At 36.9% G+C, this 144,179-nt stretch overlaps 1 protein-coding gene and 1 pseudogene across 2 annotated transcripts in view; both read right to left on the bottom strand.

Moving 5' to 3' along the window:
- Positions 1–26,393: 26,393 nt before the first annotated feature.
- Positions 26,394–84,902, bottom strand: LOC100719083 (broad substrate specificity ATP-binding cassette transporter ABCG2-like; annotated as a pseudogene).
- Positions 84,903–95,912: 11,010 nt separating this feature from the next.
- Positions 95,913–144,179, bottom strand: part of LOC100715503 (broad substrate specificity ATP-binding cassette transporter ABCG2-like) — a 54,706-nt gene continuing 6,439 nt past the window's right edge. For both annotated transcript variants that reach the window (XM_063247254.1, XM_063247253.1), the window contains exons 2-15: positions 131,690–131,907; positions 126,214–126,273; positions 125,543–125,657; positions 124,303–124,455; positions 122,541–122,698; positions 121,071–121,222; positions 119,633–119,737; positions 118,209–118,456; positions 112,414–112,496; positions 111,186–111,275; positions 109,898–110,022; positions 99,490–99,579; positions 98,375–98,460; positions 95,913–96,068 (exon numbers count right to left, since the gene is read on the bottom strand). In XM_063247254.1, coding sequence (XP_063103324.1) covers positions 99,545–99,579; positions 109,898–110,022; positions 111,186–111,275; positions 112,414–112,496; positions 118,209–118,456; positions 119,633–119,737; positions 121,071–121,222; positions 122,541–122,698; positions 124,303–124,455; positions 125,543–125,657; positions 126,214–126,273; positions 131,690–131,892 — 1,527 coding nt within the window. In that variant the 5' untranslated portion in view covers positions 131,893–131,907 and the 3' untranslated portion in view covers positions 95,913–96,068; positions 98,375–98,460; positions 99,490–99,544. The remainder of the gene's footprint in view (positions 96,069–98,374; positions 98,461–99,489; positions 99,580–109,897; positions 110,023–111,185; positions 111,276–112,413; positions 112,497–118,208; positions 118,457–119,632; positions 119,738–121,070; positions 121,223–122,540; positions 122,699–124,302; positions 124,456–125,542; positions 125,658–126,213; positions 126,274–131,689; positions 131,908–144,179) is intronic.

Consider the following 144,179-nt stretch of genomic DNA (forward strand, 5'->3'; position numbering starts at 1 on the left):
TGGACTGATGGTACAGCAACCTGGTAAGGCATCACTGATGGGCTGATGATGTTCAAAGGTGAGCATACTCTTGGGGAATCCATACATTCTGGGCTCCCAGGCCTCTTAACTATGAAAATATTTCTTTTAAAAATGGGAGTTACAGACAGTGTGACATCCTGTGTTGGATCACAGAACAATAAAAGAATAACATTTTAAAGCAGTAAAAATGAATAAATTGTGTAGTTTAAGTAAGAGTAATGCTTCAATGCTTGTGTCTAAACTTTGATTTATGTCTAGGGTTGCATATGTAGTAAATATTAACATCGTGAGCATCTTGGCAAAAGGCACATGGGTGTTTGCCTCATTATATTTGTAACTCTTCTCTAAAATCATTTGAAAATTTAAAGTCATTAAAAACAGTAAGGAGGTATAAGTCTATACTTACTTGTGTGTACAAAAACCATAAACTGAGCAGTAATGATACTCTGATAAGAGCAACAGGAAAGAACACACATGTTCTCTTTCAGCATAGTCCATGAAAGAAGTAATGACTGGATCATCAGAAGTCCAGTCATCATTGATTTCTAGACCTACAATGATGGTTGCACATATATCTTTATTTTACAGCATATTACTATATTATTCTTTATGGTACACTACACTACCAAGAACAAGAACTCTAAAATCACCTTTGAATTAGTGCCAGATATTTCTCTATTTTTGATGAATGTTCAAGTTCTGAATGAAATGGAAATAAAGTAGTAGACAAGGGCGACTTGTCCAGGGATAGAAATAATGGCAAGTCACAAGTCTAGAATTTCCAGAGTAGTAAGAATCTTGGGAATGGCTGAGTCCAGCAGTAGTCTGCTTTTCATGCTGATATTGCTGATACTGCTGATACTGCAGTAGAATGAGATAGGATCCAGACATGTATCTTGGAAAGCTTCCTCAGCAGATTCTGATACAAAGATTATAAACTACTGGACTGTCCCAGAGAGGAGAAAGGAGAGCTGGAATGGCCCAGGAATGGCACAATAAACAAGAATATTCTCAAACTCGAGCATCTACAATTCTCTAGAGAGGAAGATCAATAAGTTCTACCAACCTTAACAATATCATCAAACATACTGTCTACCATGCAGTTTTCCAATCCTTGATATAACCCTGATTTTTTTTCCAACACATGTTAGATTTCATTGTTCTGGTGCAGCATTAGTCTTTTCGTTATTTATAAAAGAACAGCAGAGCATAGATTCATGGTCAAGAAAACTAGAAAGTTACTAGGTCACCTATAAATATGAAAGGTGCAACTATTACCAAAGATATTAGAAGTTTGTTAAAGCTTTCTAGAGTTTTATTTTCCTTTTTCAATTTGATACTTTAGATTGAACAAATTCAATGATTATTGTATAATAACATGATTTAATAAACAACATGAAATATCTTTAATTTTTGGATTGAGGTCTTCCATCTATAGCTTAATGTGCTCTAATGTTGATGAATAGTTCCATTAAAAATAACTGTTCTTGAGCAACATCATTATGGCAAGTGACAGAAGACAAAAGGAAGTCTTAGGACACTGAAAATAAATCATGTTACTTTTTAATATGAAGCAAACAAGTATTAAAGAATAATTTAAACATGGTTTTAAAAGAATAACAATTTTAAGAAAGCAATTGTGAAGAAGACAATCATTATAACAGCCAAAGCTATGTGATTCTTCAATGAGATTCCAGCTAATTCCAAAAAGAATGGTTAACATCAAGAGAACAACCAATAACAGATGCAGGAAGTGCTGTGGGGAAAAAGGAACTCTTCTCTACTGTAGATGGAAGTTTAGGCTGGTGAAACCATTGTGGAAATCAGTGTAGAGATTTGTTTAAAAACTAGTAATACAAGTCCTATTAGACCTATCTATTCCCTTTCTGGATATCTTCCCAGAAGAATTAAAAACATTGCATCACAGTTATATATGTGAATCCATGTTTATAGCAGCACAATTTGTAATAGCCAAATCCTGGAAACAACCCACATACCCGTCAACCAAGGAACATATATTTTTAAAAAGATGTTTTTTTTTCATATGCTAGAATACTAGTCAGCCATAAAGACTTAGAGACTTCTTTAGGAAAATGGGTGAAAATTGAGACCATATTTGTAAGTGAACTAAACCTGACCCATATATGTAAACAAAATACTGTCTCACTAGTGTGAGAATCTGAAACAGTAAGCAATATTCAAAATGTACGATAAATATTGTGGATAGGGAAGAAACTGATAAAAAGAAAAACTTTGATGGGGGAAAGGAAAGAAAGGTGAAGAAAAACATATATATACATAAACACACACACGACAAGATAGTTATATATATGATTTCTCTTGGTTCACTGAGGGGAAAGTTTTATGCTACTAATTTTGTGGACAATGTTTCATACCTATATCTTGCACTCTGAACAACTACTATGAATATAACAATATGCAATATCTTGATTATCATTACTCTTTTACTATTCAGTTTTGAAACTATTTTATTCTTATTTTTGTTTTATTTTGTTGAAAATGTTAAAAAAAACTTTCATTGCAAATATGTTCATAATTTTAGATTTGTGTAAGTATTGCATTGATACATATTTGCACTATTTCATATTTTCACATATTTCCACTTCGGTATTGGTATCTCAGTTATATTATGCATTCATAAAAATAAATTTTTATTTGTAGAATTGTTATTGGCACTTTAAAGAAATGGGACCAGCTCTAAGTTGCTCTCTGAACCTCTTGAAATTGGTGCCTTTGTGTAAATCAGTGTGTGCATAACTGTATTCCATCCTTTTCTAAAATAATCCTTGCACAACATCTAGAGAATTTTCATGGGAAATAAGTAATTCATAATCCTCATTAGATGATTTGCAAGGGTAAACACATTTTCAATGACCATAACTTTTGTTGATTATCCCATGTGGACACTATGTACTATCATGCCCTGTAAAATGCAAAATTCTGTGAAAATCAGTACAATAATTGGCAAGAAATTAAATAATATTAAAATATATTTTATAGTATATAAAAGAGTACGTTTACTAAAGCTTTTATTTTACATCCTGGAGAGTACAAACATACACTTAATCTGTTCCTTTTCCAATTTCTGACTTCTCCTCAACTTATCATTTTAATTTGGAGATTATGTATGGTTTAAGAAGATATGACTAAGTCAACTAAGCAAGGTATACAAGTCAGTTATACTAAGTCAGTTAAGCTAAGTATATAATCTTAGGTGTCAACTATGAGAGGTGATTACATAATGGCAGTGGGCTACACTCATCAATACATGAATACACCAAAATTCACAGTTCAATGTGTTTTTAGGAGAAGGACCCCAGGTAGAGGAGTTGGGTCACTGGGGACATAGGTTTGGATAAACATGTCTCTCATTGGCATTCCTTCCCTGTACTCTGCCACATGCCATGAACTGAGAAAAATTTCCTTTTCCACAAACTTTTGCCATGTGGTTTCTTCCAAAAAGCCAGCACACCAAGGACTAACTTCTCTGAAACTCAGGGCTGAAATAAAATTTCCCCTTTTAAATTCCAGATAAAGACTACAGGGGAAGAAAACAAGAAGTAAGCCCTCCGTGCAAATAGGCACTGTGTGTGGGTTGCTGGGGGGATAGCCAGATTTCAACTTTTTCTCATAAGTCAAAGCCATTCATGAACTGCAGGGGAAGAGAACAAGAAGTCACCAAGAAGCAGGCTTCCCTGAGAATAGATGCAAAGAGGACAGCCAGGCCACTAGGGGGACAACCAGACCTCAGCATATTCCTATGAGTCAACACCATTCTTGGACTTCAGGGGAAGAGAACAAGAAATTGTCATAAAGCAAGCCCTCTCTGAAAATTGTTGCCATGCTCGTGCCACTGTAGGGAGAGCCAGATGACAGCCCCTCCCAGCATATGTGCTGGGAGACAAGAAGAGACAATCATCCCCCACTACTACCACCACCTTAAGGGACCAGCTGATCAGGAGAAATGCAGGCTGAAATGAGACCTATTGAGATAAAATACAATTTGACACTTATAGTGTTTAATGTTTCACTGACGTTTGAGGCCTAACGCTGGTAGTCTGATCATCTATTCAGAGGATAATAATGTGCAATGCAGCACTGATAGAGAATCTCCTTTTGAAGTTGATATCCATTGCTAATTCCCTATTATCTTGCTTTGAGGTCATGTATCATTTTCATTGTCTCATTGGGTTGGGTTTTATTCTGTTTTGTCTTATTTGATTTTATTATATCTGATAGCATGGGCAGCTATTTCAAAGATAATATATATTATGGTAGCAATTTTGGATTTACTATTATCTTGTTTTGAAGTTCTTTATTTAATTAATTGTTTGGTTTTTATTGGTTCTATTCTGTTCTGTTTTGTTTGATTTTTTACTATGTCTGAAGGTATCTGCAACTATTTTGAAGACAACAACAGGAGGCATTATGGTAACCATGTTGATTTTTTATTGTTTTGAAGTCCTATGTCACTTACACTGTTTTGTTTTGATTGGCATTATTCTGTTTTGTTTTTCTTGTTTTTATTTTCTTTAAAGTAATTCTTGTTTTTATTTTCTTTAAAGTAAAAAAAAAAAAAAAAAAAAAAAAAAAAAACAAGTTTTAGGTATAGTGCACTTTGACCCAGCAACAAGAAAGATGCCCAGCATAATAGGCTTACTGGTGAAACACACTTATATATGGACAAATTTAAAAAACAAAATATCATGGTCAAATGACATGACCTAGGAAATACATCAGCCAATAGTGAAATGGATAAATAAAGTAACAGGACATATGGGTCACAAAATTTCAAGTGAGACTGCTGAGCTGATATCTGAGTCTGGCCACAGGGAAGAGTACTACAAGTCCAAGTTTGAATCTAGGGCATAACAAAAAGGCAAGAGAGCATGAGAAGCACAAGAGGGTAAGAGAACAGGAGAAAATCAGAAGAAAGACAGGTCAGGAAGAACCTGCTACTGTCCACCACAAGGACCTTGGATTTAACTCATAATAAGACAAGGAGGCATCAGAACACAATGAGTAAAGGCGTGGCATGATCTAGCCATCTTTGGAAGGATCATTGTAACACTGATTTGAGGAAGCAAAAGAGGCTGGAGATCCTATAAATTGTTCTTGAAACAATCCAAGAGCAAAGATGGAGACACTGTCACAAAAACCTCTGCTATAGCCTATGAGCACTCCTGGAAGCTGGCTCGCCACTATCTGCTGCTCAGATGCACTAAGAGACAAGAAGCACTCTAGAAAGATGATATCATAAAGGGCATCAGGTTCCTCAGACACAGCTGAGGATGGAGGAATGTACTTCTCATAGCTCTCATTTATTTCAACCCAGAAACATTATTATGAGGTGGGTGAGGCGTAGAACTCCAGCGGGAGAAGGCGTCTAACTCCCACAGTAAGAGAACAACCAGAAAGAAGTTCCTTAAGAATTTTATTTGGGGTATGTGTACATTGAAGCCAAGACACTAAGTCTTGGCTAAGTATACTCTACACCTCCGAAGTTATAAGGATTCTGGGTAGTTTTAACTGGTCTCAAGAAAAGTTCACTTCTCTAGAAGTTCCAACCATAGAATATATGTGAAAAACACTGTCATAAATAGATAATGATTAACTTTCAGGTGTATTGAAACTGAAGAATAAATAGTTTAGATTTATGAGGTATATGATCAAAATGTTCAGTGTAAATGACAGGAAAAGGTAAACAAGTGTTGGGGGTGTTTGTGGACAAGGGCAGGTAGGGAAGTAGATGTCCAGGGTGACTAAATGCTTATTTTCTCAAGAACAGCGCATCTCATTGGCATGGTGGGAAGATGAGCAGAAAGAAGAGAAGGACTATTGGATAACTTTCAATCCTAGGCATTATGGATTAAAAACTGGTGGTCAGTTTAACACCAGCTGAGTTAAATTAGCATGGTGCTCAGAGTAGATGGCCCAGCTGAGGAACAGTTGCCAGCATAAAAAGAGACATGGAGCGAAAGAGCATGGTGTTATGAGTTCTCCTAAGTGATACTCTTTGGAGTCATTGGTTTTCCTGGAGGAGCTTTACATGGCTAGCTTTCTTGATATAAATTCAATCATTATCTTTGAAGGGGCTCTGGACCTTGGTGCTGAGAGTGGCTGTGATTTACTTGGGAGTGCTCTGATCCCCCCAAATGTTGAGCATCATTTCCTGGCTTCAGAGGGGAAGATGTTTGCTGTTGTGGCTCTGACTATCTGAGTGTGCATTCAGTAGTGCTTATTTAATAGTTAGCTGTGCTGTTGTGTGGTGCTCTTGTATGGTCTTTTGGTGTGGAATTGTTGCCTGAACCATCTTTGACTTCTTTGATCAGTTTTGGCCTAACGTCCACTTTGTCTGAAAATAGTATAGTTATATCTGCATTTTTCAGGTTCCCATTGCATGGGTTATTATTTTCCATTGACTGATTTATAATCTATGGGTTTCTTTTGGGATAAATGTCTCTTTTATATGATACACTATCAAATTTTATTCTTTAATTCATTCTGGCATTTGTGCATTTGATTAGCAAATCAAGGCCATTCAAATTGAGAGTTATTGAGAGTTATCAGCATACTCCTATCATCACATTACTTTTCTGTCACTGATTCCTCATATTTGTCTTTTACCTACCTGCTCCTGATAGATGGCATATGAATTTATTAGATTTTTTAATTTTTAGCTTCATTGTCTTTTTCTAAGGTGCCTTTGAGATCTTGAAGTGCTTATTTCTGATCATGCAATTTTTGGTTCTTTTTATCATGGTATTATCTTGTTTCCTTGTCACTTTTCAAAGATACAGAAACTTTTTTAGGCTTGAAACACTTCATTCCAAACTCCCCTGGCCTTTAAGTTGGTGTTAAGAAATTTCTAGTAGTTGTGACAAGTTTTCATAAGTGATTTGTTGTTTTCTCGAAGTGCTGCTAACATTCTGTTCTCATGTGCAACTTCTGGGATTTTGACTGTGATGTGTCATGGTGAAGGTCTCTTCTCTTTGTGGCTATTCGAGTTCTCCATGCTTCACTCATATCTATGTTACATTCTTTTCCATCACTTTTAAGATTTCCTCTATTATTTCAGAGAATGGTTTTTATGTCATTTGTTTTGTCTTCAATTCTTCAAGAATTCCACTTAATCTTAGATTAATTTTCCATCATCTAGAAGCTTTTGGATCCATTTATCAGATACTCTATGAGTTTAATGTATCTTTGGTTAATCAGTCAGCAACAACAAAATCATTTTCTAGTTCTGACACTATGCTCACATTGGTAATTTCTGCTGCTCACACTTTCAATAGAATTTTCAAATTGATAATAATAAGGAAATAAAATGAAAAAGTAGCAAGGGGCTTGTCCAGGCTCTTCAAGGAGGCAACTCATGCAGATACTGCAGTAGGATGAGGCAAGATCCAGACATGTGTCTTAGCACAGTTACTCAGCAAATTCTGATACATAACTGTAAACTACTGAGTTTCAGAGGGGAAAAAAGAGAACCACAAATCCCCAGAAGTGATAGAAGGGCCTAACATCTCTTCCCACAATCCTGATATATTACAATTCTCTAAAAACGAGTATCAGTATATTCTACCAGCCTTATCAATGGTGACAAACATATTTCCACCACCAAATATTTTTTTAATTCTAAAGTATCACTGGTTTTTCTTTCCAAGCTATGTTAAATTTCATTCTTATAATATAGCATCACTCCTTTTGTTAATTATAAAATAACTTCAGATCATAGATTCATAGGTTATAAAAATAGTGTGGGTCATCTATTCATGTGAAAGGCACGAACACTACTTCCAAAGATACTAATAGTTTGTTAGGGTGCTCTAGAATTACCTTTTCATTTTTCAGTTCAATACAGTAGATTATTTCCCAATGATTATTGCTTAATACTGTGATTTAATAAACAGTGTACAGTATCTTTAATTTTTGATTCGGGGTCTTCTATGTATAGTTCAGGTTGCTCTAATTTTGGTAAGTGATTCCAGTAAAAACAACTGTTGCTGAACAGCAGTGAAATGGCAACTTCTGGGAGACAAAAGGAAAACATAAGGCACTGAAAATAAATCACGATGTTCCTGTTTAATATGAATATAATTTATAATAATTTATGAAGGATTTAAAAATGTTTTTTAAAGACAAACAATTTTAAGAAAGCAATTGTGAAGAAGACAATCATTACACCAGCCAAAGCCACGTGATTCTTCCATAAGCCCCAAGGGGAGATATCAATGCCCAGACTGGTCAGGAATTCTTCATCAGTGCATCTGAAATTCATGACAAAAGAATATAGTTTCACTATTAATATATGTCAAATTTTATTCAGCATTACCACTATTGCTCTAGTAAAACTCCATGAGATTAACAAAATATTAATAACAATCAATTTATTGTATAAGAATCAGTGACAGCTTACCATTTTCTAGATAATATGTAGGCAGTTAATTCCTATAGTAGTCAAGAAAGGAGATCTAACATACATTTAAGGAAAAATGGGATTATTTTAAGAACATAGCCAAATTACAGAGTGAGGATCCTCTATAGTTTTCTCTGATTTATTTGTTTCCATATCTATAATGCCATTCCCATCAAATGATGTATTTATGAAGCATTTTCATTGTCTTTTGATGATCAGTACAGAGAGTTTCTGCTGTGTCACCCACATCCCTTGCTAAGAAACTCAAAACTCCTTCTCATTCTGCTGATCCATAAGAAAGTGATCCAGAACCCAGGCTATGAATCCTAAAACTAGGACAGCTGAAAGTATGGGCTTTGTTCAGATCACATTCTCTCAGTTCTTGAGCCAAGATTGTTGAGCATCAAAGAACATCAGCTGCACAACACTGCCAACAAACCAGCTATCAGATTCAAATCTTAGTAAGTTGGAGCACAGGAGTGTAGACTTGTCCTGCTACAGCTATTTAAAAACAATCCTGTACTCAAAAATGCCTGTAGTAGTCAAAATTATTGCTTGCTCCAATTATTATGCATTTCTTGGAACTTGGCCGTACCAAAACCACCTTCAACCTCTTTTTAATTAAAGCCTTTCTTATTTTTCTCTCATTGCTGATACAAAATGTCTAACACCCAAAATTACGGTAGGAGAGAGTTCATTTAGCTCACAGTTTGTGAAGCTTTCAGTTCATAATCAGCTAGCTCTGAGGCAGGGTGGCATAGGACAAGGACAACAGTTCAAGGGGGCAGAAGACAGCAAAGGCAGAAAGAACACATATAGGTGAAGAACAAGTCTATTTTTCTTATTTATATTGTGTGTATATAATATTGTATCCATATTGTAAATTGTATGTACCCCATAGGGCAAGTATAGTGCTCACCACCATCACCATGCTATCTTTTTGCACAGGATTAGGATGTTTACCAAGTGAGGACTCTGGTCTCTTGCTAAGTTGCTTAGTTAAACTTCTAAATCTCTTGAGTTAACACAGTGTATCAAATATTAAAAAAGCAGATCCCCATTCAGGAGTCCTATGTTTCCTGTCCACTTTCTTCTGACCAGCAGGCTGGCTCTGAATTTTTCTTATCAATTTGCCACCCCTGGATCAAAACAAAGGAAGTGGGTTGGTAAATGGAATGATTGTTCATTTTAACAGGGTTTTACAGCCAATAATTCAGAGCAGCAAATTGTTTCAATTCTAAGAATGATTTGAACATTCTATGAATCATAAAATGACTTCTTTTTAGTACATTTGAGTTTTAAATGGCTCTTTTAAAAGCTGAGCAAAACATATACAGCTACCTGGGAGCCCAACCTGTGGGCCACAATAGGATCTAAATGGGAAGCGACACTGTAAAGGAAGAGGACCTGGTCCTGTCACAATTCTGACAGTTCTCTCTGCCTCAGGCATTGAAAGATGGCATGAAACAAAAGGAAATATTCTCACTTCTCACATAAAATAATGTAAGAGAACCAAACATTAACAACGAAAATGGAAAAGGAAAATATCGTTACAATTTTAAATGACCTATGCAGAAATGACATGTCCTTCTCAATGTATTGAGCTATGTTTCTTTCTTTAGAGGATATATTTAAAACGCCACTGACACACACCACCATACTCAACTGTGCAGATATTTATTTCATGGTATCTTCTAGTGCCTGAGGTGGAGAATTTTCATTGTATCAATTGAGAAACATTCACTCTCTTTAAGCCATTGTTTCCCTTTTTTGCTCATAGGCTAGGATTATAGATACCAAAGACTGTAAGTCCTTGATCCACTATCAAAGCAGCCCATTTCAAACTCAAATGTCCTTAAGGAAAAAGCACTTACACTAACCATTGAAACATCAAAATACGGGGCTGGGGATTTAGCTCAGTGGCGTAAGTGCCTGTTTTGTAAGCACGCAGTCGTGAGTTCGATCCTTGGTACCGATAAAAATGAAAAAGACCAAAAAAAAATATCAAAATACTTTCAAAAGCATAACAATAATTGATTTGCATTAAGTATAGTATTTACTATGAAAGGACACAAGAGTTGTGTAGTATGTTCACATGCATTACTGCAGAATGACTCAGTTACACATGAGATAATTAGGTGCAGAAGGATTTGCTCAATGAAAGGACTTACACCTACTCTAAGCCCAACAGTCTTTCCCCACACACCAGAGAGGGAGCAAATCCACTATGATCCACAACACAGACTTACATTACATAGCTGGGGCACCTACTGATTCCATTTTCATCAAGTCTTAAACAGAAGTTTTGTTCCAAAAGTTCATTATACTGCAAAGCCTAATACACAATGGGAATTTGGACAATATAAATATTTTTTAAATTTTGCAGATTTTCTAACAACTTTATCATATTTTTTCTCTGCATTTTATCTTTTTTTCTTCCTGAAAACACAGCAAGTTTCACATTCATAATCCTTGTCACCACAAAGCAACTAGGCTTATTTTCCTGGCACTGAAGAGACTTGGTGTTGAGGCATTATTTTCAGTTTGCCAATAAGGAGATACTGGAAAGATTACCTTAAAGTACAGCTCTGCAGTTTTGTCTCCCTCATATCATAAAGCCATGGACACTACACTTGGTAGGATAACACTGGTTTGAGGGAATAGTATTGATTTATGACAAGAATCTTTTATTCCCCTTTGTTTTCATGACAACCAGTTGCAGTTATAGGAACTAGAAACACACTGGTACCAGAAATTTCCCTTAGTTTATTAAAGAAAAAGTGGTGTGCTATTTTGGTTAATTCTTCTTTGAACCAGACAGTCTTCTGTCTTTTTTCCTATGACTTATAGTTCAAATAACATTTTGGCTACTTTTTTTAAGATTATGATACCCAGTATATTAAATGTGGTTTTTCTCTAATCATGTTGTTTTATATTTCTCTTAGAAAAGGGTTTTTGTACGTCTTATTAGCATCTACTTGCATTACACTAAACTTTAATAAGAAACAATTTTCTTTGGTTTTACGGTGGTAAGTTAAATGTGTCTATGAGCATTGTTTTTGTTCTTAGGTGAGATGGAAACTATGCAGTCCAGTCTTCTATTGTCTCATTTATTTCCTTATTGAACTGCAAAGCACCATTTGGTCATTCTTTTTACTGTGAAATTTACCCCATCCTTCATTTCCCTCAAACAGTGGGGAGACTGGAGGAAACCTCAGTTATTCCATGACATTTTGCTATCCAGAGCTAATAGGTATTTCCCATCCATTGGCCCTTAGAGTAGTGGCTGGGAAAAACAAATGGCCAGGATTGATTTTGCTTGCTTCCAGCCTGGGAACCCAGTCACAAAGATGAGCAAGCACAATTACCATCAGACCGAAGTATGCAGTGTTGATGTACTGAAGTCACTTGAGTGAAGACCCTTTACTTCCAAGAAGTTCTGCCACAGTGTAAAACACCTACAAAACAGCAAAAACCATGAATCACCACAGGACCAGGGATTTAGAAGGAATCATAGGAGACACGTTTTATTGAGAAGATGACTACCTTCAAACAGATGCCATGCACGCTACCTATGCAGTTGTTGTTTAGAAATAATGACAGAGGGGCTGGGGATTTAGCTCAGCGGCATAAACGCCTGCCTTGCAAGCAGCAGTCGTGAGTTCGATCCCTGGTACCGATAAAAAAAATGAAAAAAAAAAATAATGACAGGACAAGGATAAAATATTTATTTGGTAGAGATGATTTTTGTTTTACGTCTTTTTGAGGCAAGGTGAGTTGAATTTTGGATACAGAATTTATGAACATGATGAGCCAAATCTGTTGAGTATTCTAAAGATATCAGACTTCTTTTTTCCCCTAGAAATACTGGCAATTCTGAAACAAATCCGAACACTCCTAGGCATTACATAACCCACTCTAATTTTGTAACAAATTAGAGTCATTTCCAACAGTTATTCAAAATATAAGTCATAGGAAAAAGAAGAAAGAAGACTGTCTGGTTCAAAGAAGAAATAACTAAAAAGCACAACACTGTCTCTTCAATAAACTAAGGGAAACTTCTAATATTAGTGTGTTTCTACTCTCATAACTGCAACTGGTTGTGATAAAAACAAAGGTAAATAAAAGATTGTTGTCATAAATCAATGCTATTCCTTCAACACCAGTGTTATCATACTAAGTCATTCCCAAGACGGGGCCAGAAGTAGGTTTATATTAATACATAATCAAGAACTAATAAACCCCAGCATGTGGTGAATTACAGCAGATAATGTGGTCAATGCACCCATTTAAACTGAGGCAAAAACAGTATTGCAATGATGATGCCTCCACTGCTCAAAATGAGCAATTTACAATGTGAGGTTCACACAAAACCTTTTCTAACTGAAACAAGATCTACTGGGATGTGCCAAAAATAACAATGTTGCTTGTGAATGTGTATATATTTATACTTCACTTAACCAACTTTTTAATGTATAGTAGAGAATTTCCGGGTAAATATAATTGTGCAACTAATTTCAAAATTCTAAAGACATCAGTACATAGCAATCTGTACAAATATAAAATAATCAATGAAAAATTCTTACACATTCATATTTTTTTAGTGGATCAAAAAGTTATGGTTACTTTCTCAGTGATACCTACACTGAGGTGTAGATACACTTCACTTAGGTGCCAAATTCAAATATGTAAGAAAAAGTTTTGCCAAGTGCTTATGGCAGTGATGACATATATTTTAGAGTGATAAGAGTCGGTTTGTAGTATGTGTGCTATAGGTTCACCACCACTGACCTATGGTAATTATCAATCATTTAGCAACATGTACTTCTACTGTAGCAGAAAGGGTCCTAGTTTAAAAGACAAAGCAAGTCTATTTAATTGATATTGTAAGAAAAAAATATTCCATTATTCTCATAACTCATAACTTTCCACCTATATTGGGGAAAATTTAGATATACGTAAGATTAGAACTAGATCAGTATTTTTAAAAAAATAAAAGATGAGTAGATATGTTGACATACAAATTTGCCACAAACCCATAAAGGTGGTGACTGAGTACTGTGAACTTACAAATGTTTCAGCATTTTAAGATTGTCTTATGCCAGCCCACTTTAATATTACATGATGGTGGAGTTCACTGGAAAGTTGGCACATGCATTTAACATGTCTTACTCAAGTTCAACCTCTTCATTTTCTGCCTCCCACAACTTGGCTTTTGCCTAATTCCAGAAGTATTACTCATTGTTTCCTGCTCTCTCTTTACTTTTAATTGCTTGTTATTTTATGTATTTTTATGTTTATCACAAAAGAAAAAGCACGACATTTAATTATATGTGACTAGCCAATTTCACTTAACATGATAGTGTTTTGTTCCATCTATTTTCCTACAAATGACTTGATTTTATGCTTCTTTACAGCTGAGGAATATTCCTTTATATATGCATTACCTTTTGTTAATCAATTCATTGGTTAATGGATATGTCATAATTTAGCCATTGTGAATTGCACTTATATAAACATGGCTGTGAATATATAACTACCGTGTACAGTCTATGATTCCTTCTGGAATGCACCCATATTGTGTAGCTGAGTTTAAAGGTATTTCAAATGGTTTAAGTGTCGAGTGGCACATAGGTTATTTATTTTTGTTTTAAGGTAAAAGATGCTAATGTTTGAGGTTTTTTCCCCCTAAACTAAAACCTCAATATTGAGGTTTAATTGCAGTGTCAACACTTTGTGATAAAGAAGTGGATCTTTGGTTGTCATTTGTGCACTCAATTGCAGAAGGTTTGGCATCACTAGTTTAGACATTTGAGGAATATTCATACTGATTTCCACAGAGTTTGTAATAGTTTACCTTCCCCAAAACAATGTAGGCTCTTTGTTTATCCCCTGAATTCTAGTTTGCAGATGTTGTTTCTTGCTGTGTTTTTTTCTATTGGCCTACATGTATAGTTTGTGTAGTACTATTCCTTTCACTACCCACTTCTAGTTGAATTTGAGATATGCATAAGGATGTCTCTACCCTTATTGCTTTGGCTGTGGACTGCTTTGTCTATTCTGATTCTTTTTAATTTGGAATGAAATTCACAACTGCTTTTTTCCAGTTTGTTGAATATGTCTGCTTTGTTACAGGGATTGCACTAAACATAAAGATCTATTTTATGGCCATTTTAACAACTTTTACTCTACCAATCCAAGAACAACAGATGTTTTTTTTTTTCCATTGTCTATTATTCTTTTTGATTCCTTTATTCAAAGTACTCTTAAGTTTCACTGTAGAAAACTTTCACCTCTTTCATTATGCTGAGTTTTATGTATTTAAATTTTGAAACAGTAGTGAAGAAACCTTTTTCTGATTTCCTTCTCAGTGGTTTCAACAATGATGTACAGAGGCACCAATTTATTCTTATCTATTGGTTTTGTATCCAACTGGTTCCCTCAACTTGTGTGTTAGATCTAAAAGACCTCTTGTGGAGGATTTTTGTGTACTATATGTATCCATAATGTAAAGAATCATATCCCCTGCAAATAAAAGGATGCTTTGAATTCATTTTCCTATTGAAAAATCCCCTTTTCTAATGAATTATTCCTGGATTCCTGAGATAAAATCAACTTGTTCTTGATGTATAATTTATCCAATATGCTATTGAATTCTGTTATCAAGGATATAACTGAGTAGTCTTATATTTGCCTTTATGAAGAACATTGGTCTGTAACTTTTCCATTTTTGTGGAGTCATTATCTGGCTTTGCTATTGTGTATTACTGCTATCTTAGAATGAATTTGGACAGAAACATTTCCTTTCTACTATATGGAAAAATTGGGATGAAGGATTGGTGTTAATTCATTACTGAAGTTCTGATATTATTCAGCTACAAATTTACCTGATCCTAGGCTTTCACTAACTGGAATTGTTTAATACGATTCCAACCTTATCACTCATTATTGAAATGCTTAGATTCTGAATACACTGTTGGCAAGACTTAGCTATTTCACATTCATTTAGGAATTTAACCATGGCTTTTAGATTCTCCAAACTTTGGACCATAAATTTTGAAAGCAGCTTCTGATATTGCTCTGGATTTTAGTGATGGCTTTTGTAGTTTCAAATTTTTAATTTTCTTAATTTGGGCCCTTTTATTATTTTGGTAACTTTTAAAAAGGTTTATCAACTTTCTTTACATTTCAAAGAAATAAATCTTTGGTTTGCAGATTATGTGTGCTTTTTTAAAGGCTCAACTTCATTAATTTCTAGAATTCTCATGTTATTGTTTCTTCTACTGGGTTGGACCTTGTAAGCTTATCTAGTTTTCCAATCTGTCTTTTAATTAAAAAGTTACAATTATGAACAGTGAATGTTATTATTAAAAGTTATGTACATGGTCTTGTCACTTTCTTGTTTTTCTTGTATTTGATTCTGTTTTATTGTTTATTTTATCTTTTCTTTCATTGAGCTTTGTTTTCCCCACTGTCTCTCAACTGCTGTCATGTTTATGTTTTAGTATTATGGATTCTTTAAGCATTTCCAGCAATGCTATCCTGGCAGACATGAATTTGTTTGGTTTATTGTTATCATGGAAGGTCTTCATATTTTCTTTGTAGGATACATTCCTACAAAGGAATTCTAGGATTGTAGGATTCTTTGAAGGATACATTAATCAGGGTTAGCAATTAGTTTCTTTCAGGTCTTAAAAATTTTCATTTTAATTCCTCCTGGATCTTACATTCTCTTTTGATGAATATGCCATTATTCTCATCGTCTTTACACTATAAACTGCTCGGCACTCTCCTAACAGCTTATAATGTTGTTTGTTTGTTCTGAGATCCAAACATGTTGACTGTGGTATGTTATAAGGAGTTTGTTTTCTGTGTCTACGTGTTGTTCTAAGTACTTCCTTAATTTAGGTACTTGTCTCATTTCTAAATTTTAGGAAATTTTCTGCTGTCAGTTCATTGGATATTTTTAATCTATTGTCCTTTAGTTCAAAAGCTTCTATAAGGTCAACAGATTTAAGTTCATATTTTAAATTTATGTTGAAATGTATCTGTACTTGGATCAATGTTATTACTCACCTTTTCCCCTTCCTTACTCTATATTCTACACTTTCCCCCTTTTTTGGCACCAAATAGTCTGTCTTCTGATTAACCTTGTCTGCTTCCTAAATTTTCAAAGAAATTTTAAAATTTAATTTATTGATTGATGCTTTCACCTTCAGGATTTCTACCTAGTTCTTTTTCAGAACTTCTCTTACTTACTGATATAATCTTTTAGGAGCTGCATTATCTCCTATAATTAATTTAATTGCTTTTCGTATCTTCTTTGAGCCCCTAGGTCAATTTAAATATTACTTCACTCATCTGCTATTTTTCTCTTTATTGATCCTGTTGGCTATTTTAATTGTCAGTTTTTTAAACTCCTTATCTCCAGTTTCATTTACTTCCTCAGTTGTGGGCTTAGCTTCTGCAGAGTTCTGTCTTTGCAGGGATCTTGTTGCTTTGGTTTCTCATTTAAGTTCTGCCTCTGTGTGCATTTTGGATTTCAGTTTGGAAGTGCATGTCTTCTTCTGTGTAGTTAGAGTGCTGCAAGTGATTATATATTCCTGTATACAGGTATGTCTCCTTAGGAAAATTTCAATGCATCATTTTCTGAATACTCCTAACACTGATGAACAGAATCTGAACATTTGTTGGATTGCCAAAGTACAAGATGGAGATTCTTCTTTGAATAGTGCCTTCTCCAGTGATGCAAAAAGATGTACTGTTTTTCTGTCAATTAACTAAAACACAGATTGCTCCATGTCTCATAGTAGCTATGTGTGATTGTTGTTGCCACTGTCTAAATTGCCTAATGTCCTCCATGAAGTAGCACTGTAAGTCTATAGTAGAGACTACGAGCTTGCTGTTTACCTACAAAGGCCTATACCTAGACTCTACTTGGAATGAATCTTATTTAGCAGTAAAATTCTAACTTTTCTGAAATTTTGAAAGAACATTTTCTAAAAATATGAAGCACATTCTAACTATGAGACACACTGTATATTTACCTTGTCATGTGTCTTAATTTTCACTCTGACAAAGAGTAAATCCAACAAAAATTATTTCTGCTATGGTTAAGTAACGGGATTTCTCCTTTTCTAGCATAACAAGCATGAGGATAATTTGGCTATACTATGAAAGAAGCTGTCTATCATAATTCTGCTGTTTTTGAATTTCTCAAATATGAAGGTTTCATAATATGTCACAGGAACTGTTTTTTAAAAAGCTAATTAGCCAGCCAGGCATGGCGGTGTACCCCTGTAATCCCAGCATTCAGGAGGTTGAATCAGGATGATTAGAGGCTAGCCTGAGCTACAAGTGATTACAAGATTGAACACAGTAAGACCATGTCTCAGAAGAAAATAAACGGCAGGGGGCAGGAAGAGCTAATGCACAAATATGTTAACCAAATTATAGTAAGTATATTAGAACCGAGGTGCCAAAAAAGATTGTATATGAGTATTGAGGAAAGCTGTTAAATTCCTTTATAAACTGTTTCAACTTATGATTTCCTGAAAACATCAGAATCCCATATACAAAATCCTCAGAGCAAGATTTACATGACTATGAACATGTAAGAAAGATCAAAGACAAAATATTCTCCCTCAAAGACAAAAGTTCCTACTCACCAGTGTAAACCAAAAGTAGTTTCCTATGAGAAATGTTAGTATGGGCAGCAACAGCACACTTTGACCTACAGTCATGCCAGTGCCACCGATTCAGCTGAACAAGTCATCATCAAAATGGTAAGCATTGTAATGAAGAAAGCCTCCACGGCTGGTTTCAATCCTTCGGGGTGGGGGTGGGGATTAGTTCTGCTCTCTACATTGTTATATATTTGTTATAGGTTACCATGCAAAGACCATTACAATATTCTGAGAAACTGATATTAAAATGGAAAAAGTAACCATTTAAGCAAATATCCTAGTGCACCAATTATATTGTCACCTGCATGTAAATGTAGAAACTTATCACAGAATTATCTATGCAGACTTATTCCAAAGTCACTTTTCCACATAGCACTTGTGATCAGTACATGCCATTATGAATAATTTCAAGTTCCTGAGCTGAAGAATTACAGACAACAACAGTCAGAATTCTGACGTCTTCCCTTCCAGGAAACTCATCAATGGTAGTTTCATTTAAGTTAACAATACTTAATGTTCCACAGTACTTACTGAGTAATACAACTGCATGGGTGTAGAAACTAGGATCAGAATAACACCACCTCAGAGTGGTTTTAATATCTTCAGGAAAGGAGAAGAATACTTCCAAAATTTACATCCCCAGTGGCAAATGAATCTGTGGAGAATGGGAAATTGAAGTTTCATAAACTACTTTGTAAACAATAATAACTGTCTGAAGATTGGAAATAAGTGCAACAATACAAGTCAGTAGTCTAGGAGTTTGTATAATATTCTTACCTTTTATGACACACATCTTGTTAATATAATGATAGATTTAACGTGTATTAGTGGCCATATCCTTTATGAGATATAACATATGTATTTCTGGTGTATGTACATGTGTGCAATGAGTCAGTGGTGAACTCTGAATATAATGAAAAAATGAACTTTTCTATATCCATGAAACAAACATTTCTATTAATTCAATAAATTCAAATTAATTTTTCTCTCTTTGGACAATGCGAGAAGATGATACATGTGTATTGGGAAATTGTGGTATATCTCTCTGTATTTATGTGTATGTATGAACATTTATAATTATGTATATGTAATTGGATAGATAGATATAGGTTTACAGTTATAGAAATGCTAGTTATTAAGTACTTATCTAAATTTAATTTTTATTTAAACACACATGTTGAAAGACAGAAAATATGAATGGTTATGTGTTAAATATTTCAACATTTGCAAGATATACTCAAAAAATCTTACAAATGTTTTCTGTATTTCAGTATGAGTCACAATAAATGGTCATCTCAATAAAATATAATTCTACAAATAGTTTCATAATTTTTCTTTTGAAAAAGTCTCCAAAATAACATCTACATTGAAAAGTTATTTTAGAGTGTGCATGCCTGGTGGTTACATGCTTGCTAGCTTATGGCTTGGTCTGTAGTTTGGAGAACTGTAAGTGTACTGACAAAAGAAAAGGGCTTCACACGTAAGTCTTGCCGCTTACCTACTATGACGTAGGGTATGAAAGTGAGTATAAAACTGTGCAGCATCCTCCTGGGAACCAAGTCACATAACACCTTCCCAAGGAAATAAGATGACACTCCGTAGTATCCACACATATATTCATACCTATAGACGACAAACACAGATTACGTATTCCTGCTAATTTATCAAGTAGTAAACTAGTAGATAAGGTTCTTCCTCTGTAGATTTCTGCTGTCACATGTATAATAAGAGACCTTTGCTCATCTTCCATGCTCCACTAGCTCTTCATGCTTTCATATGTCAGGACTTCTGCATATCAGCCACAGGAGGCTCTCACTGTGATTTTCTCTAATTGTGAAGCCCTCCAGTTGTCACCCACAGTGTCCTCAGAACTCTGCACCCTTGGCACAGGGTCTGAGTCACCTCATTCTCCTCAGAGACTGCATTTCCCTTTTCATGCTGGCTCTCTGTTAAGAACAGCACTTGACGCTCTCTTCTCAGTGGGAATGAGAATTTTTATTGCCTTACATCTGATTGTTAAGGTGACATCATTATTGTCTAAGTACTAAAATGTAGCTCCAGATTACTAATGTAGTTCTACTTCTAGTATTCTCATGCTTAAAAAAAAAGACTTCTTTTATGATTACACCTCTACCCTATAGAATCTTGTCAACCACCATTTCCTCACCTTTCTCCTTCATGACATTGTTCTTTCATAATTCTAAACTCTTCTACTACTACTCTTCATTTTTTCCTCTCTGATGACTCCTTTCCTTGATATGGAAATAGGTGCAAATCTCTTCCATCTTTAAAAATATAAGAAATAAAATCAGTCTCCTCCCTAGTATAAAGCAGATTTCTGGCACTTTCCCAGGCATCAGCAGATCAGAGAAGAGCTCAAGTGATGAGCTCACGAATGCCATGAAGTGTTACAGAGCAATGCAGGCAACTGGAAGCAAGCTTGTGGGAACAAAATAAAGTCTGCATGGCTAAGAGCTGTGTGCTAATCTTGCATCAAGTGCTCTGCCAGTGTAAGTGAACATGCAAAGCTTCATACTACAAAAGACAAAATTGAAAACAAGATGAATCTAAATAGAATTTTAGGGCTCATATGTACCTCAGAGGTAAAGAGTTTGCTTACCATGAACAGGAATCTGTTTATTGTGTTATGATTTATACATTGTGTCAAACTGAGAAGTCTGTAAGCCAATCTGAGTGATGCTGCAGCTCCACATTCTGGGTGGTTGAGGACAAGCAGTTACTGTTTTAGAATATTGTTTATTGTGTCAATCTGAGAAGGTCAGAACTTTAAGTGATTCAGCAGGAGAACAGGATCCCAAGTTTGCAACATCCTCACCCTGTGAGAGAGGAGGGCGCGCAGAGGAGGGTGCGCAGAGGACTTGAGTGCTAAGCCCACCCCAAGGTAGTAGCCTGTCTACAAAAAATAAAAGGCAAATGGGGAGGGGCTGATTACTGGTTCTTCAGAGGAATGCCAGTCCTCGCCTTCAGCGTGGACATTGTCTCCTGGCTTCTGGCACAGGCTGGTCAGCCTCTGCCTGGGACTCTTCTGCCTTCATCATAGGCTCTTCAGCCTCCCATCGTACATTCTTCAGTATTCTGTTGTAGAGCCATTAACCTCCTGATACAGAATTGCGTAGGACACTGTATTGAGCTTGTGCTGGATCCTTCAACCTCTGGCATGCAGACACCCTCTGAGAGTTCCCTCATCCAATTTTGTGGCTAACCATTGTAAGTCCATCTTTTAATTTCTTATGCATTTGTATGTCTTGGTTATATCTGTTTCTCTAGTAAACCCTCAGTGATACACTGGGTTTAATTCTCCAGTGGCAAAAACTGAATGAATAATAAATCATTGGAGAGCTGGTCTCAGTTATCTTTTGATAAAAAAGCAGATGAAGCATGAAAAGAAATTAGCTCTCCAAATATGATATTGTTCAAATGTATTTAGTCACACCATTTCTGGTGATGAGTTCTGAGGGATGTTTATGGCTAAAACTGAGTCCATATTCAAATGTTTCATATGTGTTATGGATTAAAAACTGGTGGTCATCTTAGCGCCAGATGGATTAAATCAGCATAGTGCTAAGTGTAGATGTTCCACCTGAGGGAAGTTGCCAGCATAAATAGAGACATAGAGAAGATGAGTGAGGCATGTTGGGCTCTCCTGTGTGTTGCTATTTTTTTTTCCTGAGGAACTCATCATGACTAGCTTCCCCAGTGTGAGTTTGGCTATTGTCATGGGAGGAGCTTGGGACCACGTTGGCGAGAGTGTCTGTGGTTCACTTTTCGGGAGCTCTGGTCCTTATATGGAGCATAGCTTCCTGACTCTAGAGGGGAAGACTTGTGCCATTTAATCTCAGGACAAAGTTCATGCTGGCTTTCTGTCATGTACTCAACCATACCTGCTGTTGGAGGAGCTCTGGACCTCGGTGTCGCTGAGGATGGCTGTTGTGCTTTTCAGGACAGCCCTGGTTCTCATTTTGAGCATGACTCCTTGACTTCCGTGTGAAATCCTCAACCCACCAGCATAGCTCCTTCACCCCACTGGCATAGACTTTATGGCTTCCACCAGTGACCTTTGGACCTTCTCTGCACAGATTCGTAAAACAGACTGGCATGTGTCCTTCTTGTCGGCTCTAGACCCCCAGCTAAACTTGTGGGAAGCACTGTCATGGTCTTTAGGTTTTTATCCAGACTCATGAAGGACACTGCTGTGGGATCCAGGCCCTTGGCTAAATATTCTGAGTCTTTAGTGTTGTGGATAGACTTTCTGCACTTTCTTGTGTTAACTCTGGGTGACCATCATAAAAGAATATAATAAATTCTATGTCCTGATTCTAATTACTCTCCTCACAATCCATGACTACAACAATATGCTAATAGAAAGGACTCTCCATGTGACCAATTATTATGTCTGCCAGGTTGATTTGTCAGAAAAACCCATGTCACATCAAATGAACACTATGTAACTTAAATAGATAACCCATTCATGGCAAAAACTTCCAAACAGAACCTTTAGTAAATAGCCAATATCATAACGCTGAAACATAAAATAAGTCAAAGCAAATGTAAGAAAATAGGTGTAAGATTTATCCTATGAAATTCATAAACATTTCAATAGCTCCACATTAAAAAAACAGAAATAATAAACCTATAGGATGAAGAATCTATCTCTAGGGTCAGTGACAAATTGCCCAGTGACTAGAGGGTCACACATCTATTTGTGTGAAGCTGTGAGATAACAATAGATTTTACCAATGTTAATAATAGTGTTAGGAGATCAAGAATATTTCTTACAATAATAAATATACATGAAATTCAAATTTTGCTGTCCATGACTAAAATTTTATCAACATATAGCCTTGTTCATTTCCTTACATTAGGTATAACTGTAATCACAATAAACTAGCAGGATTCATGAGCTAAGAAAAAGACCACATAGAATACACAGAGCCTAACATATTTACTATGTGGTCCTCTGACAAAAAGGTTTTTTTTTTTTTTTTTTTTTTAATTTTTTTTTTAACTGCTGTTCTGCTATTCCAGTACTTCTAAATTTGATCAGTAATTGCCATGGAAAATCCATGGGGATACAAGGTCCTGCATTTATTCTAAAGATCAGTGCTTCTCTGAAACTCCTGGATTCCCTTTATGGAAATAGGTTTCCCTATCATCAAACCACCACAGCCCTGATGTGTACAAGTAGTTACATTTTAATCATGCGCTTCCCAGAGCTATCATATACTTATCTTGGATCAGATATATATATAAATCATTTATTTAGCAAGAAAGAAAAATCCACATGCAAAAAGTCCCTGAAAGTTTTTAAAGAAGTGAAAACATCACATTACAGCGATGCATGCATACTCGTGTTTATAACATGAGTTTTTCTCTCAGGCAGCACACAACCCTCACTTCCTTTAGGTCAACTCAGAGGTGCTGGGTTCCCTCACTGCCCAATTTCAACCACAAAACAACCTTCTCTGATCTCTTTCCTTTTCTATCTCTCTCACCCCTTCACTGCTCAGACTTATAGCACAATTCCTTCTATCACTAGACATGCTTTGTTTATTTTTTTTTTCAATTATGGTTTTTATGTCCTCATAAGAAGATAACTTTCATGAAAGCAGAAATTTTTATTTTTACTCATTGTGTTAACTATTTATTATATTTGAGTTCCCAGGGTTTGACATGGCTTTCCAGTGGTTTTTTTGTAGTGAATCAGAAAATGAAAGTGAACAGCTGTTCAAAAACTACAAATTAAGTAGTATTTCCATTAATTGAAGTATTTACAAGCAAAATTATAATTCTACTTAGATTAACCACTATAGTTTGTATTAAATATTCTGAACGATGCTAACACAAGCTTTCAATAATTAATTTTTTTTATTTAAAGAGAAGAGAAAAAAAAAGAAAGGACATAAAAAAACAATGCAGTAAAAGGGTACAAATAATACAGTATTTCTAGAAAAAAATATATACAGTATGAAATCACCAGTTAATAGTTTACATATTATCTTCCCAGAAACAGTTGTCCATATCACTTAATTAAAGCATATAAAGTGAACATTCACACAGTGAAATTGGAGACAGTTCTGTTTAATGATCCAACAAAAACTCAGTTATATGGTTTTCCATCCTACACACTTGAACATACCTGCGGTTATATCCCTTAGTCCACCTTACTTTCCTCTCTTTTTACAGTAACAATTAGACTTTTAGGGTTTTATTACTCTCACGGTTCTTATTACTTTTTTGAAGAGTATAAAAACAAATGTGACTAAGCAAAACAGAGTCAGTTAGAACAGAAGGGTGGGCATAGCACGTGATGCAAAAATAGAATACCAGGTGATCAAAAGTGGTTACCATTGTGTCTCTTGCTATTTTTAAATTGAGTTGTCTATATCATCAGGTATAATAGAATTGATCAAAACAGTACAGAACAAAACCAATAAAATCTACACTGAGGACTTTACAAGACTTCGATAAAAAGGATGATAGTCAATCCATATTGGACATCATAGTATATCTTATTGCCTTCAAAGTGATTGCCTATACCCTCAAACTTGATACTATCAAACAAAATAGAATATATAATAATCAGACAGAACAAGATGGGGAGAGTAATATTGGGGTTCAAATCAGGTTAATAGGACAACAAAAAGTAACTATAATATGTCCTGTTATTCTTTAATTTAGTTTTCCCTTAATTAAACAAATGAGAGAAAATAGATTAATTTAAAAATAGGGGGAAGACTGAGATAAGAGAGGACATTGTAATAGAACAACGCAGGGCAGAACCAAGCAATTCAAGCATCATTGTGTTTCACCGCCAGATAATCTAACATAATAGTAGTCACCATAGTGCCTCTTTCCTTAAATTATTTTAGTATAATTTCATGTGCTATCCTATCAAGCATATCTAGACAGTGTGAAGCCTTTCAAGAGAATGCAAGAATTACAGGGTATTTAGAACCTGCTAATAGAAAACAAACAGTGGTTTCTATATTATCTCTTTGCCTATAAAGAATTTCTTTATACTATAGCATATAGTGAAATATAGTAAGATACAACATGTTAAAACCAGTGGAAACAGATGTACTACAGCTTGATGGGACTTCAAAACAAGATGATATTAAATCAGCCCTAGCTTTTATGTTGTGTTGCTTTCTTCAAAATAGCTATTCGTGCTATCGTAGATACTAAAATCGAACAACCCAGGTTAAAACCATTGCGGTTAATGAGTGAAAACATTATATGGCTTCAAACCAATATGATTGGGAATCATGATTACCACATACTTCTATGTGCTCTTATCACTTTTTACACTAGGGAAACTATTCAGTATTTATACATGTGAGTTTGATTTATTTCATTATGCGTATGGTCTCAAGCTACATCTATTTATTTATAAATGTCTGAATGTGGTCATTCTTTATAGCTGAGTAGTACTCCTTTGTATAAAAATACCACAACTTTTTTATCCATTTTTCAGTCGATGGATACTTAGGTTGTTTCCAAGATCTGGCTATTACAAATTGTGCTTCTATAAACATGGATGCACATATATCACTGTGGTATGATGCTTTCAGTTCTTCTGGGAATATGCCTAGAAGTGGAATAGCTAGGTCAAATGGGGCTTCCAGTCCCAGTTTTCTGAGAAATCTCCAGACTGACCTCCACAATGGTTGCACTAGTCTACACTCCCACCAACAGTGCACGAGATTTCCTTTTTTTCCACAGCCTCTCCAGCATTTGTTGTTGTTGGTTTTCTTGATGTTGGCCATTCTTTCAGGAGTGAGATGAAATCTCAGTGTGGTTTTGATTTGCATTTCTCTAATGACCAATGATGATGAACATTTTTTCATATATTTATTTGCCATTTGTATTTCTTCATCTGAGAATTGTTTATTCATCTCAGATGCCCATTTTTGGATTGGGTCTTTGAATTTTGGGGTTCTGATTTTTTTTTTTAATTCTTTATATGTTTTAGACAGAAGTCCTTTGTCTGAGAGGTAGTTCACTAAGATTTTTTCCCAGTTTGTGGGTTTCCTTCTCACCACACTGGAGACTTCTTTTGACATGCAGAAACTTTTTAATAAGAGGTGATCCCAGTTATTGATTTTATTTTACTAAAATTTATTGATTATTATTGATTTTATTGTACTAAAATAAAATCTAAATGGATCAAAGATCTAAATATTAAAACAGAAACACTAAATCTATTGGAAGACAAATTGGGTAAAAACTTTGAAGATACAGGAGTAGTTAGAAAATTCATGACAGGACTCAAACAACACGGGAAATTCTTCCCAGAGTTAAGAAATTTAAATGTGGTTTCTTATTCTATTCATTGTTTCTATATCCCAGGTAGAGTGAGGATGATACATACATGGAAGAGTGAGTAGCAGATAAAGAATCCTGAAGAAGAACAAACCAGAAACAAGTTTTTCCCACATAATTGTTTTGCAGCACAATGAAAATCATCCTCCAGGTTACTGATTTATAGAGGTTCAGCGATCCCCCAGGAAATTTTTAAATGATAGCCAGCTAATCCATTTGAATTGCAGCTAAAAGGAGGTGGCATAGGTGAACTCCTTGAAGGCTGAGCTTTTCCTCTTCTGACCCTCTGAGAGTTGATCTAGTTCAGCTTTTGTATCTCTGTATAAAAAATGTTGGCATAGATCTCAGCTAAATTTTCTATGACTGGCTCTTCTCTCATGGAAAACTCTTCAATCTTCTCACCTTTGTGATAAAATTGAATGAGAAAACAAACAGGAATACAGACAAGAAATTAATAAATTTATTTCATTGTGAGTCCTTTTTGTATTGCATCTCAATTCTACAGCATGAGGGTAAAGATTAATAGATTTTCCATGACTGTACACACTAAAAGGTCTCATTTTACTAGTGTCATAACCATGCAAATATAGCAAATTTGCTGACAACTCCATTTCAGAACTACTTCTTTAAAAAGAGGCTTACTGCATTGAAGTATAATTATCAATATGAAACTCATGCCCTGCATTTTATTCTGAACAAAGCCTAATACACAAAGTTTCTTATTTTAAAAATAATGTATGGTTAAGTTGTTTTTGAGGATGAGACACGATTTTCATCTTGTGAATAGCTTGGGAAAATTAGCAAAATCATATATGAAAAGGAAAGAAAGGGAAAAAAGAAAGAAAGGAAAGAAAGAAAGAAAGAAAGAAAGAAAGAAAGAAAGAAAGAAAGAAGGGAGGGAGGGAGAGAGAAGGAGGGAAGGAAGGAAGGAAGAAAGGAAGGAAGGAAGGAAGGGAGGGAAAGAAAAAACTACATCGATAGGAATTTACAAAGCCTACTTCAGAAGAGTTATCAGATTACGAAATCTCAGCCACTACAGTTCAGTGACACTCTGTGAGTCTTACAGACACACATGTATTCTTGGTCTTCCTGACCTGCATCTGATTCCATAGCAGTGAAGATTCCACTGATAATTCCAGCATAAAGTCTGCAGAGTTGGTGTACAGCTTATAGTTGTAACTATGGAAGAAAGAAGATGACCATAGAAGACAAAGCTGATGACATTGGAAATAAAAAGCATTCATATCAGAGGGTAAGTGAAGTGAGGCAGATGAACATGAAATATAACACCTTCTCTCTCTCCCTCAACTTTTCTCTTCTCCTTTGACTCATTTAGCTGAATGTATATGATGTTTCAGTGAATCTCTATATTATACATATCAGAAAAAATATTAATGCCAGAGTGTATGTGCTCTCTGAATTTCCCTAGGAAACAATGGAACAGCACTACACATGAAGCAATGACGACTTCTCTAGCTATTCACCTCAGAAGTATAATTTTTATTTGTCATGCTATTATTAACTCCACACAGACAAGAAATTCCCACAGAAGCATTCTGTAGAGAACGTGACAAACACATCACACCTGAACTCAGTCCTCAACTTCTTATAGTGCAATCATCTCAACTCAGCTTGAAATCTGATAGCGAAATTCAACTTCCATGGATACTACAGATTCTTATACAGTATGCATATTTATTTTTAAATGAAATGAATTTTAAAAAGTCGTATTAAGACAGATGGCTAGTAAATATTTAAAATTGTACTGAGGTCAGGAAAAGCAGCACTAATCATATGAAAATATCTCAAAAAATTAAGCAGAGATCATGTACCATTAAAACTAAATCACCTGACTCAATCTAAGGTAGAATCAGTGCAGAAAAATTATAAAATTGAAAAGCAATTAACTAATATAGGGAAATGGTGAGAATATAGGGGAATGGTGAGGCCAGGCTAGGCAACTTAGTGACTATTAGTGAGACTGCCTCACTAATAAAAACTGTCTCAAAATAAAAATTTTAAAAATAATTAGATATGTAGCTCAATATACAAGCTTGCCTTCAATTCTCAGCCCACCCTCCCCCAAAAAACAGGTATGTTCAAGTGACAAACAACTAGCTATGAGTCCAAAACACTAAACACTCAAGAAAAAGTCACCACACCTGGAAAGCAACACAAGCACAAGTCAAGACACATGCGTGCACACATACTCAAGCAGGACAGGAAATGGAAAAGGACCTAAACTACAAACAAGTACTAAAAAATATAGAAATGTTTTGATGCTAATCTGTCCAAAGATGCTTTAGAATGTAGAACCTAAGGATCATCTACACAAGATCAAACAGCACTCCGGATACATCCTGTGCTCTTTTCCAGGATTCCTTGCATCAGGCACCTGCTTCCTGCAACTCAACCATAACTGCTGATGCAAAGTACTCTACAGCCATCTGTTCAGGGCCATGGAATATTAGTTTTCCTGCAGTAAGTAAAGTGAGGCTATTGAACATCTCGAAAATGGAATGCCGAGGTTCACAAATGAAGAAGATGATTGTTCATCTCTTCTTAGATAGCCTAGAAAGAGAGGAAACAAGAAGTCATTACTCCTCTAAATTTGGAAGTTCCTGATAACATACATTTTTACTGATTTTAGATCTTTTTATCCCTGTTCAACTTGATTTTCTCTTCTAAATATTTCATTGAGCCTTATTCTGTTAACTAAGGCTAACTTTAATGGTTTCATTTAAAAATTCAAGGCTTTCTTACATGAATAGTACATTAACAGTATACAATCCACAAGAAGCCTTATTAAAATGAGAGTCTTGAGCAGTCTTTCCAGACACTGAAGTAGAATCTCTATGCTGTGATTAAGGAGTCCAGATTGTTAAGGACCACCCCAAGTAATCTAAAATTATACTCACTGATGTATTATGAAACTCAGTATTTAGCCAGGAATTACCTACTTAATCTTAAGTGTTCTTGTACTTTATGAATATTATTAATTTTTCTACTTTGAAGAAGCAGCATTTATAAGCACCACACACACAAATAGTTTAAATATATATATATATATATATATATATATATATATATATCTTTTTGCACACAGTAATCAAAGATATAAAATGTATTTATTGTCAATATGATTCTATCATATATATATATATACACACACACACACACATACTCATATTTCTTTAGTTTTTCTACTATGGATATAGAGGTAATGATAATTACAGTCTTCACTCAATTAATGTTAAGATGGGGCACTGAGTGTGTGAATAGAGCCCATTTAAAAGTAGATGATGACACAGACAGATACACAGAGGTAGAAGTTGGTCATCTCCAAAGCAATGATATCTTATTCAGAAGAACAATGCTATGGACAATCTGATCTCAGAATTCCAAGCTCCAGAACTATGAAAAATTAAATTTCTATTGTTAAGCCACTAACTCTGTGATATTTTGTTACAACAGTACCTTAGCCAGTCTCCACTGACCTTATTAACTGAGTTCTGTCCTTCTGTTCTTTTTGCTTTCCCACATGCACTAGTCTGGATTGGCCCTGGGGACACTGCCTGCTCCATCAACCAGAGCTCTCTGAAGGTTTCAGCCTGGTATCAGTCTCTGCTTGCAGCTCATTTGCCACAGTATTGAGGTCTTCTCTGAACTCTCCTGCTATTCAATTCAGCCCTCACAATCACCATGGCAACCCTTTCATGTGCTTCTCTTTAATCTTTCTTGATACCACTGCTGTATTGATTGACTGCTCTCCTCAACCAAGAGTGGAAAATCTTCTGTTGTTTCATTGTTGCATCCTCTGCACTAAGAACATCTTGTGCACACAAGTAACCAGGTATTAAATAAATAAAAGAACAGGTCTCACACAGTTACATTTTCAGAATAAAAAGGCAGCATGTGCTGTGTTCACGTCTAAAACATTTGTTGGTTTATCCTGGAACAAGATGGAAGGATCGGTAACCAACTCCATGGCTATACTGAACTTTTTTTTTTTTTTTTTATTCTGGCCTGAACACACCATGAATTTGTTCAGTTCCAACCTAAAAGATATAATATGACCAAGAGGAATTACCACAGTCACTATCATTTCGTGAAAAAATTTGTGTCATCCTGTGTAATTGAAGCTATTATGTGAAATACTACTCAGATGTGATGGTGCACACCTGTAATCCCAGCACTTGGGAGGTTGAGGCAAAAAGATCGTTGAGAATTTGAGGCCAGCCCGGGCTTCAAAATGAGTTGAGTGCATAGTGAGACCTTGTCTCAAAAACACACAAAAAAGTTGGTTTCCTACAATACTATCACTGTATTAAGTTGATTATTTTCTCTGTATGTTAATGTTTATAATATCATAAAAGTAAAAATTATAATAATTTAAATCATTATGTGAATTTTAAGAAGTCAATAATTTATTTTAGTGTTTTTGTTGAAAATCCCACAGATTAACATAGGACAATGAATAGACCAAAAAAAAAAAAAAAAACAGATAAAGGAAATATCTGGTGGGAAAGGAAAAATTAAGCAAAATATAGAACCCAAGAGAAAGGAAAAATGAATCATCCATAATAAGAAACTAAATGGTAAATTGTAGCATGGAGGGATATTTTCCAAGCCAGAAGAGTTCACAAAGTCTTTCAAGCAAGTGTCATGAGAAGCAGCAGATAGCAGAAACCTTGTTTTTCACTGACTGAAGTAGAGGATGTCACACAAGGTTAAATCACAGACATTATTATCTAATTAGTTCATTTTCACCTAAAACACCAAATAGTTGTTCAAGATTTCTTTTATAGGGAGTTCTCAACTGGAAAGGGCACTTCTCTGATTTGCATTCATGGATCTACATAATCCTCCAAATAGGGAGTTTTTTTTTTTTTTTTTTTTTTTTTTTTTTTTTTTTTTTGTTCTCCCTCTCTCTGTCTCTGCCTGTCTCTCTGTCTCTGTGTCTCTCAGTCTTTCTCACTTTTTCTCACTTTTTACCCACAAGTCTATTTCTAAATCCAGAAAATGAGCCTCACAGATAGGCATCTGGGGGGAAAAAGCGAATAAAAATAATGTACATGGAGGAAAATGAGAGGAAAAGCCACAAACATATAACCTGAGAATTACACCAGGTAAAATGTGTGGAACAAAACTCCCTGCAATTCATTGTCCATCAGTTTCAGAAATGAACCTTCAAAAGGCAACAGAACAAACTTCCCTGGAATAAAGAGAGAGATAAATTCTTAGGTTTGAAAAAAGAAAATCACAAGTAGAAAAATCAGTGCCAAATTATCAAATGATCCATAACAGTAAAGATGGGTGAGGATCATTTGAAAACCACTACATGAGGAATAGGTTTCTTTCCTAGGGCTTTTTTGGCCCCAGGATCAAATCATTCTTTAATAATTTTTTCAGCTTAATTTAAATATCCTTATGAAATTATGAGGTGCTTTCCCTCTCTCTATAAGAAGACACCACTTTGACCACTAACAAACAAACAAACAAAAAAATACTATTTTACACACATGAAGTCTTATGTGGCTATGATTTTACTAGTTTTAATCATGTTACCTTAGAATCTGCCACTTTATCTAGACATATTTTTTAATGGCCTCATTAATCTTCTCACTTTTTTCATGATTGGTCATAGCTTTGGGAAGCCGAATTGCTGCTGAGAAACACAAGATTTCTCTCACTGTCGGTGTGTCCATCATAACATCATACGTAAGGCAAATTGTATTTTTGTTGAGACATACCCAGTCTCTTCTAAACTCATCCATCATTCTAGAACACATATGTTAGTGCCAGAACACAACGCACCCAAAGTAGAGCTCTAGCTACATTCAATTCTACAAACTACAGTATCTACATAGTAGAGTTCTGCATGTCTCACTGGAATAAATTTCACCCATTTGCACATCCAAGGAAAGTGAAGCTATTATGATTGTCTTGCTCTCTCATAATTAATTTGTGTTTTGTTGATTCCCTTGCAGAAACAGGATTTTTAGCACATATTAGAAACAGGCATGAACAAGATACTTTTTACAGATTGTAGCTTGACCTTTACAGGAGGTTCATAGGCTCAAAGATTTGAGAGATGCTCCAAGCTGGAGGAAAGGTATATCTTTAAAGTATGTGATCTACAATATACATTTTTAACTCTATTTCAGGTTACAATGCATGTGATTTAAGGTAAGTACCTGATGCCAAGACTGTTGATTCGGGGTTTGGAGGAAAAAGTAACTTTCAGGTGAAAGGGGGCAGGTCCAGTACTCTGCATTTTGTAAACCATTGTAAAATTGAATTTATCATTACTTCAGTAAGGAGAAAGAAGGAAGCACCACTGGAGGTGGCCTTCAGAAGCAAAGAAACAAGAGCCTGTCCTGGCACAATTTTTCGTAGAAGTATAATTTGGTTTTTTAAGCACAATTTTAAAACCTCGATTTCCATGTTTTTCTTTCTACCTATATTTATGTTTTTTTCTTTCTCATGATGTAACATTTATGATTTCAGACTTTCAGACTTCTTTCTACAATGACTTGGCAGGAGTGAGAAAAGTGCAGGTAGCATAACACTAGACCATGTAGAACTGATATACCAGATCCAGTGGATACCACTGTCCTACAAAGGTCATAGTCTATATCCACTCTGTATATTCATTTAATACCACACTAAAGCTGGTGGATAATTATTAAGGATATTTAGTTCTATATGCACGTTTTCTAAGCAGCTGGATGTTATAAATCAAAGCAACCGCCCACATAAAAATGAGAAATCTAAAATGCAAACCCAGTAATACTCACTTATGCTGCATAGCCTGAATAACATTTGAAATTGGCAGGATATGGTTCTCAATGCATCAAAACATCTCCTAAGAATTTTTCCAGGTGTTTCCTTGCAGCAAAGACACCTAACAACCTGTAAAAGTATATACATATTTTGGAGTTTCTATCTCTAATGCACAGCCTATATTTATCATCTTTTCTGCTCGAACTACAAAATATCTAACCTGAATATTCTATAGTTTATCTAAATATATACGTTCATTATGGTATACATGAGAGCCCCCCAAAATAAAAATATGTTATCATTTGTTTATCAAGCACAGGCCTGCCAAATTATCCTCCACATATGGGAACTTGGAGGTTGCAACCAATGCAATGTGCTCTTTCATGTAACACTTATCACCTTACATAAAACATCAATTACATCTTCCCATTTCAATTATCTATTTATTTTCACACTCCATTGCTTCATGATATTGGCTGCTGAAAACCACTTTATACTATTCTAGTAGTAAACAAGGCCAATAAGAGTTTCTAGTCTTTCATGAGCTGACCTAACTGAACCCACAGTACTCAGGGCCAGACTAGATGGACACAAAAACTGCTGAACCAATCCTTGCTCATGTAACAGTTATTATTTTAAAAGACAATGCAACTACTAACATGGTTGACCTATACTATTTTTATACACAAATTTGTCTGAATATGGAGGTTCACAAATGGCATTTAGGCCAGGATTCATGATCCTACTGTAAGCACAAAAATATATTGACTTGCTATTTCACATTAAACAAAATTGTGCTAATTTTGAGTTTTAACTGAGTATACTTAATACAGGCTGATGAAATTATACACAAAAAGCAAAAATAAACTTAAAATTAAAAAAACTGATTAACAAGTATAGAATACAACATAAGGATATTTTTCAGTCACATCATATTAAAATGATTCACCTCGTTAGTATCCTATCATGTGCAGAAACACTTTCATTTGCAAATGCTGGTGTCCATGAATAACTTGGTACCTCTTTGGCAGTATCTTACTTTTCTTCAGGAATTCTGCATTGGGGTGACAAATGGGACCACAATCATCTTCCTACTGGAACATAAATGTAGGCATCTGTGCTCTGGCATATGATTGTAGCTTCCTCTAGTTCATATCCTGATTCCAGACATAACTATACACACTTGCTCTAAAGAGCATTTTGTTGAACTTTTTAGCACATACAGTGTTATTTGATCTACAACAAGTGCAGAGCAAGTATCAAGGGAAAAAAGTGTACAGCCATGAGGAAAGTGGCAAACACTTGCAGACCAATTAGAAGTTAAGTCAGATTAGTGTTTTCTCCTATCACATTGTCTTGTACAGTACTTCTTAAAAATATTATTCTGGGAGTTCTGGTGAATTGGGCCTGCCTGCCTGCACACTGAACTCTGGACTGGGCAGCCTGGGGTAGGTGTCCCCACACCATCCCAAGCCCCTGGGATGGAGTGTAAGATCATTGCCCCACTGGCTAGGGAAACTTTCAGCTTCCTGCCATACTGGACCAGCGCAGCAGGGCTTGGCCCTGCCTGCTCCAACCCCAGTGACCCTCTTTCAATCAGGGGAAGTGGGCAGCCAGAGTCCCAGAAGCTGAGAGCATAGAAGAGGATTTACAACAGGCTCAGGGGAAGCCTAGGAATAAGACTTGACACAGAAATATAGGAAAATGACAAAATGAAAGACCAAATTACAATCTCAAGCCTCCAGGCCATCCCAAGAAACCCTAGGAGCTATGTACATAGAAGAAAAGATACGCCATTCACCTGAAATACATGAAATAATAGCAACTGAAATAAAGAAGCAATTCCACAAAGCTTTAAAGGAATGAAAACCAGAAATATTCTCCCAGGTAAAAGAAGAAATGATAAAAGAAATGAAAGAGATGCTGAACATATCTAAAGAGGACAAAGTTAAAAATATTGGAGGAGCTAAACAAAAAGATAGAATTCCTGGATGAACAATATAAGAAACAAACAGAATACATGAAGCAGATACAAAGAGATATAGAGGAAATCAAAAATTCCATTGAAAGTTGTCAAAACTGCCTCAGTGAAAGGGAAGATAGAATTTCAGACCTTGAAGACAAGATTGCAGCTTGTGAACAGGAAAGGAAAGATCTTTTAAAAATAACAAGGAATCAGGAAATAACAATTCAACAGCTGCAAGATGATGCAAAGAAAAACAACATAAGATTGAAAGGGATAAATGAAAAAGAAGGGGGACAACGTAAAGGATGTCAAGAGGATAATCAGAGAAGTAATAGCTGAAAATTTCCCAAACATGAGAATCGAAACTGACATCATGATCAGTGAAGCATATAGAACTCCCAAATAGCCAGAACCAAAATAAAACTACACCCAGACATATAATAATCAGCATACCAGATATTCAACATAAGAATAGAATATTAAAAGCTGTCAGAGAGAAAAGACAGATCACCTATAAAGGAAAACCTATCAGAATCACAGCAGACTTCTCAGCACAAACAATAAAGTCAAGAAGAACAGGCAGTGAAGTATTTCAAATCCTAAAGGAAAATGATTTCCAACCTAGAATGATGTAACCTGCAAAACCATCCTTCAAAATTGATGGAGAAATAAGATGTTTCCATGACAAAGAACAACTGAAGAACTTTATGATCACCACATCAGCCCTGCAAAAAATATGGAAATTCAGTTTAGATACACTTAGGAAAAAACCACTAAGCAAAGCAGACAATTAAATACAACAGAAAGATAAAGATGCAACAGCAGAAAGATAACATGTCAACAATAAACCAATATATAACAGTTATACCATTAATGTAAATGGTCTCAATTCACTAATTAAAAGAAACAGACTGTCGGAATGGATCAAGAAACAACATTCAACCATATCCTCTTTACAAGAAACCCATCTAACCCAAAAGAATACTCATAGACTGAAATTCAAAGGATAGAAAACAATACTTCATGCAATAGGAACTGGAAAAAAAAGCAGGAGTAGCTATTATGTTTTCAGGCAATGTGAACTTCAAACAAAGAACAGTCAGAAGAGATAAAGAAGGTGATTACATACTCATTAGGGGAATATTTCAAGACAAACAAATAACAATCTTAAATATATATGCACCAAATCCCAGAGCAGCAAGTTATATAAAGTAACTATTAAGAGAAATGGAAAACCAAACTAGCAATAGTACAATTACAACAGGAGACCTTAATACATCATTGACACCAAAAGACGGATCAACCGACAGAGATCAGGAAACAGATAACAGAACTGCATCACACCTGTGAATAAATGGACTAGATAGACATTCACAGTGTCCCATCCAATAACATGAGAATACACATTCTTCTCAGCAGTACATGTGACATTCTCTAAAATAGACCATACACTAGTCCACAGAACATATTTAAAGAAATGTGAAAGAATTGAAATTATCCCATACATATTATCTGATCACAGAGCCACTAAACTAGAAATTAATGCTAAAAGATACAGCAAAATTCCCACAAACACATGGAAACTGAATAGCACACTCTTGAATAATTAGTGAGTCACAGGGAAAATTAAAGAAGAAATTAAACAATACCTAAAAGCAAACAAAAATACAAATACAACATACCAGAATCTGTGGGATGCAAAGAAAGCTGTCCTCAGAGAAAACTTTATTGCAATGAGTTTCCACATCAGGAAAACAGAAAGAATACAAATAAATAACCTGATGTTACACCTCAAACATCTAGAAAAAGAAGAGCAAGTAAAGCCAAAAGCCAAAAGAAGGGAAGAAATTATAAAATCAGAGCAGAAATTAATGCAATAGACCCTAAGAAAACAATCCAAAGAATCAATGAATCAAAGAGTTAGTTCTTTGAAATAAATAAAATTGATAAGCCCCTAGCCAATCTTATTTTTAAAAAGGATAAAAAAGCTCAAATTCATGCAATAAAAAATGAAAAAGGTGATATCACTACAGAATCTGTAGAAATACAGAAGATCAACACCTATTTTGAAAACTTCTACTCTCATAGGTTTGATAATACAGAAGAGATTGACAGGTTCCTAGAAACATATGAAGTACCAAAGTTGGGTCAAGAAGATGTAAAAATGCTGAATAACCCAATTTCTATTAATGAAATTGAAAACGTAATTAAGTCCTTACCTACAAAGAGGAGCCCAGGCCCAGACGGATTTTCTGCAGAATTCTACAAGAAATGAAAAGAAGACTTAATGCTGACACTCCTCAAAAGCTTAAATGAAGTTGAAAGGGAATTCATTCCTGAATGCAAATATTACTCTAGTACCTAAAGTTGAGAAACACCCAACAAAAAAGAGAACATTAGGCCAATCTCCCTAATGAACACAGATGCAAAAATCCTCAATAAAGTAATGGCAAATAGGTTGCAGCAAATCCTCAAGAAGATTATACACTAAGGTCAAATGGGATTCATCCAAGGCATGCAGGGATGGTTCAACATATGTAAATCAGTAAATTTAACCCACCATATCAATAAAGTGAAAAGTAAGAATCCCATGATCATTTCTATAGATGTAGAAAAAGCTTTTGATAAGGTCCAACATTCATTCATGATAAGAACCTTACAGAAAATTGGAAAAGAATGTCTTTACCTCATTATGATAAAGGCCATCTATGACAAACCAACAATCAGTGTCATGCTAAATGGCCAGAAAAAGAAGGCCTTTACCTTGAAATCAGGCATAAGACAAGGATGTCCCTTATCACTGCTCTTATTCAACCAATTCTATAGTACTAGAAATACTACGCAGGGAAATTAGACAAGAGTATAAAATAAAAGGAGTAAAGCAGAAGTTACATTATCATAATTTGTAGATGACACAATACTCTACAAAGAAGACCCCCAAAACTCCATTGAAAAACTTCTAGATATAATAAATAAATTCAGCAATGTAGCTGGATACAAAATCAATAGCATTCTTATACACTAACAACAAGATCACAGAGAGAGAAATAAGAGAAGCCACCACATCCTTCACATCAGCAACCAAAAAATTGAAATATTTAGGAATTATCCTTACGAAAGAAGTGAAAGATCTATATGGGGAAAATTATAATATACTGAAAAAAGAAATTGAAGAGGATCTCAGAAGGTAGAAAGACATCCCTTGCTCGTGCATAGGAAGAATAAGAAAATGGCCATTCTTCCAAAACTGTTATACAGATTCAATGCAATAATAATCAAAATACCATCAACCTATCTCATAGATCTAGAGAAAACTTTCCTAAAATTTATCTGGAACCAGAAGAGACCTAGAATAGCAAAGACAATTCTAATCAGCAAAGGCAAGGCAGGCAGCATCACAATCCCTAACGTGATATTATACTACAAAGTAACTGTAGTAAAATCAACATGGTACTGGAATAAAAACAGTGCCAAAGATCAATGGAATAGATTAGAGGATACAACCACAACTACAAACACACTTAACCACCTTATCTTCGATAAAGGGGCCAAACATGTTCACTGGAGGAAAGACAGTCTCTTTAATAAATGGAAAAACTGGCTCTCAATATGTCAAAAACTATAACTAGACCCATGCCTAACATCATGTACTAACTTAAAATCTAAATGGGCCAAAGATCTGAATATTAAACAGAAACATTAAATCTATTAGAAGACAAGATGAGTAAAATCCTTGGTGACATACGGGGAAGTGGGGAGTTAAAAACAGGAATCAAACCACGTGAGAAATACTTCCCAGAATCAACAACTTGGATCATGTCTTATTAAAAAGTTTCTGCACATCCAAAGAAATCTCTAGCATAGAAAAAGAAATCCTGGGAGTTGGGGATTTAGCTCAGTGCATAAGCGCCTGCCTTGCAAGCAGGCAGTCATGAGTTTGATTCCTGGTACCAATAATAATGAAAAAGACAAAAAGATATAAAAAAGAAAAAGAAATCCTGCAAACTGGGAAACAATCTTAATGAACTGTCCCTTCTGTCTAAAACATATAAAGAATTTAAAAAAAAAAAACCAGACCCCCCAGATTTAAGAATCCAACCCAAAAATGGGCATCTGAGATGAATACACAATTCTCAGATGAAGAAATACAAATAAATACATGAAAAATTGTTCGTCATCATTACTCACTAAAGAAATTCAAATTAAAACCACACTGAGATTTCATCTCATTCCTGAAAGAATGGTCAGGATCAAGAAAACTACCAAAAACAAATGCTGGGGAGGCTGTGAGGAGAAAAGAACTCTCCTGCACTGTTAGTGGGAGTGTAGACTGGTGCCAAACACTGTGGAGGTTAGTCTGGAGATTTCTCAGAAATCTGGGATTGGAGGTCCCATTTGTTCCAGCTATTCCACTTCTAGGTATATTCCCAGAATAAATGAAAACATCATAACACAGTGGTATATGTTCATCCATGTTTATAGCAGCACAATTTGTAGTAGCCAGATCTTGGAAACAACCCAAGTGTCCATCAGTTGAGGAATGGCTAAAAAAAAGTTGTGGTATTTTTATACAATGAAGTACTACTCAGCTATAAAGAATGATCACATTGAGATATTTATAAATAAATGGTCGCAGCTTGAGACCATAAACATAAGCAAAATAAATCAAATGTATAAATACCGAATAGTTTCCCTAGTGTAAGAAATGATAAGACCATACTCATAAGCAAAATAATTCACATGTATAAATACTGAAAAGTTTCCCTAGTATAGAAATGGTAAGAATACCTAAAAGTATGTGGTAATCATGATTCCCTGTTATATTGCTTTGAAGCTTATAATGTTTTCATTCATTAATTGGAATGTTTTCATTCTGGGTTGTTTGATTTTATTGTCTGTTTCGGTATGAACAGCTATTTTGAAGAAAACAAGACATTATAATAGGTAGTGAGGATTTAATGTCATCTTGTTTTGAGGTCCCACCAAGCTTTTCTTCTTCTTTCTCCATTGGTTTTATCTTGTTGTGTCTTATTGGATTTTATTATATGTGATAGTATAAACAAAATAATTTTAGACAAGGAGATAATATAATAACCTTTGTTCATTTTCACTTATTTGATTCTGAATACACTGTAGTACTTTCATTCTCTTGAATGGTTTTACCCGGTCTTTTTATGTTTGATACTATAGTATATGAAGGTATACTCAATTATTTCAAGGAAAGAGTCACTATGGTAGTCACTGTTATGTCTGATTGTCTTGTGGTGAAATATTATGTTGCTTAAACTGTTCTGTACTGACCTGTTTTGTTATGTCCTCTTTTATCTTAATCTATTTTTAAATAAAAATTTTTCTAAAAATGAAAAATTATTATTGTGGGTAAAAAATACTTACGGTTAAGAATGGATTAGCTATGTTTTTATTGAATATCCTGGGAAAATTTGATTCAGTTTCCAATGACAATCTGTTTTTAGCCACTTTAGTGGGGTCGGAAGAAGTTAATTTTATTTATACTGAACCTTATGTGGAAATTTGATTCTGTTCATGATAAACTCTATTACTGTTCAAAATTATGGAATGAATTAATTTCATTAAGGGAGGTACTACAGTATTCTCAAAGCCACTTGTCCCTTGGCAACTTTCTCTATAGAAACAAAATTGGTTAAAAAATACACGTTTACACAGAAAGATTTTTTAGGGTGATTTACAGGATCAGAAGTACAAGAGTCACAGGCCATCTGCAGGATCAGAGATAGAAAATTCCAGCATGGCTCTCTTTGTGCTGGTGATCCAGAGGATTCAGGAGCAGCCAGAGATGAAAGCCTGAAAACTATTGATAACTAACCCATTACTTTGGTCTTTGGAAAACATCTCAGTGGGACTTGGTGGTTGATCGGGTAGGATGACACCTTATGAAAGTTCTGGGTCTTTTGTCATCCATTATGCACTAACTGTCATAGTTTCCCATTACTATAGTTTCTATCTTCAGTGACTTCCAGAATTCTCATGTGTTCAGTGATGGAGTGTTTAGATGGTGGTGGGATCATGAGAATGCTATACCTGACTTGTTAGGAAATGGAGCCTTGTGGTAGTGGGTCACTGAAAAAGTCACTATGAATGACAAATGACCCTGTCTTCTACCTCCTCACCTTCTCTTTCTCTCTGTCTCTCTGTCTCTCTGTCTCTCTCTCTCTCTCTCTCTCTCTCTCTCTCTCTCTCTCCTTCTAATAGCTATAATTTGAGCAGTTTTTCCTCCACCTTTCCTTCTCCCATGCCAATTCTTCTTTGAAGTTGTTGATAATTGAAGTGTTGAGTTATGAATTTCAGTGATGAGAAAGTAGCTAAGATACTGACCTGAATAACTGGCATGGTGATATTTGGAACCCTAAGTGGTCTCTTGCACTCTGAATATACTTCAAATATCCTTTCCTTTACAACCACTGTGGAGGATAAATCCAGTTCCCCCTTCATAGACTGGTTAATTCTCTATCCCAACATCATATGCATTTAAAATCTTATTGATTGAGACCTACTGAACACAAAATAGCCAGAGTGTAATCATTGATTCCAGTTCAATGGAATCGTTGTGTCCTCTTGTACAATCATTTCTCCTTCTGGAACTAAGAACTCTAGATCCACTGAGCATCATCCTGCAAAACAGGAAGCAAAACTTTGCTAGTTTACTGTTAAGAGTAATGGTGAATGATGCCATTTTGTGTTTCTACTTCTTTATTAATTCAACAATGACTCCTGGCTGTAGGAGAAAGGGTATGTGTATTATACACTTATTCAAAGTATGTAGAGCATCAGGAAAACCTTTCCCCAGTATTACAATGCTTTTCTACCTTGATGTCACTCTTATTGTGTCTTAAAAATCAATTGCACCTTTTATACCAATCCACTTGCTGCTTTACTGTAAGGAACAAGGCTAGAACAGTGAATTCCAAAAGCATGAATACATTATTACACTTCATTGGCTAGGAAGGGTATTCCTCAGTCAGAAGCAGAGCTATGTGAAATACTGTGTTGGTTTATGCTATTTTGTAAGTCCAAGATTTAGAATCTGGGAAAGTTATCCATGGATTCAGCAACACTGCAACCACTCAAAGGGTGACCTGATATACAGCCTCTGATGAACACCTTTTCTGCCAGCAGCACAGACCACTTCTGAGGCCCTAACATGGCTTATTGATGTAGGATTTCAGTCTGTGACCTGTTGGCATCTTAATTGTATTGGACATTTCAATCATAGAATGGACATAGCTTCATTATGACTGGAATAGACATTTATTCTCTTGATGGATTTGTTCTCATTGCCCATTTTCTCTGAACTGTCACGCTTATAAAATGGTAAGTAGAAGGATAGGTGAAATATGCATTTGGTATAGCTAATTCATTGAGGTTTCTCTCAATGAAATTTTGGACATAGACAATGAGTTTTGCTAACATGGAACAAGCTACAACAAAAAATTCACTTTTTATTTCACTGACCTTATCCTGGACACCAAGGCAAAAAAAAATGCTACAAAAAACAACTTTCATTGATTTATACCTTTTCATGCATCATGTTTACTAATAACTATCTGATACCTGCTTCTAAAGTGACCAGAAAGCAAGAATCTTCACTCAAAGGCAGGGATTTGAACATTTTAAAATAGTGCAACAAGCCCAGAAAAATCAGAAACTGCCTGTAGATGGAGGATTGCAAGAAACGCTTTGTAGCAATTTATAGAGGACAGAAGTGTAAAAAATACTCAGATCCAGAAATCCACCTGGACCCCTCTTGTAGGTCAAAGCTTCATTTGTGAATGTGGGGAGAAGAGCTGACTCATTGAACTCAGATTGCAAGATATGGAGTGCTGTGAGGATGCTTTAATTTAGTACTTTGCAACTGTATATATCTACATATTTTCCTTTTATTTCTTCTTAGATTCTTTTCCCTTTATCTTCCCATTTTCTTTACCTCATGTATCTAATATACATGTAAGTATAATATATATATATATATATATATATATATATATATATATATATAGATGGGAGGTGTCAGTATATGCGCAAAAAGAAAATTAATTCATTTGTAAACCTAAAGAATGCCTTTGTTGCAATATCCTTGTAATCAGCATGGACTCGGTATATAGGACTTTAACAGCCTATTGTATAACAGCCTATAATCAAGGCCTGACCTTTTCAAATCTTCCCTCAATGTCCAATCACACACCACTCCCTCTGTCCCATCTGCACCCACGAATATACTTTAAAACTCCAATCCACAAAATATTTACTCAAGATGCAAGAATAATAAAAATAATGATAAACCTACCTCTTTCTTTCAAGTATTATTTTTGTTTTCTTTTTTCTAATTTATCCTCTTTATTTTTCTCTTTCTTTTTACTCTTCCTCCCCAAATTTGACTCCACCTGCCAGGTATTGTATAGGTTACTCCATTCCTCATAGTTCATTGACAAAAAGGAGAAATTATTAAAACATATTTTAGTGTGAATGAGTGACATATGATTGTATATGTTGCTATTATAACATCGTTAAGGTTATTGTCCCTAAGAAATGAAGACTGCATCTATTCCTATTCACATAAATAGATTTAAAATATATGTAAACTTAAAAAATCGAACAAAGCAAAGTTCATAACTAAGGGAAAATGAGAGCACCTAATAAGGATTCATTGCTAGCAACAGAATAACTCCACTCAAATTGACCTCTAGCCTTCAGCACACACACACACACACACACACACACAGAGGGAGAGAGAGAGAGAGAGAGAGAGAGAGAGAGAGAGAGAGAGAGAGAGAGAAACAAGAGAAAGCAAGGCAACAAAACGTCTCCAAAACCAACTAATTCCCCAATGACATTAATGGAGAGAAAATCAGAAACCCAAAGACTGAAATATACAAAATGACAACAGGGAAAACAGAAAGATCAATAAGATGCTCAGTGGGCCCAAAGATGACTAATTCAAAGGAATAAACAACTGTCAGTGAGTTGAAAGAAAAAATGAATAAAGAACATGTCTCCATCAGGTTTTCCAAAGGAAAAGAAGCCACTGGAGATAGATTTTGTGTCCTGGCTGCAGCCACATGGCCACTCCTAGCCAGAGCTGCATTGTTTCAGCTCAAGACATGGCCACAGAGGAGCCTGCCAACTGACCAAAATGATGGTAGACAATACCTTCAAAAAGAAGTAAGAAATCGGAAGTTATCTATATTTCATCTCAGAAAGCCAAAAAATAAGAGATCTGCATGGGAGGAGCAATGCTCCTCACCCACATGATCCTACAGGTCTCCACACAAAACACAGCACTGACCAATGCAAGGGCAGAGCCACCCACTAATTCCAATGAAATACTACAATCTGTTTACCTGTGACGTGTGGCACCAGAGGTGAGAACTAACAAACTGCCCTAACCCTGAATGAGGACAAGCTCAAAAAGAAAAAGAAGCAAATAGATTCCATGACTATGGACTTTTAGTGCAGCCTACAATTTAGTCTCCATTCAGCAGAAAAGCTGTTAGCAAAAGGAATGAAGATGTGTTAGGTACGTGTGCCAACTCCTCAAAAGACATGTGTTATCACAACCATGATGGGAATAAAGTTTGGAGTCAAGAGATGGGTGGAGTGTTAGAGTGTAAAGGAAAAGGGGATTTTAAAAATGTGAAATAAAATGTATTATGTACCATGTCCCCACAATTATGTAGGAATGAAAAATTTCAAAAATGTAATAAACTTTAAAATGTACTAGAACATATGATTGTCCTTATAGCAAAGACTTGAAGTCCATAAAAATCTTTACTGAAAATATAGGCAGCAAAATTCACCCATGAGAATAGACAGTTCCAGAACTAGAATGCCTAAAACGTAAGATTCATGCAGGATAGTATATATTCAGAAATAGCTCCAAAACTACAAAAGATAATGGAAATTGATTCAAACAGTTAATTCATGAGGCAAAGAGGCCTAAGTTTAGGTTAACCAGAATCAAAGAAAAATCAGAAAATAGCAAAAATACTATAAAAACTCTCTTTACGGAAACCATACAATAGCTTGTCTTCCATGAAAAATAAAACCCTAAGAAACTTATGTCTGTGTGTTAGACATTGGTTTGCAAGAAAGCAAATTAATGCACTTCACCTCCCAAAAATGTGAGCTGTAAAGGGACAGGGGTAGGAAGAACCAAGGATTTGGCCAACACTGGGAAGTACTTCTACTAGGGAATAAGAAAATGGACCAAGCAGATTAGTAATTGGATTAAGAATACTGGGATTCAAATTTCTTTTGACATTTCACAAACTTGGAAATGTGAAAAGATACAGATGTCTTGATGAATTTATGAGAAATCATGGATTTTTTATTGATATGTATACAACTGTGGATGTTCATGAATGTGTATAAATGCTAATTCTGTTCAATGAAATGAACAAGAAGAGACCCATGACTATATATTTTATAGATACATAAGTTACTTTTCAGTTTTTATTTTTAGTAAATATTTACATTACATACTGACTACTCTTTTTGTGGAGAATCATTCCACAAACATAACACATTTCAGTATTTTTCTCACCCTCTTTCCCTTCACTCATCACCTCTCATTCCATTTATTGATCGCCTGTCCATTTAAGTAAAATGTATATACTTACATCCTATTATATTTAATGTTACTCTTTATGGATTTTTGTTATATTAGAGAATCATAACCATTTATGCCTGTGGGTCTGATGTATTTCCCTTAATACAATGGTCTCCAGGTACATCTATTTCCTACAGATGACTAAAATTTTTCCTTCTGTTTGGCAAAGTAGGAATACAAAATGTAAAGATACCACATTTGTTTCTTCTTTTAATATTTTGTCTAAAAATGCAAATCCCTTTTTAAAAATCTCTTGTGATAAAAGAAAATTCATTCTAACACTGTTTCCAAGGTTACCCTAAAGAAATGAAATTATGTCTCTATATAAAGAAATGAAATTATGTGTCTATGTATATGTATATGGTACATATACATGAACAAAAAGGCTCACATTAATTATTGTTAGTATGGAAAACCTGTATAACTAAGGCGTAGATCAACAAAATACACTTTAAAAAGATAAAGCACATACATTATATGTGATAGTACATCTTTTTCCACTGTTTTCTTACCAAGTAGAAACCCACTCTTCGTTTTTACTCTATAGGAGATGTTATGAAAACTTAACACAGCCCCTTCAGGATGTAACTTCATGTCATTGAGGATCATCTCAGAGACACCACTGGTGTTTCTTTGTGACAGTGGGATATGAGACTGGTCATTACTAGAGGACATCTGGAGAGTTTTTCTCTGCTGTAGAAGGAAAACCAGTAGTTAGATGAAAACCCACCAGAATGCTTGTAAACCCTTGATAGTATATTTCAGTGTGTTTTAAAATGCATCTTTATAAGTAAATTCTTTATCAATAAACAGCATAAACAACTACTTTAATACTTACAATGAGAGACAGATGCATTCTTAAATACATAGAGTCCTATTGTCATATTCCTAAGACATAACTAGACCTGATGTTTAGACTAATCTGCCTTGAAAAGCAGAGTATAAGACACTTTATATTCAGGGAAAGACTGCATGATCATCATCATACCTCTCACATTTTACTTTACTTTGAGAATTTATAACATAGCTCGGATCCAAAGGGTTTAGTGAGTCATTCAGGAACAGGTGCAATTTCTCTGAATTTCTACATCCCAACGTTATACTTGTGATTATTATGTACTTTCAATAAAGTAAGATGGTAAATTCCAAAAAATATTGACAAAGACATAATCATCTTTTTAAATGGTAAACATACAGTATTGAATTTCTAAAGATCACAAGATTTTGACACAGCACCTGAATGAAGATCAAAAGATTTTGAAGCAATACCTGAATTCTATTTATAAAAGTTTTCAATGTTTTATGAAACAAGTTACAGAAGGGCCTGTAAACAAAATTATCCACACTAAATATTACATGACAGAGCTAGTAAAACAGGATTGAAATGTAATCTGCAATAAAATAGTTTGCATTTTTAAAAGCCAAAGTCATCTTTGCAGTACTTTCTGTGATGTAGGTATGTTTGACTAACAGGTTCAAACAAATCATGGTCATGGGAAGAATCACAGAGAGCGAGATACAATATGAGAACCTGCTGTAGGAAGAGCTCTCTGATGAGAGAAATCAAGGCTTCCTCAGACCAAAGAAGAATCAAAATCCTGGAAAGAAAGGAACAGCCCTGAACCCAGCTCAGAACCTGGTAATTTCCCCTCCTGATATTTGTAGAGGCAAACTGCACCTGCATGGGGAATATTTCAGGAAAACCAAGCAGAACAAAGATGCTAGAGGAATAATGGAAAATATCTGAGAAAATAATTCAGCAGGGTCTCAGCTAGGATATTTGGTCTTTCACCTCCATCAAAGACTGAGTGTCCTTTAAGTGCAAAGTTTGAGATGTGAAGGGCTATGCCCTGGATACAAGGACAGATAGAAAATGAACCCAGCTCTGCTTCTTCACAGTGGCCTGTTCAGTCTTTGCTTGAAGAAATGTTAATCCTTTCCAGACAAAGATACTGTTTTCCACATTTTTAGCTGAAATTATCGTGCATGTCAGAAAAGGAGACATATCTCTAGAAATGAATACTGAGTCATCTGGTATTATTAATAAAATCAATGCTTGATAAAACAAAGGAAAATATAGATTATCACCAATTATTTCTTTAAAAATTAAAAATTAAGTACATAATCTCTGTGGCTTACACAGAAAAAGAAATGGAATGTAAAGTTGAGGAATGATATATAAGAAGTCAAAACAAGAAGTCTTTGACAGGAGATCGAGAAAAGATGGCAGATAGATAACAGCAATAATAGAGATTCTCTGAGATAGCCAGCTTAGATTCCAGGAATGGTGTGCTATAGGAAGTCCCAAGCAGAGGGAGATATACCTTGCCAACCCAGGAACAAAGTAAACTGAGAGAAACCAATTGGAAATGCAGTTCAGGTGCTACAATTGGAACAGCTAAAGTCTTGGTGCCACTGCCAGAACTCGTGGATTGAACTCACTGCTGCTGCTGTGCTTGAATTGGCATAGTTGGGATAGAGCTGTGAAGGTCTGAGAGCGGGAATCAGTGAACCAAATTGAAAGCAGAGCTGGCAGGGAACCCTGCATCGACCTGCTGTGAGTGAGAGGAATAGGGACCCTTCCATAGACAAAGAGGTTCCAACAGAGGACATTTTGGGACAGGGCAGACTGGCCAGAACAGGGTGATGCAGTGACTTCAGTCACATATTCCCCTCTCTAGCAGGATTGGTGGTGAGTGCTTGACTTGGGTGATGCCAGCGTCTGAGGCCCAGCAGGCTAGAGCAAACCAGGTCCCTGTGCCTGGCAGTGCATCATAATGCAGTGAAGCCTTTAGTAGTTTGACCTGGAGGGGCGGGCCCAGCATAGGCTGCCCGAGTCTGTACCTCCTAGTACACTGCAGTGGGTGGAACCGCCCAGTCAGCTTGCTTCAGACAAACTGAAACCGACAAAGAAAGAAACTGGGCCTTCTATATACACCTGTATGGAAGGACCAAAAAATATGAGAAAAGGAGGCAATAAAAAATGGGTCCTGAGTCCCCAATCCTGAGAACACTTTTCCAGGAAAGGTAAAGGCAAAGGAGAATGAGGACAGACATGCAATATCAGGCATGGCACCAATAGACATAAAGCAATATCTTTGGGACCTCATAGATGAGTTCAAAAGTGAAGGATTTAACCAAGTAAAGCAAGATATAAGTAGAATAGTTAAAGAAATGCTAAGCACCTCCCAAGAAAAAATAGATGGTAGAATGGAAGAACAAAAAAAAGCGGGGAGGGACTGTTTGATGGAGAAAAAAGAGAAAACATAGAATACATGAAGCAGATTCAAAGGGATTACCAGGAAACTAAAAACTCTATTGAAAGCTGGCAAACAGCTTGAAAGATACAAAGGATAGATTATCTAAAATTGAGGACATTTTTGTATTGTAGGAACATGAAAGGAAAAACTTTTTAAAAATAAGAAGGAAACAAGCAGTAACAATACAAAGGCAAGAAGATGACAGAAGTGTATATAACTTAAGAATAAAGAATGTAAAGGAATAAGCAGGGGTACAAACAAAGAAACTTCAAAGGCTATTCACAGAAATAACCAAGGAAAACTTCCCAAACATAGGAAAAGGTAAAGATGCTCAGATGTATGAGGCATTCAGAACTCCAGCCACCTACAATCAAAACAGAACTACACCCAGGCATATAATAAGATTCCAGAAATTCAGTATAAGAACAAAATATTAAAAGCTGACAGAGACAAGAAATAGATCACTTACAGGGAACACCCATCAGAATTACAGCAGACTTCTTGGCACAAACCATAAATCTCAAACAGTGTGAGGTAAAATAATCCAAGCTTTGAAAGACAATAACCTCCAGCCAAGATTGATATATCCTGCACAACTTTCCCTAAAAATTAATGGAGAAGCAGGGTGCTTCCAAGATAAAGAGGAACTGGGGGAATTTTCAACCACCAACCCAACTCTACAGAGAGTACTCCGGGACATTCTAAAGAGAGAGAATAGTACCAAGATTCCAGAAACAGTGGCAGAGAGGCCAAAATGAATGGAGCAGAAAGCAAAATGAAGAAGACCAACAGACAACTAATGAGAGAAAAAGAGCACAACAGAAATGAGGCAAAGAAAGTTGGATATAATTTCTAATATAGATGGCCTAGATACACTAACTTAAGGGAGAAAAGAGAGAATCACAGGCAGAGTGGATCAAGATGTAGGGACCACTGAGAGGCTCTTTATAGGAAATATACTTAGCCTGAAGAAGGTTATATGGACCAAAATCAAACATGAGAAAATGTAACTCAATGTGATAGGGAACCAGAGAGTAATATGGGTAACTAGACAAGTATTTATGGATAGGTTGAACAAACAGGCTTTAATAAATGACAAAATATAACTAGAAACCCATCCCAGGAGTGAGAAAGCTCAGAAACACTTAGGTAAATAGCAGGTTGCTCCCCCAATAGAAAACTGTGAGTGTTGGGGATACCCAAAAATACACAGTTCATTCTGGGGGAATAAAGGGAATGAATAGTCTTCAAAAAAAAAAAAACAGCAGAAGATACAGCTAATCATGTAACAGGAATTAAAAACCCTATTGCTCGCACAACTCTGCTTGATTGGAACTTGTTCTGTCCTAGTTTGTATACAAGCACTGGATCTGAGGGTGCAGACAGCTGTCCTGAAGATATCAGGACATAGCACAGTGGTCATTGTTATTTTCATATTAACTCAATAAGGATCCCTATATGACTTATACTATTGTATCATGACTCTTAGTTAAATCTGACTTGTTTCCTGCTTATTATTGACAGATTTTATTCAAAACTGTAAGGTTGCTGGCATCAAGTTGAGGAGTATAGACAACGCTACTGAAAATGACAGTGATTCACCACAACATCCATTCTGGTTTGGTTACTATCTGTTTTTGTAGCTCTACACTATCTACAAAATTGTATTTCTGTTAATCCTGTTATATACTGATATGTTCAATTATATTTTATCTGATGATATAGCCAATTCTGTTGATGATAACAAGAAACAGCACAGTGACTATGGAAGAACTCCTTATACAGCAGTTTTATGTCTTTTTAGATTTATGTGTCTGTAGGAAAAAAGTTTAGTTCTGTCCTGTTTTGTTCTGTTTCTCCCTCTAATACAGAAAGGATGTAAATACAAGTTGAGACTCATGCTTGTGTAAAACCTATTAACAGTTTATGAGAACTGATCTTTTGACACGTGATGAAATGAACAACTACTTTGAAGGAAAGAAAAGGGCATTAGAGTACCCAGTGCTGATTCCAGGGTGTTATGATGTGAAATCTAGCAATATTATTAATCTTTGCTCAGAAGTTTTTTAATCTAATAAGTTTTGTTAGGTCTCAACATAAACCAAGATATGGATAAATGCATACATACCTAAATGTATAGGATTGACAGGCATAATACTTAGTTTTTGTTGGATATTTGAAAAGAAGTGTTTGCAGTCTCCCTGGTTGAATTTCCATTTATATGTTACATTTGAACAAATATTTGTGGGGGACAATATGTATACATCAACTAGTTATTTATTTCTGATTATTTATTTTCTTTGAAATTATGTACAATTTTTCCCAGTTTTCTCTTTTGTTTTTTCTTTCTTTAAATAAAAAAAAGAAGTTTCTGACCTGAAAAAACAAATTAAGAAAGATAAAAAAAGATAAAAACATGAAAGAGTATAAAGGAAAAAAATACAAAGAAATGGTTCTGGGATATTTCTTAGAGGGAGAAGGAAAAAAAACCCCTTACCATTTAGTCAAATATTTGCCAAGTATTTCCCAAAACTGATGAAAGTATGAAGATGTAGGTTAATTAAACTCTACAAATAACGAAGCTGGAAAGTTCAGAGGAGCCACTTACAAGCATAATATATACAAACTGCTAGAAAATAATCTCTGAGGGAAAGCTTCTATGCACAAAAACTTATGATTGAAAACACTCAGTTTGGAAAATGGACACTTAGGAAATAATTTTGAGCTTGGCATCTAAGGAATTAAAAGAACTAAATATTAATGTGCCATCACTGTCAATGGTAAATATTACCCAAAATTCCATTCCACAGAAGCAGTTAAAAGAAAAGGCATAGTCATTACAGGAGACTCACATTTTTAATTTGCAGACCTATGAAACGTTTGCCTATGACTTCTGAAACTAAATACAGATTTTCTTCATTTAACAAATGTTTCAACTGACACGCCACCACTGAGACTTAGAACAAATATTTTCTGATTTATATGACTCTGTACATCATGTTTATAGAGCCTTGGTGCTTTTTTGTATACTACACCTCCTACATACAGTACTATAATTTTTACTGATTGTATGACACAGTTTTATATTCTGTTATACATTACTGCATGTAAGATTTATGCAAATAATATCAAAGTTATAAAGTTGAAGTTTCCTTTGCCATTTATTTCTTCTGAATATTGTAATGCACATACTATAATTACAACTCCTAACTTAGTGACCAATTCATTTAACAACCTAGGCACAGGAACAGAACTCATTAAACTAAGAATGGTTACAGAGCAACATCCAGCAGTGCTCAACACTTCTCCTACTGTGATGTTCAGGCATTAAGGATGTTTCTACCTTCCCTAGAGACTTATTAAGAGAATGCAAGAACATATTATTTTACTTTAAATACATAACTGACTCAAGATGGAACTGAGCTTTTTGTGAAGTTCCTTACAAATAAACAGTAAAAAACATAACTGAATTACACAAAAAATGCACCTATGTCTACCAAAGACAGTGGACTATAACTTCTAAATACAGTAGTAATAGCTTTAGAAGGGTACATAGAGAGTTCAAATGACTGGTGAGTGGATTGAGTTTGAATTCACATTGCTGAGGACTCCAACTTTCTTTCTATGGTTCAAATATCTGCCTCAGAGGAATGCATAACATACACATAACCAACACATAACATATTGCTGAAGTGTGGTATAACTTGAAGAAATGAAAATAAAGTATGAGGAAGGAAAGAAAAAGTTAAACCTGCAAACAAACTTTATTTCAAGTACAAACAGAATAATGCTTTTCCCCAAGATGAAGCAAACAGTGTAGCAAGGATTATGAAACAGAGGAAAACACATCTCAGTACCAACTAGTGCATAATGCTTGTTAACAATGTGCTGTGGTAGAAAGTAGTGTTGTTAAGTATACATTAGTCTTTCCTGTAGGAACAGCTTTCTAGACCCTGGTAGTGCTCTCACAGGACTAACAGTATGGTTTTAAATGAAGAAAAACACTCCAATCATGTGTAGATTTCTCTGTGACAAAATTCTGCCTCCTTCTCCTTGCTGTTTCCTGATTTCCAGCGTCCACCTAATCCTAACAGCCTTCTCCTCACTCTCTGTGTCCTAAACCCAATGCAGGGACCTCAAGTTCATTGATGAAAGCTTCCAAGGAACTTCACATCCCCACTTCACAAAGCCTTCTCATGATCTGGGCTAATTATAAATCTAATCAACTTGAAAACTTCTAAAGAAGAAGTTAGGGGCCTGATGGTTTTATTATCAGGTGGCTGTTTTTCATGGAAAATACAAAAAGGAACACAAAATATGCAGGTTCTCATTTTCAAATATTATGCCTTATATTGAGATATCTGTCAATCAATACTTCTCATGTTGTTTCTCACTTGATATATATACCCTGATGCACCTCATATGGACTCTGAATTCCAAGATTGCTCATTCAAGTTGATGTGGGGTCAGTCTTCTCACTGAGGTTGCCCCAGGAATCCCCTAACTGTTTGCACAATCTAGTGATCACAGTGTGACAATGGACAGATAGAAGAGACCTCCTTATGAATGAGGTGCATGATCATAAAAATAGCCTTGTTTAAACACAAAGAACAAATATCTGTGCCCTAAACCTGTTACTCATCAAAAGCATGATTTGCATTTTCTCCAGATGCAGTCAGACATAAAGGTAGTTTTTGCTAAAATACCATAACTCATAAATTGGGCCTACAAAGGTTATGGAGGTTTTCATTTTGTCAAATCACTCTCAGCTCTACACATAACCATGTTAGTCAATAAGGAATCTGTCTGTATGCTTTACAGTTAAAATGACTGCAAGTCACATGTATCCCTAGGTGAGGCTTCTGGAAGTTGACTGGATCTTGGGATACCATACCGATAATCAGTGCATTAACCCACTGATAAGTTCATAACTGAATATGCTAGTAAAATGGGAATTTTTTAAAAGATATGGCTTATTGAAAACAGGATATGAAAATACACATTTTTGTGTAGTTTCTGTAAGTAACAATTTTATTTCTCATAATTCCAGAGGTTGCCAAGTCTAAGCATATGGGACTAGGAGATTCAGTGTCTGCTGATACCTACTTTCAGGCTTACAGATGGATCCTGTGTCTTTACATGGTGGAAGGTCCTTTTTATGATTTCTTTTTATTGAGTTCATTGGTCCAATTTAGAATATAAAATGATCACCTTCATTTTAGGAAATTTGTACCAGTGGAAGGCATATTTTGATTCTTTTTTCCCCATTCCCATCCTCTTTCTTCATCCCCTCTTCCTTATTTACAAAGTCTTGTTTCCATTTTATCCTTCTTTCCTTAGCTTTTTCACTTCCCCATCCACTCTTCCTAGTTCCTCTTTCCTTTGAACAATCCCTTCTAGTTTCACAATATCTATTATATATTTTGTTGTTGTTTACAGTCTTCCCCTTCTTATTATTTCCTCAGAAGAATTAAAGACCATGCCACAGTGATGTATGCATACCCATGTATATCACAGCACATTTTTAATAGCTAAATCTTGGATGCAACCCAGATGCACATCAACCAATAAATGGATAAAAAAGATGTGTGCATGCACGCGTGCATGTGTGTGTGTGTGTGTGTCTGTGTGTGTGTGTGTTATAGAATGGGGTACTACTTAACCATAAAGAATATATTCTTATACCTGGCTTCTTCCTTCTTCCTGCATCTAGGCTACCATGCGTTAAATGACAAATGAGATTCATGACAATTAAATGCATATAACTGGAAAACAAGGCTGTAACAAACACGACTTCATCTTACATCACATCATTTTGACAAGGACATGTATCTCCTTAGAATACTGTCTGAAGAAAGGATACATTCTCTCAGAGATCTGTTCTGATAAAATTAAACTCAACACTTAACATAGATCTTTAAATTTATAACACAGAGTCAGAGTATAAGCCATGAGTGATATCATATGATACATATTAAAGTGACCTAGATGATATGTTTTGTGGTATCTAAGAAAACTGGAAGTGAAATTGGAAAGCAAATGATAGCTTCTCCCTGAAGAGATGCTTTTTAAAATTCTGACTAACCTGGGATCCGGGCTACTGATTTTTAGCATTGAGCAAGCTAGATCGAGTCAGGTTAACATATTAATTTATAAAAGTATGTGGTTCTAAGCCACATACTTAACGCTAACTTTCCCCACTTTTGTGAGGTTGATCCGTCTGCCTCTATGATCATTGATAAGATTAGCAGGCTTTAAGTTTTATTGGTCTTGTTCTCTACTGTTTTGTACAACTTTATAATATCTAATGAGATAGACAATTCTTTTTAAGGAAACAAGAGACATTGTTGATAACCATTGTTGATAACCTTGTACTCTGTTTTACATCATGTGCTATGTCTATCCTTGGTTTGGACTGACAGCTTTGTTTTGCCATATTTGACTTTATTCTCTCCCCCCCAAAAAAGTAATAAGAACTAAGGAGTAATAAAATCCAAAATGTGTAAATTTTGTTGTAAAAAAGAAAGGGGAAAAAAAGAGCTCTAACGGTTATAACAGCAAGTGTGTTTAGGGGTGCTAAGTAGCTGACTATATTAATGTTTTTGGATCATTGAACACAGCTGTTTGCAGTCTCTCTGTTTGAATGTCCACTTTGTATTCTTTGATACTGTGATTTGAGCAACTATTTCTAAGATGATAATATGTAATCTATTAACAGGTGATTTCTTACTGTTTTTTTTTTTTTTTGTAGTTCTGTATTACGTGTACCCTTACACCGCTTTGTTTTGTTTTGTGTTTTTCTCTTTTTCCTTTTAAATAAAATTTTTTTTAAAAAAAAAAGATTAGCAGGCTGGTAAGTGACTGGATGTATCCTGCTTGGAGGAAGAGATTCGCGACTACTGATCCATCTCAATGCTTTGATCATAACTGCAAATCTCTTAAAAAAAAAAGAGCAGAAATGCAGAGCTCCTCATATAGCAAAAACACTTCAGAGAATAAAATGATCCACCAGGTGCAGGATAGTAATCAACACTCTTTTTGTAAAAAATTCTGAACATTAGTTCATAACATGATAGCTTCGTAGAGGAAGGTAGAGATACTGGTGGTCATTGATGTGTGCAACAGTAGTCATCCAACTTCCTTTAGTCTCTGAACAGGAATCAGAGTTGTCACTTCCTAAGCAATGCCCAGTGCCAGGGATGCAAAATGATGGACTCTCAAGAGTGATGCTTACCATATGGGCTTTACAGTCAGGTGCCACTGAGAACTAAGTGAAAGTAACAACCAATGAGCCACTTAGCTTAATTTTCTGGAATAACCTGCTGGTACCAATACAATGAGCAGGACAAGTCAAGTCAGATATGATTTTTTTTTTCAATCCTTGACTTGAGGAAATTATAGTGTTATAGGGGTTTTTTATACTGTGTGCTGTGAAAAGCAAAACAAAGCAAGAAGAAGGGTCTACTATGGATGAAATAAGAAGCCACTGGGTGTGTATATCTCCAGAGAACTTATTGATGTTCACTAGGTCATTTTCTAACCTCCCACTAACAATCATATATTCATTCATTCTCTAAGAGCCACATCTATTATAGGTTATTTCAGTGATTCTTCCACATTTATTTTGCTAAGTCTTCCATAGAAGCCTTGGCAAAACTGCCATTATTATCTGAAGTTGTTTCTACTTCTAAACTACCTCTTGGTTTCTATGTGTATTTTGAGAAAGGCCAAATAATTGATTCCCATACTATAAAAATTATCTATGACTTTATCTATGACATTAAGCATGCATGAACTCTATGTTATAGGTCCTGTAAAATCATGCCCTAGATACTTTACTAGAAGCTTTTGCATTCATACTTTATTTTTCTTTTTGGTATATTTTGCAAAGAGTATTATTTTTCAAAATGCAGTTTTTTAATGCAATTATTTTAAATGCAATAATTCAAAAAACTGAGCCTCATACCATTTAGATCTAAATTGTCTCCCAAATGACTCATAGATTCAGAAGTATAACTTTTAGAAAGTGAATATAACTTGAGACACTATAGTTAAAATGAATTAAAAGTTGAATGTGCTGTTCAGAAGAGAATCTTTGTTCTGAGAGTTGGAAGCCTTAGAGCATGACCTGGAAGGTGACATGTGAAGTTCCATACTGCTCTTCCCCTCTATTTCTTGGCTACCACTGGTTGAGCAGATTTCCTATGCTATGAACATCCTTCACACTGTTTCTGAGTTAGGGTCAGACCATGGACTGAATTCTGAAAAATTGTGAGCAAGAATAAACATCTCTTCCATTAAGCTACTGGTGTGAGGACTTGTGTACCAAAAGAGGAAAGATACTAAAGCAACAATAGCAAAAAAGTGGTACCAGCACTGGAGTAATAACTGTGAATCCACTGACCTTCTGGCTCTGAAGAATGTGTAATGATAAGAGGGAAGAGCATGACAAGACTTGGAGGTGCTATTAAAGTGCTATTAAAACAATTTAGGGATACATATGTTTACAGCTCAGAAGGCAATGTTAATGTTGATAAAAATGGGCAGAAACAGCCAGCTTCATGGGATTTCCGTTGGGGATAAGGGCCACATTCATAATTGCAATAGAGGTCATGTGTACTGGACTTTGATTTTTTTTCTTTAAAAGTATTCTATATTGTGCCCAGGCTCCAAAACAATAGGAGAAAGAGATTAAGAATGGCAGAGTAACAGATCAGGATGAGGAAAATTCAAGTCAGCCTAATAATGACACAACAACTTTGGCTTACGATTACAGTGAGAATCAGAAGCAAAAAGCCTAAGTAAAAGATACGAACTTTGTTTGGTCTGGACAGAAAGGACACATCTTTAAAGTTCAGACTAAATTGTATAGTTCCTGAAAGTTTAGTATTGTCTTGAAAGCCAAGTACTTTGTAGCAGTCCAAAAGGAAAAAATACTCGACATCCCTCAAGAGCTTCATTGGAAGCCATTCACCACAAGCTAAATAGTGCACGACGAAATTCCTTTGAAAGATCTTGATCTCATAAAGATCATGAGTCTGCTTTACTCATCTGGGGAATACTAAGGAAGTGTCTTTTGATTTGGATATTTTAGGTATTATAGTCCTTTTAAAATTATCTTCAGGGCAAACTCAGCTGGCTGCTGGGATGACCCTGCTCCCAATCCTAAGCTCCAGGAGACTGGGTTAAAATCATCACTCCTAGAGCTCAAGGACCTTCCCAGAGCCCAGCCACACTAGGTTAGCCTTGGGAGGTTTTGTAGCATGAGTAGATTACACCCAGTGACGTTCTTCAATTAAGGGAGTTGAGAGAAGGTGAAGTGAGTTCCAGGGCATTGGTGTTTGCCCAGGGAGAACTTTGGCCCATCCAACGTGGTTAGGAGCCTGCCCAGCTACCTGGAACACTGAAGCTGACACAAGAGGGCCTGAAGGCCTGACTGGACCATGCTCAGCAACCTCCATTCAATCCCAGGAGCCTAGGGCATAGGGGGCAATTTGCAACACATCCAAGGGAAGTGTTAGAAAAACACTTGAGACACATAAATGTAGAAAAATGACAAAACAAAAGACCAAAATGCAATCTCAAACCTCCAGCCCATCCCAAGAAAACTTAGGAGCTATATACATAGAAGAAAATATATGCCATACACTTGAAAAACCTGCAATAATAGCACCTGAAACAAAGAAGCAATTCCAGGAAGCTTTAAAAGAATTCAAACTAGAAATAATATCCCAGGTAAAAGAAGAAATGATAAAAGTAATGAAAGAGATGCTGAACACATCTAAAGAGGACAAAGTCAAAAAAAATTAGAGGAACAAAACGAAAAGATAGAATCCGTGGGTAAACAATATAAGGAACAAACAGAATACATGAAGCGGATGCAAAGAGATATAGAGGAAATCAAAAATTCCACTGAAAGTTGTCAAAACTGCCTCAACAAAAGTGAAGATAGAATTTCAGACCTTGAAGACAAGATTATAGCTGGTGAACAGGAAAGGAAAGATCTTGTAAAGATAACAAGAAATCAGGAAATAAAAATTCAACAACTACGAGATGATGCAAAGAAAACCAACTTAAGATTAATAGGGATAAATGTAAAAGAAGGGAACAACACAAATGATATCAAAAGGCTATTCACAGAAGTCATAGCTGAAAATTTCCCAAACATGAGAATGGAAACTGACATTAGGATTAGTGAAGCATATACAACTCTAAATAGCCATAACCAAAATAAAACTACATGCAGACATATAATGATCACCATCACAGAAATCTCACATAAGAATAGAATACTAAAAGCTGTCAGAGAGAAAACATGGATCAACTATAAAGGAAAGCCTATCAGTATCACAGCAGACTTCTCAACACAAACAATGAAATAAAGAAGAGCATGGAGTGAAGTTTTTCAGATGCTAACAGAAAATGATTTTCAACCTAGACTGATGTATCCTGAAAAACTGTCCATCAAAATGGATAGAGAAATAAGATACTTCCATGACAAAGAACAGCTGAAGAATTTCATGAGCACCAAGCCAACCCTGAAAAGAATACTGAAAGACAGTTTAGATACACATAGGAAAAAACCACTAAGCAAGGTAGACAACTAAACAGAATGGAAAGATAAAGATGCAACAGCAGAAAGATAACATGTCAACAGTAAGTCAATATATAACTGTTATAATCATTCATGTAAATGGTCTCAGTTGACCAGTTAAATGAAACAGGCTGGCAGAATGGATCAAGAAACAACCTAAAACCATATGCTGACTGCAGGAAACTCATCTAACTCAAAAAGAAACTCCCAGACTGAAAGTCAAAGGATTGAAAAAATAGTTCATGCAACAGGAACTGAAAAAAAGCAGGGGTAGCTATTCTGTTGGCAGATAATGTGAACTTCAAAGCAAGAATGATCCTAAGAGATAAAGAAGGTCACTACATACTGGTTAGGGGAAAACGTAAAGAGTAAAAGATAACTATCTTAAATATATATGCACCAAATTCCAGAGCACCCAGTTATACAAAACAAGTATTAATAGAAACGAAAAATCAAATTAGCAATAATACAATTATGACAGGAGACCTTAACACACCATTAACACCAAAGACAGATCAACCAGCAGAAAATCAGCAAAGAAATAATAGAATTGAATCACACCTGTGAACAAATGGACTTGGTAGACATATACAGAATGTTCCATCGAACAACATCAGAATATACATTCTTCTCAGCAGCACATAGGATAGTCTCTAAAATAGATCATATACTAGCTCAGAACATATTTAAATAATGCAAAAGAATTGAAATTATCCCATGCATGTTATCAGATCATAGTGCCATGAAACTAGAAATTAATGATAAAAGAAACTGCAAAAAACCCACAAACACATGGAAATTGAATAATACACTTTGAGCAATCAATGGGTCACAGAAAATTAAAGAATGAATTAAACAATACCTACAGGCAAGCAAAAATACAAATACAACTTACTGGAATCTGTGAGATGCAATGAAAGCTGTCCTCAGAGGAAAATTTATTGTACTGAGTTCCCACATCAGGAAAACAGAAAGAATACAAATAAACAACCTGTTGCTATACCTCAAACATCTAGAAAAAGAAGAGCAAGTCAAGTCCAAGGGCAAAAGAAGGAAATAAATTACAAAAATCAGAGCAGAAATTAATGCAATAGAGACTAAGAAAACAATCAAAAAATCAATGAATCAAACAGGTGGTCCTTTGAAAGAATAAATAAAATTGATAATGCCCTAGCCAACCTTACTTTAAAAAGGAAAGAAACAGCTCAAATTCATGCAGTAAGGAATTAAAAAGGCAAAATCACTACAGACTCTGTGGAAATACAGAAAATCATAAACACCTTTTTCAAAAACCCTACTCTCATAGGTTCAATAACATAGAAGAAATAGACAGATTCTTACAAACATATGAAGTACCAAAGCTGGGTCAATAAGAAGTAAAACTGCTGAATAACCCACTTTCTATTAATGAAATTGAAAGTGTTAGTAAGTCCCTACCTACAAAGAAGATCCCATGCCCAGACAGATCCACTACAGAATTCTACAAGAAATACAAAGAAGACCTAATACCAACACTCCTCAAATTCTTCAATGAAATTGATAGGGAAGCAATTCTTCCTAAGTCATTCCTGGAAACAAATATTACTCTAGTAAAAAAAAAAAAAAACCTGAGAAAGATCCAACTAAAAAAGAGAACTACAGGCCAATCTCCCTAATGAACATAGATGCAAAACTCCTCAATAAAATATTGGCAAACAGGAATCAGCAGATCTTCAAGATGACTATGCACCACGACCAAGTGGGATTCATCCCAGGCATGCAGGGATGGTTCAACATACATAAGTGAATAAATGTAATCTGCCATATCAATAAAGCAAAAGTATGAATCGCATGATCATCTCTATAGATGAAGAAAAACCTTTTGATAAGGTCCCACACTCATTCATGATAACAACGTAGTCCTGGCCCATGGGTGACTCAATGTAGATGCTAGAGGGCGAGTGGGGATGAGAAGAGGCATGAATAATGTAGACAAGACAGTGCTCTAATACAGTCTCATTTATTCAAAGAAAGAGTAATGAATACATAATGTATTGGGGGAGGAGAGAGTTGGGTTCTGAGACATCATCAGGAAACTTAGCAACAGTGGCAAGACTGGGGGTTATAGGGTAATTCAAATCTCCTGTGCACAGACTCATAAGGCAGGCTGATTAGCATATCCCTGAATGGGCCAAACCACAGGGACATATGACCTAAGAACAAACAGGCTAGGCAAAGACAGAAGCTTAACTACCAAATGAAGACTTACCTCCTAGAGGAGGTTAAGGTGGCTGCTGCCTGTTGATACAATGTGGCAGCCAATTATAGGGCTTCCCACAGAACCTTACAGAAAATTGGAATAGACAGTCTTTACATCAATATGATAAAGTCCTTCTATGACAAAGCAACAGCCAGTATCACACTAAATAGTGAAAAACTGAAGGCCTTTACCTTAAAATCAGGCACAAGATAAGGATGTCCTTTATCACTGCTCTTATTTAACATAGTACTAGAAATACTAGCCAGAGCAATTAGACAAGACAGAGAAATCAAAGGGTTAAGATAGGAAAAGAGGAAGTTAAACTATCATTATTTGCAGATGACGTGATACTCTACATAGAGGACACCCAAAACTCCATTGAAAGATTCCTAGATATAATAAATAAATTCAGTAGTGTAGCTGGATACAAAATCAATACTCAAAAATAAGTAGTATTTCTATACACTAACAACAAACTCACTGAGAGAGAAATAAATGAAGCCACAGCCTTCACACTAACATCCAAAAAAATGAAATTCTTAGGAATTTATCTCACTTAAGAAGTAAAATATCTTGAGAGGAGGAGCTGGGCAGATCTGGGGTGCCCTCACTGGCCTCTCTGTGTGTCTGGAGGACTCTGGATTTCTGCGCCCAGACGGCTGGAGTTCCCTCAGGCTTCCAGGTGCAGTGAAGGAGAGAGGTGGGTTTAAGGCTTCCACATCAGCCTCCCCATTCCCGGCTTCATTTGGAGACCTGCTGAGCTCCCGATAGGTGGGCTGGCCCACACTACCAGCCTAGCCCAGCCTGTTTAGCTGCCGCGCCTGGACACAGGTCTGCAGAGGAGGAGCTGGGCAGATCTGGGGTGCCCTCACTGGCCTCTCTGCGTGTCTGGAGGACTCTGGATTTCTGCGCCCAGACTGCTGGAGTTCCCTCAGGCTTCCAGGTGCAGTGAAGGAGAGAGGTGGGTTTAAGGCTTCCACATCAGCCTCCCCATTCCTGGCTTCATTTGGAGACCTGCTGAGCTCCCAATAGGTGGGCTGGCCCACACTACCAGCCTAGCCCAGCCTGTTTAGCTGCCGCGCCTGGCCACAGGTCTGCAGAGGAGGAGCTGGGCAGATCTGGGGTGCCCTCACTGGCCTCTCTGCGTGTCTGGAGGACTGTGGATATCTCTGCAACCAGGGAGGGTCCACAGGTTCCTGAAGCACTGCGGCCTGTGGTGAGTACCCTAACCCGGCTGCGATTGAAGAACTGTGGAGCTTCCAAGGGGCAGGTGGGCGCACAGTGTCCCTGAGGCCCAGCTTGTCTGGAACTGCGGAGTTCTGAGCAGGCAGAGGAGGGCCACTGGTTCTGTAGGCCTAATGGCTTGGAGTAGCACGGCGCCAGAGTCCCAGTAGCTCCAAACATAGAAGGGGATTTTCAACAGATCCTGAGGAAGCTTTCAAGTAACACTTGAAACACAGAAATATAGGAAAATGACAAAACGAAAGACCAAATTACAACCTCAAACCTCCAGCCCATCTCAAGAAACCCTAGGAGCGATGTATATAGAAGAAAATATATCCCATCCACCTCATATATCGGACACAATAGCCACTGAAATTGACAAGCAACTCCAGGAAGCTTTAAAGAAATTCAAACTCGAAATAATCTCCCAGATAAAAGAAGAAATGATAAAAGAAATGAAAGAGATTCTAAATATATCTAAAGAAAACACAGATAAAAAATTGGAGGAACTAAAAAAAAGATAGAATCCCTAGACGAGCAATATAAGAAACAAACAGAATACATAATGCAGATGCACAGAGATATACAGGAAATAAAAAACTCCACTGAAAGTTGTAAAAACCGCCTTAATGAAAGTGAAGATAGAATTTCAGACCTTGAAGACAGGATTGCAGCTAGTGAACAGGAAAGGAAAGATCTTTTGAAAATAACAAGGAACCAGGAAACAACAATTCAACAACTGCAAGACGATGCAAAGAAGAATAACATAAGAATGATAGGGATTAATGAAAGAGAGAGAGACAACATGAAGGATGTCAGGAGGATATTTAGAGAAGTAATAGCTGAAAATTTCCCAAGCATGAGATCAGAAACTGACATCAGGATCAGTGAAGCATATAGAACTCCAAACAGTCATAACCAAAATAAAACTACACCCAGACATATAATAGTCACCATCCCAGAAATCCAACACAAGAATAGATTATTAAAAGCTGTCAGAGAGAAAAGACAAATCACTTATAAAGGAAAACCTATCAGAATCACAGCAGACTTCTCAGCACAAACGATAAAGTCAAGAAGAGCATGGAGTGAAGTATTCCAGATCCTAAAGCAAAATGATTTCCAACCAAGACTGATATATCCTGCAAAACTATCATTCAAAATAGATGGTGCAATACGATACTTCCATGACAAAGAACAGCTGAAGAACTTCATGAACACCAAACCAACCCTGCAAAAAATATTGAAAGACAGTTTAGATACACAAAGGAAAAAACCACTAAGCAAAGCAAATAATTAAACAGAACCGAAAGATAAAGATGCAACAGCAGAGAGATAACATTCCTAAATTAACCAGCATTTAAGAGTAATAACCATTAATGTAAATGGTCTCAATGCACCAATCAAAAGAAACAGACTAGCAGAATGGATCAAGAAACAAAATCCAACCATATGCTGTTTACAGGAAACCCATCTAACCCAGAAAGATACTCACAGACTGAAAGTCAAAGGATGGAAAACAATTCTCCATGCAGCAGGAATCCAAAAAAAGGCAGGAGTAGCCATTCTGTTTGCAGACTACGTGAACTTTAAACCAACAATGACCATAAAGGACAAAGAAGGTCACTACATACTCGTAAGGGGAAAACTCCAAGAGGAAGAGATAACTATCTTAAATATATACGCACCAAACTCCAGAGCACCCAGTTATATAAAACAATTATTAACAGAAATGAAAACTCAAATTATCAGTAACACAATTGTAACAGGAGACCTTAATACACCACTGACACCAAGGGACAGATCAACCAGACAGAAAATGAGCAAAGAAATAACAGAACTGAATCACACCTGTGAACAAATGGGTTTGATAGACATATACAGAATGTTCCACCCAACAACATCAGAATACACATTCTTCTCAGCAGTACATGGATCATTTTCTAAAATAGACCATATATTAGCTCACAGAACATATTTAAGCAAATGCAAAAGAGTTGAAATCATCCCTTGCATATTATCGGATCATAGCGCTCTGAAATTAGAAATTAATGACAAAGGATACTGCAAAAATCCCGCAAACACATGGAAACTAAATAACACACTCTTGAATAATCAGTGGGTCACAGAAGAAATTAAAGAAGAAATTAAACAATACCTAAAAGAAAATGAAAATGCAGATACAACTTACCGGAATCTGTGGGATGCAATGAAAGCCGTTCTGAGAGGAAAATTTATTGCACTGAGTTCCCACATCAGGAAAACAGAACGAATACAAGTAAATAACTTGATGCTACACCTCAAACAGCTAGAAAAAGAAGAGCAAGTCAAGCCCAAAGCCAAAAGAAGAGAGGAAATTATAAGAATCAGAGCAGAAATCAATGCAATAGAGACTAAGAAAACAATCCAAAGAATCAACGAATCAAAGAGTTGGTTCTTTGAAAGAATAAATGAAATCGATAAGCCCCTAGCCAACCTTATTAAAAAAAGGAAAGAAAAAGCTCAAATTCATGCAATAAGAAATGAAAAAGGAGAAATCACTACAGACCCAATAGAAATACAGAGGATCATCAACACCTATTTCGAAAACCTCTACTCTCAAAAGTTTGATAACACAGAAGAAATAGACAGATTCTTAGAAGCATATGAAGTACCAAAGCTAGATCAAGAGGATATAAAACTGTTGAATAACCCAATCTCTGCTAATGAAATTGAGAATGTAATTGGGTCCTTGCCCACCAAGAAGAGCCCAGGCCCAGATGGATTCACTGCAGAATTCTACAAGAAATATAAAGAAGACCTAATGCCAACACTCCTCAAACTATTCAATGAAATTGAAAGGGAAGCAATCCTTCCTAAGTCATTCCTGGAAGCAAATATTACTCTAGTACCAAAACCTGAGAAAGACCCAACTATAAAAGAGAACTATAGACCGATCTCCCTAATGAACACAGATGCAAAAATCCTCAATAAAATATTGGCAAATAGGATCCAGCAAATCATCAAGAAGATTATACACCATGACCAGGTGGGATTCATCCCAGGAATGCAAGGATGGTTCAACATACGCAAATCAATAAATGTAATCCACCATATCAATAAAGCCAAAAATAAGAATCACATGATCATCTCTATAGATGCAGAAAAAGCCTTCGATAAGGTCCAACACTTATTCATGATAAGAACTTTACAGAAAATTGGAATAAATGGTCTTTACCTCAATATAATAAAGGCCATTTATGACAAACCAACAGCCAGCATCATACTAAATGGCCAAAAATTGAAAGCCTTTACTTTAAAATCGGGTACAAGACAAGGATGTCCTTTATCACCACTCCTATTTAATATAGTACTGGAAGTACTAGCCAGAGCAATTAGGCAAGAAAGAGAAATAAAAGGGGTAAAGATAGGAAAAGAAGAAGTTAAATTATCATTGTTTGCAGATGACATGATACTCTACATAGAAGACCCCCTAAACTCCATTGAAATACTCTTAGATACAATAAATAAATTCAGTAATGTGGCTGGATACAAAATCAATACTCAGAAATCAATAGCATTCCTATACACGAACAACAAAATTACAGAGAGGGAAATAAGAGAAACTGGACTATTCACATTAGCAAGCAAAAAAATGAAATATTTAGGAATTACTCTTACGAAAGAAGTGAAAGACTTATACAGTGAAAATTATAATACACTGAAAAAGGAAATTGAAGATGATCTCAGAAAATGGAAAGACATCCCTTGCTCATGGATAGGAAGAACAAACATTGTGAAAATGGCCATTCTCCCAAAACTGTTATACAGATTCAATGCAATCCCAATAGAAATACCATCAACATACCTTATAGATCTAGAGAAATCACTCCTAAATTTCATCTGGAACCAGAAGAGACCTAGAATAGCAAAGGCAATTCTAAGCAGCAAAGACAAAGCAGGAGGCATCACAATCCCTGACTTGAAGTTATACTACAAAGCAACAGTAGTAAAATCAACATGGTATTGGAATCAAAACAGAGCTGAAGATCAGTGGAATAGATTAGAAGATACAACCACAACTACGAACACACTCAACCACCTTATTTTTGATAAAGGAGCCAAGCAGGTTCACTGGAAGAACGGCAGTCTCTTTAATAAATGGTGCTGGAAAAACTGGCTCTCCATTTGCCGAAAACTAAAGCTAGACCCATGTCTATCACCATGTACTAAATTAAAATCTAAATGGGTCAAAGATCTGAATATTAAAACAGAAACACTAAATCTATTGGAAGACAAAATAGGTAGAAACCTTGAAGACATAGGAGTAGGTAAAGAATTCATGAACAGGACTCAAACCGCACGGGAAATACTTCCCAGAATCAATAACTGGGACCACTTCTTATTAAAAAGTTTCTGCATGTCAAAAGAAATCTCCAGCATAGTGAAAAGAAAACCCACAAACTGGGAAAAGATTTTAGTGAACTCTCAGACAAGGGCCTCTTGTCTAAAACATATAAAGAATTAAAGAAACTCAGACCTCCGAAATTCAAAGATCCAATCCAAAAATGGGCATCTGAGATGAATATGCAATTCTCAGATGAAGAAATGCAAATGGCAAATAAATACATGAAAAAATGCTCATCATCATTGGTCATTAGAGAAATGCAAATTAAAACCACACTGAGATACCATCTCACTCCTGAAAGAATGGCCAGGATCAAGAAAACCGACAACAAATGCTGGAGAGGCTGTGGGGAAAAAGGAACTCTCCTGCACTGCTGGTGGGAGTGTAGACTGGTACAGCCTTTGTGGAGATCTGTCTGGAGATTTCTCAAAAAGTTGGGACTGGAAATCCCATTTATTCCAGCTATTCCACTTCTAGGCATATTCCCAGAAGAACTGAAAGCATCATACCACAGTGATATATGTGCACCTATGTTTATAGCAGCACAATTTGTAATCGCCAGATCTTGGAAACAACCCAAGTGCCCATCAACTGAGGAATGGATAAAAAAGTTGTGGTATTTCTATACAATGGAGTATTATTCAGCTATAAAGAAGGATCACATTGAGATATTTATCAATAAATGGGCGCAGCTTGAGACCATACTCATAAGTGAAATAAATCAATCTCGCATGTGTAAATACCGAATAGTTTCCCTAACGTAAGTAATGATTCAAATATATAAAAATATGTGGTAATCATGATTCCCCATTAGGTGGCCTTGAAGCCTTATAAAGTTTTCACTCATTAATTAGAAAGGCTTTATTCTGGGCTTCTTGATATGAAAATATTTGAAGCTAGAGTATATGAAGTTTTACCCAAATATTTCAAGGAAAAAGACACTATTGTAACTACTATTAAGTCAGGTTATAAGGTGGTGAAGTACTAAGTTATTGAAACAGTCATGCTGTGACCTCTATTGTTATATTGTTATGTCCTGTTTTATCTCAATCTCCCCCTTATTGTTTCAAAAAAAATTATTTAGTCATTTCTTATGTTTGTCTTAATTAAAGAAAAAATTCAAAAAAATTAGGATATATAAATAGTAACTCTTTTCGATTTCCTATTAACTTGTTTTGAACTCCTGTAGTACTCCCACGATCTTGTTTTGACTGATTAGACTCTGTTCCATTCTATATGATAGTATCAAGTTTGAAGACATAGGCAACTACTTTGAAGACAATAAGATTCACTAAGATACCCATTCTGGTTTGACTATTGTCTTCTTTGGAAGTCCTTTAATGTTTACAACGCCTAAGTTTTATTGGTCTTGTTCTCTACTGTTTTGTCCAACTTTATAATATCTAATAAGATAGACAATTCTTTTTAAGGAAACAAGGGACAACGTTGATAACCATTGTTGATAAACTTGTACTCTGTTCTACACCATGTGCTACGTCTATCCTTGGTATTGACTGACAGCTTTGTTTTGCCATATTTGACTGTATTCTTCCCCCCCCCCCAAAGAAAGTAATAAGCACTAAGGAGTAATAAAATCCAAGATGTGTAAATTTTGTTGTAAAAAAGAGAGGGAAAAAAAAAAAGAAAAGGAGCTCTAACGGATATAACAGCAAGTGTGTTTGGGGGTGTTAAATAGCTGACTTTATCAATGTTTTTGGAACATTGAACACAGCTGTTTGCAGTCTCCCTGTTTGAATGTCCACCTTGTGTTCTTTGATACTGTGATTTGAGGAACTATTTTCAAGAAAATAGTGTGTAATCTACTAGCAGGTAATTTCTTACTGTTATGGTTTTTTGTTTTGTTTTGTTTTGTAGTTCTGTATTGCGTGTACCCTTACGCCGCTTTGGTTTTGTTTTGTGTTTTTCTCTTTTTCCTCTAAAAAAAAAAAAAAAAAAAAAGAAGTAAAATATCTAAACAGGGAAAATTATAAAACCCTGAAAAAAGTAATTGAAGAGGATCTCAGAAAATGGAAAGACATCCCTTGCTCATGGATAAGAAGAATAAATATCATGAAAATGGCCATTCTCCCAAAACTGTTACACAGATTCAATGCAATCTCAATGAAAACACCAGAAATATACCTCATAGATCTAGAGAAATCAATCCTAAAATTTATCTGGAACCTAGAAAAACAATCCCTGACTTGAAGTTATACTACAAAGCAAGTGTAATAAAATCAGCATGGTACTGGAATAAAAAGAGCTGAAGATCAATGGAATAGATTAGAAGATTCAACCACAGCTACCAACACACTCAATGACCTTATCTTTGATAAAAGGGCCATACATGTTCAGTGGAAGGATGACAGTCTCTTTAATAAGCCGTGCTAGAAAAACTGGCTCTCCACATGCCAAAAACTAAAACTAGACCCATGCTTATCACCATAAAATAACTAAAATCTAAATGGATAAAATATCTGAATATTAAAACAGAAACACAATCTGGTGGAAGAGGAATTAGGTAAAAATCTTGAAGACATAGGGGTAGGTAGAGAATTCATGAATAGGAATCAAATCACATGGGAAATAACTTCCCAGAATCTATAGCTGGGATCACGTCTTATTAAAGTTTTCTCCATGTCAAAATAAATCTCCAGCATAGTGAAAAGAAAATCTACAAACAGGAAAAATTCTTAGTGAACTGTCCCTGAGATAAAGGACTTCTGTCTAAAGCATATAAAGAATTAAAAAATATCAAACCCCCAAAATCAAAGACCCAATCCAAAAATGGGCTTCTTAGATGAATACACAGTTCTCAGATGAAGAAATACAAATGGCAAATAAATACATGAAAAAAATGTTCATCATCATTACTCATTAGAGAAATGCAAATTAAAACTACACTGAGATTCCATCTCACTCCTGAAAGAATGGCCAGGATCAAGAAAACTACCAACAACAATTGCTGGAGAGGCTGTTGGGAAAAGGGAACGCTCCTGCACTGTTGGTGGGATTATAGAATGGTACAACCATTGTGGAGGTCATTCCGGAGATTTCTCCAAAACCTGGGATTGGAAGTTCCATTTCTTCCAGCTATCCCACTTCTGGGCATATTCCCAGAAGAAATGAAAACATCATTCCACAGTGATATATGTGCACCCATGTCTATAGCAGCACAATTTGTAATTGCCAGATCTTGGAAACAACCTAAGTGTCCATTAACTGAGGAGTGGATAAAAATGTTTTCTTATTTTTATACAATGGAGTAATACTCAGCTATAAAGAATGAACACATTGAGGTATTTATAAATAAATGGACATAACTTGAGACCATACTCATAAGAGAAATAAATCAAACTCCCATGTTTAAATACCATATAGTCTCCCTAATGCAAGAAATGATAAGAATGTATAAGATGTTATGGTTATCATGATTCCCCATTACATTGCTTTGAAGACTTATAGTGTTTCCATTTATTAGTTGGAATGGTTTTATTCTGTTTTGTTTGATTTTATTAAGTACAATGGCATGAACAGCTATTTTGAAGAAAACAAGACATTATGAAAGCGATTGCTGATTCAATATCTTCTTGCTTTGAAGTCCTATCATGTTTTTGTTCTTCTGTTTCCATTGGTTCTATCATGTTGTATCTTATTTGATTTTATTATGGGTGATAGTATAACCAAATTTTCTATGAAAAATGAGATAATATTGTAGCCATTGTTCATTCTCTGCTATTTAGTTTTGGAGCTCTGTAATGCTTTCATTCTCTTGAATGGTTTTATACTGTTTTGTTATGCTTTATACTATGGTATATGAAGCTATGCTCAACAATTTCAAAGAAAGAGACATTATGGTATTTACTGTTAATTATGGGTTGCCTTGTGCTAAAATGCTGTGTTACTTGCATTGTTCTGATCCGATCTGCTTTGTTATGCCCTCTTTTGTCTTAATTTCTTTAAAATAAAAAATAAAAATTATCTTCAACAATTTAACATCAAATTTCACCAGCACTGCTGCCTCCCAGTGGACCACCAGCTTTTTTGTTTCATTTTGTTTTGTTTTCTTTTCCTTTTTCTTGTGAGCACTTGCTAACTGGAACCCCTAGTGATGATAGGTTAGGGACTTCAGAAGAGACAGTGGAAAAATCTCACTGCCCTGCAGCCAGTGACTTGGACACAAATATTAATTCATGTGATTTTATGTGCCCTATCTGATTTTGGACTTCCTTTGGTACCAACGCTTTGTGTCCTCCTATTTGCAGCTTTTGAAATGAGAATGCTTATCTGCATTATTACATGTTGGAAGTGTTTAGGGTTGTTTTTGTTGTTTTCATTTGTTCAGAGGGCTATAGCTAAGAGCTTCTTTTATATCACAAAGGAAACTTGGGGCTTAGACTTTTCAGTAATGCTGAAACTGTTAGGACTTTGGTAACTTTTGCAGCTGGACTAAATTGTTCTTTTACATAAGGAAATATGCATTAGTCTTTGTTGGGGTCAAGAACAAAGTAAGCCTTCTTATCAAGTTGACAAAAGGTGGATTGTTATTGTCGATACATTTTGTCAACTTAAGATGTTTAGAAGCTTAACTAAGAAACTCCTCAGGGAGCCAGGATTCTTACTTTGTAAATATCTTCATCCTGTGCAAGAGGAGGGTCAGGAAATTTTGTGAATTCTGCACTGTTGGGGGTTGCTCGAGCCGTTCCCCTAAGATGGCGCCCGTTTCCTGCTTCCGGGTCCCTGTTGCCGCACAACCAACCCTGCCAAAATGAGTGTCTACCTAGCTACCGGTGACTGTGGCCTATCAGCATGCGACTTCTGCTTCGTATTGATTGGTTACTCAGATCCTATATAAGCGTGTGTTTCTGCCCCCAATGGGAAGAAGAGGAAGAAACTTGAGGGTGGCGGATCTTGTCAGATCCAGCTTCGCTGTACACAATAAATATTGAGAGCTGATCCAAACACAGTTACGTCTTTCGTTGCCCGTGGCGCTGTATAACTGGTGGCCCGTACGGGGACTAATTTATTCGACCGCTGCGCTCTCTCTGGCCAAGGGACGTGGCGGGCATGACCTCCATCGCGATCTGCGAGTAACGGAAAATCTGGTCTAATAACAGCAGAGGACCGGGAGCACCTCTTCTCAACACCCTGGGTCAGCTACGCACGATACAGCAGATAAATACCTAGGTCAGGTGAGTACTGGGTCACCTGGGTCGGGTGGATGCGCCCGATAAGCTCTGAGGCGTCTCACACATAGATGCCGCTGTTATATTCTCTAGCTCGCTTGCCTTGCTTACTTTCGCTTTCGACGACATGGGCAATGCTGCCCGTAAACCCCTCGCTGCTTCATTGAGAATTCTGTTAAAATCCCGAGGCATCCAGATTAGCCGGGATACCGTGTCTCGCTTCCTGGATCACCTCAATGACTTGGCACCTTGGTTCTGGCCTACGGGTTCCCTGACTCTTCCTTCCTGGAAAAAATTGGGCAAGGATTTGTTACGTGCAAAGGAAGGGGGTAATTTGGACCCAATGGTCATGCCCCTATGGGAGCTAGTTAGGACCTGCTTGGCGGATGAGGACGCCCCCGGGCTACACTCAGCCAGACAGACTTTTGCCAGGGCCCGTTCCGAATGTTCTGAGGAGCTAGATCCACTGCTTAAACCTGCCCCAGAGCTCTCTGATAGCGCTGAGGACTCGGGGTCGGATTCGGATGACCCAGATGATGTAGCGGCCCTTGACACTAAGGACATTGTTAAAGATACTAAACATGGGCCGAGAAAATTGATGCCTTCCTGTCCCAGGTACACTGACTTACGACAGGAGTTGAGATTCCTTCAGCCCTATGAGGCCTTACAGCCTGCAATTGCCCCCTTGGAGGCACAGTAGCCCACTGCACCGCCGTGGCAGGGGGAGGAGTTACTTCCCGGGCTGCCACCCCCACCTGTGACCGGTGGGGGGCGTTCTTTTCTTCAGAGAGTCTGGTCACGCCTACCCTTTGACTGTTCCAGTCTTCATGCCTTCCCTGTTCAAATAGGGGGCAGAGGAGGAGGGTGATATTACGAACCTTTAGAGATAAAGCAATTAAAGGCTATCAAGGATGCAACCTCAGCTTATGGACCTAATGCCCCCTTTACCATGGCCCTCCTGGAAGCCCTGGCTGGCTTGTTGCTGACACCCGGGGATTGGACACAACTTGCACGTGCTTGTCTCTCCCCTGGTCAGTACCTAGATTGTAAATCATGGAATGAGGAATTCTGCACAGAACAGGCAGCAACTAATAGGGATAATGGACATAGGGAATGGAATAGAGATATGTTACTAGGACGGGGAGCCTTTGAGGAAGATCAGACACAGTTTCCTCGCCCTGTATATGAACAGATTAGCTGTTGTGGTGTTCAGGCCTGGAGGCGATTGGCTGGAAAGGGTGAACACACGGGTCACCTTACTAAGATTGTCCAAGGTCAGGGAGAACCATTTTCAGACTTTGTGGCTCGCATGCTTGAGGCAGCAAATAGGATTTTTCCAGACACAGAGGCTGCTCACCCTCTTATAAAGCAGTTAATTTTTGAACAATGCACCAAGGAGTGCTGTGATGTTTTAAGATCCAATAAAAACAAGACCTTGGAGGATTGGACACGATTATGTCGGGAGCTCGGTGGACCAGTAACTAACCACGGGCTTACCACCGCCATGATAGCCGCGCTCCAGAATGGTAATTATGGGGGTAAACAACTTGGAAAAGGGAATAAAGGTAAAAATCAGGGTGCATGCTTCAATTGCGGCCAATCAGGACACATAAAGAGGAACTGCCCTAATAAGCAGTCGAGGGGGGATAACAACCTTAGTTCAGGGTTGTGCCCAAGATGCCGCAAGGGCGATCACTCCGCAGCAGAATGGCGCTCGATTTTTGATAAAGACGGAAGGAGACTCTCTGGACATCCTGAAGGCCAGTCAAAAAACGGCCAGAGGGGACCTCACCGGCAGGCAGGGTCCCCACAAACTCAAACTTTTCTCCAGTTTCAGCCACAACAACAGCAGGCCCCCCAAACCCTTTCAGGTGGGCAACTCCAGGCTCCGCAGGGTTGGACCTCAGTGCCACCTCCGAACTCCTATTGACCCCGGAGATGGGAGTTCAGTTGATTGAGACTTCCTTCCCAGGCCCCCTTCCACCAGACACAGTTGGGCTCTTGTTGGGAAGGTCCTCAGTTGCCCTTTGGGGTCTCACAGTTATTCCAGGGGTCATTGATTCGGACTATACGGGCACAATAAAAATTATGGTTCAAGCTCTGCAGGGCACTATTCTGATCAACAAAGGGGATAAGATAGCTCAGTTGCTAATTTTGCCAAGCCTTCACAAGCACTTCCCCGCGGAAAGACAGACTCGCGGAGATCGGGGTTTCGGCTCCTGTGACGATGTCTTCGAAGGCCTACATATGACCTTACAGGAACGGCCTATGTTGACTCTAAATGTCAATGAGAAACCTATCAAGGGCCTATTAGATACTGGAGCTGATCGCTCCATTATTTCTCAAAAGGATTGGCCTGGCTCCTGGCCCACAAATGTGGCAGAGCAAAGCCTGCAAGGGCTGGGGTTTGTTCATGCCCTGAAAGTCAGTGCCTCACTATTGAATTGGCGAGATGAGGAAGGTCATACTGGCCAATTCCAACCCTTCATACTCCAATTGCCTGTGTCCCTCTGGGGAAGAGATGTCTTGACAGACATGGGCATTACATTAACCACTTTATATTCTCCAAAGGCCCAGTCCATGCTATTGAAGCAAGGCTACATCCCAGGAAAAGGCTTGGGCATCAATCTACAAGGCAGAGCAACACCGCTTCGAGGTGCTCCCAAACAAGATAGAAAGGGCCTGGGTTTTTCCTAGGGGCCACTGAAAGCCTTCTCACACCTGCTCCCATAAAGATTACCTGCAAGACAGACAGCCCCGTATGGGTGCAACAGTGGCCCCTACCAAGGGAGAAGGCAGAAGCAGCTTCAGAATTGATACAGGCGCAACTCCAAGCAGGGCATATTAAACCTTCTACTTCCCCATGGAACACTCCTGTTTTTGTCATTAAGAAAAAATCAGGGAAATGGCGACTTCTTCATGATCTGCAAGCAGTAAATGCTCAGATGCAACCCTTGGGCGCGGTCCAGAGAGGTATGCCCGCTCTCTCAGCATTGCCACAAAATTGGCCGGTCTATGTGATAGACCTTAGGGATTGCTTTTTCTCCATTCCCCTACACCCAGAGGACTCCCCATGCTTCGCGTTTACCCTACCTACGGTTAATCAAGAAAAACTTGACCTAAGGTATGAGTGGGTAGTGCTACCACAGGGCATGGCAAATAGTCCTACCATGTGCCAATTGTTCGTAGATGCCGTCCTTGAGCCCTTGAGGCGAGCCTTCCCAAAGAATAAATGCCTGCATTACATGGATGACATCCTTATTTCTGGGAAGGATCTCTCTAATCTGCAAAGTATGCTGCATCAGTTAGTTTCTACTCTTAGAAAAGTAAATCTATATTGCCCCAGACAAAATCCAACAATCCGAGGTGGCTCTTTACTTGGGGGCCCGAGTCACCACCACTCAGATTTCACCGCAGAAACTTGCTATTCGAAGAGATACTATTCGTACCCTGCATGATATGCAGAGGTTGATAGGTGACATAAATTGGATCAGGCCATATCTTTCCTTGCCTAACAGTCAGCTTAAACCCCTATTTGACATGCTTAAGGGAGATCCTGAACTTACTTCTCCAAGAATACTTACTCCCGAGGCTGAAAGAGCATTACAGACAGTTGAGCAGGTGCTAGCTAACGCTGCATTGAGACGTATTGTTCTTGAAAAGCCCTTTGTTGTATGTGTTCTCAGGACAGAGAGACAGCCAACGGCTGTCGTATGGCAGCAAGGTCCCTTGTTATGGGTCCACCCGAAGATGTCACCCGCTAAAGCCATAGAACATTACCCTGAAGCTGTAGCATCCCTATCCACAGAGGCGATTCTACGTGCCATTCAGCATTTTGGAGCGCCTCCCACTGCTTTGCATGTGCCTTACACCAGAGATCAAATTGAGGTTTTGACGGCCTGTTTAGATTCCTGGGCCATTCTCCGGTGTACCTTCCAAGGAATTATTGATAATCAATTACCCAAAGATCCCCTGGTACAGTTTATAACTGTTCATCCCGTGATTTTCCCAAAAGTCACATCTCCCAAGCCCATCGATGGAGCTCCTATTATATTTACTGATGGATCCAAATCAGGTGTGGGAGCCTATGTAGTGATGGGCCAGTCATCAGTGGCTGTCCAGTTTAGGCCGGAACAGCCTCAGGTGGTGGAGCTTCAAATTATACATGTAGTCCTACAACATTTTCCCGGTGATGTCAATCTCATCTCAGACTCTAAATATGTTATCAATGCTCTACAGATTTTGGAAACAGCAGGCTCTATTAAACCGTCTTCCACTGTCGCCTCCCTATTTATAAAAATTCAGAGGCTAATATTAAGCAGGACTTCTAAGGTTTTTATATCACATATTAGGGCACACACTCAATTGCCGGGACCCCTCTCCGAAGGGAACACCCTTGCTGACATGGCTACGCGCCCGACATGGATTTTCGCCTCTCCCAGTGCGATTGAGTCAGCTCAACGCTTCCATTCTCAATTCCATGTTAATGCTTGTACTTTGGCGGCACGCTTTAACATCTCGAGAGCTCAGGCATGAGACATGGTTCGCCATTGTTCAGCCTGTGTAATCTCTAACCCTATACACTCAGTTGGTGTCAACCCACAAGGCCTGCGCCCCAATCATATTTGGCAGATGGATGTCACCCACATCCCAGACTTTGGAACCTTAAAATATGTCCATGTATCGGTTGACACCTGTTCACAGATCATGTTTGCCTCAGCGGAGACTGGAGAAAAGGTAACTCAAGTTATTAGTCATTGTCTCGCAGCTTGGGCTGCTTGGGGCAAACCAGCTATATTAAAGACAGATAATGGCCCTGCTTACACTAGTAAAACATTTCAAACATTTTGTAAGCAGATGGAAGTCCTTCTTAAACATGGCATACCTTATAATCCTCAGGGACAAGGTATAATTGAGAGATCTCATAGAACACTCAAAGACGTTCTACAAAAACAAAAGGAGGGAATAGGCCATGGCCTACCACCCAGAGGGAGGTTATCCCTTGCACTATTTACCATAAATTTTTTGAACCTCAATAATGATAATCATTCTCCTGCCGCGGAGCATTGCAATCCATCTCCTTCTGATAAAGGCCTAGTGAGATGGAAGGATGTCCTCACAGGACAATGGATGGGCCCGGATCCAGTAGTCAGCTGGACCTGAGGTGCGGTATGTGTCTTCCCACAGGAACCAGGCCGCGAACCCCTGTGGATCCCCGAGCGGTTGGTACGAACGATGAACCCTCAGCCAGCATACCGGGAAATCCAAGATGACTCATCAAAAGATGGAGGAAAAGCATCGCTGGGAGGACAAACGCCCAGGGATCCGGATAAGTAATCTTGTCCTCTGTCTGTTGTATGTGCTCCATCCTGCCGTGGCGCACCCAGAGCCGACCACATATCTGTGGGGACTCTGGAGGCATCCCCCTACTCTACCCCCTTTTTCTGCGCTGTCTCCTAGTGCTCCCACGATATTTGTGCCTAATGACTCTTCTATATCACTCCCCTATAAGCGAACTTCCCCAAGCCTTTTCCCCTTTAATGCTTCCTTTCCGCTGGAAGAAGATACCCTTGTTTTCTCCTATGCTAACTTCACCTGCAACGAGTCCTATGCATTATATAATGATTCTCGCCCGTTCATTAACTTCCTCAATTGGACACGCAGAGAATGTCTTGATTCTGTAAGCCAGCAAGGTAATGTAACACGCTGCCTCAAGATGGAGGTAAGATGGCCCTCTATAGATCTTAAAGATTGCAATCAGTCCCCTCATCCATTTTAACATCCATGGATGGACCCTTGTGTTCCCTCTCATCATCCTGCCTTATTGAGAGGTGATATTATGCAAAATCTTTTCTGGCGCCATTGCTTGCCCACAGCCACACCATAATTCCTTCATGAATTATACTGGACATTGTGATATAGAGCATTTCAAGGGCCACAGGTATTTACAGGACATCAGATATGCAACCCGTTAAAGGCTTGTCTCGACCTGAGGCCATTTCTCACCCTTAATGGAACGCTCCATAGTACATCCACGAGCAATAGTGAAAGCAATAGCACTACCCCCCTTCATAATTATGTTTGTGTGGACCCACCCTTCCTATTTCTCCTTGCCACCACACATAACTTCCAACTTTGTAATGAAACCGACTCTCTCTGCAGTTTATCTAACTGCTGGAATGGACACCCGTCCTTCGCTGTCTTGGTATATCGCCCAAGATTTCTTTGGGTACCAGTAGAGAAAAATTCTTGGGTGGGTCCGGTAGTCCAACAGATTTCAGCTTCTCAGTTACCCTCCAGACAGACTAGAAGTGTTAAAGATTGGCTTATTAATGCTCTCGGAGTTGCTGCTTCTGTTTTTGTCCCAGCCATAGGCCAAACGGTGTTGCAAGCGTGGACCATGAATCAGATAGCCTTGACCATGGAAGCAGTCAATAATCTTGCCAATGAGACCACCTATGCCTTGAGGAGACAAGAGCTCCTCATTGAACTTAACAGCCAGACCATCTTAGAGATCCAAAAGGAGATTGATGAAATCGGACAAGAGATTGACAACCTTTGGAATGTAGCCACGCAGCTATGCTATCAAAGATGGCTGTTTGCCCGCCTCTGCGTGACCCCCGCTCGCACTAATTTAACTGGCACTACCAAAAAGGTGACTCACTGGCTCCAAAACACCTACCTTCCTACTTTTAAAAACATCTCCGCAGAGGTGTTCGGTGCCATTGATCGCATGGACAATATCTGCCTAAAGCCAGTAACCTATGACCTTGATAGTCTGGGGACAGTCCTGAAATCCTTGTGGGATCGTGTAACGTCATGGTTCTCGTGGCCTAACCTCACCACTTGGGTCCTCATAGCTGTAGCCATACTAGTAGGCTTAGTGGTCATTAAGTGTTTGCTTGATCGATTAATGCAGACTCAACAACAAGTTAGGCTTACGGTGCTGGCCGCTATGCAAGTTACAGAACAGGGCCTGACAGGGGGACCGGCTGCGGCCTATTTGTTGCGCCTGGCAGAACATCAGATTTAAATTGGCTGTTTGCACCCATGGGTCCTCCTCCTCCTCTTCCTCCTCGGATGTGTTGGGGAGTACGAATAACAGGGGCAATGAGATGCGAGACCAAGGGTACTGCAGTATCATCCACCCTGGTTGAGCTGAACAGGGGGTGATAGGAATGCATGTCTATATGCATCCAGGTTCCACTCAATAATGCCTGGCCCTGCGAAAAATGAGCACCCCATCTCAAGCATGGTCTTAGCGCAAAAATATGCATAGAATGAGATGGTGCACAGCGGGGTATAGACCTCTGCACTCTCTCTTGTCCCGGCCTGTCTTGGGCCTTCCCCTTTTCTTTTGGCACTGGCCACAGTATACGGGCGGAGGGGAGAAGACCCATGTGATTTGTGTATCAAACTTAAATAAAAAAGGGGGAGATGTTGGGGGTTGCTCGTGCTGCTCCCCTAAGATGGCGCCCGTTTCCTGCTTCCGGGTCCCTGTTGCCACGCAAACAACCCTGCCAAAATGAGTGTCTACCTAGCTACCGGTGACTGTGGCCTATCAGCATGCGACTTCTGCTTCGTATTGATTGGTTATTCAGATCCTATATAAGTGTGTGTTTCTGCCCCCAATGGGCAGAAGAGGAAGAAACTTGAGGGTGGCGGATCTTGTCAGATCCAGCTTCGCTGTACACAATAAATATTGAGAGCTGATCCAAACACAGTTACGTCTTTCGTTGCCCGCGGCGCCGTATACTGCACCACCTGAAAAAAGGATAGTCTGTGAATAATATAAGGAAAGACAAGTGGCTTGCTTTTTGCCTCTTTTGCTCTGGCTGCTTTTGCTGATTGCTGTCCGGAAGTGTTGCCCCAGTGCCATGCCACCCTGCCATGGAGCCAGATGATAATGGACTGAAACCTCTGCAGTGAGCTTATAAACATTTCCTTCTTTCACTTTGGGTGTTGGGTATTTTGTCCCAGCAATGAAAGAAAAGTAAGACAACTATCTCTTGATTTTATGATATTTATATATGAGTGAAAATTCTCCTATTCATTCTAGTTCACTTTGATAATCTTTTGCTTCCCACTTCATTTCTTTCTTCCTGTTTATTCCAGCTTACCAAAACTTGTGTGATTACTTTTGTCCATACTGCTTGTACATTTCTGTTCATTCATTTCTCTTCAATGTCCTCTATTCCTCTAACCTTACCTACTATGAAGTCAAGTTGCTCTACTAAGTGAAAACTCTTTGAATATAAGTTCTAGAGTATGGTTGGGTTTGTTGTATAATGTTAGATCTTGGCCTTAGAACAAAAGGTATCAAATGAATGCCACATTGTGACAGGTTTTAAGTTGTGCAGGATGTAATAGTTATTTCCACAACTTTAGGCAGCATGTCATACCTGTTGTAGTAAGTTTTTCTCTCTTATATGAGAAGACTGTGATTGTCTGGGGGTTATAACTATCACCATATTGGGTGCAATAGGAGTGGGAGCTGAGGCAAATATCCAAATCTCATGCTTTATGAAACTGAAAGTTCAGATCTTGGCACAGATGCAAATAACAGGAACAGTCTTTTCCTGGAAGACATCTCTGAGGAACAGACATTCTTTAGGGAAACCTTAATACTAGTGACAAATCTATTTACTATAAGAAATTTTCAAGTATCAACAAAGCACTATATTAAATAAAAATAGAAAATGATGTAAAAACAAAATGCAACAGCTCATCCAGGAAAAATCTAGGGAACAAGGAGATAGAGAAAAGCAGTAGCCTCCCACCTAAATTTTGTGGAATAATAGTAGGTAAGTAAAATATATATGAAATTACAGAAGAAATATATCTCAAGATAAAAAAGAGGTGAAAACTATAATGAAGAACTGCATCAGCAAATCTACAGTAGACATAGATTTTTCAGAAAAGGAATATAGGTACATGATGAAAACCATAAATACCCAACATAGGAGAGTAATGGAATCATGAAACAAAGTCAAACACATCTTCAGGAAATTTAAAATGACATTAAATGTTTGCAAATGGATTAAATTAAATGGAGACATTATAGAACTAGATGACAGGATTGCAGTTAGTAATCACAAATAGAAAATCTCCTTAAAATAGCAAGGGACCATGAAAAATCAATTCACCAGGTACAAGATGATTCAAGAAAGAAAAACTTAGGGTTGACAGGAGTCAATAAAAAACCCAGCAAAAATGGTATGAATATACTTACACAGTAGCAATGGTAGAAAACATCCAGACCTTGGAATAATAATTATATATATATATATATATATATATATATATACATACATATTCAAAATATTCATGACCAAAATAAATCTGTACCTTAGCAGATAATATTCAAGATTCCAAAATTTTGGCACAAGAACCAACTATTAAAAGCTGTTATAGAAAAGAAACTCATCACATATAAAGGAAAGCCCATCAGAATCACACCCAATATCTCAGCACAAACCCTTAAGTCAAGGAGAGTTGGAGTGAAGATTTTCAAATCCTGAAAGAAAACACCTGCTAAGCCAGATTGATGTCACCTGAAAAACTATCCTTCACAATTAATGGATAAATGAGACACTTCCATGGCAAAGAACAAGTGAAGAAATTCATGACCACTAAACCAGCTTTTCAGATTGTTATCAATTATTTTCTAGAAAAAATCACAGGGACCCCAATTAAAAGAACACCAAGAAAAAGAAGCTATAAGACAGGTCAAGCATTTAAACAGAAGGGAAAGACAGGGAATCAAGAGCAGGATAATAATATGACAAGGATAAATCAGTACATATCAGTTAAAGCTCTCACTGTAAATGGTCTCAATTCACTTATGAGAAGAAACAAACTGGAATTAAGTCCTGTAGTTTCATATGTAGCAACTGATGCCGGCAAAAACTGTTGATAAATCAGGAGATGACAAACGCAAACTACCCTGATGTGACTATTGTATGATGTATATGTGAACTGAAATGTCACATTAAACACAATGCATATTTTAATTACTACATACCCATTGAAAAAATATTTTAATGCTTGATAGAAATATTTGGAGAGTGTTTATGGAAGATGGGTTCCAATTATCCCCCCATAATTTCTAGCATTATTATTTAATAAGAGCCAGCCACCAAACCACATGTAGGACTAGAAGCTCATTGTCGTAATGTGTCCCAGAACATTTAGGTTAACAACAATGAAAACTACATGAGCCCTCTCAGAATGCACAGGAGACCATGCACTGCTGTCTTATGGGGCAGTACTGAGGCTTCTCTCCCATTCCCTTCTTCAGTCTCCTTTGCATCCCTGTGTGATACTTGTACAGAATAGTTCCCTCAAAAGTAAAAGAAAAGCTTCACTTAATAGCCCACACATTTTTTTCCCACTACTCTCATTAAAATATATGACTGGTCTCTCCCTTTTATTTACAATGCAGATTTGTTAAGCAGAGAGGACCTTTTGATTCACATCCATTCTAATGTGCTCCTTTTTTTTGCGGGGAGTGGGGACTGAGGATTGAACTCAGGACCTCACACTTGCCAGGCAGGAACTTATGCTACTGAGCTAAATCACAAGTCCTCTAATGTGCTCCTTCATGGCATCTTTCCATCCTAGGTTGTAGTTTGTCTTCCACTTATCATGGTTTTGATCACTTCACATGCTTCATATATGCACTGTAATTACTTAATGATATTAAGTCCATAAACATATTTTTCATGTGCATGTAATATTTTAATTCTTTGTGATACACAAAATGTTTTTAAGGAAATTACTGAATAAATTCCAGGGCCTAGTTCAAAAATGCCTAATTTTTAAATGTTAATCTGTATATTTTTATGAAAAACAAGGAGATTTTCTTTATCTTCTGTCCCATAAAGAAACAAAACATGCAATATCAAATATTGAGAGAATTACAATCCATTGGTTTGGTGTTTTTTGTACTGATTAAAGATATCATTTTAATTAGAATTATAAGTTGATAAAATTTTGTAGTTATTAAAACTCAACTATTCACAGAAATACACAAAGAGGAAATCAGTAACTAGTAAAATGAACAAACATGGACAAATTTTATGTTCTGTGAAAATAAAACTAACTGAGCAATTCCTTCAAAACACTATTGCTACCAAATTTATTTTCAACCATGGTAAGTTTCGTTCTGAGTAAATTTTTCCTGATCCTATATCAACTACACATATCTTCAGACATTTGTGGGAAAGCAAGAGGGTTACCCCTCCTAACTGGCCCAGACCCAGAATCACTTGCACCTTGTTATCATTTCAAGACACACACACACTTGCACGCACACACACACACACACACACACACACACACACACACAGCTAGAGAGACAGAGAGAGAAATAGAGAAAGAGAGGCAGAGTCAGAGAGAGAGAACTGACAGTTTCTATTTCATACTCACTTTCAAAGCAGTCTGTGAGGAGTCACAGACTCAGTCATTTCTATTAAGCACTGAGGTGATTTCCAATACAATGTGTAAACAAACCCTGTGTACCTCTCCCACCACACACTCATACCAAATTACTTACGGGGCTCAGTTCACTGGGTTCAGGTAATTAAGGGCTGGAACCTCAGGATACCAGGACTCATGCAGAGTTTCCACACTCACAGATTGCATAGTTGTTAAACCTAAGAGAGGAGTCTTGGAAACTTGTAAACAGTACCTGAAGAGCAGTTTCCACTTAATGACAGGAAGCATCTGTGCTGCACCACGTTATATTAAGTTTCTCATGCTATGCTTTCTAGGTTTGCCCACAAAATCTCAGGTTTAGCTGGCCCTCAGGCATTGGTCTCCTAAGTAGCTGCTACTGCAGGTAGGGCCTTGCTGGGCTCCTCCAGTTGAGAGACATCCAGAGGACCTCCCAGAGCACCAAGGTTCTACTGGCTGCCTCCTCCTGCCTCCCTGTCTCCCTTGGGGCTTGAGTTTCCTCTGACCTCCTCCTCCTCAGCGGGGACACAGGAAGCAGTCTGCAGCTCCTTCTTTTGCAGGGGCTGCCCCTCTTTCCTCTCCTGGGTAGGTTACTCACTGCAGGGAATCCTGAGTTGGCAGGCTGGTGGGTGGTGTGCTCTCTGCCAGGCTGTGGGAAAGCTGGGATGGGTGGAGGAAACAGCACAGGGTGTGGTTTGCTTTTGGGAGCTGACCTGGTGCAGATGTTGACCTCTGCCACTTCTTTGGGTGGGGATGCCTGTCAGGGCCTGATATGAGTCCAGTATGTAGAGGGCTGAGCCACCCATTGGACAAGGATCAACACTCTTTCTTGGGTGGACAAGTCCATTAATCCTGCTTGCATGGCTTTTCCAAATACATAGAAATCCCTGTTTCCAACTGGGTCCCTGGCTGATGAAGACCTGCTCTGCCTACGATGCTTGTCCAACCCAAAGGTGAAAAGATGATAGTCCTTTCCCCAACACTGACTGAGGGCTTGTGAAAAGTTCCATAAAATAAGGACTTGAAATTTTCCATGAAAATCTTCAGTATTATTCCTAACAGGCCTCCACCATGCACTTCCCTGCTATTCTAAGGCTCTTTAATCTCTAGAAAGTGACTGTGGGTTTAGGAAAACAGCGGGGTATCAACTCCAACATCTGCCTTCAGAAATGGGTCCTTGCATGGAGATATCTTCTGCTTTGCCATATCAGAAAAATAAAATCATTCAAACAGCCAGTTACTTTTATTTAAATTGACATTAGAAATTCTTATTAGTTGTTCACCCAATAAAGGAGAGTCCTAAAAAAGACTACAGAAAGGAATTGATGGTATCAAGCCAAGCCAGCACCTCCCCTCCCTGGTAAGCGGCGGTAGTGTGGGCCACTGCAGCCCTTCCAGGGGGAGAACTAGCAGTGTCTCCTGAGATCCACAAAATGTTGGAACTTAGGGCTCTGGGAAGCCAAGCCACCACCTCCCCTCCATGGACTCTGGGAAGCCAAGCCAGCACCTCCCCTCCATGGACTCTGGGAAGCCAAGCCAGCACCTCCCCTCCCTGGTAGGCAGAGGCAGGGTAGCAGACTGCAGCCCTTCCAGGGAGAGAACTAGCAGTGTCTCCTGAGATCCAGGCCATGTTAGAACTGAGGACTCTGGGAAGCCAAGCCAGCACCTCCCCTCCATGGTAAGCGGAGGCAGGGTGGCAGACTGAGCCCTTCCAGGGAGGAGAACTAGTAGTGTCTCCTGAGATCCAGGCCATGTTGGAATTGAGGACTCTGGGAAGCCAAGCCAGCACCTCCCCTCCCTGGTAAGCGGAGACAGGGTGGCAGACTGCAGCCCTGCCAGGGGGGAGAACTAGTAGTGTCTCCTGAGATCCAGGCCATGTTGGAACTTAGGACTCTGGGAAGCCAAGCCAGCACCTCCCCTCCCTGGTAAGCGGAGACAGGGTGGCAGACTGCAGCCCTTCCAGGGGGAGAACTAGCAGTGTCTCCTGAAATCCACGCCATGTTGTAACTGAGGATGCTGTGAAAACAAATGACCATTCTGCCTCCCTGCTTAGCAATAGTGAACCTACTGCTACATGGCCTAGAGTCAATTATCCCACTTCGCATATCCTCCTTCTCCTCCTCCTCCCCACCCATTAGCAAGTGGGAATCTGAGCATCTCATGGGAGATTGACCATAGCAAATAAGGGGGACTTCCTTTTACCATTTCTTTGAAGGAAAATATTTTTATTACTGTTTTGCTCTTTTCTGATTAATGGTACTGCTCTACTCAATATTCTGTTTTGATAAACTCTATAGTGTTCTATAAAAAAAGTACATTGATGGTACATAATGTTTTATAGTATTGAAAACACTGTACTGTATATTTTCAATAACTAGCATTTGAAGATAATTATTCTTTGAGCTTCAGTTTATCCATTACTAAAGAACCATGAAGAAATAGATTTTTAATCATGATATATTATAAGCCACAGATATGGCAACTCTTTCAGCTTGTGTTCTCAATAACTCCTAAATAACAGGTTGGGAGGCAAGTTTCAAGAGAGAAACTCCTCTCTCCTTCCTTCCCTCTCTCATTCTCTGACTTCCCATGTATCACAGAAACATATGTGAAACAGAGAGAAGAAATATGCACAAGCAAAATGAAACAACAACAATTTGAATATACAGTCCTGGAATTACATTTATAAATGAGAAGGCAGAGTAATTTTATCAGTCGTGAACATCTTCAGACAAAAGTTCATTTCCCAGCAACAAAGGGGGTGAAATAATATATTATGTTATATATATATATATATCACAAAGCAAAGTATTTACCAAACATCTATACAAAAAAGATAACTGGATGACAATACTGTACAAGAAATTTTTACTTTGCTCTTGATAGTAACGTGAATCTCATCCTTTTTTTCTCAGCATAATATGCCACATTTGATTTAGTGAACTTAGAAAAGTTTTATGGGCAAAATTGGATTTGGCTTAAAGGTAAAGAATATATATAAAGTACATATAAAGAGACAATGCATTACTCAAGGTTACAGTCTTAACTGGGTTTTAGTTTTTTGATTTGTTTTGTATTTTATTTGTTTTAGAAAATAAATTACAGTAAAAGTATTTCCACCTTATTTTTAATCCAAATTACAAAGGAGGTTAGTTCATGCTTTGCACATTGATACTACTTTTTGCTAGCTAAATTTGTGTTAGTTCCCATTGTAGTTTAGGTTGTACAGAGAACAATTAGAATTGGAAATGGAGTTTATAATATTTTTATAATGGTCACCGGGAGTTAACACAAGAAAATGTAGGAATTGTATAGGCAACACCAAAGACATAGAATATTTAATCAAGGGCCTACATCCCACAGAAATGTCCCACAGGAGTCCAGATGAAAACCCAGAACTTATATCAAGGCCTCATACATGTCCGACTGGAGGTCCAGAGCCCACCAGAAGGACTCATGTGAGTCTCTTTTATGGATCTGTGACGGGAAGGCCCAATTGTCAGCCGTGGAAACCAGAAAGTCCATGCCAGCAGGGTGAAGGAGCTGTGCTGGTGAAATGAGGGTTCTATGCTGGAGCTGAGATGTCACACTGAAAACAAAGACCAGGGCTGTCCTGAAAGGCACCACAACCATTCTCAGCAACACGGAGGCCCTGAGCTCCTCCGATGACAAGCAGTCAGGTACATGCCAGGAAGCCAGTGACACGTTCATACTGGAGACCAAATGGCACATGGCTTCCCCTCCAGAGCCAGAGCTCAATGTGAGTACCAAAGCTTCTCCAGGAGAACCAAAGGCTCAAACAGCAACATGTAGGAGAACCCACAATGTCACAATGCCTCAATGCATTAATGCATCAATGCCTTCTCGCCCTTCTTTTCCCTCACCTATTTATGCTGGCAACTTTCCTCAGGTGGGGCATCTTCCCTTAGTGCCATGCTGAAGTAATCCAGCTGGCATTAAGTTGACCACCAAGTTTTAATCCATAACAATTCCAAACTTTTCCAAGCTGAGCGTAAGTGCCAAGAAGTTTTTTCTGGTCCCTGAGATTCACTTCACAGTGGTCACCTCTACAACCATGAGTTAAGGGGCCTGGTTTATCTCAAACTGGCAGCAGACTTTAGCACAGTACTGGTTTTGTAGATGTCCAAAATGCAAGGCTTACACAGTAATAGAGATTTCCCCCCATATTCCAGAAATCATGTAAGCTAGGCAAAAATAGATAATCAGGTAAGATTCCTTGCCATATCTCGTGAGAGGATTGTGTGTGAAGGTGTGAAAATGAAGCCAAAAGGTGAAGAGGAGATCTCAGGAAGTTGGAGATGACAGGAACATGGAAAATCTGCTAAGGAATGCCACAGGCAGTGATGGTAGCCATTATAAGAAAGAAGCCATGGGACCTAAAATAAGAAAGATCATAGCACCGCAGCTTCCCAAACTCTTGGAAGCTTAGATCCTCAACCACTGCCCCAGGTGGCAAACATGGAACTACAGGACTTAATGTTTGCCCTGCTTGGTGTCAGCTTTACTTTGGTTGTGTTCCTATTCATCTGCCTATCTCTCCTTTCTGGAATGGCAGATTTTATCCTGTGCTACTGTACCCTGAAAGTGTTTAACTTCATTTTTATTTGTATTTTTAATGGGTTCATAGATAATAATGTGCTTTTAGTCTCAAGTGAGACTTTGGAGTTGGACTTCCTGAAACAATACTGAAACTATTACAGAGGTTGCTAATTGTTAGAGGTGAATTAAGTTTGTATACTGATGTTGACATGAGCTTTTGAGGGATCAATAAAAATGTTAAGGTTCTGATCTAAAATGTCCCCAAAATTCTCATCATTATATGTGAGACCTGGTAAGAAAGGCCAGGATTTTGAAGAGTGTATCTCCTTCCTACCTCTTTATTTTTTGTCTCCTTTCTGGCTACTTTTGTCTCTCCATATGTCCTGACATCTTTTATGCTGTGGAATGAGGCAACTGAGGAATAACATAGTGAGTAATAAATAAACTTATTTTCTTAAAATTGCGAGTGCTGGGCTTTTTGTTCCAGAGATGAAAAAGAGATTAACATGCTTTATAGCTACAGTTAAATCAAGAAATGCTAACAACATATGCAGTTATAAATAACATTAAGAAGGAAAGTTTTCATCTTTGCTATCTAGAGGTCCCTCCATAGACTTATCTGCTCATAGCTGGAACTTTTGGGATGTGACTGGGCAATGGATATGTGTCAATGGATCATGAATTAGTCCAATAGATCAATCCAATGATTGGTTCAACATGGTTCTATGGTGGATAATAGATTTACTGAAGAAGGAACACCTACCCTGGGTGTGAGTGGTACTAACAAATAGCTTTGTAGCCTGGATGCAGTAAAAATGGAAAGAAGAAAGAAATCATGCTGCATCCTGCCACCATCCCATGAAGTGTTTATCCTCTGTCATGTCCTCCTACAATGTTGCCCTACTTATAAACAGCTTAGTATGGAATGAGATCTTTTAAAACTGTGAGCCAAAGGAAGTCTTTTCTCTTTAACTTGTGTGTTAGGTATTTTCGCATGACAAAAAGAAAATAAATAACACATGAGATACTCACCTTCTCAAGAAATAAGACATCTTGTTGGTTGTTTTTTGAGCACCAAGTGCTCAAGTATTTATTTAAAGTATGATTATAGTACCATTACCAGAATCACTGACCTACTAATAAGACAAATTTAACAACATTTGTAACCTGATAGAAAAGAGGTTTATCTTTTACTTACAGTTTTAGTCCAGTTTCCTGATTCTGAGGCCAATAAAAAGATGACAGGACACAGTATGGAGAAAAAACAGCCCAACTATGGCATTCAGGAATCAGAGAGACAAAAGAAATGGTAAAAAGCAAGAAAATGCATTGTAAAATGCCTTTACTATGATACCAGTCTCCTAGTAGTGAGACAGAAAGTCATACAAAGACCAAATTCATCCTAAGGCCAAGGTCTTCTGAGCACTCCGTTCAGTTAGAAGCATCTGAATAGTAGTTGGTCTATTTTAATTTCCAGTTAATATTTTTGCTACATATTTGGCACATGAATTTGAGCAGTATAGGATTTTCAGCTTTTTTCTGGAGTTCCCAAATAAAATACAAAAAATCCTGTTCCCTCAAAAAATAACAAATGTAAGACATTTATGCACTTTACAAAGGAGTGAGGAGTTCGAAAAAAAAACAAGTTCATCACATGAAATGTACAGGGCTTTGTATATAGCGAATCTGAATTCATTTTTCAATTAGAATAATGTCAGAGTAGAAAGGATGTTGTTAACACTCAGAACTGGCAAAACAAAAACCTTTTAAGCTTACTTGACTTGAATAAAAAAATAATGTTCCTTGAATTCATAGCTATCTGGCCACCGTCAACATTGTTTTAAGAGATTTTAGCTTCAAATCCAGGATCACATTGGGAAGATACAGAGTTAGCATGTATTTTTCTTTTTAAATCAGGGGAGTGTTCTCTAAACTTCACAAATACGGAGCAAGCACCTTAAACTGTGGGTGTCAAGTATTTTATCCCAGCACTGGGAGGAGAAGCTAAGACAATACATGTATTAAATGTAAGCCTAAAACTAAGAACATAGGGATACTTTAAAAAAATAATGTTTAATAATACCTACCTAGTGTCAGCCCACTCATGAGCCAAAGGAAAGTTTTTGAGAGTCATGACCCAGTATTAAAGCAAGCACATATGCAGGATATCAGCATCAACAGTAGACAGCATGAAGCAGAACAGAGCACAAGAGTACAACAGTGTAAGAGGGCAAGAGCACAAGAGCAGCCTGCCTCTATTTATAGTTCTTATATGGGTTGTTACCTTAAACTTACATTCTTAACTCATTCCATAACCAGTGTATTTGTGTTTCTCCATAGCTAAGCCATGGTTATAGAATTAAGCTCTGCTGTGTACCTGCACTGAGAACCAGAAGTATGTCCTCAGGTGTCCTTAGGCACCCCTGAGCTTTGAAGAAGTCTGAGTGGTTATCCACGTCCTCTCAAAGGTCTAGGATGTGTCACCTCTTATGAGCAGCCCATAATGCCAGGGCCCCTGTACCAAAAACTACAACAATGACACAGGGCTATCAAGCACCAGGTGAATACCAAGGATTCACACTATTCATTAAGGGAATCCTTGTGCAGCACCTGGGTGGCAGAAACCTCTGCATCCATCTCATGGAAGATCGTTGCACCTATGTCTGGTGGTCAAAAACATAAAGGGAACATTCAGCATGTAAGAAGGTACAAGTGCCTCCTTGTGCTGCAGTCACCAAATCAAGAGTCATAAAGTTTTACAAACCCATCTTTCTCCTCTGAGAAGTCTCACCTGTGAGCAATGTAAAAAACCAAGATTGTAACATAAAAGTCTTGGGCCACATGATGAGCAAGGACTTCAAATTGAAAGGCTAGGTCTATGAATCCTGGCAGCATCAAGGCTATTGGATAAAACCACTAGGCCACTTGTTTATAATGGTACCATCTGTGATTCACAGAATCCCAGGTATGGGGTGTGTGTTTAAGAGTGGATCTGATAGTGCCCTTAACATGGAAATCCACAGGCTCAGCACTGTCTCCAGTGTACAGGTAGGTGGGGCCAATCTGTAGTGTCACAAACAACCCTTTATGCATCTGCAATGGGCCAATCAGTGGTCACCATACATATAAATTTATTGCTGTCCCACCACTTGTTTGTGTCATTTACTAATAATGTCTGGTTACAAAAGTTGGGGGGTATGTACCCCACTGTTAGATATCCCACTGACGTATTTACCTCTTGAATACAAAGTGGGACTACAGCCAACAATATCACAGAATCTCCCAGTCATCCACCCCCAACCATGGTACATAACAGGTTCCAGTCCCTGTGGGATGGATGCGCTCTTCTGATCAGCGCCTCAATGATCCAGTGCTGTTGACCTCAGGTAAAGCTAGTCCAGTTTTGCTGTCACCATTCAGTCCAATTGAGCAAGAGTGCCAGCATTATCCTCCATGGGAGGCCCTCAGCTGCCTCAGTAGGCCATTTAGTGCACACCTAACACTGGAATAATTACTGCACGTGAGCAAACTCCTGTGCCTGTAAAACAGCACTGTTAGCGTTGCTTGTCCTTGTTGGATGAGATCAGGAGATCTCACCTTACTAGGAGGATGCAGGCCACATGTTCTTTCTGTGATAGGGTGGTGACTGGAATCTACCTTTACCCCTTGGCTTAGAATAACAGACTGGGGCTCCAGTTGCTACCAGAGATAATGGAGTTGGTGGTGAATCTACCCCCTCACCGGGGAAATACATCAAGCAGCCATAGCATTATTCCTTTCAGAGTGGTGGCTCCAGCATCTAGCCGACAGTGCACCAATGCTTTCAATGGCCAAGTTGAAATTAAGGCTACATTTCTATAGCATGTCTAAGTCCTTTCCCTCAGAGCTCCAAAAAGACTACCTAATTGCCCACCAGGGCTTCCTCAGGCCAATCCCGCTAATAGCAGCCTCCTGGTCTCTAGGCTCCAGTGCAGGAAGAATTAAGGTCGTTTTCATAGCCTTGGGGTCCTGTTCCACTTGTAGATATCCACATATAACTGTGTACATGTTTAAGTGTGCAAGATAAATAACCACAGTATTAATCTTCTGTAAGTTCATCAAAAAGAATAGTTTTTGCTGTCATTGCTTGATGAAATTCTGTTTATTTTTCATGCTTAAATTTTGTATCTTGAACAACTAATTCTAAGATAACAATGTGTAATATATTAACTGGTGTTAATTACTTATGGTTTTTTAAAAAGTCTGTGTTATTTTCACCCTTTTTTCCATTACGCTTTTTAAAAATTAAAAACAGAAATCACTGTATATATGTATATATATATATATATATATATATACACACACACACACATACATATATACATACTTATACACACACATAAGGGCTAAATGAATTGTACTGCTGGTTCTGTTGTCTCACAGAAAGTAACTTTCCCTTCTATTATTGGGTGGTCTGTTTTGCATGCCCATAGGTTGAGGCCTGAGCACCTATTTTGAGGATAACTATCTGCAATGTAGGGACTATTGTTAATTTCCTATCAGCTTGATTTGAGGTCGTGTGTCATTTTTTAAGGTTTTGTTTTGTTTTTATTGATTTGCTTTCTTTTAATCTCTGTAAAATGAAAAAAAAAACCAGATAATTTCCTCATGGGAGTGAATTCACTGTGTCCCACAAATTTTTGTATGATATACTGCTTGTATGATTTAGCTCTCTAACTGTATTATGTCTTCCTTGATTTCTTTTATGTGACCCATTATTTATTTAAGAGACTTTTTATTTTTCATGAATTTGCATAATTTCTGGGTTTTATCATTGATTTTTAGTTTCCTTGCACAACTGTCTGATAATATGCATCTTATAAGTTCAATTCTCTTCTATGTTTACCTGAGGTTTCTTTATGGACCGGAATGTGGTTTATTTGGAGAAAATTCCAATTGCTGCTAGAAAAAAACCTATATTCTGTTGCCATTGCTTGGAACACCTGCAGATCTTAAATCCATTTCTTAAAAGTTTTTTTCCAACTCTAATGTTTTCTGTCTATATGAAAAATCTATTTTTGATATTGGGGTATTGAAATCTCCCATTATAATTGTGGCTATGACTATCCGGTTATACATTCAGTAACATTTGTTTAGTAGTTAGTGGTGCTGTTATGTGGTGCTCTTGTATGAGGCTGTTTGGTGTGGAATTATTGCCTTAACCAGTACATAGTAACCATCCTTGAATTTTTTTTGATAATTTATGCCTAAAGTCTACTTGGAAAATAGCATAGCTATAACTGATTTTTTTTCAAGTTACCTTTGCATAAGATATTATTTTCCATGGATTGATTCATAATCTATGGGTTCCTTTTTGGGATAAATGTCTCTTTTATATAATATACTATCAGATTTTATTTTTTAATCCATTCTGGCATTTCTGCATTTGATTAGCAAATTGAAGTCATTCACATTGAGAGTTCCTATTGAGAGTTATCAATGTAGTCCTAACATTACATTATTTTTCTGTCACTGATTCCACATTTTTCTCTTTTATGTACTTGTTCCTGATAAATGGCATATTACTTTCTAGATTTTTGTTACTTGTGGCTTCATCATCTCTTTCTAGGATACCTTTGAGTGTTTTGAAGTGCTTATTTGGTGGTTATATATATATATATATATATATATATATATATATATATATATATATTTGGTGCTATTTACCATATTACCTTTTTCCCAATCACTTTTGAAAGATAAAAAATTATTTGGGGTTTAACACACTTCATTCCAAATTCTCCTGGCCTTTTAGTTGTGTGTTAACTAATTTCCAGTAATTGTGACAAGTTTTAATCATAAAAGATTTGGTCTTTTTTCTCAGTGCTGCTATCATTCTATTCTCACATACAACTTCTGGGATTTTGACTGTGATGTGACATGGTGAGGTTTTCTTCTCTTTGTGGCTCTTCAGGTGCTACATTCCTCATTCATATCTATGTTATATTATTTTCCTATACTTTTATATTTTATGTTATTAATTCAGGTACAAGTTTTTATGTCATATTTTGTCTTCAATTCTTCAAGAATTCCACTTAATCTTAGATTAATCTTTCTGTCATCTAGTAGCTGTTGGATCCATTTATCATGTACTCTTTGAGTTTTAATGTATCTCTAGTTAATCAGTGAGCAATAACAAAATCATTTTATAGTTCTGACACTACCCTCACATTGGTAACTTCTGCTGCTCACACTTTCAATAGAATATTCCAAATTAGAATAATATGGAAATAAAGTGAACAAGTAGCAGGGGGCCTGTCCAGGGATAGATACAGCAGTAAGCCACAAGTCTAGAGTCTCTGGAATGGCAAAAATCTTGAGAATTGCTGAGTCCAACAGTAGTCAGCTCTTCAAGGAGGCAACTCTGCAGATACTACAGTAGGATGAGGCAAGATCCAGACATGTGTCTTAGCACTGTTTCTAAGCAGATTCTGATACATAGACTATAAACTACTGAGTTCCAGAGGGGAAGAAAGAGAACCACAAAGCCTCAGAAGGGATACAAGAGCCTAACATCTCCTCACTCCTGAGACATTATAATTCTCTAGAGAGGACTACCAGTACATTCTACCAACCTTATCAATGGTATCAAACATATTTTCCACCATCAAGTATTTTTTAATGCTAACGTACCACTTGATTTCCTTCTAAGCTTTGCTAAATTTCATTCTTCAAATATAACATCAGTTATTTTGTTAATTATAAAAGAACTTCAGATGATAGGTTCATAGATTATAAAAATAATATGGGTCATCTATTCATTTAAAAGGCACAGACACTACTACCAAAGTTCCTAATATGTTGTCAAGGTGCTCTAGAATTAAATTTTCATTTTCAGTTCAATACATTAGATTACATTCCAATGATTACTGTATAACCATATGATTTAATAAACTGTAAAATATCTTTAATTTTTGATTTGGAGTCTTCTATGTATAACTCAATTTGCTCTAATATTGGTAAGTGGTTCCAGTAAAAATAACTGTTGCTGAAGAGCAGTGAAATGGCAAAAGGAAAATATAAGGCACTGAAAATAAATAGTGATATTCATGTTTAATATGAATATAATTTACAGTAAATTATGGAGAATTTAAATTTTTTTAAAGGTTAAAAATTTTAAGAAAGCAATCATGAAGAAGACAATCATTACAACAGTCAAAGCCACGTGATTCTTCCATAAGCCCCAAGGGGAGATATCAATACCCAGACTGGTCAGGAATTCTTCACCATTACATCTGAAATTCATGACAAAAGGAATATAGTTTCACTATTAGCATATGTGAAATTTACTCAACATCACCAGTATTGCTTTAGTAAAGAATCAAATAGATTAACAAAATATTAGTAATAGTCAATTTATTCTAGTAACAATCATTGAGAGCTTACCATTTTCTAGATAATGTCTTGCAAATTAATTCCTATAGTAGTCAAGAGCGGAGATAAAACACTTTTAAAGAAAATGGGATTAGTTTAAGAAATATGGCCAAATTACAGAGTGAGGATCCTTTTTAGTTTTCTCTGATTTATTTATTTCCAAATCTATAATGAATTTCTCATCAAAGGATGGATTTATGAAACATTTTTTATTGTCTTTGGTGATCAGTAGGGAGAGTTTCTGCTGTGTCACCCACAGCTTTTGCTAAGAAACTCAAAGCTCCTCTTTCTGTTGATCCATAAGAAAGCGATACAGAACCCAGGCTATGAATCCTAAAACTAGGACAACAGATAATATGGGCTTTGTTCAGATCATATTTTCATAGTTAGTGAGCCAAGATGGTTGTGCATCAAAGAACCTCAGCTGCAAGACACTGCCAACAAGCCAGGTATCAGATTCAAACCTTAGTGAGCTGGAGCACAGGATGATACACTTGTCCTGCTACAGCTATAAAAAAATCCTGTACTCATAATGCCTGTGATAGTCAAAATTATTGCTTGCTCCAATTATTGTGCATCTCTTGGAACTTGGCAGTACCAAAAACACCTTCAGCCCTTTTTAATTAAATCCTTTCTTGGTTACGTTTCTCTCATTGCTGAAACAAAATATCTAACACCCAAAAATAGGGAAGAAAAGGTATATTTAGCTCAGTTTGTGAAACTTTCAGTTCATAATCAGCTAGGTCCAAGGCAGCGTGGAATGGCACAGGGCCAACAGTTCAAGAGGGCAGACAGAAAACAGCAAAGTCAGTAAGAGGAAGAGGAAGAAAAAGCCTTTTCTCTTATTTATATTGTGTGTATATTATTCTATTTATATTGTATATAGTATGTACCCTTTAGGGCAGTTATAGCACTTTCACCATTTCCATGCTCTCCTTTTGAACAGGGTTAGGATGTTTACCAAGTGAGGACCCTGGTCTCTTGCTAAGTCACTTAAACTTCTAAATCTCTCAAGTTAAAACAGTGTATCAACTATTACAAAGCTATGGCAGATCCCCCTTCAGGAGTCCTATGTTTCCTGTCCACTTCTTTCTGACCAGCAGGCTAGCTCTAAATTTTTCTTATCAATTTGCCGCACCTGGATCGAAGCAATTGAAGAGGGTTGGTAAATGAAATCATTGTTCATTTTCACAGGGCTTTACAGCCAATAATTCAGAACTGAAATTTGTTTCAATTCTAAGAATGATTTGAACACACTAGGAATCATAAAATGACTTCTTTTGAGTACAGTTCAGGTTGAAATGGATCTTTTAATAACTGAGGAAAACATATACAGCTATCTATGAGCCCAACTCGTGGGCCACAATAGGATACAAAAGGGAAGCAACAGTGTAAAGGAAGAGGACGTGGCCCTGTCACAATTCTGACAGTTTTCTTTGCCTCAGGCATCAAAATATGCCATGAAACAAAAGGAAATATTCTCTCTTCTCACATAGACTAATGTTTGAGAATCAAACATTAACAGTAACCATGGAAAAGGAAAATATTGGTACAATTTTAAACGATCTTACTTTATTAAAACTGCCATCTTTTTAAAATGTCACTGTGCAGAAATGAGATGTCCTTCTCAATGTTTTGAGATATATTTCTTTCTTTAGATAATATATTTAACAGGCCACTGACACACACCAACACACTCAACTGTGCAGGTATTTATTTCATGGTATCTTCTAGTGCCTGAGGTGAGAATGCCATGGTCTCAGTTGAGGAACATTCACTCCCTTTAAGCCATTGCTTCCCTTTTAGCTCCATGGACTGGGATCCCAGATGCCAGAGTCTGTAAATCCTTTATCCACTATCAAAGCATCCCATTTCAAACTCAAATGTCCTCGAGGATAAAACACCAACCATTGAAACATCAAAATACTTTCAAAAGCATTATACAATAATTCACTTGCATTGAGTATAATGTTTACTATGGAAGGACACTAGAGTTGCGTCATATAGTCACATGCATTAGTGCAGAATCACACAGTTATACATAAGATAATCCAGGTGCAGAAGGATTTGCTCCTTGGAAAGACTTATACCTACTCTAAGCCCAAGGGTCTTTCCCCACCATAATAGAGAGGGAGCAAATCCACTATGATGCTGAACACACACTTACATTACATATATGGGGCAGCTACTGCTTCCATTTTCACCGGGTTGTGGACAGAAGTTTTGTCCCAAAAGTTCATTATGCTGCAAGGCCTAATATACAATGAGAATTTAGGCAAAATAAATATTTTTAAATTTGACACACTTTCTACCAAGTATCATAATTATGTCCCTGTATTTTATCTTTGTTTCTTCTTCCTGAAAACACACCAAGTTTCACATTCATAATCCTTGTCACAACAAAGGAGCTAGGCTTATTTTCCTGTCATTGGAGAGGCTTGGGTTTGAGGCATTATTTTCAATTCTTGAATAAGGAGTCACTGGAAAGATTACCTGAAACTAAACTCTGCCTTTTTTGTCTCCATCATATCATAAAGCCACAGACACTACATCTGGAAGGATAACACTGGTGTTGAGGGAACACTGTTGATTTAGCACAGCAATATGTTATTCCTCTTTATTGTTTTCAAAACCAGATGCATTTATGGGAGCTAAAAACACACTGGTACTAGAAATTTCCCTTACTTTATTGAAGAGAAAGTATGGTATTTTTTTGCTTGTTTCTTCTTTGAATCAGACAGTCTTTCTTTTTCTATGACTTATACTCTGAATAACATTTTGGCTTTTAAGATTATGATACCCAGTGTATTAACTGTGGTTATTCTGTAATTATTTTTTTTCTTAGAACAAGGTTTTTTTGCATCCCACTAGCATCTACTTGTATTACACTAAAGTTTAATAGGAAACACTTTTCTTTGGGGTTGATTACCATGCTAAAGGAAATGTGTCTATGAGCATTATATGATCTTTGTTTTGTTTCTTAGGTAAGATGCAAACTATGTAGTCTAGTATTCTCTTGTCTCATTTATTTCCTTATTGAACTACTGTCAATGATATATTTTCCTCATTGGGTCAGTCTTCCTTTACTGTGAGATTTACCCTATCCTTCACCTCCTACACAGATTGGAGAGACTGGAGGAAACCTCAGGCCACTCTCTGACTTTGTGCTAACCACAGAAAAGTGGGATTTCTCATCCACTGCCCCTCAGAGCGATGGCCAGGAATCATTTTGGTTGCTTCCAGCCTGGGAACCCAGTCAGAAAGTTGAGCAAACACAATTACCATCAGACCGAAGTATGGAATACTGACGTACTGAAGCCATGGGAATGAAGAGCCATTAGTTCTGAAAAAAACTTCCACAATATAAAATACCTACAAAAAAGCAACAACCATGAATTACAACAGATCCAGGGATTTCAGAAAGAATCCTAGAAAATATCTTTTTGTGAGACTACTACCTTCAAACTGATGCTACACAAACTATGAATGCAGTACTGTTTAGAAAGTAATGACAAAAAAAGGTAAAGTACTTATTCAGTATATACACAATTTTTGTTTCATATCTTTCTGGTCAAGGTGAGTTGAATCTTTGGATAAAGAATTGATGAACATGATGGGCCAAATATGTTGAGTATTCTAAAGACATCAGACTCCTTTTTCCCCCTAAAATTCTTGGCAATTCTGAAACAAATCCAAACATTTCTAGGCATCACATAACCCACTCTACTTCCTTACCAAATTAGAGTCATTTCCAATGCTTTGCCCTTTATCCACAACATGGGGCCAGAAAAGAACATAAAATACAAAAACCTCAATAATTACGGTGAAAGGATAAGAATCTGCTTACAAGGGAAATATAATATCTCAGGGAAAATGGGGTTAAAGAAAAAGGAAGGGTAAAGAAAAATGTATTAAATTATAATAAACACACAGAATAGCTAAGATGGTTGTGCTATAAACTCTATACATACTTGGAACAAAATAGATAACATCCATAGGATTGGAACAATTGTGCATATTATTGTATGGTGATCTGAGGAACCCGTAAAGATCATTAGGTAAAATACCAACCCTAGTTATGCTCATAAGAACTTGTTTTGAAGGTGTATACTGTGAGTGTTCTGAGTGCTTTGCTATTGTTATGTCTTTTTCTTTTTTTAAATTTCATTTAAAGAAAAACTAAACAAAGCAGAAAATGGGTAGAAATAATACATACTTTCAAAGAAGAATAAACAGTAAGAAATCACTAGTTGATGATTACATATTGTCTTCTGACAAATAGTTGTTTAAGGTACAAAAGTGAAACATACAAAGCGGGGATTCAAACAGCAAGACTACAAACAGTTCTGTTCAACCATCCAACAAAAACTTAGTAATATGGTTATCAATCCTATACACTTAAACATGCATGCAGTTATCCATATCTTCAATAATAGTGAGATTAAACAAACTAAAGCAAGCTAAAGTCATTCTGAACAAAGAATAATAGTATTGCTGCATTTCACATCATGACACTACAGAATCAGCACTGGGCACTGTAATGTCTCTTTTTCTTCAAAGTATTTGTTCATTTCATCATGCGTTATAAGATCAGTTCTCGTAAACTGTTTATAGGTTCTACACATGCATGAGTCTTAACAGGTATTTCTATCCTTTCTATATTAGAGGGAGAAACAAAACAAAACATATTCCTATAAACACACAAAACAAACAAGACATATAAAACCACTGTACAAGGAATTCTACAATGATTACTGTGTTGTCTCTTGTTAGCTTCAATAGAATTGTCTATATAATCAGACATGGTATAATTGAATATAGCAGTACACAACAATATTAATAAAAATACAACTTTGTAGATAGTGTAAAACTTCAAACCAGAATGGGTATCATAATGAATCTTGTCATCTTCAGTGTAGTTGCTTATACTCTGAAACTTGATACTATCAATCATAACACTTTTGAATAAAATCTTTGGATACCAAACAGCAATCAAAAAAAAAAAAAAAAACAGATTTAACTAAGATCAGTCGTGATAAAACAGTATAAGTTATACAGGGTTCCAAATTAAATTAACAGGAAATTGAAGATGATTACTGTACTGTATCCTCTTGTTTTGGGGATATCTATCTGTGCCCTCAAATCAAGTGCAAGTGGACTGAGACAGAGTAAAAACTGGGACAGAGTAAAATCTATCTAAGCAGAGAGGTGCAAGTAATGTGTGTTTTAAATCCTGATACACTATTGACAATATTCTCTGCTGCCTTTTTTAAGACTATTCCTTCCCCTTCACTCCCCCAGGGTGCACTGTGTATTTTTGGGTCTCACCAGCACCCTCAGTTTTTAACCTGTGGGGGGGAACCTCCTTACTGGTTCCAAACATTCCCTCTCCTGGAATTGATCTCTAGATGTATTCCTTTACCTATTAAAGCTTGTCTTTCCAACCTATCTACAAATACTGGTCTAGTTGCCCCTATTACTCTCTGGTTCCCTGTCACATAGAGCACTATTTTCTCATATTTGATTTCCTATCCATAAACCATTTTTCAGGTTAATTATATTTCCTATAAGGAGCATCTTGTGTACCCTACCTCCTGATCTACTGTGCCTGTGTTTCTCTTTCTTTTTTAGTGTATCAAAGCCATCTATATTAGAGATTATAGCCAACCATGTCTGCTTCATTTCTGTTGTGCTCTTTTTTGCCATTAGTTGTCTGCTTTTCTTCTTCATTCCACTTTCTGCTCCATTCACTGATGCCTCTATGCCAGTGTTCCTGGAATCCTGCTACTTTTCTCACTCTTTAGAATGTCCTTCATTATTCTCTGTAGAGTTTGATTAATGGTTGCAAATTCCCCTACTTCCTCTTTGTCTTGGAAGCATCTTGTTTTTTCCATTAATTTCTAGAGATAGTTTTTCAGGATACATCAATCTGGGCTGGAGGGTATCTTCTTTCATGGCTTGGAATACTTTGATTCAAGCTCTTCTTGATTTTATGGTCTGTGTCTAGAAATCTGCCATGATTTTGATGGGTTTACCTTTATAGGTGATTAGGTGATCTGTTTCTTTTCTCTGATGGCTTTTAGTATTCTTTTCTTATATTGAATTTCTGGGATGTTGATTATTATATGCCTTTGTGTAGCTCTGTTTTGGTTGTAGGTGGCTGGAATTCTGTATGTTTCATACATCTGAATATCATTTGTTTTTCATATGCTTGGGAAGTTTTTCTTAATTATTTCTGTAAATAACCTTGTGGTTCCTTTGTTTGTACCCCTGCTTCTTCATTCACATTCTTTATTCTCAAGTTATAGATCCTCTTGTCATCTTCTAGCCTTTGTATTGTTACTGCCTGTTTCCTTGTTATTTTTAAGAAATTTTTCCTTTCATGCAAACCTGTCTTCCAGTTTGGATAATCTATTCTTAGTGTCTTTCAAGCAGTTTTGCCAGCTTTCTATGGATTTTCTTATTTCCTAGGAATCTCTTTGAACCTGCTTCATGTATTATATGTTTTCTTTACATTTTTCACCAAATGTTTCTCTCCTTTTTTGTGCTCCTCTATTCTTCCATCTGTGTCTGCTTGAGAGGTGCTTAGTATTTCTTTTATTAATCTACTTATATCTTGCTTTACTTGGTTAAGTATTTCACTTTTGAACTCATTGATGAGGTCCTGAACATATCTCTTCATGTCCACTGATGCTGTGTCTGATATTGCATGGTTGCTGTCCTCACTCTCTTTTGTATTTACCCTTCCTCCATCAATGTTCTCAGGGTTGGGGACTGGGGACTTTTTCTTATTGCTTCCTCTTCTCATGTTTTTGGTTTCTTTCATACAGGCATATAGAAGAGGTCCCAGTCTCCTTCCTTGTCGGTTATGGTTCTTCTAAATTGCACTGGCTAGGTAATCCTACTGACTCTAATGTCTTATTGAGGTGCAAACAGGGATGGCATATCCTGGCTCCTCCCCTCTGGTTCAGTCAACCTGCTGAAGCCTTCACTGCATTAATGCATGCTACACTTAGGGAATTGGTTTGGGACAACTTACTGAGTCTCAGCCAGGGACATGACCCAGGCCAATCTCATCTGGGAAGAGAACAACTGACTGAAGTCAATGCTTTCCTTTTCTTCCCAGTCTTGCCCAATTCCAAAATGTTGTCCTGTTGGTGTTCCTTTCCCATGGAAGAGTTTTATACCTGGAAGTCACTGCAGATCAATCCAGGTCCCTTGCTGGCTCTGTTATCCATTGGGCTTGCTGACCTCTGACTTCAGTGTGACTGCATTTTACTGTGACTGCGTTTCCGCTGAGTTGAGGCAGCGGGAATTCAGGCGTGTAAGAGCACAGAATCTTAGCTGCCTCAATAGTAGCCCTGGGACTTCATGTTTTACTGGTTCTTTTTGCTTTAGTTTCTTCCTGGGTCAAGAGGATCCATCCCATTCTGTCCAAGACTCCCCAGTATGTGTTATTCTGGCATCCAAGTTGTCTGTCTCAGGGAGTCTTTGTATTCTGCTCTTATCTATTGCCAACTGTACCAAAAGTTATATGTCTTTTTCGTTTCATGTTTTTCTAGGAATTTATTTTGTTTGGTCTTGTTTTATTTTTATTTTTTGCCTCTCATATAAAAAGGATAGGTATACATGCAGAGACTCATGCAAGTGTAGAAATTCTAAGAAGTTTTTGAGAATTATATAATGCATGATGAAATGAGCAGCTACTTTGAACAAAAAGAGACACTAAGGTATGAGTGCTGATTGGTAGCATCATGATGTGAAATCCAACAATATTATTATTCTTTGTTCAGAATGATTTTAGTCTGTTTTATTTTGTTTAATTTCAACATACATGAGGGTATGTAAAACTTTTTTGATGATAATGAGAACATTATGGCAGCCGGTGTTGACTGACCTACTGTCTGTTCTTGAAGACCTAAAATGCCTTCCTTGATCCTGTTCTGATCAGTTTAATACTATTTTGTTTTGTATAGAATTCACTGTATGTGAAGCTATGGACAATTCTTTGGAAGAAAACAAGAGACAATATGATAGACAGTGAAGATCTCTGATTGTATTGCTTTGATATCTGTGTCTCTTATATGGTTTTTGTATGGTCTGTTTTGTTCTATTTTTTTATTTTTAAATTTACCCACTTTAAAATAAAATTTAAGAAAAAGATGCTAATATCTGAGATTTTTTTAAAACTAAAAACCTTACTATTGAGGTTTAATTGCAGTGTCAGCACTTTGTGATAAACAAGTGGATCTTTGCTTGTCATTTGTGCATTCATCTGCAGAAGGGTTGTCATCACTGATTTAGACATGTTGGGAATAGCCACATTGATTTCCAAAGATTTTGTAGCAATTTACCTTCAAGGGCAACCATGTAGGAACTTTCTTTATCCTGTGCATTCTTGTTTGCAGGTGTTGTGTTTCTTGCTGTATCTTTTCTGTTGGCCTGCATGTGTAGTTTGTGCCATACTATTTCTTTTCACTATCTCTGCCTAGTTGAGTTTGAGATATGTATAAGGATGCCTCCACCCTTACTGTTTTGGCTGACAACTGCTTTGGCTATTCTGATCCTTTTTAATTTGGAATCAAATTCGCAACTGCTTTTTTTCCAGTTTGTTGAATAATATTGCTTTGTTACAGGGTTGACATTGAACTGTAGATCTTTTTCATGGTCATTTTAACAACTTTTACTCTTCCAATCCAAGAACAAGGGATGTTTTTCCATTGTCTATTATTATTTTTGATTTCTTTCTTCAAAGTACTGTCAAGTTTCACTATAGAAAACTTTCACCTCTTTCATTATACTGATTTCTATGTATTTAAATTTTGAAGCTTTAGTGAAGAAATATTTTTCTGATTTCCTTCTCAGGTGTGTCAACACTGATGAACAGAAGCACCAATTTGTTTTTATGTATTGGATTTACATCTAACTGCTTCACTCAACTTATGTGTCAGAACTAAAAGACCCATTGTGGAGTATTTTTGTGCACTGTAGGTGCCCAAAATGTGAAGAATCATATTCCCTGCAAAAAAAGAGAATAATTTGACTTCATTTTCCAACTGAAAAATGTCCTTTGCTATTGAACTATTCTTGGACTCCTGAGAAAATGAATTGATCTTGATGGATAATTGATCTAATTTGCTATTGAATTCTGTCAGTGAGCACCTGAGTAGTCTTGCATTTATGTTCATGAAGGATCTTGGTCTGTACCTTTTTCATGAAGACATTGTTTGGGTATTAGAGTACTACTGCTGTCCTAGAATGAATGTGAGCTGAAACATACACTTTCTACTATATGGAAAAATTGGGAGGAGGCATTAGTATTACTTAATCGCTGAAATTCTGGTATTATTAAGCTACAAATTCGACTGATCATAAGCTTTTGCTAACTGAAATTGTTTAACACTATTACGAGCTCATCACTTGTTATTGAAATGCTTAAATATTGAGTATACTCTTGGCGCAACTTTGGTACTTCACATGTGTTTACAAATTTAACCTTTCCTTTTAGATTCTCCAAACTCTTAAAGCACAAATTTTGAAAGCAACTTCTGATATTCCTCTGGATTTCACTGGTGGCTGATCTAATTTCAAGGTTTTTTAAAAATTTTTCTTATTTTGAGCCTTTTCATTATTTTAGTAACTTTTACTAATGGTTTATCAACTTTCTTTACATTTCAAAGAAACAAATCTTGGATTTGCAGATTCTTTCTGCTCTTTTAAGGGCTCAATTTCATTAATTTCTATATTCTTTATATTATTGTTTCTTCTACTGGACTAGACCTTGTGCATGTATCTAGTTTTCCAATCTGTCCTTTAATTAAAGAGTTACAATTATGACCAGGGAATGTTATTATTAAAAGTTATGTAAATCTTCTTGTCACTTCCTTGTTTTTCTTATATTTGATTCCTTTTTATTGTTTATTCTCTCACCTTTTCTTTCATTGAGCTATTTTCCCATTGTCTATCAAAAGTTATCATGTTTATATTTTAGTATTATGGATTCTTTACACATTTCCAGCAATGCTAGTGTGGCAGAGATGTATCTATTTAGTGTATTTTTATCATTAAGGGTCTTTATTTTACCTTTGATTTTCAAAGATTCTTCTTAGGATAAATTAATCTGGGTAGCAATTAGTTTCTTTCAAGTCTTCAATATTTTCATTTTAATTCCTTCTGGCCCTTACATTCTGTTATAATGAATCTGCTGTATTCTCATAGACTTGGCCATACATGTGACTTAGCAGTCTCCTAACAGCTTAAAACATTTTTGTCTTTGTTCTGAGATGCTGGCATGTTGACTGTCTTGTGTTATGAGGAGTTTCTTTTCTGATTGCGTCTATGTGTAGTTCTAAACGCCTTCTTCACTTGGACACTTGTCCCATTTCCAAATTTTAGGAAATATTCTGCTGTAATTTCATTGGATATTTTTAATTCATTGTCCTTTATTTCAACACCCTCTATTTGGCCGATAGAATTAAGTTCATTCTTTCAGTTTTATGTTAAAATTCTTCTGTGGTTGGATCAGTGTCATTTATTACTCTACTTTTCCCATCCTGACTATGTATTCTAGTACTTCTCCCCCTTTTTTGGCACCAAATATTCTCTCTTGTGATTGACTTGTGTCCTTCCCAAATTTTCAGTGGAGTTTTTAAATTTAATTTATTGATGCTTTCACCTTTAGGATTTCTACCTGGTTCTTTTTCAGAACTTTTCTTACTTACTGGAATAATCTTTGAGACTCTACATTATTTCCTATAATTAATTCAATTGCTTTCAATATCTTTATGAGCTCATATGTCAACTTAAATATTAGGTCATTCATCTGCTATCTTTCTCTTTATTTATCCTGTTGGCCATTTCAATTATCAGTTAAAAAAAAAAAAAACTCTTTACCTCCAATTTCACTTACTTCCTCGGCTGTGGGCTTAGCTTCTTCAGAGTTGTGTATTTGTGCAGGGATCTTATTGCCTTGTTTTCTTATTTTAATTCTGTCTGTCTATTGAAGCTTGGACTTTCATGTTCTCTCCGGTATAGGTGGAGACTTGTAAGTGATTATATCTTCCTACAGTGCCATGGATTACAATTATGACTCCTCAGAAATATTTCAACCCATCCTTTTCTAGATACTCCTAACACTAATGAACAGAATCTGAACATTTTTTGAATTGCCAAAATATGAGATGGAGATTCTTTATTAAATAGCCTTCTCCAATGATGCACTGTGTTTCTGTCAGTGTACTGAGACACAGATTGCTCTGTGCTAATAGCTCCAGTATGTGGTTGTTGCTGCCACCGTCAAAATTGCCTAATGTCCCTCATCTAGTCCATAGTAGGGACTAAGAGCTTCCTCTTTCCTTACCAAGGCCCATGCCTAGAGTGTACTTGGAAAGAGTCCTACTGAGTAGTAAATTCTAACTTTCCTGAAATTTTGAAAGAACTTTTTGAGAAATATGAGACACTCTCAAAAGGACTCCCTGAAGTGGACACTGTTAACTTGTTCTGGATCTTAACTTTTACTCTAAAAAGTAAAACCAACAAAAATCATTTCTGCTGTGGTTAAGAACCAGAATTTCCTATTTCTAACACAACAAGCAAGAAGATAATCTCGCTCTTCAAAGAAGAAAGTGCCAATCATAATTCTTTTGTTTCTTGAATTTCTCAAATGTGAAGGCTTTTTAAAAGCTAATTAGCTAGCCAGGATTGATGGTGCCCCCCTATAATCCTAGGATTCAGGAGGCTGAGTTTGGAGGATTAGAGGCCAGCCTGAATTACATAGTGAATTAAGGGCCAGCCTGAAATACATAGCACGACCCTGTCTCAAAAAGAAAAGAAAGAAAAGAAAAGAAAAGAAAAGAAAAGAAAAGAAAAGAAAAGAAAAGGAAAGAAAGGATAAGAATAGAAAAGGAAAAAACAGAGCTCATGAGTAAATACATGTTAATCAAGTTTATATAGTAAGTATATTAGAACAGAAGTGAGAAAACTTTGTATATGAGTATTGAGGAAAGCAGTTAAATTCGTTTATAAACCGTTTCACCCTATGATTTCCTGCAAGAATCCAATCCCATGTACAGAATCCTCAGAGCAAGATTTCCAAGACTGTGAGTGTGTAAGAAGGAATAATGGAAGAAAATTACCCTGTCAGAAATGCACAGTTCCTACTCACCAACATGCACCAAAAGTAGTTTTCAATGAGAAATGTTAGTATTGGAAGCAGCAGCACACTCTGACCTATAGTCATGGCCAGTGCCACAGAATCAATTGAACAAGCCATCATCAAAATGGTAAGCATCATAATGAAGAAAGCTTCAACTGCTGGTTTCAATCCTTCAGAAAAAAAGAAGGAATTCGTTCTGCTGCCTACATTGTTAAATGTTTGTTATAGGTTACTGTGCAAATAGTATTACAATATTCTGAAAAACTAATATTAAAGTGGAAAAAGTAACAATCTAACCAACTATTTTAACTCACAAATTTTATTGACGCCCATATGTAAATGTAAAAACTTAACACTGAGTTTTCTATTCACATATATTCTAAAGTCACTTTCCACATAGCACCTGCGATCAGTATAATCCTGAGATAGAGACTTAGACACAGCATAACTTCTAAGAATTCTGTTGTCTTCTCTTCCAGGAAACTCATCAATGGCACTTTCATTTAAGCAAATGTTTCCACAGTACTTATTGTTTGGTATAACTGCATGGGTGTAGAAACTAGGATCAGAATAACATGTTCTCAGAGTGGTTTTACTATCTTCAGAAAATAAACATTCTGCCATAATTTAAATCCCTAGTGACAAATGTTTCAATGGAGAATGGGAAATTGAAATTTCATAAGCTACTTTGTAAACAATAATGACCTGGTGCTATAGGTTAAACAGTCTGAAGAATGTGAAATAGGTACACTAATAGGAGGCAGTAGTCTAGGAGTTTGTATAATATTCCTAACTTTTATGACACACATCTTGTTAATATAATGATATATTTAAGCTATAAAAGTGGTCATATCCCTTACTGAGTTACAAATGCATACGTGTATTTCTGGTGTGTGTGTGTGTGTGTGTGTGTGTGTGTATGTAGTGAGTCAGTGGTAAACTGAATATGCTGCAAAAATGATGTTTTATATATTCATGAAACAAATATTTACATTAATTCAATAAATTCAAATAAGTTTTTTCTCTCTTTGGACAATAAAACAGGGAGAGGATCCATGTGTATTTTGAAATTCTAATATATCTCTGTATTTATGTATGTGTATGAATTTTTATAATTGTGTATATGTAATTGGATAGATAGATATAGACATACAGATACAGATATGTTAAAGTTATTAAGTATCTATCTAAATTTAATTTTTATTTAGACATATGTTGAAAGACATAAAACATAAATGAGTATATGATAAGTTATCCAACTTTTGTGAGACAGGCTCAAAAATCCTTACAAATGTTTTCCATATTTAGTATGAGCAAAAATAAATGGTCATCTTAATAAAATTTAATTCTACAAATAGTTTCATAATTTTTGTTTTGAAAAAGTCTCTGAAATAACATCCACATTGAATAGGTAATCTAGAGTGTGCATGCCTGGAGGTTACATGCTTGCTAGCTTGTATCTTGTTTTTCAGTTTTGAAAACTGTAAATGTACAGACAAAAGGAAAAGGGTTTCACATCTAAGTCTTGCTACTTACCTATTATGACGTAGAGTATGAAACTAAATATAAAACTGTGCAACAACCTCCTAGGTAGCAAGTCACAAAACAGTTTCCCAAGAAAATAAGATGACACTCTGTAGTATCCACACATATATTCATGCCTGTGGATGAAAAACACAGATTACATATCCCTGATAATTTAACAACTAAGAAACTAGTAAATAAGGTTCTTTCGCTATAGATTTCTGGTGTCACATGTATAATATGCGAGCTTCATGCATCCCCACGCTCTGCTACCACTTCATGCTCTCTGATGTCAGGACTTCCGCACATCAACAACAGGAGGCTCTCACTGTGAGCCTCTCTCATTACGGATCCCTCCATTTGTCATCCAAGCTGTCCTCAGAACTCTCCACCTGTATATGGACTCTGTGTACTTCATTTTCACTCTCTTCAGGGACTTCACTTCCTCTTTCAGGCTTTATGCTTGGAATATCACTTGAAGCTCTATTCTCAGGGGGCATGAGACTTTTCTTACCTTACTTCTCATTATGAAAAAGGTGACATTGTTATTGTCTAAGATCTGAAATGTAGTTTCAGATCGTTGATCTGGTTTTACTTCTACAACTCTCATGCTTTAAAAGACTTCTTTTAGTGATTACACCTCTACGCTACAGAATCCTGTCAACCACCAAATCCTACTCTTTCTCCTTGACATCGTTCTCTTACATTTCTCAGCTCTTCCACTACTCTCTTCATTCCTTCCCTCTGATGATTCCTTTGCTTGGTATGGAAACAGGGGCAAATCCCTTCCATCTTTAAAACAGAAGAAACAAAGTCATTGCCTTTTTTAGTGTAAAGAAATTTTTGGCTCTCTCCACTCCATCTCATATTATTTTGGTCACATTCTTTGTCAGTTTTATCTTCCAATCCAATTTACTGAGAGTTGTTCTGCTTAATCTCCTGCAAGCCTCACAAAACTAACCAAAGACCCTTCAGCCCCTGCATCACTGCTTCCTGTGCAACACTGGCATTACCTGAATAGAACCTAAACTCACAACTCTTTTAACTTGGTATCAGGCCCCACAAAGGCTCCATTTTTCCCCAGTCCTTGGCTACATTTTCTCAATAAATGTAGGTAATTTCCATTAAAATTTAATATTATAAAGGAGAAATATTCACAATTTATAAATGAATTAAATATTTAAATAAAGAAAATTTAAAACACTAGTAATGTCCAGAATGATACTCTTTGCCATATTCTGGATGTAACCATTTTCCCAACATCCTCTGATGGCCCTTCCCAGACCTGAGCCTTACTCACGTGAAGAGCTTCTTCTCCTCTTGAAAGAGCTGTGTTGCAGAGAAGTAACTAAAACAAAGACACTCCATCAATAAGAAGAACATCAACAGTCTGTCAAGATAGAGCAGAAATAAAAATGAACCAGTTATTTAAGCACACTCAGGTCAGTTTCCAAAAATGACGCAACATTCAACTGAGCAAACAGAAACAAAGGATGTAGACCTGCTCTGAGAAAAATGGAGAGGGAGAGAGATCGAAAGGGAAGACACTACTTCTAAGTCTTCCCATTACCCGGAGTTGAGACTTGCAGAGAATAATTTTTCCTTCAGTTGAGGTTATTGTATTATTTTAACAAGGAAAATGATGAACCTCTAGATTTTGGTGTACCAAAATGGTGGATTTCTGTTTTTGTTGAGGCAGTGATTTTTTTCTAAAACATCAACAGAGGTCTAGAATATGCACCAGAAGTGGGTCTTTTCCAAATGCTCACAGAATATTATATTCATAGGAACTAGAGTTTGAACCACAAGCTTTCATGTGTCTCATCTATGGCTAATCATTAAGAAAGTGAAGAAAATATATCATGTCTTTACTGATTTTCAATTAGAAACAAATCTCCTGCATCATCTCTGCTAATAGTTAATTTTCTGGTAACACAATGTATTATTACTGAGTATCAAGAAGGAATAAAATTCAGAGACAAGTTAAAACTTCACTGATACTGGAGGACATATGTTTAGTGAAATGCACATGCATACAACACACCACACACACACACAGTTCACACAATTTGTAGCTATATATATATATATATATATATATATATATATATATCCTAGTAATGAAATTCAGTGACAGAAAGAAAAATTGTGATAATAGAGGGTTTGGATAGGATAGGTTTGTATGTAGAACTACTATTCTTCTAGACATGGAAATTATTTCTACAAAGATAAAAAAACATTTGTAGAGTTGGATGCTGGTGATAGCTATAAATGGGAATGTACTTATGCTATTGAACTGTGCATTTAAAATAGTTAAAGTTGTAAATATTTGTTGTGCATGCATTAAAACTACACACATACATACAGATGAAAGGAATAAACAGTCTTATTCAGTTTTCACAAATCAATTTATCTCACTACAGTAATACAATATTATACTGTAATTGTTTTACATTAAAATTCTCAATGTACATACATACACTTGAACAAAGTGACATTTCTGACAATTAAGAAATAAATTTACTTACCTATTCTGGATGGCAGCACAATCATTTTTTATCCCAAGGAAAAAGGCACTTATAAGCAGTCCTTCTATAATTACATTAATTATCTTTCCAAAAAGAAAAATAAAAAATCAATGAGAGCAAAATTACTTCTCAGAAGTAAAAATTTATACATTATGACTATTAAGATAGATATAGACACAAAGATATAGATATCACCAATCAACTAAAGACTTTAACAGTTGTGGTCAAAGTTTCATGATAATATAAAGTATACTCTATTAGATTGCTCCTTACATTAAAGTGAAAACTTATGAATGGTCTGAGCAGCTGATAAGATAACAGAGGAGATGAGAAAGAAAAGCTAATTTCCTCCCAGGCATCAACAGATCAGGGAACAGCTCAAGTGATGAGCTCATGAATGCCATGAAGTGTTACAGAGCAATGCAGGCAACTGGAGGGGTGCTTGTGGGAATAAAATAAAGTCTGCATGGCTAAGAGCTGTGTGCTAATCTAACATCAAAGACTCTGCCAGTGAAAGTGAACATGTACAGCTTCATGCTAAAAGAGGCAAAAGTGGAAACAAGATGAATTTAAACAGAATTTTAGGGCTCTGACATACCTCAGAGGTAGAGAGTTTGCTTAGCACGTACAAGAATTACGGCTCAAATGTGTCAACTTGAGGAGTTTGGAAGCAAATCTAAGTGACTCATTAGCCCTACATCATGTGGTATAGAGAGGACAGGAGTTACAATTCTAGAATATTGTCATTGTGTCAATCTGAGGTTAGAACTTTAAGGGATTCAGCAGGAGGCCAGGGCCCCTAGTTTGCGATATCCTCAATCTGTGCAAGTGGAGTTCACACAGATGATGTGAGTGCTATATCCATCCCAAGGTAGTAGCTTGTGTACAATAAAAGAAAAATGAGGAGGGACTGATTGCTGGTTCTTCAGAGGAGTGCAGGTCTTCGCCTTCAGTTTGCACTTGTCTCCTGGCTTCTGGCACAGGCTATTCATCTTCTGCCTGGGACTCTTCAGCCTTTATCATAGGCTCTTCAGCCTTCCATCGTACATTCTTCAGTGTTCTGCTGTCAGCCTATCAACTTCCTGACATGAACTTGCACAGGCAACCATAGTAAGCTCCAGTCCTTGGGCTGAACCCCATCAGCCTCTAAGGTGCAAGAACCCTCTGTGAGCTCCCTCAATCGACTTTGTGGCTTATCATTCATTGTAATCCAATCTTTTAATTTCTTGTACATTTGTATGTCTTTGTTACATCTGCTTCTCTAGTAAACCTTGAGTGATACATGGGTTTGATCCCTCATACCAAAAACTGAATGAATAAAAAACTTTTTAAAAATCACGCAATGGCATTTTCCATAGTAAGGAGTTATGGGTGAACAGGATGCCAGTTATCCAATGTCTAGGAAGTCATGCATTGCATAGAAAAGGGAATTGTCATTTTAACCAAGTGTTTCAGTTAGCTTTCCCTAGGACATTGAAGAGCTGCCTTCAGCCCTCTCTGTCACTGTTTCTCCATTAACTTCTGCCCCTGAGACCTGAGGTCCACACAGCTAACTGAGCTGTCAGTGCTTGCATCTTTCATCTACTCAATCTGTGTGGATGGCTCCCAGAGGGACTGCACAAACATCTCCTTTGCTCTTAAGTTAAAAAGTCTATGAAGGACCACCAGCTAGCTAAAGCTTCAGCACTATTTTATGATACAAGAGAATTCATTAATTCCAATTATACTTACTCATGGATTACATACAGACATGAGAAATGATCATCTAAAAAATGTAAATATACTACGGTATATCTTGGAAATATCATAAATGTAAAAATTTCAATATAAGAACAGTATCAAGACATGAGATAATTTATAATGGGCTTAAAACTTAACAAAAGGCAAGACAGTAAAACAGAATAATGATCTGTAATGACTAGTTTGTGAAAACCGTAGTCTATGAAGGATATTTTTGAAATGTTAAACTCACAAGGTAACTTTAAAAAATTCCCTTGCTACTAAAATGTAACATGAGGTTAATTCTATTATCTGGACATATTTTCATTACACATTGAGCATATTCTTCTTTGTTTCAGCAGAAAACTTTCCAGAATAAATGGTGATGGATTTATCAACATGCACTCTGCTCATGTGTACAATAACCTATACTTTAGTTGAGTAAAACATTTTATGAAGTTCATCAGACCTGACACTCTCCATCCTCTGTTTTTTCCTCTGAAACATGATACCTGGTGCCATTTCCTATCTAGTTTCCCATCAAGTGGACACGTTACCTACGACCCATAATTAAACACAACACTTAGTACTCTAAACCACTCATGATTTTTAGATGTTTCAGTCCAGAGTTAGCTGGCTCCAAGACAGAAACTATGTTGGGGAAGAGCCTGGGTGGAAGAAAGATGCTCATGTTATGGTGGACAGGAGACAGACACAGAACACAGGCTGCAAAGAGGGAGGTGTGTTCTTCCAAGTCATGACACAACGACACACTGGAAATCAGTTCAGATCTCCTAGCATCAAGTGAGCTATAACATGCAATCTCTTCCTAAAATCCATCATGTAATCACTGTCTAAAATCCCACTTCTGAAAGCATGAGACTTTGGGAGAATATGAGATCTAAACTATGATATAACAACAAAATCATTATTATCAAAAGGATGCTTCACACAGGTTTCAAAGTTCTTAAACTATTTTAGTCAGTTTCCAGAGATACTTGCAAAACACAGTGGATTTCTTGAGAAAGCCCTGCTTTTATAATTTCCAACTGTGTTACTCATTCTGTCACCAAAAAGCCTCCAGGAAAACTGAAGATTACATAACAAAAGAAATTATACTACTATAATTATTGGAGAGCAGGTCTCAGTCCTCTTTTGATTGAAAAGTAGATGAAACATGATAAATTAACTCTATAAATATGTTACCATCCAAAGATATTTAGTCACTATTTCTGGTAGTGTGTTCTGAGGGATGTTTATGGCTATCACTAATAGAAGGAATCCTGAGGCAAATGTTTAATATGCTAACAGAAAGGACTTTCCATGTGATCAACTATTATGTCTGATAAGTTGATTTGTCAGAAAAACCCATGGCACATTAAATGAATAATATTCTCCTTAAACAGATAACCCATTCATGGCAAGATCTTCCAAATACAACAATTAGTAAATGCCAAATACAACAATTAGTAAATTCTACTTAAAATACAGAGAAATATTAAACACAAAAGATGAAGAATCTATCCCTAGGGTCAGTGACAAATCAACCAGTGACCAGAGTGTCACTCATATAGTTGTGCTAAGCTGTGAGTTAAGAATGGACTTTACCAATATTAATAAATAATGTGAGGAGATCAAGAATATTTCTTACAATAACAAATATACATATGAAACACAAATTTTGGTGTCCTTGAATAAAATTTTGTCAACACATAGTCTTGTTCATTTCCTTACATACTAGTTATGACTGTATTCTCAATAAACTAGCAGGATTCATGACCTGAAAAAATAGACCATATAGGATCTATGAAGCCTAACATATTTACTATGTGGTCCTCTGTCCAAAAGATTTTCTTTTTGCTATTCTACTATTCCAGTATTTATAAACATGAACAATAATTTCCATGCAAAATTCAAAGAGATGCAAGGTCCTGCGTTTATTCTAGAGACTGATGCTTCTCTGAACCTCCTAGATTCACTTTATGGAGATGAGTTTCTCTAACACCAAATCACACAAGCCCTGATGTGTGTGCAAGTAATTATTTTTTAATCATGCACTCCCCAAAGGTACCATATATTTGTCTTGGAATGTATATACATATATATATATATATATATATATATATATATATATATATATCTGATTTTTGAGCAAGGAAAAAAAACCCTCAAGTAAAAAGTCCCTGAAAGGTTCTAAAACAAGTGAAAACATCACATTACAGTGATGCTTGCATATTCATGTGTTTAACAGCATGATTTACAATCGCTGTATCTTGAAAGTGGGCCTTGTAGGTCCCCCAACAGATTGAATGATAAAGGAAACACAATGCTTATATACAGTAGAATACTACTATGCCATAAAATCATTTATACACAGTGTCCACTTGAGACCACAGTGTTAAGTGAAATAAATGAGACACACAAAATTAAATAGTGCATAGTTTATCTTATGTCAAAACCCCAAAATATGAACAAAAAGAAAAGCAGAAGATAGATAGTAGAAAACAGGGAGACAGAACTTTTCAAGTGGGAGATGGATTAGCATAAGGAGATTCTAGGAGAGGTAAGAGGAAAGGAGTGGAAAAGGAATTGAGTTGTTTAGAGTTTGAGGAATTTACACATGTAAAAACTCCCCATAAGGTATGTGACCACTAAATATTCCAAATAAAAAATTTAAATAAAAAAAATCAGCACATTACATCAGCTCAGTGTAACAACAGGTAAAATTATATATATATATATATATATATATATATATATATATATATATATGAGAGAGAGACAGACAGACAGACAGACAGACAGAGACAGAAAAAGAGAGACAGAGAGAGATCATCAAACTTGTTTCCAAATGACATCAACTCTATTCTCAAAGAAAAAAAAATTTACTCAACTGATGGGAAAACAAAAAGACTGTGTTCTTACAGGAATGCTAAATTGCAAGCAACAGAAATTTTTGTTGCAATTGAGAGAGTGGCTCAAATAATAATATTGGCTTTCCAGTTGATAAAAAATAATAGTCCAACATGAAAATTACAGTGTGCATTTTAAGTACTGTCTAATATTTCATTAGTGCCAAAATAGACAATCGCTTTATACTGAGTAGAAACTCATTGACTGATAATAAAAATGACTCAAGAACAATGAGCTAAATTGATTATCTTATACATTATTGAAAAATAAACTAGGAGAACTAGTGTCTATGTGCTATCAGGTTAAGGATAACAGAAAAATCATAAAAAATAATAGTCACCAAAATCCAAAGAACCAGCAAAAAGAAAAGCACATTACATTACTTTAGTGAAGAGATTATGAAGTTTTGCTCCTATCTGTTTATAAACTGCAAAGTCTTTAAGGTGTCAATTGGTTTGGATCCTAAACATAAAATAGCACCAATAAGGAATAGCATGTGAGGTGCAGGTTCTCCACTGAGGCAGTGCACAGCCCTCAACTCCTCCAGGTCAAATCAGAGGTGTCAGGATCACTCACTGACCAATTTCAACTACAAAAAAACCTCCTCTGATCTTCGTGTTCTTCCTCTCTTATCCCTGCACCGCTCAGACTTACAGCACAATTCCTTCTCTCACTAGACATGCTTTGTTTATTTTTTTCAATTATAGTGTTTCAGTCCTCACAAGAAGATAACGTTCACGAAAGCAAAGATCATTGTGCTCACTGTTTATTATATTACAGTTCCCAAGGAACAACATGGCCTTCTAGTGGTTTTCTGTAATGAATCAGTGAATGAAAGTGAAGGGCTGTTAGTAGAATACAAATTTAGTGGTATTTCCATTAGTTGAAATATTTTGAAGCAAAATTATAACTCTTAGGTTTTCCATCATAATTTGTATTAAATATTCTGAAACATTCTAACAAAAGCTTTCAAGAATTAAAAATTTAAATGTGTTTTCTTGTTCTATTCATTGTTTCTATATGCCAGATAGAGTGTGAATGATAATACATGACTATGATCTCTCTTCAGTGGGTAGGAGATGAATCCTGAAGAACAATAAATCAAAACCAAGTATTTCCCACATATCTATTTTGCACGTAACAAAACCTATTCTTCAGGTTACCTGAGTTACAGAGGCTTTGTGATCACCCAGGAAGTTTTTAAATGAGCGCCAGCTAATCCATCTGAATTGCTTCCAAAAAGAGGTGACATAGATGAACTCCTTGAAAGCTGAGTTCCTCTTCTTCTGACCTTCTGAGAGTTGATCTATTTCAGCCTTTGTATCTCTGTATAAGGATGATTTTTTATAGAACTTAGCTAAATTTTCTATGATTGGCTCATCTCTTATGGAAAACTCTTCAATCTTCTCACCTTTGTGATAAAAGTGAATGAAGAAAACAAACAGTATTAAGGACAAGAAATGATTAATTCTGGGGGTTTAGATCAGTGGCTTAAGTGTCTGCTTGGCAAAGGTGAGGTTGTAAGTTGGACCCCCAGTAGCAAAAAAAAAAAAAGAATTAATTTCATTGTGACTTGTTTTTTGTATTGCATCTCAATGCTATAGCAATCTATAGCTATATATTTTTCATCATTATACACACTAAAGGTTCACATTTAATAGATTTTTCATGCCTATACTCACTAAAGGTCATAACCTTATGCATACAGTAAATTGGCTGACCACTCTCTGTTTCAGCACTATTTCTTAAGAAAGAGACATTATTGAACTGATGTATAATTGTTAACATGACACTCAAGCCCTTGAATTCTACTCTGTGCAAAGCCTAAGACAACAAGTTTCTCATTTAAAAAATAATGTACGGTTAAGCTCTCTTTGAGGAAGAGACAGGATTTCTAGCTTGTGAATAGCTTGGAAATGTTAGCAAGACCCAATGTGAAAAGAAAAGAAAGAAAAAGAGAGAGAGAAAAAAGAAAAGACAAACAAAGGCTTCATTTAGGATTAACCTAAACTTAACTCTTACCGTAATCCCAATCCTAACCCTAACCATAAGCCTTGCTTAACCTTACCCTAAGAGGCTAACTGGTTTTGACAACTTTCTCATAAAACAAGAAATGCAAATATTTATTTTTAAGGAAATTCCTCTGAAAAGTGATAGTAGTTTATGAATGCTCATTTGTAATTGAAATCAAAACCATGAATAGCACTCATTGAAAATGATGTATCTCTTGACTGGTATCAGAACATTATTTTAATTTAGGTATTATAGTCTATAGCTGACATCTTGGAAACTAGGGAGACTGAGGCAAGATCCCTGCTAGTTGGATTCCAGCCTGGGCTTTGACTCAAAATTAAATTTATAGAAAGTTCAGGAATAGAGGCCAGTGATAAAGGGTCACCTGTCATCCACAGGCCCTGTGTTCAATGCAGCACAAGAAAGAGAAAGAGAGAGAGACAGAGGCAGAGAGACAGAGACAGAGACTACACTGACAGGAATTTACAAAGCCTTGTTCAGATGTGTTATCACACTGCTAAATCTCAACCACTACAGTTAGGTAACACTCTGTGAGTCTTACAGACACACATACATTCAGGGTCTTCATCATCTCCATTTGATTCCATGGCCGTGAGGACTCCACTGGGAATGCCCAGCAAAATCCATGAAGAGTTGGTGTACAGCTTACAGTTGTAACCTATGGAACAAAGAAGGAAAGCCAAGAAGACAAACCTGATGACATTGGAAATAAAAAAAAACATTCATATCAGAGGGTAGGTGAGGTGAGGAAGGTAAACATAGAATCTAAAAACTTATCCTCCCTCAACTTTTTTCTTCTCTCCTGACTCATTGAATGTATGTGATTGTATGTGATGCTTCAGTGACTCTCTATATCATGTATATCAAGAAAAATCATTAGTGCCAGAGTGTATGTGATCGCTGAATTCCCCTAGGAATCAATGGAACAGCAGTACACATGATAGTTATGATGACTTCCTGAGAAGCCTAATTTTTATTTGTCACGCTATTATTAACTTCACACAGACAAGAAATTACCACAGCAGCATTCTGCAGAGAATATGACAAACACAGCACACCTGAACTCAGTCCTCAACTTCTTTTGGTGCAATCATTTCAACTCAGCTTGAAATCTGATAGTGAAATTCAATTTCCATGGACTCTACAGATTCTTATACAGTATGCATATTTATTTTTAAATGAAATGAATTTTAAAAAGTCATATTAAGGGGGCTGGGGATTTAGCTCAGCGGCATAAGCACCTGCCTTGCAAGCAGGCAGTTGTGAGTTTGATTCCCGGTACCGATAAAAAAAAAAATAGACAAAAAAAATTTAAAAAATCATATTAAGACAGATGGCTAGTAAATATTTAAAATTGTACTGAGGTCAGGGAAGCATCGCTAATCATATGAAAATATCACAAAACAATAAGCAGAGATTATGTACTAGTAAAATGAAATCACCTGACTCAATGTAAGGTAGAATCAGTGCAGAAAAATGGTAACATTAAAAAGCAATTAAAGAATATAGGAAAATGGTGAGCTCGCGGCCAGGCTGGGCAACTTAATGAGTATTAGTGAGACACCCTGTCTCAAAGTAAAACTTTAAAAATGATTAGACATGTCGTTCAGTAGGCGAGCTTTCCTTTAATTCTCAGCCCATCCCACCCCCACCCCGAAAAAAGACATGTTCAAGTGACAAACAGCTAGCTGAGTCCAACACACTAATTACTAAACTCTCAAGAAAACGTCACCACACCTGGGAAGCAACTCAAGCACAAGTCAAGACACATGTGCACAGGTACTCAACTAGGACAGGAAATGGAAAGGGACCTAAACTACACACAAGTGCTAAAAGTATAGAAAAGTTCTGATACTAATCTGTCCAAAGATGCTTCGGAGTGGAGAACCCAAGAATCATCTACACAAAATCAAACAGCACTCTTGTGACCTGCTGTGCTCTCTTCCATGATTCTTTGCATCAGGCACCTGCTTCATGCAACTCAACCATACCTGCTGATGCAAAGTGCTTTGCAGCCCTTTGTGCAGGGCCATGGAATATTAGTTTTCCTGCAGCCAATAAGGTGAGACTATCAAACATCTTGAAGATGGAATACCGAGGTTCACGAATGCAGAAGATGATTGTTCGTCTCTTCTTAGATATCCTGGAAAGGAGAGGAAGCAAGCAATCATTACACATATAGACTTGAATGTTCCAGATAAAATATACTTTTCCTGAATTTAGACCATTTGATCCCAGCTCAACTTGATTTTCTCTTATAAATATTCCATTGAGCCTCATCTTGTTAACTAATGCTAACTTAAATGGTTTCATTTTAAAAATTCAAAGATTTCTTAAATGATGGTATATTACCAGCATACAATCCATGATAAGCCTTATTAAAATGAAAGTCTTGAACAGTCTTTCTAGGCTCTGAATTAGAATTTCTATGCTGTGCTCAAGGAGTCCAGATTGTTAAGAACCACCCATATAATCTGAAAATATACTCACTGATGTAGTATGTAAACTCAGCATTTAGCCAATAATTACCTACTTAATATTAAATCTTATTGTATTTTATGATTATATTAATTATTCTACCTTGAGAAAACAACATTTATAAGCACAACATACACAAAAAGTATAAGTATGTACATACATCTTTTTGCAAACAGGAATCAAATATATAAAATGCATTTATTGTCCAAATGAATCCATCATATATGTGTATATATATACACATGCCCACACACACATGCACACATACACTCATAAATGTTCATTTCTTGCATTTGTCTACTATGGATCTAGAAATAATGATGACTCCACATTCCTCATGCAATTAACATTAAGCCAGGGCACTGAGTTGGTGGATAGGATCCATTTAAAAGTAGATGATGACACAGGCAGATACACAGAGAGAGAATTTGGTCATCTCCAAGGCAATGACACTGTATTCAGAACAACAATGCTATGGACACCTTGATCTCAGAATTCCAAGCTCCAGAGTTGTAAAAAATTAAATTTCTATTGTTAAGCCACCAATGGCAGTTTGTCATAACAGTACCTTAGCCAAACTCCACTTGCCTTATTCACTGGGTTCTGTCCTACTGTACTCTTTAACGTCCCACATGCACCACGCTGGCTTGGCCATGGGGACACTGCCTGTCCCTTCAACTAGACTCTTTCTGAAGGTTTCTGCCTTTTCTCACTTCCCTGCTTATAGCTCACTTGCCACAGTATTGAGTTCTTCTCTAATCCTCCGCTTTTCAAGTCAGCACTCACAATCTCCATGGCCACCCCTCCCTGTGCTTGTCTTCTGTCTTTCCTGATAACAGTGCTGTGTTTCTTGACTGCTCCACTCTAACAAGAATAGAAGATCTTCTGCTGCTTCATTGTTGCATTGTCTGCACTAAGAACATCTTGTGCACAGAAGTAACCAGATATTAAATAAATAAAAGCACAGGTCTCATAGCAGTTACCTTTTCAGGAGTAAAAAGACAGCATGTGCTGTGCTCCAGTCTAAAGCGTTTGTGGGCTCATCCAGGAACAAGATGGTAGGATCAGTTACCAACTCCATGGCTATAATGACCTTTTTTCTTTCTGCCCTGGACACACCATGGATTTGTTCAGTTCCAACCTAATACAAAATATGACCGGAAGAATGACCACAGTTACTACCACTTGGTGAAAAACTTTGTGTCATCCTGTCTAATTTAAATTATTATGTGAAATATTAGTCAGATGTGATGGCACACACCTGTAATTCCAGCTCTTACAAGGTTGAGGCAAAAAGATCATTGTGAACTTGAGGGCAGCCTGGGCTACAGAGTGAGTTCAGGGCCAGCCTGAACTGCAGAGTGAGACACTGTCTCCAAAAGACAAAAAAAAAAAAAGTTGGTTTCGTACAATATTATCAATGAAGTAAGTAGGTTATTTTCTCTGAATTTTCTAGTTTATGTTTATAATATCATAAAAATTCAAAAAATATAATAATTGAAATCAGTTATATTATGTGAATTTTAAGATATCAATAATTTCTTTTAATCTTTTTTGAAAATCCCACAGATTAATATAGGACAATAAATAGACAAAAAATTAAAAACAGAGCAAAAGGACGTACTTGGTAAGAGAAGAAAAATCAAGTAAAACATAGAGCCCAAGAGAAAGGAAAAATGAATCGTTCATAATAGAAATTATGTGGTAAATTGTAGCATGGCAGTGCTATTTTCCAAGCCAGAAGAGTTCACAAAAGTCTTTCAGCAAGTGTCATGGGAAGCAGCAGTTAGCAGAACCCTTATTTTTCACTGACTGAAGTAGAGGACATACAAAAGGTTAAAGCACAGCAATCATCATTCAAACAGTTCATTTTCACTAAAACCCCAAATAGTTGTACAAGATTTCTTTTAAAAGGAGTTCTCAACTGGAAAGGACATTGTTTTGATTTCCCTTCATGGATCTACACAACCCTCCAAATAGGGAGTTTCTCTGTCTCTGTCTCTGTCTCTCTCTGTCTCTGTCTGTCTCTGTCTCTCTGTCTCTCTGTCTCTCTCTGTCTCTCTGTCTCTGTCTCTGTCTCTCTCTCTCTCTCTCTCTCTCTCTCTCTCTCTCTCTCTCTCTCTCTCTGTGCCTGTCTCTCTGTCTTTCTATATCTTTCTCTCTATCCCTTTCTTTCTTTTTCCCCACAAGTCTGTTTGTAAATGCAAAATATGAGCCTCACAGAGTAGAATCTGAGGGGAAAAAAAGGTAAAAATAAAGTAATGTACATGGGCGGAAAGAAGAGGAAAAGCCATAAAAATATAACCTGAGAATTACACCAGGTAAAATATGCTGAACAAAACTCCCTGAAACACATTATTTATCAATTCTAGAAATGAAACTTCAAAAAGCAACAGCACAAACTTCCCCGGAATAAGGAGAGACAGATGAATTCCTAAGTTTGAAAAGAAAAGCACAAGTAGAAAATCAGTGCCAAATTACCAAATGATCCAGAACAGCGAAGCTGGGTGAGGAGCATTTGAAAACCACTACATGAGGAAGTTTTCTTTCCTACAGCTTATTCTGCCCCAGGACTAAACCATTCTTAAATAATTTTTTCAGCTTAATTTAAATGTCCTTATGAAGTTATGAGATGCTTTCTTCTTCTCTACAGGAAGCCAACGCTCACAAACATAAAGAAAGTGTCTATTTTCACACACATGATGTCATATGTGGGTATGATTTTACTCGTTTTAATCACATTACCTTGGAATCTGCCACTTTATCCAGACCTAGTTCTTGAATGGCCTCATTAATCTTCTCATTTTTTTCATGATTGGTCATGGTTGTGGGAAGCCGAAGAGCTGCTGAGAAGCGCAAGTTTTCTCTCACTGTCAGCGTGCCCATCACAACATCATCCTTAAGGCAAATGGTATTTTAGTGAGACATACCCAATCCTTTCTAAGTTCACTCATCATTCTAGAACACATCTGTTTATCCAAGAACATAACACAGCCGAAGTAGAGCTCTAGCTACATTCAATTCTACAAATTACAGTATCTACGTTTTAGAGGTCTGCAGATTACATTGGAATAAGTTTCACCCACATTTGCACACCCAAGGACAGTACAGAAATTATGATTGTCTTGCTTTCTTAAAATTGATTTGTGTTTTGTTGATTCCCTTGCAGAAACATGATTTTTAGCACACATTAGAAACTAGCATGAACAGGACACTTTTACAGATTTTAGCTAGACCCTTAAAAGAAGTTCATACACTCAAAGACTTGAACACATTCAAAGCTGGAGGAAAGTGGTATCTTTAAACTAAGTGATCTACAATGTACATTTTCACTCTCTCTCAGGTTACAGTGCATGTGATTCAAGTTAAGAGAGTCTCATGCTAAGGCTGTTGTTTTGGGGACTGGAGGAAAAGGTAGCTTGTAAGTAAAAGGGCAGGCCGGGTACCCTGAATTTTATAAGCCATTGTAAAATTGAACTTACCATTACTTCAGTAAGGACTAAGAAGTGTACACCATTGAGGTGGTCTACCGAAGCAAGGAAACAAAACCCTGTCTTGCTGCAGTTTTTCTTAAAAGTGTAACTCTGGTTTTTTTTTAGCACAATTTTAAAATCTCAATTTCCATGTCTTCTTTGTATCTGTTTTTATCTCTGTTTTTCCTCTCTCATGATGTAGAACCCACTTTCAGACTTTCTACAATGAATTTTCAAGGACAGTGTTAAGGGAGTGAGAAAAGTGGGGATAGTATAGCTTTAGACCCTGTTGGAAATGGTACAATGGATGCCACTGTCCTACAAAGGAAAAAGTCCATATCCACTCTGCATCTTCATTTAATACCACACTAAATCTGAGGAATAATTATTAAAAGCAGGTCTCAAGAAACTTAGTTCTACATGCAGATTTTGTAATCAGCTGCAAGCTATAAACCAAGGCAATTGCCCATATAAAAATGGGAAATGTAAAATGCAAACCCAGTAATACTCACTTGTGACACATAACCTGAATCACATTTGAAATTGGCAGGATAAGGTTTTCCATTTATGCAAACATCTCCTGAGAATTTTTCAGGATTTTTCCTTGCAGCCAAGACATCCAACAATCTATAAAAGAATATACACATTTTGGGGTTTTTATCCCTATCACACAGGCCATATTTATCATGCTTCCTGCTCAAGTTAGAAAACTAATCTAGATATTCTATGGTGTATCTAAATATATACATTCATTATAGGATACATGAAAGGACCCCAAAATAAAAATGTTATCATTTGTTTATCAGGCACAGATCTCCCAAATTATCTTCCTGGTATTGGAATTTGGAGGTAAAACCCTGGCAATACACTTTTTTACATAACACTCTTGACTATACATACAACTTCTATTACATCGTCCCATTTCAATAATCCATTTATTTTCATACTCCATTCATTATAGAATTGGCTGCTGAAAACCAAATACTTTATAATATTTTAGTCCTAAACCTGACCAATAAGACTTGGTAGTCTTTTGCTAGCTAACTTAACAATATTATTCACAGCACCCAGGGCCAAACCAGATGTGCACAGAAAATACTGATCCAATCCTTGCTCATGTAACCGTGATTTTTTTAAGGAGCATTGAAACTACTAACATGGTAATCTATAGTTTTATACTCACACAGATTTGCCTGAACCTGGAGGTCCAACAATGGCATTGAGGCCAGGTCTCATGATCCCACTGTAAGCATAAAAATATATTGACTTACTACTTCACATTAAATAAAATTGTGCCAATTTTGAGTTTTAATTGAGTACACTAAATACAGTATGATGAAATTATATGCAGAAAGCAAGAATCAACCTAAAACAAAAAATTGATTAACAGAAGTTTAGAATACAAACTAAGGATATTTTTCACTCACATCCTATAAAAATGACTCAGGTCTCTTTAGTAAACTTTCATGTACAGGAACACTTTGGTTCACAAACACTTGTGTTTGTGACTAATTTGGTTCATCTTTGGCAAAATTTTGCTTCACTACATGAACTCTACACTGGGTGACAAACAGGACCACAACATTCTTTCCACAGGAACATAAATGTAGATATCTGTGCTCTGGCACATGAGCTTCCACTAGTTGAGATCATGATTCCAGACTGAACTGTATACACTTGCTCTAAAGAGCATTTTGGTGAGCTTTTTAGTACATACAGTATTATTTGATCTAGCATAGCTCCAAGGAAACTGCAGAGCAAGCATCATGGGGAAAATGTATAGCCATGAGGAAGATGTCAAATGTGTGCAGACCAATAATGAATTGTCAGATTACTGTTGTCACCTATCACAGTGTCTTGTATTGTACTTTTAAAAAATATTATTGTGGTTAAAAGTACATATTGTTCAGGATGTATTAGCTGTATTTACATTGAATCTTTTGGGAAATTTGATTCAGTTTCCAATGAATATCTGTTTTCAGCTGCATTAGTGGGGGTCAGAAGAGATTAATCTTATTTATACTGAACCTTATAGGGAAATTTGATTCTGTTTTTGATAAACCCTATTTGAGTTCAAAATTGTGAAATGAATTAAGTTCATGGAGGGAGGCACTATAGTATTCTCAAAGCCACTTATTCCTTGGAAACTTTCTTTATAGAAACAAAACTGATTTAAAAATACATATTATATAAAAAATGTATTAGGTTGATTTATGGGATCAGATATAGAAGAGTCAGAAGCCCATCTGCAGGACAGAGGTAAGAGATTTCAGCAGTGCTCTCTGTGTACTGCTGATCCAGAGAATCCAGAAGCAGCCAGAGCTGGAAGCCTGAAAACTCACAGTAAAGTCACTTGGGTCAGTTTCTGTCTGAAGGCCAGAGTCTGCATGGAAAAGCTCAGGAGTCTGAGTAGAATGCTGAACAAAGTAGAGACCAGTGTTCAAAATCAATGGCGAAGAGTGGTGGAAAAAGCAATAAAGGTAACAGTTCCTTTTTCCCTTTGAATTCTGTACCTTCCAATCCATGTATGGTCATCAAAACTCACATTTTTGGCTTATGTGTCAATCTTTCACAGAGATGACTGCAATTTATTAATTCCCTCAGGTGCTTTTTATTCAAGTTGAAATACAATGGTAGATAGTAATAGTTCACTGTTTCTAAACTTGACAATCAGAGGCATCTCCTTAAACAATACTTAATCTCCAAATATAATCAAAAGTACTTAATTACACTCACTGAATGTAGCATAAATTTTCTGCCAGACAACACACTAACTCCCTGCTAGAATTGAACACAAAGTATTCTGAATTCATTAAATTATGTATTATCTTGCAGATTTACGAAAGCTTAAGACCAATAAACATTATGTTACAAAGAAAGAAAAAAAGATTATTTTGTAGATGTGTTAATATGTACAAATATATAAACAAAATGAGAAGGATATACTCATAAAAATTATAGTCAATACTTCTGTATCTAGCTGGTGTTTCTCACTGATACTGAAAACTTGTATCTACCACCCATTACTTTGGTCTTCGGAAAACATCTCAGTGGGATTTGCTTGTTGTTCAGGTGGGTGACACTTCATGAAAGTTTTGGGTTTTTATCATCCATGATGCATTGAGTATCATGGTTTCCCATCGCTATAATTTGTATCTTCAGTGACTTGCAGAAATCTCTTGTGTTCAGTGGTGGAATGTTTAGATCATGGTGGAATCATGGGAGTGCTATACCTGACTTCTTGTTAGGAGATAGAGTCTTGTGGATAAAGTATCACTGAAAGAGTCACCATGAAAGATACATCACCATGTCAACCTCCTCACTGTCTCTTCTCTCTAGGCTTTTTATAGCTATGATTTGAGCAGTTTTTCCTCCACTTTTCCCACTACCATGAGATTTATTCTTGGAAGTTGTTGATAATTCAGTGTTGAGTTTGGGGTTTCAGTGATGAGAAATTAGCTAAGATGCTCACTAATCTGAATTACTTGCATGGTAATATTTGGAACCCTAAGTGGCCTCCTGCACTCCAAATGTACTCCAAATATCCTTTCCTTTACAACCATTGTGGAGGTAAAATCCAATTTCTCCTTCTTATACTGGATCAATCTTCCCTCCAAACACCATATATCCTTTTAAAATCTGGTTGATTCAGTGTAATATATACAAAATAATTAGAGTAAAACCATCTATTCCAGTTCAATGGAATCATTGTTGTATTCTCTTGTTCAATCATTGCTCCGTCTGGAAGAACTCTAGATCCACTGAGCATCAGACTGCAAGAACAGGAAGCAAAACTTTGCTAGTTTATCACTAAGAGTAATGGTGAAAGAAGCTGTTTGCTCTTCTACTTCTTTATTAAGTGAACAATGACTCCTGACTATAGGAAAAAGGGTAGTAATTATAGTATACTTATTCAAAGTATGCACAGCATTCAGGAAAATCTTTCCCACAGTACTACAATATTTTTCTACTTTACTGTCACTCTCATTGTGTCTTAAAAATCTATTACACCTTTATACCAATCCACTTGCTGCTCTGTAATAAGGGGCAAGACCAGAGAAGTGAAGTCCACAAGTATGAGCACATTGCTGCACCCACTGGCTCTGAAGTGTATTGCCCAGTTAGAAGCAGGGCTATGTCAAATACTGCGTTGGTTTATGCTACTTTGTAAGTCCACCAATGAGAGTTTGAGCCGCTTATCCATGGATTCAACAACACTGCAACCACAAAAGCTGATCTGGTAGACAGCCTCTGCTGAACACGTTATCTGCCAGCAGCACAGACCAATACTGAGGTCCCAGCCCCATTGCTTTACGATATTAGCCTGTGACCTGTTGGTAATTTGATTTTATCAGACACTTCCATCCTAGAATGGGTAGAGTTTCACTATGACTGTAATAGACATTATTTTCTTTGCCCATTTTGTCCGAACTGTCAAAATTATTAAATGGCAAGTAGAAGGATAGGTGAAATGTGCATTTGGTATAGCTAACTGACTGAGGTACCTCTTACTGAAAGTTTGGACATAAACAATGAAATTTTAGTTAACCTGGACTAGTCATAACAGAAAATTCACTTTATATTTGAGTCACCTTGTCCTGGCCACCAATGTAAAAACATGCTTCAAAAACCAACTTTTATTTATTTATAGCTTTACATGCATCACCCTTTCTAGTAACTTTCTGGTATCTACTTCTAAAGTGAGCATAAGACAGGCATGTGCACTCAAAGGCAGGGAATTGAACAGTTTATAATAGTGCAACCAGCCAAGAAACCAGGAGGATCTACCTGTAGATGAAGGACTGTAAGAAACATTTTGTGGCATTTTATAGAGGACAGAAATGTGAGAAATACTCAGACCCAAAAATTCATGAGAAGAGCTGACTCATCGGACTCATATTGGAAGGTATGGAGTGCTGTGAGGATGCTTTACTTTAGTGCTTTGCAACTGTGTGCATCTAATCATTTGCCTTTATTTCTTCTTAGATTCTTTTTCTTTATTTTCCCATTTTCTTTACCTCATTGATCTAATATACATGTAACATGTAATATATATTTTATGTATCTTATTGTATATAAGAAGTGTCAGTACATGCAGAAAGAGAAGAAAATCAACTAATTCTTAAACCTAAATAATGCCTATGTTGGAATATCAGTGTAACCCACATGAAACTTATGTATATAAGACCTGAACAGCCTTTTTATCTAATCAAGGTCAGATCTTTTCAAAGCTTCCCTCAAGGTCAAATTACAGAACGCTCCCTCTGTCATTTGTGCTCACACAAATATACTCTAAAGCTCCACTCCACCAGACATCTAATTTATAAATAATAAAAACGATGATCAACCTACCTCTTTCTTTCAAGTATTATTTCTATTTTCTCCTTTTCTTTTTTATAATATATCCTCTTTTTTTCTGTATTTCCCTTCTCTCCCTCCCCAATCCCAGTCTACCTGCCATGGATAGTATGTTAGTATATTCCTTGTGGTTCTTTGAGAAACTGTGAAATTATTGAAACAAATTTTAATGTAAATGAGTGACATATGATTGAATCTGTTGATATTATATCATCAGTAAGGATTTTCTCCATAAGAAACAGAGACTGTATCTATGTATCTATTCCTAGTTGCATGAATAGATTTAAAATCTATGTAACTATCAAAAATTGAATAAAGCAAAGTCCATAACAAAGGGAAAAAGGCAATACCAAATAAGGTTTCCTTGCTACCAACAGAAAGTCTCCATTCCCGCTAACCACGTACTTTCAGCACACACACACACACACACACACACACACACACACACACACACACAGTGGAGGGAGACAGAGAGGGAGAGGGAGATATAAAGAAAGAGAAGAGAGACAAGGAGGGAGACAGAGAAAAAGAGAGAGAGAGAGAGAGAGAGAGAGAGAGAGAGAGAGAGAAAGGAGAAACAAGTAAAAGCAAGGCAACAAATGCCTCCAAAGACAACTAATTCCCCAATAGCTTATCCAATGGCATTTATGGAGAGAAAATCATATACCCAAAGGTCGAAACATACATAATTATAACAGAGAAAACAGAAAGAGCAATAAGATACTCAGTGAACCCAAGGATGACAAATTCAAAGGAATAAGGAATTTATCAGTGAGTTTAAAGAAAAAAATATGAATATAGAACTGTTAGCAGGGTGTCACCAGCAAGTTTTCCACAAGACAAGAAGCACTAACAGCCACTGGAGGTAGATTCTGTGTCTTGGCTGCAGCCACAAGACCAGTCCTAGACAGAGCTACATTGTTTCAGCTCAAGGCATGGCCATAGAGGAAACTATCAACTGACCAAAATGATGGTAGACGATACCTTCAAAAAGAAGTGAGAAATCTGAAGTCTTCTACTTTTAATCTTAAAAAGCCACAAAAATAAGAGATCTAAAAATACCACATTTGTTTCTTCCTAAAATCTTTTGTTATAAACTAGCAAATCATTCTTTTAAAATGTCTTGATGATAAAAGAAAAGTCATTCCATCACTGTGTTCCAAGGTTACCTTAAAGAAATGAAATTATATACCTATATATTGGTACATATGCAAGGACACAAATGCTCACAACACATTAGTGGTAATATGTAAAACATATAATTAAGGTGTAGATCAACAAAGTACAGATGAAACACATACCTTATATTGGATAGTATGTCTTTTTCCACTGTTTTCTTACCAAGCATAAATCCACTCTTCGTTTTTACTCTGTAGGAGATGTTATGAAAACTTAACACAGCCCCTTTAATATATAACTTCATGTCACTGGGAATCATCTCAGAGACACCACCAGTGTTTCTTTGTGACGGTGGGATGTGAAACTGGTCATTACTTGAGGACATCTGGAGAGTTCTCCTCTGTTATAGAAGGAAAAGCAAGACTTAGGTAAATCCCATTTCATTTGATTATAAACCCTAGGTAGTATATTTAAATCAGTGTGTTGCAAAATGCATCATTATAAGAAAATTCCTTTCCAATAAACAGCATACACAACTACTTTGATACTTAAGATGAGAGAAATATGCATCTTTAAATACATAGAATTCTATTGTCTTATTCCTAAGACATAATTAGATCTAATGTTTAACTAATCTAGCTTGAACAGCAGAGTATGAGTACACATTGTATTCAGAGAAAGACTACATAATTATCATCATACCTCCCACATTTTATTTTACTTTGGGAATTTATAACTTTGTAAGTATCCAAAGTATTTAGTGAGTCATTCAGTAAAAGAAGCAATTTCTCTGAATTTCTACGTGCTTATGTTATACTTGTGATTGTTATATGCTTTCAATCAAGTAAGATGGTAAATCACAAAATGATTTTCAAAGACACAATCATTCACTTAATTGGTAAACATACTTTATTGAATTTCTAAAAGATATAGAATTAAAATTAAGATGATCCAGGAATAAATCCTACAAAGATCACAAGATTCTGAACCTGAATGCAATTTATAAAAGTTTTCAATGTTTTATGAAGTAAGTTACAGAATGCCCTGTAAAGAGAATTGTCCACACTAAATATTACATGAAAAGAGCTACTAAAACAGGATTGAAATGTAATCTGCAATAAAATAGTTCTCATTTTTAAAAGCCAAAGTCATCCTTGCAGTACTTTCTATGAATGTATGTTTGACTAACACCTTCAACCAAATCATGGTCATGAGAAGAATCACTGAGAGGCAGATACACCATGAGAAGCTGCGTAGGAAAAGCTCTCCGATGAGAGAAACCAAAGCTTCCAGAAGCAAAAGTAGAATCAAAAATCTGGAAAAAAAAGGGGTATCTCTGAACCCAACTCAGCACCTCGTAATTTCCCTTCCTGATATTTGTAGAGGCAAATTGCACCTGCATGTAGAATACTTCAGGAAAACCAAGCAGAAAGAAGTTGCTAGAAGAATACTGGAAAATATCTGAGAAAATAATTCAGCAGTGTCTGAGCTCTGAAAGGCTGTGCTCTGGATACATGGACAGATGGAAAACAAGCCCAGCTCTGCTTCCTCTCAGTGATCTGTTCAGTCTTTGCTGAAGGGACATTAATCCTCTCTCAACAAAGATACTGTTGTCCACACTTTCAGTTCAAATTATCATGCATGCCAGTAAAGGAGACCTATATCTCGAAATGAATACTGAGAAATAGACCAAGTAGTAATCCAGACTGGAGTCATCAACTGGTAATATTAATAAAACCAAATAATATGTTTGATAAAACAAAGGAAAATATAGATTATCACCTAAGAAACAGATTATTTCTTTAAAAAAGTAAAAATCCTAGGTGCAGGGCTCCTTTTAAAGCACAAACCTCTTTTCATTTTTTTTTTCTAGTAAGATTTCAAATTGAATCCAGTGGCTTCACAATGTGTTATACAACAAGACATTGTTTAATTTTTAATTTGAATATTGCCTTCATATGGCACTAAATTACCTAGCAATGTTCACATTGTTTATTCACCTCCCTCAGTATCTCAGAGTAGGATTATAAATTTATTCCTGCATCCTTGCCAAGCAAAACCCTCTAAACTCCCTTAACCTCACCACTCTGGACACTGAAGCAGAATGATCATTACTGGCAGGCTGGTATCATCTTCATGGTAGACCCTGTCTCAAAAGCACAAGGAGAGGGGGAAGATGCACAGGAAAGACCACTGAGCAGGGAGAATAGAAGGAAGACAGAGATGGAAAGGAAAAGAGAGAGGGTTTCGGGAAGAGGGGGATTACATTTCCAAGAAGTTAGGGGCCTGATGGTTTTATTATCAGGTGGCTGCTTTCATGAGAAATACAAAAAGTAACATAAAATATACATTCTCATTTTCAAATATTATCTTTTATATTTAAGATATCTGTAAATCAATGCTTCTCATGTTGTCTCTCACTTGATATATATATACTCTGTTGTGCCTAATATGGGCTCTGAATTCCAAGGTTGCTCATTGAAGTTGATTTAGGGTCAGTCTGCTCACTGAGACTGTTTCAGGAATGCCCTAATTGTTTTCATAATCTAGAGGCCACAGCATGACAATTGACAGATAGAAGAAACCCCTTGTGAATGATGTGCATGCTCAGGGAGAAGGCCTTACACGTTCAAATAACCTTCTTTAAACACAAAGGACCAACAAATTCTTGTGCCCTAAACCTGCTATTCACCAAAGGCATGATTTGCATTTCATCAGATGCAGTCAAAGAGGAAATGCCATAACTCATAAATTGGGCCTGCCAAGGTTATGACAAAACAAAAATTGATTTTCATTTTGTAAGACTTTGGGTCAAATCATTCTCAGCTCTACAGATAACCATGTCAGTCATTAGGGAATCTGTCCTATGGTTTACAGTTAAAATGACTGCAAGTCACATGTATCCCAAGTGAGGCTTCTGGAAGTTGACTGGATCATGGGATATCATACCGATAATCAGTAGATGAGTCATTGCTGAGTTCATAACTGAATATGCTGCTAAAATGTGGGAATTTTTTTAAAAAGATGGATCACTGAAGAGAGTACCTGTCTTATAGATAACAACTTTATTTCTCATAATTCCAGAGGCTTTCAAGTCTAAGAACACGGGCTTAGGAGACTTGGTGTCTGTTGATAGGTACTTTCAGGCTTATAGATGGATCCTGTGTTTCACATTGTGGAAAGCCAAGGCTGCTCTCTGGGTCTTTTTTTTTTTTTTTTTTTCCTTTTTGATTAAGTTCATTGGCCCAATTTACATATACAAAATGACCACCTTCATTTTAGGAAATTTGTACCTGTGCAAGGTATATCTTGATTCATTTTTTCCACTATTCCTATCCTCTTTCTTCAACTCCTTTTCTTATTTATAAATTTATGTTTCCATTTTATCTTTTTTTCTTAGTTTTTTCCTTTAACTTCATCCCTTTCGCACCCATTCTCCCTAGTTCCCCTCTCCTTTGATCAACTCCTTCTGTTTTCACAAAATGTATTTTACATTTTGTTTCTGTTTACACTCTTCCTCTTTTTTTCTTCTTAGAAGAATTAAAAGACCATGCCTCACTAATACAGGCACACCCACGTATATCACAGCACATTTGTAATAGCTAAATCTCGGGTTCAATCTGGATGCATATCAACCAATGAACAGATAAAAAAGATGTGTGTGTTTTTTTTTTGTTTTGTTTTTTTTTTGTGTGTGTGTGTGTGTGTGCACATGTATGTATGTGTTTTACAGAATGGGATACTACTTAACCATAAAGAATATATGCTTCCTCCCTGCGTTCTGCTTCTAGTGTACCATAGGTTAAGTGGTAAATGATTCTCAAGATGTTTAAATGCATATAACTAGGGAACAAGGGTGTGACAGTCATTACTTCATCTTACATCTAACAGTGTGTCTTTTCTGATAAGGATATGTGTTGCCTTTTCTTAGAATATTTCCTGATAAAAAGGCACATGTTCTCATCATTCTGTTCATATAAAATTGAACTCAACGCTTCCCTAGATGTTAAAATTTGTAACACAGAGGCAAAGTATAAGCCATGTGTGATACCATATAATACACATTAAAGTGGTCTAGATGATATGTTTTATAGCTTCTCCCTGAAGAGATGCTTTTTAAAATCTGCCTAACCTGGGATCAGAACTACTGATTTTTAGCACTGAGAAAGCTGAATCAGATCAGGTTAACCTATTAATGAATATAGTATGTAGTGCTAAAGCCACATTTGCTTAACACTAACTTCTTCCACCTCTGTGAGGCTGATCCATCTGCCTATCTTGATCATTGTTAAGATTAATGGACTGGCAAGTGAGTGCATCCATCCTGCTTAGACAAAGAGCTTCTATAACAAGTTATGAGACTACTGATTCATCTCAATTCTTTGACAATAACTGCAAAGCTCTAAAAGAAAAAACATAGCAGAAGTGAAGAGCTCCTCATATAGCAAAAACAGTCCAGAAAGAAAAATGATCCACCAGGTGAAGGCAAGTAATCCACATTCTTCTCATAAAAAATTCTGAACATTAGTTTATAACATTATATTTTCATAATGATGAGGAAGGTAGAGATGGTGATGACCACTGATGTATGCAACATCAGTCATCCAACTTCCTTTGGTCTCTGAACAGAAATCAGAGTTGCCACTTCCTAAGCAATGCCCTGTGCCAGGGACGCAACATTATGGGCTTTTCAGAGAGACACTTCCAGATGGGCTTTACTGTCAGGTGCTGCTGAGAACTAAGTGAAAGTAACAACCAATGAACCTCTTAGCTTCATTTTCTAGAATAACCTGCTGGTAGCAATATGATGCACAGGACAACTCAAAGTAGGATATGAATTTTATTTCAAATTCATTGACTTCTTTTTTCATTGACAAAACACTTAACAACGAATTTACAGTTGAATGTGTTGTTCAGAAGGGAATCATTGTTCTGAGAGGTGGAAGCCTTAGAGCATGACCTTGAAGGTGACATGTCACATTCCATACAGTACTTCCTCTCTATTTCTTGAGCAGATTTCCTATGATATGAACATCCATCACATAGTTTCTGAGTTAGAGTCAGTCAATCACAGACTGAATTCTCAAAAATTGTGAGCAAGAATAAACATCTCTTCCATTAAGCTACTGGTGTGAGGCATTGTATACCAAAAGAGGAAAGAGACTAAAGCAACAGTAGCAACAAAAATTGGTACCAGAACTGGAGTAATAACTGTGGATACATTGAACATAAGAGGGAGGTGAAGAGTAGACAAACTGTCAGTTCTACAAAAACTGTTTAGAGGTACTTATTTTTACAGCTCAAAAGAGCATGTTGGTAAAACTGGACAGAAAAGGCTAGCTTCATGGGATTTCAGTAGGGAATAAGGGTCACATTGATAATTGCAATAGAGACCATGTGTATGGGACCCTGTTTTTTTTTAAGTGTCCTATATTGTGCTAAAACTCTAAAACAGTGGAAGGTTGAGATTAAGAATGGTAGACTAACAGATCAGGATAGGGAAATTCAAGTCAACCTAATGTTGACACAGAAACCTGGGTAGAGTAAGCAACTTCTTGTCAGGATTCCAGTGAGAATCAAAAGCAAAACACTAACCTGAAGATGTGAACTTTGTTTGGTTTAGATAGAAAGGAAACATCTTTAAAGTTGGGGCTAAAGAGTATAGTTCCTGAAAGTTTAGAATTTTCTTAAAAGCCAGTTGCAGGAAAAATGACTCCACATCCTCCCAGGAGCTTCACTAGAAGCCATTCACCACAAGCTAAATGGCAGGAGACTAAATTCCTTTGAGAGATCTTGATCTCATAAAAGACCCTAGCCGGCTTTACTCAAAATATTTCTTTTTGGCTATTTCAGCTATTCTAGCCCTCTTAAGATTATATTCAACAATCTTACAGCAAATTTCACCAGCACTGCTCCCTCCCAATGGGCCAACAGCTTTTTGTTCATTTTGTTTTCTTTTTTTTTTTTTTTTTTTCTTCTGAGCCCTAGTGGCTAAGTGGAAATCTTCATGAAAATAGGGTTAGGGACCTCAGCAGAGAACGTGCACAAAGCTTACTGTCCTGCAACCAGTGACTTGAACGAGATACTCAGTCATGGGATTTAAAAACCATGAGAATGGAAGAGGAGATTAAAGCAGGATGGAGCAGCCCTGGGGATCTCCATGGCAGACCAGAAACAGTATGTCAGTAAAGTTAGGGACCACAGCTACAGCATCAAAACTAGAACACCAGCAATGAATGCAACAAGCAAAACAGCATGACCCATCCCAATCTTTGGAAATCACTCATGGGAAGAGTTTGGAAGGTTTGGAAATATTACCTAAATGTGTAAAGCTGAGACACCTTAGGCTGTTCTGTATGAGAGATTCTGATCTGAGCTCAGAAAACCAGTAAAGACCAGCTCAGGAGGTTTCTGCAGGGAAGAATAATTGCACTGGTGGTTTTACGGCAGAATTTTGCTTAGCAAAAATTTCTGTGTATTTGCTTGTGTTCAGAGACTTTGCCTGAGCCTAACATTAAAGGACTAGACTAATTAATCTTCAGAAGAAATTTCAAGGCAGTCTACTATTGAAGAGTTGTTATGGCTATTGTTTGGTATTTTTAGCTATGTTTATGTTGCAAATCAAGAGCAAAGAGCCCAGCATTATGATTTGAATCACTGTGAGCTTGATCAGAAAGGAAGCTCCAATACAGCTGAGCGATGCAATGACAGAGCTGAGTAAATCTCAACTGTTGAGAAGGAACAAGAGAATACAAAAGATGGCCTGAAGGCATCGTACAAAGCAACAAGTCTAAAATCTTTGCAGTCAAAGACTTTGCTTTGAGATGAAAACTAAAGAGTACACGTTCCAGAATGGCAGTGGCATAAGAAATTTGTTTCTCAGAATTGGATTCGGAGTGCCCATTGATCCAGGAACTTGACCTCTACAGGCAAGAGAGAGAAAAGCCTGGCTACTACTCCTATTGGCAGCAGACCTTGGCATCATCCACATGGTGCTGGTTTTAGGTGCATGCAGAATGCAAGGTTTCTAAGATTAAAAAGGCATCCATCATGATTGCAGAAGCCAAGTGAAGGGAAGCCACGTGAAGTGGCCATGAGAGGGCAGTACATCAAGCTATGAATGTGAAGCCAAAGGTTCAGTGGAGCACCCAGAAGTTTGTAATGGCCAGGAATGTGGATTGTTTAAGGAAAGCTGCAAGAAAAAGCAAAGTAAGACTAAGAGAAAAGTTGTGGGAGGTACAATCACCAAAAAGTGCCATGGGATGGAACAAACAAGCCCTTTGCTGCTCACAATTTGCCACAAGTTGCTTCAGGTACTAGATGTGCAACTATGACTTCATCTATCCTGCTGGATTTTGGACTTCCTTTGTTCCCAATGCTTTTTATCGCCCTGTTTGCAGCTTTTGGAATGGGAATGCTTATCTATGTCATTGCATGTCAAAAGTGTTTGGTGTTGTTTTTATTTGTTTAGGGCCTTGCAGCTAAAAGTTTGTCTTACATCTCAAATGAGAACCGGGGCTTAGACTTTTCAGCAATGCTGAAACTGTTAAGAATTTGGCACTGCTTGCAGCTGGACTAAATGGTTCTTACATAAAGAGATGTGCAGGAGTCTTCACTGGGGACAAAAACAAATGTGCCTGCTTTCCAAGTTGACAAGGGCTGGATTGTTATGGTTGATACACTGTGTCAAACTGAGATATTTAGAAGCTAACCAAGAGACTCATCAGGTATCCAGGGTTCTTTCTTTGTAAATACCTTCATCCTGTGCAAGCGGAGGCTAGGAGATTTTGTGAATGTTACACCACCTGAAGAAGGGGTGGTCTGTGAACAATACAAGGAAGGAAAAGAGGCTTGCTCTTCTCTCCTTTTGCTCTGGCTGCTTTTGCTGACTGCTGCCTTGAAGTGTTGCCCCTGTGCCATGTTACCCTGCGTTGGAACCAGATGATTATAGAATGAAACCTACATAATAGATAAACATGCCTTTCCTTCTTTCACTTTGAGGGCTGGCTATTTTGGCCCAGCAATAAGAGAAAAGTAACCAAGACAATTATCTCTTGATTTTATGATATTTATATATGAGGGGAAATTGTCCTCTTCATTCTGGTTCACATTGATAAACTCTCGCTTCCCTTTCATTTCTTTCTTCCATCTCCTCCAGATTCCCAAAACTTGTGTAATAATCTTTTGTCCATCCCTCTTGTACTATATTTCTGTTCATTAAGCTCTCTGCTATTTCACTGGTTCCTCTAACCTTACCACCCTTGGTGTCAAGTTACTCTACTAAGGGGAAACTCTTTGCATTTCAGTTCCTGAGTTAGGTTAGGCTTGTTGTACAACTGTAGACCTTAGCCTACAATGAAAGGTATCAAATGGATAGTTACCATAGTATGACAGGTTGTAGGCTGTGCTGAATGCTATAGTTATTTCCAAGAGTACAACTTTAGCCAGGATTCCATTTCTGTTGTAATAAGTTGTTCTCCCTAGTATTACAAGTGTGCAATTGTCTGGGGGTCATAGATATCACCATACCCAGTACCAAAGGACTGGGAGCTGAGGCAAACAACCAAATCTCATCCCTTATAAATTCTGAGGGTAGAATCTTGACACAGACACAAAATACAGGGACAATCTTTTCCTGGAAGACATCTCTCAGGAATAGATATTCTTTAAGAAAATAATAATACTAGTGATAAAACTATTTACTACAAGAAATTTTTAAGTATCAAAAGAAAAAACCATATTAAATAAAAAATAACAAATGATGCAAAAGCAAAATTCAACTGCAAACATCCAGCCCACCCAGAAAAAATCTAGAGAACCAAGATAAAGAGAAATTCAATAACCACCCACCTGAATTCTCTGGAATAAAATAGGTGAATAAAAAATATATGAGGCTACAGAAGAAATAAGTCAAGAAATAATATCACAATTCCGGCTGCGCTCGGAGAACTGTGGAGTTTCCAGCAAGAAGGAGGGCACACGCTACCCCGGAGACCAGCCTATTTGGGACACTTGCACCGTCTGGGTGCAGAGTAAGGGCTCGGTGGATCTGGGGCGCCTGCATCAGCCTCCCCATGTGTCTGGAGGACTGTGGCTTTCTCAGCAAGTAGGCGAGCATCACCAGGTCCAGAGGTCCCTCAGCCTGCGGTAAGTGCCCAGTGCACTCTGCCCCAAGCCCAGACTGTTCCGGACCCTCGAGCCTTCAGGGTGCAGTGAAGTGGGTAAGTGGGCCCCAGGTATCTACATCCGCCTCCCCATTCTGGCTGCGCTCGGAGAACTGTGGAGTTTCCAGCAAGCAGGCGGGCGCACAGTGTCCTTGGAGCCCAGCTTATCTGGAACTACGGAGTTCTAAACAGGCAGAAGATGGTCACTGGTACCAGAGGCCAGGTGGCCTGGGGGAACTGGGTGCCAGAGCCCCAGGAGCTGTGAACATAGAAGTGGATTTCCAACAGCCACTGAGGAAGCTTTCGAATAACACTTGAAACACATAAATATAGGAAAATGACAAAACAAAAGACCAAATTACAACCACAAACCTCCAGCCCATCTCAAGAAACCCTAGGAGCAATGTATATAGAAGAAAACATATGCCACACACCTCAAATATCGGACATAATAGCTACTGAAATAAACAAGCAACTCCAGGAAGCTTTAAAGGAATTCAAACTTGAAATAGTCTCCCACGTAAAAGAAGAAATGATAAAACAAATGAAAGAGATTCTGAATATATCTAAAGAAAACACAGTTAAAAATTGGAGGAACTAAACAAAAAGATAGAATCATTAGATGAGCAATATAAGAAACAAACAGAATACATAAAGCAGATGCACAGAGATATACAGGAAATAAAAAACTCCACTGAAAGCTGTAAAAACCACCTCAGTGAAAGTGAAGATAGAATTTCAGACCTTGAAGACAGGATTGCAGCTAGTGAACAGGAAAGGGAAGATATTTTAAAAATAACAAGTAATCAGGAAATAAAAATTCAACAACTGCAAGATGATGCAAAGAAAAACAACATAAGATTGATAGGGATTAATGAAAAAGAAAGGGACAACATGAAGGATGTCAAGAGCGTATTTAGAGAAATAATAGTGAAAATTTCCCAAGCATGAGATCAGAAACTGACATCAGGTTCAGTGAAGCCTATAGAACTCCAAAAAGTCATAACCAAAATAAAACTACACTCAGACATATAATAATCACTATCCCAGAAATCCAACACAAGAATAGATTATTAAAAGCTGTCAGAGAGAAAAGACAGATCACTTATAAAGGAAAACCTATCAGAATCACAGCAGACTTCTCAGCACAAACAATAAAGTCAAGAATAGCATGGAGTGAAGTATTCCACATCCTAAAGCAAAATGATTTCCAACCTAGACTGATGTACCCTGCAAAACTATCATTCAAAATCAATGGTGAAATATGACACTTGCATACAAAGAACAGCTGAAGAACTTCATGAATACCAAGCCAACCATGCAAAAAATATTGAGAGACAGTTTAGATACACAAAGGAAAAAACCACTAAGCAAAGCAGATAATTAAACAGAACAGAAAGATAAAGATGCAACAGCAGAGAGATAACATGTCAACAATAAACCAGGATATAACAGTTATAACCACTAATGTAAATGGTCTCAATGCGCCAATCAAAAGAAACAGACTAGCAGAATGGATCAAGAAACAAAATCCAACCATATGCTGTTTACAGGAAACCCATCTAACCCAGAAGGATACTCACAGACTGAAAGTCAAAGGATGGAAAACAATACTTCATGCAAGAGGAATCAAAAAAAAAAAAAAAAAAAGCAGGAGTAGCCATCCTGTTTGCAGACAACATGAACTTTAAACCAACAATGATCATAGAGGACAAAGAAGGTCACTACACACTCCTTAGGGGAAAACTGCAAGAGGAAGAGGTATCTTAAATATATATGCACCAAACTCCAGAGCACCCAGTTATATAAAACAACTGTTAACAGAAATGAAAATTCAAATTATCAGTAAGGCAATTGTAACAATTGTAACATGCCATTGACACCAAGGGCAGATCAACCAGACAGAAAATGAGCAAAGAAATAACAGAACTGAATCACAACTGTAATCAAATGGACTTGATAGACATATACAGAATGTTCCACCCATCAACATCAGAATACACATTCTTCTCAGCAGTACATGGGTCATTCTCTAAAATAGACCATATATTAGCTCACAGAATGTATTTAAACAAATACAAAATAGTTGAAATTCTCCCTTGCATGTTATCAGATCATAGCGCTTTGAAAGTAGAAGTTAATGATAAAATATATTGCAAAAATCTCACAAACACATGGAAACTGAATAACACACTAATGAGGAATCAATGGGTCACAGGGAAATTAAAGAAGAAATTAAGCAATACCTACAAGAAAATGAAAATACAGACACAACTTACCAGAATCTGTGGGATGCAATGAAAGCCGTCCTAGGAGGAAAATTTATTGCGCTGAGTTCCCACATCAGGAAAACAGAGTGAATACAAATAAATAACCTGATGCTACACATCAAACAGTGAGAAAAAGAATAGCAAGCCAAGCCAAAAGCCAAAAGAAGGGAGAAAATTATAAAAATCAGGGCAGAAATCAATGCAATAGAGACTAAGAACACAATCCAAAGAATCAATGAATCAGAGTTGGTTTTTTGAAAGAATAAACAAAATCGATAAGCCACTAGCCAACCTTATTTTAAAAAGGGAAGAAAAGGCTCAAATTAATGCAATAAGAAATGAAAAAGTTGAAATCACTACAGACTATACAGAAATACAGAAGTTCATCAACACCTATTTTGAAAACCTCTACTCTCAAAGGTTTGATAACATAGAAGGAAGAGACAGACTCCTAGAAACATATGAACTACCAAAGCTAGATCAAGAGAGTGTAAAACTGCTGAAAAACCCAATCTCTATTAATGAAATTGAAAATGTAATTAAGTCCTTACCTACAAAGAAGAGCCCAGGCCCAAAGGTATTCACTGCAGAATTCTACACGAAATACAGAGAAGACCTAATGCCAACACTCCTCAAATTATTCAATGAGATTGAAAGGGAAGCAATCCTTCCTAAGTCATTCCTGGAAACAAATATTACTCTAGTACCAAAACCTGAGAAAGACCCAATGGAAAAAGAGAACTATAGGCCAATCTCCCTAATGAACACAGATGCAAACATCCTCAATAAAATATTGGCAAATAGGATGCAGCAAATCATCAAGAAGATTATACACCATGACCAAGTGGGATTCATCCCATGAATGCAAGGATGGTTCAACATACATAAATCAATAAATGTAATCCACCATATCAATAAAGCCAAAAGTAAGAATCACATGATCATTTCTATAGATGCAGAAAAAGCCTTCAATAAAGCCCAACATTCATTCCTGATAAGAACTTTACAGAAAATTGGATTAGATGGTCTTTATCTCAATATAATAAAGGCCATTTATGACAAACCAATAGCCAACATCATACTAAATGGCCAAAAATTGAAAGCCTTTATTTTAAAATCAGGCACAAGACAAGGATGTCCTTTATCACCACTCCTAATTTAATATAGTACTGGAAGTACTAGCCAGAGCAATTAGACAAGAGAGAGAAATAAAAGGAGCAAAGATAGGAAAAGAAGAA

Source organism: Cavia porcellus, unplaced genomic scaffold (assembly GCF_034190915.1).
Source record: "Cavia porcellus strain 051 isolate PalLab524CR breed Dunkin Hartley unplaced genomic scaffold, mCavPor4.1 scaffold_4, whole genome shotgun sequence".
NCBI lineage: Eukaryota > Metazoa > Chordata > Mammalia > Rodentia > Caviidae > Cavia > Cavia porcellus.